Here is a 144,179-nt window from a genome sequence, read left to right on the forward strand (position 1 = left end):
ACTAACATTAGTTATTACCACATTCTCAAAGTGCTTCAGTGCAAAATGTTTTTAATGAAATGAAGAATGATTGTGAAAAAGTGTTTCATTGAGAATATCATTAGGGTTACTATCGTTAAATTTTCTTCAACAACAGACCTCTAACACTGACGGAGTTTAGAATAGAATGATGGTAGGTGACATAAATGTGCATTCTTGTGGTTCGTTGAAGTTTGTTGGTAAGTTGGCTTGCACAATTAGTGGAGTAGTGTTTCAAAGGATATAACGTAGAGGGCAGTGAACATTGAACAGCCTAGCCTAAAACCCATAGCCAACGTCATGGGTGAAGTGAGGACCCGAGACTAAACATGATCAGAGAACCAGACATTATACACGAGCATAAATGAACATATATAAGTTAACATTGTTTTGTCTTTAAACACAATTGCATGGGCAAAGTGACCATACACAAGGCTAAAGTCACCAAAAATACGATGTCGAAAACTGAAGCTCGAAGTAGTCGCCTTTTCGGTGAAATTAGTCACGTGATGGACAAACTGAAAAATGACAGATACAATAATCTGCGAGAAACTGTCTGAATAGGGTTTAGCCCCTCGTTATGGCAATGTTGCGGACAGTTCGCAAAGGACCCCGGGAAGTTGTCAACTTGTACCCTGAGGTTCGCTTGACTTAACTGGATGTTAATAAATTGCGCCCTCTGAAGACATGGACATAACCCAGCGGCCATCATTTTTTTTACTTGCAAGTGATTTAATGTACGTTATCGACGTATAGCATAAATAATAAGCTTTCAGTGTTCCATTTTGGCATTATATACATATAATACAAGTGAGCGTGAAAATTATTTGTATATAACGTGAGTGTAATGACAATTATTTAATATTATTTTATTATTTATCATATAATTGAATAAATGAAAATTATTTATACATAATGTTGACAATACAATTTACTAAGATATAATATTGAAAGCAAAATTGTATATATATATATATAAGTAATGCAGTCTCTTATTATATACAAATACTATTAGGGTTATTTAATATGTTATACATATTTGTAATAACAAATCGCCATTTTAGATTTCCCCTCCCCCTTTCCCTCCTCCTCGAGAATGGTCCCAGCATGCATTGTGGCAATCGGTTCTACTCTGCGTAAGCTCACTAAGGGCTAAGATCAAAATATAATTCACAAATCCAGTTTCGCTGTATAAAAGAACAAAACACGTAACCATAACAAATACTTTGACCTAAAATACAACCACTCTGTAGAACATAAATATCTGTCGATAAAAAAATTCAAATTTTACTTCTTGAACTTTTCATCAATGACCATGCAGCAACTCAAAACATTTCAGTTCTGTATCATTTCATATCAATACTTTGAGGGTCAATTGTTAGAGAGAAAACTCTAGCAACAGTTTTGCGCATGTAATGATGAACGTCATGTCGTCAGTAGATGGGATACTAAACTCGTAATTGTTTTCATCTCTTTTTGTCTGGCGATTTCTTCCTTTTTGAGCAAAAGTGTAATATTATAATTTTTTCTAGTACAGGAGAAAACACCATCACCAATCAGGCTCGAGAAACATCACACACATCTTTAAATTCTAGACGAGGCAAAAACACGGTAAAGCTAAAACAATTATTATTCGATGCCCAAGTTTGGCACAAAGTTTGGTTCTGACAAAAACTCCGTTAGGCATTCTGCAGATGATAAAATCGGTATAGTTTCAGAAGTACGAATGTATGTTTCCGTTATACAGTCACGACTTTGGGGACGCGGATTCACTTTTTCAAGCAAGCTATATTTAAGCGCGACCAAACATAGGAAAAAAATAATTGCAACTAAAGCCACACCTAGCAGGTATTATTCTTTGATTGGATTGCAAGTTGTGCACAGCGCATGATTTTATAACGACACCGAACTGATTTTGACCCAAAGGCAAAACACACTGCTGGGCTGAACCACGCTGATTTTCAAGTTAACATTGCTTTCGTGGTCCGTCGTCAAGAATAATTTTATTATACACTCACATATACCACTATGTCAATTTAGATATAAGTTCTCGGCTATTTATCTCACACAACAATTTATGTGAACGCGAAAAAACTCGATTGAAAGAGGAAAAACAAAACTGATACAGTTGTCCCAGCTACATCAGCAAGTATTATACTATAATTGGAATGCAAGTTTTACTTACACATGGTTTAGTTTTATAACGATGCGGAAAAGATTGGGGCCAAAGCAATCATTCGTAAAACGATCGAGGCCCACAGCAAAACACATTTTTCTAAAAAAAAAAATTCATGCTGTTTGCTACTGAACCGTGAGCGACGCCGATTATCTGTTTTTGTGTCTGCGGGAGTCTGGTTAATTTGATTACCATGTTCCTTACGTGATCCAGAGACATTAACTAAATTACCATACGTTCATGGATATCAAACTCAACTGTAACCTTAGAAGTCCGCCGCGGCTTTTCATCGCAATTATTACTAATATGAGTGGATGTGATTTTTTTTAGACAAAATCATACGTAGAATACGTAATTATCAAATAACAAATTCTGTCACAAATATGATATGTAGTCCATTTAGATCCTGAATAATTTGTTACGAGGGCATGTAGGCTCATTTTTGTCACACAACAATAGTGTTTTCAAATATGTTTTATCCTAGCAGGTGATCTAAGATGTAAATACTAGTAATTCATTAAATCAAGTAATTCTAGAATTGCAAAACCAGATCTCAATCGTGGATTGGTGGATTCCGTTCATACTTGGACATGTAATGTACATCAGGGGAACTAGATGCATGTAAAATTACCCTGTACACCAGATTCAAAATGGCAAACATTTTGTTTTATTGTATGCAATTCTAGTGCCACATTTCGGATATATCTGGACCAATCAGTTATGTCATACATCTTGGGATACAATCACATTCTTTTCATAATCCAAAGCAAGATGGCCGAATGGCAGCCGTTTTGTGCTGAAAACAAGTCACGTGTTTCTGTCGATCTCATTTTGTTTCACAAATCGAACTCAAAATGGCTGATCGAATCCAGTTGATACATTATATCACACATATTCATCTACCAACTCAAGAAAGCAGGATGGTGAAAATTTTACTGTAAAAAATGCACAAAATCAAATATTGTTGTCTTTCGAAAATAGGATCTCGGTTAAACATATTTTATTCGGAATCCGTACATATATCGTGGAACTTTGATGCACGTAAATTTGATCAGAAACAAAATGGCCGACTGGTAGACATTTTCTTCTAACGAATGTTGTTCTTCGCCATATCTCTTGGGACATGAACAGATTACAGCCAAATTTTACTTATACATAACGCGTTACGTCCATATGCGCACAAGAGTTCATTTCATTCCGTTCATTTTTCAAGATGGCAGACTGGGAACTATTTAGTGCAACGAATGAAGATCCTGTATTTGTAAAAGTAAAATAATTTCATTGAATATTTTGACATACATTGGAATTGAAACTAATGTATAAAAGAAAAATATGTATATCAAAGGTTAACCAGAGCCCTTCTCTGCAATGCTTGTCCTGATTTGAATAACATTTCAAAAATACATCATGGGCGAATTTAAGGATGACTAACTCGTAACTATTTTAGTAAAAATGTACGAAAATCAAGTTATTGTGGAACCAGATTTTAGGTATTTGTTGCAAAATTTGTCTAAATCGGGCACATGACTAAAAAAAGGCTATAATGACATTCTGTGATAATAGCATTACCATGACCAATTTACGTTACACGAAAATGTGTCCTGTTGTATTGTAATGTGTTTGGTTTTAGCACAGACCTTAGAAAAACAGGCATGTACAACGCATATGAAACTGTGACTGTAGAAAGGTATCCCTTTCATGAAATCTTAGTTATAATCCCCTACCAAATTCACACCTCGGGGTGGCAGGCAGACAAAAAGCCATGTCAACACCAATGTTACATCCTCTTCCTTACCGTCAACCAAACATGGTTGCTAGGGTGTATTACACAAGATGAGTCAAATAATATGTGGTTACAATATAATGTATTAAATATTAATATTGCATTGTATAACTAAACAAACATTAAAAAACACATACACAGCTTTAAGGTTACAAATACAACTGTTTAAAGACGTTAAATCTACCAGTTATAAGCATTAATGGGATTAACTTGTCGATTTTCTTACTCAAAAGGGGAGATGATGTTTTCTAATGCCTATAGCGAACTTCTAAATACAATCGCTGTCGAATTGTGATCAAACATTCAAAATACGTTTATGTAGATTCAGTCGCATTTACCATCTGGAAGAGACCGTAAATTTCTCTTTTACTGGCAGGGATCATCGTAAGGAGCCCTGGGAAAATGCGATCTACGTGATCGACAAATATAGTAATCGGTTCTTAGCGATCAATAAAATAAAATAAAATTTAAAAAATAAGACCCCTCAACTAATAAGTTATTTGACACTCATGTGTCTCTTGGTACAGTGTCAATGTCATGCTCCATATGTGCAATAAAGTTTTTTTTGCTTCCATGATCCAACCAAGTTTGCAATGGCTTTCGTGCGACATGCCTGTTTTCTTCTCAAAATCATTAATGAGGCGAATACACGCCTTGTCTTCTTCCGGTGGCAAATTATTTTCATTTTTTTTTCAATTAATTATGCATTGAATGGGTTTAGGTTTGATGATTCAATTACATGTTTCCATAAACTGGTATGTTATGTCATAAAATATAAAAAAAGGTTTTACTGTGAGAAGACGTAGTGTTACTATTACATAAAGACTTCATTTTAAAAGAGACAAAAATTGGCATGGCATGGTTTAAATCATAAGGAGGTCACATGCTATTATATCATGTGAACGATTTTTTTCTAATGTAGTGAATAAAGTTTACCTAATGGAAACTAACAACGTGTCTCGTGATTCTCTTATGCCTATACAAGCGGATAAAATATGTATATCTTCATTTCTATTCTAGAATGTAAATTTCGTATTTGTTTTTTGAGAGGTTTACACTAAAGGCGCTTAAACTGCGTTTAACAATTACACTAATTACTGTTATAGTTGCTTCAATAAGTAAGACGAGTGAACGATGAATGATGTACTCGTGACATTTATAAAGGTCACTGTGAAGTTGTACTCCAACGAGTTTTTGTTGTAATGAAAATCAATGAAATACACGATCTGAGAAGAAAAAGCATGTCTTCAGGATGTAGACTTAAGAGATTTGTCGTTGTGAAACATGCTGTGATGATTAATAATTGTTGTGTGTAATATAACTACGTTGACGCTCTGTACGTGTTAAATTACCTAGATGTATCTGGGTATTTACTTCACATAATGAAATCTTGATGTGTCTTTTTTTATTGGTTTATTATTCATATAAGGAGTCGTACCCTAATCATGTACCAGTAATGCAGTGATTTCATGGCTCTGTCGTGATCATCGTTTCGTGATATACTAGATGCGCACGTTATCACAATTCCCGGCGGTGATTCACTGCATAGCGTAATGCTTACGATTACAATTCATGTACTACCTAACATTATGCACTGTGCCCCCTTCCGAACAATACAACAGCTTTCATTGGATAGGCCGAAGGTGACTTTTTCAATTTCAATAGTACCATATCTCACATAATCCCGGCAACAACACCTCTATAATCAGTCTTAAATTGTGAATATAATTTACTAATATTGAGATGCAGAGGGAAATTAAACCATTATAACTGCAAAGATTTTACCATCTCAAAACGTTTCATTAAACTAAAATTATATCCCGTCATAATCACGTATGTAATCTTTCCGTAAACAAATACATAATGTATATATATATATATATATATATAATAATATGTTTCATTGTTATAACAGTATACCGAAAGCCATAGTGTATGGTACGAAAATTAATGTATATTATGCTATACCGCTGTTTTGAATAAAAGCAGTTAATTATATGCTATGGTGGTATTGAACAAACAATGGCGGCTCCAATTTCAACTTAAAATTATTACCGCAGCAGCACAAATACATGATAGAAACTATTAGTGAAGCATAATCGGTCTGCTATTGTACCTTTGTCACATAAACACACATATAGTAATAGATTTATTTATCTTATCTATTTTAGATAAGATACCACCTACGTCATCATGAACAGAATATGCCTGAGGTTGTTAATTTTCAGTTGATGTGATCCGTGGAAATGCAATCTATTTTACTTGAGATGCAAAAACTATTTTGCGTTTATCGTTTCATATTTTTTACTCTGTCTAATGATTTCTGAAATGTCACCAGGCAGTGACACAACATCGTGACGTCATACAAACTACAGAGCATGTGATGATTGCAATAAAAATATAGTATATATAAGACAAACCTGTGCGCCCAAACTTAACACTGTTAGTGTTACAACAAACATGGATCTACGAATATGGATCCTTAAATGTGAATGTTTAAGTTGATTTTGAATCACAAGTAACGTGTGGGCAGTCAGTCGGCACCGAGGATACAGTTTATTGTATCATTCACAACCCATTGACTAAGTTCGATCTCTCAGCGCTGATATCAAATGGGCTAACGATGGAGCGACTGCTGGAATCGCGCATCTCTTACTGAATTGACTATAATGTTAGACGATGCACTTGTCAGTTATTTGTGATGGTTCATTGGACATGCAAATTTGCCTAAATGAATAACGTTCAACCATCAATGTTTCGTATAATTGTTAAATATATTGTGAATATTATTGTCTCTCTATATACCGGTAGGCCGAGACATTCATCAATATGCATTTTCGTGTTAATGTCATAAACGGTTTCTACAAGGTATTCTTTTTCGGCGATGTACTGGAGCCGAAATATCATTACATGTGTGATGACCGCTGATAGAATTGCCCCAAAGGTAGTGGAACATTTTTTGCTAATGTGTCTCATCTGTAATCGTAAATGTATTTATTTCCCAGAAAATCTGAAAATAAAATCGTGAACTTGCAAATTACAAACCTGACGTCAAAAAAGTGTAAAACGGATATATGGGATAAATAGAACCTCAAATTCGTTACTTTATGATATCGGATCTTATTTAATAACCCGACACATAAGAAGTTCCACACTCTTTTAATATGTTACCATATTATCGATACGATTAATTAATGATTCTATTCAAAAATTATAAAATAAAAAGGATATCATATTAAATCTGCAAAGCATGAAGCATTTAAGGGTTATGCCATTTTCAACATTTCCGTATAGAGCGAATAAGCTTTTAAGATTCAGTTTTCAACACAAAGTACAATGGAAATCACGAAGGCATCCAACATAGCTACTAGGAAACGGAACATTAACTATATAAATCCGGCAGTGAGGTGATTATGCAGATTTTTACTAATTGACACATTTCTTAACTATATTGCTAATGATCCATACACCCCCTTGACATTTATTGATATTTCACAGAAAAGTATTTCACTGTATCCTTTTTATCGACAGTGTTTCAGTTGCCATGGCTACGATCCGTACAATTTAAGCATGAAGAGCTCGGAAAAGGATAAAATAGAAAATCACTGATGCCACAAAAACACATGCAAATAATTTTGTGGCAATAAAACAAACTATAAAGGTGGCTCTGCTGTATATGAGTGAAGCAAAGTAGAGGTTGTTAATCACAGCTAAACAACTAATTTGTATTTAACAGCATTGGCGGTGGCACAATGGGGGGGGGGGGCGACTATCCAAATCAAGCTGAAACCCTTTGTGTATTTTTCACTTTAATCCACGGCAAATGCCGACATGAACATGTGACCTTCAAAATGCGGGAAATAGCGTTTCAGAGAGTCTTGATTTCATTTTTTTGGGGGAGCATGCCCCTGACCCCAAACCCGAGGGATGGTGAGCAGATCTCGCCCCATGCAAAATATCGTTCCGCCGTCTCTGTTTAAACATAAAAAAACACAATGAAGAAATGAATCAACTGTATCATAAAGCCGACAATCTTTTGTCTAAATAAGATTAGTTTTAAACAGAGTATCACTGGTTATGTAAAACGCGCCAGTGTATAAGTAAGCTTGGTATTGGGGAAGGCACAGCAGTGGGTTATTTTGGATTTAATGTTATACTGTTTAATGTTATACTGCACTGTACCTAAATATTCATAGGTTACACCTATTTATATTTGATGCAGAGTCACATTAAGTTCATCATTGAAGTACACTATGAAGGCATTGTACTAAAGCGCGTATTTGCCTTATATTTATATCGTTTATAAAAGTTTTTTATCAATGGTATCACGTCTGTTAACATGGTTATATAACTAATAACTTAAGTAACAAGTAACGTTACGTATGTCTGGTTTAAAGTTTTATCTGAGCGATTAAGCTGTGATATAGTTTGTAGGCTTTTGGTGTCACCCGCTAAGTCCCCAAGTACAATTAACATATGAAATCATCACGCCGGTCCAATCGTCAACAATTTTATAGCGCTGTAACTGTGTTAGCTGTGTACGCATGCTAGGATTTCTGCCTTTATTGCGGTTTATATTGGCGCAAGCATGCAGTTAAAATCACCTCCCATATTGAACGCTCTTCATTCAGTGTATTAAAATATTGTTTTGTTTAAACAGTCCATGTACGAACTGTGGGCGTATATACATTGATTCTCGAGTATAATTAATTTAAACACTGATGTGCATCACACGACCTAAATTGGCAACTCCGGCATGACTGGGATTTCATAAAAATAGTCGAGGTGATTGAGAAACAACATATAATCAAGTGCTCTCATCTGGTGATATATGGATGCGTTTATTAGAAATATGCAAATTGATTGGACGATTTTTTCAGCAAAGTTGAAAACATTGTAATGCATCACGACAGCATTTAACATTATATATTGTCCAAGTAATTGATGAAGCCATGACTATGTATAACAAGTCCATAAAGTGTACGCAGACGGCGTGGTGACTAGTTTTGATGTTCTTTTTTCATCTTGTCAATATACTTTGTAATGTGTCCTACTGCTGAAAGTAGCGATACCGGACAAGGTGCTTTGGAAGTACTTTTAGGTTTGGCTGAAGTCAACACACTGTTTCATTACTTTTCTTGAAATGAGTATCCAAGTTAAAAAACCTTTAATCTCTTTAGTTGTTATGTGGGGCTCAGGGTCAATAAAGGTTGGTATTATAATAATATGTGACATGACAGGTCCATCATCATCACTGTGCGTAGTTTTTTCACCAGCATTCGTAATTTCAGTGGGCATACTAATCAGTTGCAGTTCACTGGTGTTTGAGATAGAGGAGGAAATTATGGAGAGGAAGGTGGAAGGGGAACACTGCAGCCCGTCCGTTGCTGGCACAGAGGTTGAAGGGTTTAGTGAATTCAGCGTGGAGAGAACATCTTTGAACCACTGACTGATCATGAGTGAGTCAGAAACCGCCTGAGGTTTTCGGTCAGGCGGTGCGCCAAAGGTGTTTGATTTTATAATAATGTTTTTCCTCAATGAGACTTTTACATTTGCTACATCTTTTTTTTGTTCACTGGTAACATGTTCAATCATTGTTTGATTTAAATTTTTTCTGTTTTTCTTTTTTTGTAGTGTGCTATGGCGCTCAATCACCAAAATAATTTTCGTTTTTCCATTTTTTTATTATGTATACAGCAGAGATTCTCGGTAATCAGCGTTTGAATAGATACGTTGGCAGCGGTAAATCTCCCTTTACCTGCGCCAGCGTGAAGCTGCCCACATTTCGGGCGTTCGGTGTGGTGTTATAATTTGAAGGGCAATATAGACAGAGACTTCAAACCTGGCACAAATGCTCCCTGTGTCATTCACATGACACATCAACTTTTTAGAGACAAGGTGTAAAGGGGCAAGGTCACAGCATGTATTTTTACTAAATAAGAAAAAAATAGCCAGTGCTATTAAAATTGGAACAGATCTTCCCTGTGAGATTCGCAAGACGTCCTCGCATTTTTAGGTTAAAAGTCAAGGTCACAGTATGAGTTTAGGTATGTTTTTTATTTATCTACGAAGGGAAATATCCAAGGCAAACATGTTCCTCGTGCGACCCAAAACACCTGAGGATATTTTCATGACAAATTGGGCTACAAGAGGTAATAGCTAGGATTTTCAAACTTGGAACATAGGTTCCGCATGTAACCCACCTGTCATGGAAGTTTTCAGGTACCAAAGGTCTAAGGTCACATTATATATGTGTTTATTTTCACAATAAACTACCATAGAAATATCGCGATTGTCGTTCAAACACATGTTCCCTTTGTGATCCAACTACCAGCATGTTAAGGTCAAAAGTATATATGTGTATAAGGCCTATACTGTGTTGTGGTGTAAATATGGAAGGAATCTAGCCCAGGTTGGCATCTTCCCTGTGCTGTGAGTTCTATCTAGTTTCTGTTTTCAAATTCGTATCGTACATACTCATCAGTCAGCAGAAACTTCCATAATTTGGCTAAATCTTTGTGAATACTATTTATTGATCTTAGGTGGTGGAAAACATACCTGTTATTTGTAACGTGTTTGGCACTTTGGTGTTTTTAAGATATTAAATGGTTCGATCAGACGAAAACAGGCTAATTAAAAACAATTTGAAAACATCGTATTTTCCAACATCTTACTCACATTTTCTTGTTCACACATATAGATACGATCGCAAAATAAGATTTTGTTCTTCCAATAAACAGACCAACTTCAAGTTGGTGCTGGGAGAAAATGACAAGTTATATTAGAAAACGTATTGTGCGTGCGTTCAATGTAATTGCAAACATCGTGCCACTTTAAAACGTTCCACGAAACTCAAAGTTAATAAATTATATCCAACATGACATATACAATCTGTTTGCATATGTATATAAAACAGTCACAGCATCAAATAATATACGTATTTATATACGACATATAATATTCACGCAAGTAATATGGCGCAATGTAGGAGGCGTGATGTTTATTTTGCTTTACCATTGTTTTGTCATTTACCTCACATGGACAATTACCGCAGCACGAATATTCGCTTGATCACATCATATCGATAACATCATTATAAGTCATTTTGTTAGATTTATTACTTAAGTACACTTAAGTCAGCTGTTGTACTTTGGGCACAATACACCAACATTTGATATGATGTGTAGCTGTCTTGCCTGTGTTAGATAAGATAACAACCACTTAATCATAATCACTTTAAGCGAAATACTTGACACTAATTCAGAAAAAAACACAGAATATATCTGAGGTAGTTATCAGTTGATGGGATAAATATGTATGTGCAATTCAGACGTTGACACATAAGTGGAATAAAGTCTACTTTATTACTTAAGCTGCAAAAAAATATTGGCGTTTATTGTGTACTTACAATAACATTTAATCTTATCTCATGATTCCTAGAATAATGCCATCAATCAAAATAATATCGTGACGTCACTCAAAAAACAGATCATTTAATTGCAATATCAATACTAGTAGTATATACCAAGTTATTGATACTATATATGGCAATGCATTATGGGATAGAACTTCTCATATTGTATAAATTACCGGTTTAATACTGAACTAACTCAACGGAGGTGTGGGTTGCTATATGGAGCGGGCTACGAGATGATGAATCGGTTTGTTTAGGCATAGTTCCACTACTGAGCATGTTACTGCGCATGTAGGCAATGCATTATGGGATCGAACTTCCCATTGTATCCAATGGGGTAAATATCAAATTGAAAACTCACTAAATTAAATTAAATTAAATTAAGTTAAAATGTATTTAAATGTTTTAAAATTATTAGGATTCACATAAATAATAATATAATATAATATAATATAATATAATATAATATAATATAATATAATATAATATAATATAATATAATATAATATAAGATTTATCATCCCATGTCATCAAGCAAAATTTCAAGTTATGAAAAATTGAAATATTTTCATAACATTTCGTATACTTATGGCATTGACCTATACTAACAAAAGCACGAATAAGAATATATTTAATTTGTAATTCGGTCGGAACATCTTTAGTTGATATAATAAATCGATGTTGTAAAATGGGAGTGCTTTAAATAATATCCATTATCTCCGTTTTTTGATCTTCAGGGATCAGGTTCTCTTAGAATTTTGAAGTGATTACACTAATTATGTAATCTGTGACTTACAGGTATTTATCTCAGACAGTGGCGCCAGAAATATAGAATATATACATTTGACGCCAGACATCTTTGATATAACATCGCTCAACGGTTTTTTTTTTTCGTTTTTTTTTGGTTGCCAAAAAACGAATGACATTTCATCTGGGAGTAGGGAAAAATAAAGTGTTATTTCCATGTTTTTGTGCGTTTTCAGACAGTGTATTACACTATATCATGATAGTATTATGCACATAAGCATTATCAGGTTCATACATTATCACAAAGCATCATTGAGATCTGATAATATAGTTTATATAATACAAGTTTCTCTTGGTGTGTAGAAATAACAGTTTACCAAAAAACAAGTACATAAATATAAAACCGAAATATAAAAAGATAAATTTACACAAGGAAAGCTTTATGAATATAGTATGCAGCATTAATTAATGTACTCATGATATTAGTGAGTATCAGGTATATAAATTTGCATTTTTAATAATTTGTGATGGGCAGTTAATTTGGGAAAATTAGGTCTTGGAGAGAACTCCATTCGAAAATTTTATCTTCCACATCCTGTTCATGATTGGTGTTTTGGTGTGCGTATATCTGAGTATAGTCTAAATTGATTCTGCGCAGTGATATCGTTGCATTCGTCATCGTGTATTCCGTGTATACATGATAGTTCATGAAATATTTATTTGGATTTTCAAGCCTCAAGTGACTTTCCATGTTCTCCATATATTTAAGTTCATGTTTCTTGTGTTTTAGTTAGTCTTGTTAATACAGAAATCGGTGCCTAAAAGTTTTCGTTTTTAATACACTTGAGGTCAAGGACGCTAGGCGGATTTCAAAATATCGGAGTGGTTAGTATTTCAACATTTCAAACCATCAAAACTGTTATCGAACGACAAGTTGACAGGCATGGACACTTTTCAGGATAACTCTACACTTACTGTCATAACGTACGAATCCAAAAGTGCCGACTTGTACGGTTTATTTAAGAAACAGTTTTGTTTTCACTTCTCTGCTAAAAACAGTACTATAAACAGTGTGAAGAGTGACAAAATACAACTTTACGGAGAGGAAAAATATTGAAAAAGAATTAATTAAAAGAAAGTAAGCTGTCATCTCTCTCACAACACCCTGTTTTCTGATGCCTAATACATTTATTCACATTCGTATAATTTTTGTATAATTCGTATCCCAGTGATTTTAATGCTTACTATACATCACACAAATTTTAGTATCACAGGAAAACGAACCACGTCTCTTTCCCTCTCAGGCCCTCGGTATACGAGGTAGTAGTAGTACCCACGTAGTAGTACCTGCCAGTATAAACTTTGAGAGGGAATAACCTGGCAATATGCCATTTCTGTTACATTTATTTCCAATTCATACAATTTATTATCCCAAATCTCAAAATATTATTTATTCATCATTCAACAAGCCAGTGGCTTCATTAATTGATCAGTATAGAGTTGAAACGGGTGTGATAAAAAAATCATATCATATACCTCGTATTGCCCGACCTCGTAACGCTATGGGAATCCCGATGCGCGAGCCGTGCAATAATTTTCCATATCACGCCCGGGCCCCGTTTACCATATTTGGTAAACGCGTCTATTTCCTGGAACCACTTTCTGTTTACAAACAACGCGCGTAATTTGAGTCTGCGCCTCGATAACGGCTGACGATATTATTCAGTGGATGGGAAATATACCAAAAGGCCAGTTGGACTCATTATTACCCCGACGAAAGCCGGCATTCCACCACAACCAATCATAAAGATAATTGGTCACAAACCGTGTCAAGTTTACAGTACTACGATACTCACAGTCAGCTGGCATCGGTGTCGCTAGATACACCCAGCGACACCGATGCCAGCTGACTGTGACGATACTGTCTCCACGGAAGATCATCGGCGCATTTCAGATATTCTTAGTTGAGCTACGCCAGAATCTGGAACTGTAAACCAAACTGCTTCTTGTCAAGCAATTGTTTCTCGTTCACCGACTACAGTTTTTAACAACTGTGAAATCAACGTGCGGCTACAACATCAGCTCCAAGAAAACGCCCGTTGTCGGACGGTCAGTAAATGACCAACTTAGCTGGACTGTAGTGTTCATTCTTAAGAAAAAAAGTTTATAATGAGTTCGTATTTACTTACTACCGTTAAAATATTGTTATAAATTTACGTCAATTTGTGGATATATTTGGTGACATTCGTTTGTCTATTGTGTGAGAGATGTTGACGCGTTTGCGTCGTTTAGAATCCCCCCGTATAAATCCACGCCAGTAAAACGGCCCGTATCGAAACCCGGATTAAATCGAATAGGTTTTCTTTTAGGCCAGACGAGCAAAAAATAACATACCTAAAGACTTTTTTTTTCATATAAGGTATATGATAAAACCTTTATGGACTGGATACGGCTTTTGCTGCCCTCGATCGTACGGCTTACGCGCCCTCGCAAGCTCGGGCGCTTCCGCCGCACGACCTCGGGCCGCAAAAGCCGTATCCAGTCCATAAAGAATAATCGTAATTTCGTGCATAGAGTTTCAACATTTCTCGCAGACAACCGTTGACATCAACCCCTGAAACTCCACACACTAATAGTGAGGATGAATGATGAGAGAGAAGGGGGGTTTCGCAAATTAGTCTAGAGTACCATATGCATCCCGTGTTAGGATGTTATGATTATGTCTGGTAGTCAAGGCATTGACACATATACACATATGTTTCATTGGTTTTAGGGTGTACGTGATGTGTCCGTAGAACCATTGCACCGGTGTTGGTATACATACGTTCACTACACTGCCTCACCTCCATGTGATGTGATATATGCGTTAGTTTGAATATACGCGTCACTCCTTCCAGCTTTTAATCATAGTGACACTAGATTGGTATTGGACTTCATTACTGTCTTCTACATTGTATTATCATCTGGTCACATGACACTTAACAAATCAATCACAAGATTACGCTAGGCTACAGAAATACGTTCATCAACAATTACAACAGTCACTCAACAGTCGATCTAGTTTGCGATTAGGAATTTCAGAAAATATATGGATGATAGCTAAGTGCATTTTCTTGTAGCATATGATTCAATCAATCTGCAAATGGTGGCAATACAACTATGAAAAAGATTGTCCGAGTAGACACAATATGAAGCCTATCATGGTCCTGGCAGGGGTGTATTGAGAAGTTCGCATTTTTTAATAAATAGTATTCACTCATCACTTCCTGAAAATGTCATGGTTATTGTAGTCTTTGATTGCATTTATTTGGTGGTATCCAGTATTTTGTAGTATAGTAGTATAATAATTTGTAATTAACTCTTGTCTAGCGCCACTGAATACATTACCAACCAACAACCACTTTGATTATATTCACAATGATTATATTTAAATAATAACACATGCTTGTGAGGGTAATATCACGATTTGTAATGGTCATGAACAAAAGACCGAGGGCAGACAACAAATCGTGCTATTGCCCGAATAACCATGTGTTATTTATTTATCACGTCGAACAGACATCCACAATACACTACTACCATACATCACCCACACCCGCTCTCCCACAAAATAACAACACTTATATTTGAAAATATGCAATATTTTATTTTATCTATTATAACAAGTTTCACATTACTCAATAACATAATAATAATAATACATTGTTTGCTAAAAAAAACTGCGAAATACACTCAGTAAATGTTATTTACAGCCACGGGTACGGGTGTTTCGCCGGGCAGTGTGAATCACTCAATTTATCGTGTATAACATTTTTGAAATGAATTGAGAAATGCTCAAACGCAAGGTATTTGATCACTCTACAGATAAAAATGTCAGAGTGCCGTGAAGTGACTGAAATTACTTTCTCACTAAAGTACCACATTCATTCACACGTCACGCAGCTTTAGAGCGTAGAACGCGCCGCAGCGACCTCGGCTTTGTCGTACATTTTTGCTTCATATAAAACAATACCCTAAACATCAAAACAGAGTATCTTACTTAATATCCATTCTGGCACAACGTATAAAATTTTGCTTTTTATCTATGCTTTCTCTCAACCCAATTTGACAGCACTATTATACAAGCGTTGATCGCCATCGCTTAATCATCAGTTCACAATCTTTTTGTCAAAAAAAATACAATTTTCCAAATATCTCAAAACCGATAGTATAACCATATTTTCATAATCATCCTATTTTAGGTATTGATCAAAAATAAATCTCAAGCGTTTATTGCTAAGAACGTAATCACTGATCTGAATATTAAAATTTATTTATTATGTCTACGACGACAATCGGTTCGTCAAATAATATTCTTTATGGACTGGATACGGCTTTTGCGGCCCGAGGCCGTGCGGCGGAATCGCCCGAGCTTGCGAGGGCGCGTAAGCCGAACGATCGAGGGCAGCAAAAGCCGTATCCAGTCCATAAAAGTTTTATCATATACCTTATATGAAAAAAAGTCTTTAATTATGTTATTTTGTGCTCGTCTGGCCCAAAAGAAAACCTATTCGATTTAATCAGGGTTTCGATACGGGTCGTTTTACTGGCACGGATTTGACGGGGGATTCTAAACGACGCAAACGCAAGCTCGGGCGCTTCCGCCGCACGACCTCGGGCCGCAAAAGCCGTATCCAGTCCATAAAGAATATTATTATTTACGCAGGGAGCCATACAAGTGACAAAAGAGAAGGTGTACATAAATATATTTTAAAAACTATTAGTTTCAAAATTCTAAGTCTTAAAGCCAGCCTGACACTTCCACGATTTTGTGTCACGCATTGGCACGACTCAAGTCGTGCCAGTGCGCAAACTAGTCGTGAACTGGCGTGAAGTGTGCGTAAACACGTCGTGACACGTCGTGACTGCGTGCCATGTCGGAACGAGAATTTTGAAATGTTCAAAATTTTGGTCACGACAAAATTTAGCGACCGTGAACTATGCGCAAACTGATTGTGAGCTCGTGTTCACGAGTAGTTCAAGTCATGTTCAAGTCATGTTCACGAATTGGTGCGCATCGCAGCGTGGCCGTGCCTTCCCACTGACACGGTCACGTGTACTTCACGCATTGATGGCACGAGCAGTTCACGACTAGTTTACGCACTTCACGAACAGTTTGCGCATGACACGAGCAGTTCACGACAAGTTCACGAGCAGTTTACGACGAGTTCACGAGCAGTTCATGACTACTGCGCGACAGTGGCGCTCGAGTCGGTGCAGGGCTTCTTGGACACTGCTCGCCATTCCAGAGATCGCCAGCGAAGAGACACATGCCTAAAACAAAGCAGACACGAAGAAGAGCAAAGCAGAGAAGGCCAGAAGCTGCTGCTCTTCAACAATGGCTAGAGCAGCTGCCAGGTATAGGCATCTTCTCTTCCCTGCAATGATTGTGTCTCTGACATTCAGCATGTTGTCTCTTCCACAGCCAATCCAAAAATGACCAAGGGTTTTTATATGGCGTGCCCAAGTCGGCACGACACCGTCCGAATTGCGCAAACTCGTCGTGCCAATGCGGGAAGTGCGTAAACTATGCGCAAACTATGCGTGAACTCGTCGTTCCAGTTCGTGTCAATGTGGACACTGACGGGCACGCATTCGTGAACTCGTCGTGAACTTGTCGTGAACTATGCGTGAACAAGTCGTAAACAGTGCGGGAGCCTCCTAGTTCGTGCCCCAAAATGGCACGACTTGCCACGACAAAATCGTGACCAAAAGTCGTGCAAGTATCAGCCTGGCTTAAGGCACACAGCACGTTCGCAAATATGCGTTGTTCTTTATTTATACACTTCTGTATCAATTAGCTCAGTTAGGTAAGACATTATACTGTTACTGAACACTACGCAGACACCGAGTTTAGACACTATTAACGATAATTAGATATTCGATGTCACTGTACTTAAAACGAGTAGATATTGTGAGTGAATCTCGAGAGATCCAAACCTTGTTAGTCACTCAATATACACGTTAACAATGTAATCTGAAATTGTCCCTTGTGACCTGACTCGATTCTGGATTGAATAGCTGCGAATACTAGTAAAATGATAGCTCGATTATTGCTATATAAGCATACTTTCACTCTTAGTTTTCTAGTTCGAAATAACGCAAAATTGGTAATACATTTTCATTCGGCCAGAGTGTTGAATTACTATATCCCTATGTTTTACTGTCGGTATAGTAAGTGGAAGCCATTTTGCCGTCTCCTTATTTCTTGTGTATTTTTTTAATTGTAGATACTACGTGATTCACCATCCTATGAAGCCCCGATTACAGAAAAGAACAGTACTTGTGGTCACGCTTGGTACATGGCTGTTATCGTCCTTAGTAGCCTTACCTACGCCTTTATTTACAACGGTATCCAGTGGCTACGATAGAGATGGGCGTCTTATCCACTACTGTGGCGAATACTGGTCTAACAGGCTGGCCTCGAGGGCCTACATCGCGTTCCTCACAGTGACGGAGTATCTTGTTCCCATGACGATACTAACGTTCGCATACTGCAGCATTGTAAGAAAGGTCTGGTTCCACCAGATGCCAGGCGCCACCACCGGCCGCAATCGCGATATTGCAGGCGAACGCAAAAAGAAAACCATACGAATGTTGATTCTCGTGATGATCTTTTTTGGTATCTGCTGGGGACCTTATTACATCTACAACTTATTGATCCATTTCAACGAAGATATTCTGTCAGACGACAGAAACAACATGACCATGTTTTATATTGTTGAAAGCATCGCCATGAGCAACGGTCTACTCAACACCATTGTATATTTCCTCATGAATGATGCATACCGCAAGGAATGCTGGGACATGTTGGCAGTACTTTTCAAAGTCAAGAAAGGGCTTGCCAGAAGAGGAAACCTGAGTGTAGTCACCACCACGAGGACATCCGCAAGAAGTAGCTTTCTAAATACAAGAAATTCTCGGTTGGGTAGAGTAAACATTCACTAGAAAATGAATATATTAAATATACAAATATGGAACTATTCTATGAATACACATGAGAAATTGACTGCTAGAATAGTAATATATTCACAAATAAATCACATCATATCAATGGACAACTTTAATATGTCTTTACGATTAAGACAATATTTTTTTTCTAAGATTGTATTTGTGATCCAACAAATAAGCACGTTTCCAATTGTTTGCTTTCTCACAAAAGTAGATTGGAAATCAGGACACCGTTGACAAGTGAGACCATTACATCACTAACAGAGATATAGATGTCGTGGGTGAGTCCGGCACATACAAAGAGATACAAATTCCATTACAAGTTAACATTACAACTGTTAAACAGTTTTCACCAACATGAACCGTGTTTGAATAATGAAAAAAAAATACAGATCTTACTATTTAAACTTCAATACACTGTTTATTGAAAACGTGACACACGTACAATTGGCAACTTAGAATTAACGTTTCAAATCGAAATTCGTATTTTTCACTGAAATTATTAAACTGGTTGTTATGGTTACATAAAAGTCCAAATAAATTAAACCATATAACAATATTAATATGCAAAATTATGTCAACAAATCATATAATATAATTATATTTGCATATTTATAATCATGTATTTAGATTCATGTCGTTTGCACGTGACAATGTGGAAAGAAATTATTGCTAAGGAGATTGAACCAATCCGATGTTATTAGATGTGTATATTTATACTTGTTGAAGTTTCTGTGTCGATAGAAATGTGTGTGTATATCTGATCGTATCAGTATCTCAGGTAGCAGATTCTATGTGACGCGTGTCCTCCATTTACGTGATATTACGTCATGTCTTTTTGGAGGTACATGTATAATGATTTCAGTGTTTGTGTTGAATTGTACGAAACACTTTGCAATACTGTATTTACAAAAAAAAAAATTTCTCGAACATTATATCCTGCACCTACTGTTTACCTAGATATGACAGGTTTCAGTCTTTCAGGGACTCAATTGTTTATCTAAATATTCGGGTATTTATTAATGCATTTTGCTATATGGTGTGAGTACTTAAAAAAGAAACGTGTATATTGATATTTTATGCAAAGATTTTGATGTTTTTTTTTATTATGCACACAGAATAAGCGATATGTAACTACTACTTTGTCGGTGAAAGTAAAATTCGATGCTATGCGTTCGTGGCAACCTGGCAACAATCTAATTTATCATCGTGTATATTAGCTAATGTGTGATCCTGCGACAAATCTACGTATCGAATGACAGTAAGGCACTTTAAGTCTACATTGGTTATAGCAGAATGAATAAAAAAAGTAACCAATTCTGCAATTTGCGCCCTCTGTGGTTTCAACAAATGGAGACCAAGAGACCAAGTTTACAGCGTTTATACTTTTTATTCAGTTTTAGTAGTCTTCCGTCAATAAAATATTCGATATATCCTAAATTACGAACGACTGCACAGAAAGAAAAGGTTAGCTATATGAACGACATAACTCACAACTGTTTATTTTTAGGAAATCGAAAACTTTCATCGCTAGAGATCAAAGGTATATTAAACTGACCTAATTCAAGTTTCTGCGGTGTGAAGGTTGCTGTTATTTGTCTTACCTTTAATCAGCATGGTTCATATATACAACATTTTATCTACATTCCAGAAATGTCAAATCAATGAGATTGTCATAATTTTAAACAATAGTAAACCTATGTACGAACTTTTTATTCATTCGAAGATTTTTATCACTATGGGCGGTTAGCCACTTCGAAGGTGGTTGGTTTGATCACAATCGTTAGTATTATAATTATATAATTAGTAATATAGTTTTCGATTTTATTGACTTATTATTTGTTATAACACTGATCTATTCTTTTCAATGTTAGTGTTCACGAACATGTTTTTGTCATGATTTCAGAGATTTTTTCATGTTTATCTCTTTAAATAATAATAATAAATATTATACATCTGTCACCGTAACGTCATAAGTTACAGCGTGCCGTAATTTTGTGGTATTTTACGGGGTATTTTCATCCTACCATATTAGGAAACGCGAATTCCAAATCTGGAACAATTTCATGCGTAAGCGTTCTCTAATAATAATAAAAACAAACATGGCCGCTCCGCGCGCGGCCCCAGGGTTGACCCGACCCCACACAAAGAAATATACTAAATAGGTTCTAAACTTTTTTTATTTCGGCATTCCCGTGATGCACTCCTGGGAGGAAAAGATGTATAATAATAATGTTATTGCGAGGATACTGCACGTCGCTCGATACTCTTCGTGCGTACTTTGCCGTTTCCTCCTCCTAATAATAATAATACTTTCGTTTTACCCTCGAATAAATAAAGCAGCTAATACATAACGCAAAGCAATAGTGTGTGAAAATACATCAAAATTCTTACCCATCAACCTCTTTAATTTTAATAGTAACATTATCAGCTGATTTAATATGTACTAACAAACGCAGACAGAAATGGATACTTGTCACCAAACAAACTACTCTCTGATTGGGAAGCCAATCAGTCAGAATCTTGTAAGTATCTTTGCACTGAGCCCAGATCTGACGCTTTGCGTCAATGCTCTTAGAGTTTTCATTCCAAATCAGCTGTGATCAGCAAAACGAGATTTTACAGAACACGATATCAGGACATGAATGTGAGGGTGATGGAAGGGTAAACCGAATAGTTAAAGGGCGGTAGTCGTCCCGCTGCGCATGTGCGACATTTGTGTTGATAAACATTGATTTTCCCACAATCCAATGCGCTCTTCTAATTGACATCATAAGTAATGTAATTAAAGCTTGGTAACGTCTCAGTTTGTACTCTCTGATCTGCACAACAGTCAAAGTCGCCATCTTTGTTTATACGAGACCCATATATCTCGCGCATGCGTGGCGCGACGACTACCGCCCTTTAATAATAAACGACACAATACATTAAATTTCTTAATGTAAAGCAGTAAACAAAAATTGCATATATCTTGTTTACAGAGCGGTAATTTTGTCCACTGTTTACTTCCACGTTGCATTGCACATATGCTCAGGAACATGCTTTAGTGTACTGCTTTCAGCATTCCTCCTTCAGGCATCTTCAATAATGAATTCATTCGCAAATGTGGGTGACCGTTTTATTTTAATTTGTTTGTGAAAATGCAGTCCAGGCTAGTATACCGTGCATACATGGACAGCCATTTTAAGTCATTAATGGGAGTTTAAATTGTATTTATGAGAGAGGATGCGAGGGCCTTTATCAATACAGTGCTCGATGACGGAGTGTGGAAGGCATGTACTGATACAACTCTTTGACATGTTATCTATGTTTCACGTGCACATTAGGCTCTGAAAACTGAATGTACTATATGTGAATTGCAAATCAGCACGATTTTATGAATACTAAGTCTTGTTTCTGCTGTATTAAAAGAAATTGCATGAAAATGTATATAAAGTTCAAAATTGGCGTCTGTACTGTCATGGAATTATTTAGTTACTCGGACGTTCGTATAATTTCGTGTATATTCGAGAAACGTCGCTCACCCTGGAAACATACGTTTCGCGGGAACATTGCAATCCATATATGGAAATAGTACGCGTATGATTTCTTTTAGCCTATTACGGGCTGACTTTGAAGTCACATGATCGAATTTATTATTCGCTTAGCTTTTCTTTAGTAAGCGTGTGTTGTAGTTTTGAAGCAGTACGATGCAAAATACAGTTCTTTGCCGTTTTATTCCTAAATGGTGTGTGTCTTCATTGATTTCGTCCCCGTTACCATTCCTCGACGGATGGGAGTGTTCTGGTTGCTTGTGGTAGTCAAAGCGAGAATTTTGTTAGTGTTGAACCGGTGTTGTCCGTGAGAGTCGATATCGACCATTGATTTGGCGCGAACACCGTCAGTTTGTTACAGGGTGATATAATTTGTGAGAGACAGTCCCTGAATTACTCAAATATTTCTCTTACATTGGTGGCAGCGAAGGTGGGATTGATGTCTGGTGAGTTTTGTTGTTTGTTTTCTATTCATGCTACCGAATCTTTGTTTTTTCAACGACTTTGTCACCGATAAATTGCCGTAGTGATACGAAACTAGAAACTGACGGTTCTTTTGATATTGGTCGACGTCACGGTGTTTTGTTGAGGTTTTACGGGCTGCATTTAACCTGTGTGCTAAACTGATTTTCTTGTGATCTTCTTTGTATTTGCTGTCAGTTTTCATGCTGTCGAGTCGGTAAAACTGAGCGCCACAATTCTCTTCTGTTCTTGATCAGAGAAAATCCAACATTTGGATTCTGATAGCATCTTTCACTTCATTACTTCTATGCTATACGTGAGTCAGTGGTGCCGATCGAATGGCTGAAAAGACAGTGTTGGTGGGTAGTGACGTTGCATTTAATGTTCCCGATTCTGGGATAAATATGAGTACTCCGTTATCTGGCAAGGAGAGGGGGAGTAATAAACTTGAAAATTGGCGACAAACTTTATTAGAGGATCAGAAACGGCTCGAAAATGACAATGCTGAATTAAAGAAAGCTTGGGAGTCGTTTCATTTGTCCGAAACTACGTCGACGGCTTCACTTGTTCAGAATACTGACAAAAATGGCTGTATTCCAAAATGGCGGGAACATGAAAGTCCCGATAAGAGCGGGTTATTTTTAGATCAACGTAGTGTTGTTGCTAAGCAACCCAGTGAGACGGCAAGGGCGCGTTTTAGTGACGAGTTTACTTCCGCCAAACATGGAGAACCTCTGTTTAAAATTAGAGACATAATCTAACAATTAACATTATTCTGTTCGCTCAACCACTTCTCCTTCAAAAGTTTCAAAGGGCCACGTACCGTGTGCCCAAAAATCAACTCAAAGGGGCTAAAACCCAAAGTATCTTGTATAGCATCCCTCACCGCAAAAAGTAAGAAATGTATACCTTCATCCCAATCTCTTAAGAATTCCAAACAATAAGTTCTAATCATATTCTTTAGAGTTTGATGGAACCTTTCCAAACACCCTTGTGATTCAGGATGATACGCACTTGACAACCTCTGATCTATATTCAGTTCTACCATAATTTGTTGAAATAGACCTGAAGTAAAATTAGACCCCTGGTCTGATTGAATACATTTAGGAAATCCAACACAAGTAAAAAACTTTGTTAAAACTTTAACTACTGTTCTTGTTTTTATATTACGCATGGGAATGGCTTCAGGAAAGCGAGTGGATGCACACATAATAGTTAGAATATACTCATTACCAGAACGAGATCGAGGAAGAGGGCCAACACAATCGATGATAACATGTGAAAAGGGTTCATCAAAAGCTGGGATAGGCTTCAAAGGAGCTGGAGATATCTTTTGGTTAGGCTTGCCAACAACCTGACATACATGACATGAATTACAGTATGCAGAAACATCTCTTCTAAGCGTTGGCCACCAAAAGTGTCTCAAGATGCGTTCATGCGTTTTATTAATTCCCAAATGTCCAGCCATAGGACTATCATGTGCTATAGAGAGTATATCATTATAATATTTTTCCGGTAGCACAATTTGATAAACACTTTTCCAGCTTTCATCGACTGCAGCATTAGGTGGCCTATATTTGCGCATAAGCACACCACTTTGTAAATAAAAGCATATAGCGTTTTGTTCTCTCTCTTTCAAGGTCAAGGCATTCTTATAATATTTACCAAGCAATGGATCACCTTTTTGTTCTAATATCAGTTGTTTGCGACTTACTGCGTCATCCACTTTACTTTCACTGAGTAAAGATATCTGCAATAAATGTATTGTTCAGGTTAATTTCAACACTCAGAATTTGTTTGTTTATCTTTTTTTAACATATTCAGTTTACTCATAGATCGAGTTACAACACAAGCAGGATACAGTTCATTCTCAGTCTTTGTCATAATTATCAGTTACAACAGGTGTACGAGTGACTATTGGATTTGGAAAAACTTTACTTCCAGCCAAGTCGTTGCCCAACAACATGGACACTCCCTTGACTGGAAGTTCTGATTTAATACCTACGGTAAACCTCCCAGAAACTAAACTAGAATTAAAATTAATCTTGTGTAAAGGCACTTGAATTACATTCATATCAATACCTTGTACTAATGCATTAGTATCTGTGGAACTAGTTTCATCAAAAGGTAATGTTCCCTCCAATATCATACATTGAGAACAACAAGTATCCCTCATTATTTTAATTGGTATTTGTTCTGAATTCTCATTCAAAGAAACATACCCATCCAGAACAAACTGTTTAAGTTCTTCATTGACCGTGTCTGTTTTAACATTATCAGAGACTTCTCTTGACTTTATATATTGGGTGACCGAATAATTACGCGGTTTCATTGAGACAGTACAACCTACAGTAGAAGACGCTCCCTTTCTTGCCTCTTTAGCCTTTAAAAAGTAACATTGTGACATTACATGATTATTTCTTTTACAGTAATTACAAGTAACCGGCGGCTTGAACTGATTTTCTTTGCCACCTGTAGCTTTATTTTCTTTGCTTTTAACATTAGGCTCCACTTGAGCTTGATTATTATTATTATTTTTATAAGATCTATTATTTTGACCAAATTTATTGGGGCCATTCCTATATCCATCATTTGCTTTAGTCATGTTTAAGTTATGGGTCAGGGCATATCCATCAGCTTTGATGGCAGCCTCATGCAAGGTTTTAATATCCATCTCTGCCAAATGAGATTTAATATCACAATGGACACAATTCTTAAATTCCTCAACCAATATAAGTTGTCTTAAATCTTCGTATTTCTCGTCCACATCTTTTGAATTGACCCAACTATCGAACATTTGTTCCTTTACCCTTGCAAATTCAACATGTGTTTCACTAATCTGTTTTTTAGTTTCTCTGAATTTCAATCTACAGTATACGCCTCTGGGACTAGCTCGTAAGCATCTAACACTACCTTTTTAACAATGTCATATTTAGTACAATCACTTAAAGACAGAGCCGAGTAGACATCTCTAGCTCTACCCACAAACTGACACTGAACCAATAATGACCACGTCTCTTTGGGCCACTCTAAACTGGTAGCTATTTTTTTCAAAATGAACAAAAAAATTATCAACTTCATGTTCTTCAAACTTAGGTACAAGTTTCATACATTTAGTGGGGTCAAAATATGAAGCACCCTTAGCAATGCCAAGTCTATCAAGTTTTTCATGCTCCAACCTATACTGCAATTCCAATTCCAATTTTCTCATTTCAATTCTTTCTGACATTTCTAATTTTAGTATTGATATATCAGGTTTATGTGGAGTTTCATATTCCTGTTCAGTCTCCTCCATAGGAATCTCGCTTAAAATGTCATTCTCAACTAAATATTTAGTTACTAATTTTTTTATTTCCTGTTTTTTCATACCATGTTTAACGTTTATATTTTTATACTGACCTAACGCAAGTAAATCATCTTTTCGTAAATCAGACAATGACTCCCATGTAATATTATCAATGAACTCAGCAGGGTCAAATATAGCCATAGTTTGTGTTTCCAAGCACTATTAATATAATATAAAATAAAATATAGAACAATTCCCGTATCATTTATCACCCAATTTAGCGGTTACATCCCGGACGAGCCCCCATTTGTCACGATTTCAACTATAAGCCAAGGGTGGACAAATTCCCCTATTTTTCTCGGGTTGGACTATTACCAAATAATGACACAAATGTATGGGATATTATATTTTACTTTCATTTATAGTACTTGTAAATAAATTAACAATACGGCCATAAACATATAATTAACTTACACCGCTCAAACGCATAAATAAAGTTACATTACAAGGATATGCTCTAAAATACAGGAAATAATAGGGTCTACTTATCAAATAAATGTCAAGTACATTTCAGCTGGTCCGAATGGCGTACGAGTCTTCACCACGTGGCCGGTCTTTGTTGTATCACGAAACTTGCAGAGCGACGTTCCTTTGTCTTGATATTGCGTACAGGTAAGGACTTCGGGCGGCACTGACGAATTTCGCGGATCACTGAAACGACCTGAAACAGAAGACACCTAAAACAAGCTCTAAATTCAAGAAAGGGAAACAAGAGGAAAATAAACCACACACGTCGACGGTAAATCAAAAAGTGACCAAAACCCCCAGCTTTCTTACGCAAAGCATTGTGGATTCAAAAACGCCATCAACGGCCAAAACCACATTTAATCAGACACAGTGGAGGGCGCTATTGAATTGAATTTCTAAATCAAAATACATTTAAATCTGTTTGTAATATTTTATATTTAACTTGAGCCATACATAACACCCTCACCCATAAAAGGAAAGGTGGGAATCTAACATTTTCAGCTTTTCACATTCAACTTACGCAATATAATAGGTAACTTTCCAAGTACAATATTTATATATCTCTGGATAGAGCATCGGCAAAAACATTATCTCTTCCTTTAATATGTTTAATATCCAAATTGTATTCTTGTAAGGTTAAACTCCATCTGATTAAACGTCGATTGACGTTTTTCATGCGACTAATAAATACAAGTGGGTTATGATCGGTGTATACCAGCACAGGGTATAGAGTGACGCACAAATATACATCAAAGTGTTTTAAAGCCAATATCAAAGATAAACATTCTTTCTCAATTGTGGAATAGTTTTTCTGGTGCTTATCAAATTTCTTAGAAAAATAACAAATAGGGTGGTCAATATTGTCGTCATTAAGTTGCATGAGAATACCACCACAACCTACATCACTAGCATCTACCATTAGTTTGAATTGCTTTTGAAAAGCAGGCGTTATTAATACAGGTGAACTCATTAGAATTGATTTTACTGCATGAAATGCATGTTCACATTGTTCTGACCACACAAATTTTGCTTCCTTTCTAAGCAAATCAGTCAACGGACACGTTAACTCTGCAAAATTGGGGCAGAATTTACGATAATAGCCCAATAATACATTTAAATCTGTTTGTAATATTTTATATTTAACTTGAGCCATACATAACAGAAAGTAAACTGGGTGGAATAAATAATCAAGTTATTGCCAGTGAGACAAATTTTTGTAATGCAGCCACTAAATCTAGTTTTCCAGAGAGTTCAATGGGTAATTTTCATCGTGATAGATTGACCCCTCAGCGATATGATGGTAGTTTGTCATGGGACGCGTATCTGATTCACTTTAATATTTAGTGTGATTTGCATAATTTGGGAGAGAGCCATCGCAAAGAGTATTTGCTGGCAATGTTAACTGGACCAGCTTTACAGTTATTAAGCACGGTTGACATAGCACAATTGACATAGCACAATTGACATATAAGGGTTTATGTCGCCGTTTGGCCTCTCGATTTGGTTCTATTGGTAAAAGAGATATTAGTCGCTTGAGTTTAAAACAGATATCGAAATGAGGGTGAAATTTTACAGAGTTTGGCTCACGATGTACGTGAGATGGTTGCTATTGGTTACCCTGAAACTAGAGGGGAGATGTTTGAACAGCTCTGCATTGACGCATATTTCAATGCTATAGATACGCCCGAAATCCGCCGTAAATTGAATGAGACAGCTAGGAAGCCAGGATGTTTATTCGACGATGTAATACCAATCTGATTAAAATCTGATGTAGTGTACGGGCTTTAATTATTTTGGCTATAAACTTATTTTATTTTTTATTACTTTTGTTACTAATGCCTTGTTATTTTACTTTGATTCTGATTTTTTTTAATTCCGCCCTACATACATCTGATCCGACGCCTATGTAAGTCGCGTTCAAATCTCGCGTAAAAACAGCCAATCACAGCCCCCCTTTTATACAGGCTGTCGGTTGGTTACTTTCAGTGTAGCGATACTCTACGGGCAATCTTTCTGTACATTATATTTTGCCCATTTGAATAAACCATTAATAGAAAATTGCTAGTATATTTTTATTTACAGAAGAAATTTCAAAGCATTTTACAATTTTTGTCATTACATTGAATATTTTTTTTCACTTCCAACAAATGTGTACACTTCCTGATACATCTTCGCCAGCCAAGGTTCGTTTATTCAGTCATCGCTTCAATTTTACATCAAACACTGAGCATAGTTATCTATAATGGAAGCAGAACAATAAGTAAATCGTAATGATTATAACACTGTAAACAGCTACAGTAAATAATGCAAACTGATTTTAAATTGTATAACGGTCACCAACCCACGGCATCGACGCAGAAAATTGGAGCAAACAAATATTTCCTGATCAATTGCGATGTGTTCCAAATAAAAAATATTTTATTTCAGTCCAAATCAGCTCAATTACTTTAATAAAGAGTTATTGTATAATGTACAAAATGTTGATACATTTTGATGAATATTTACAGCTACGGCTTCAATACCGTAGACGATTTTGGCCCGGTGATCAAAAAAACATCACCCGTCTTCAGGGCAAGCGACTGGAAAAAGACACCGGTGTTCGGTCGTACCGGTGGAAACAAAATCGTCACTCCCAGAATAACTATGCAAAATAACGATCTAAACTCGAACCATTCGTGCCACAATATAAACATAAAAAATGACTTTCGTTGCATTTGACAATGATAAACTTACCGAAAAGCCGCGTTTTTCTCGGTCCCTAACGTCGGTATAATCCGCCATTTTATTTGAGTGTGTTTGCCACTTGGCTTTGGCCGGTGACGTCATCATGTGCGCTATAGAAGGTCTTTGATTCGTTGACTAAAATCGTCGATAGTGGGTCTCGTTGTATTGAAAAAAAATCAAAGTAAAATAAAAAGGCATTAATAACAAAAGTAATAAAAATTAAAATAAGTTATAGCCAAAATAATTAAAGACCGTATACTACATCAGATTTGAATCAGATTGATGTAGTACGTGAGAGTATACATGAGGAAAACTATTTGACATTAACCAAACCTGGCTCTGATTTGAAAAAGCGGCCTGGTATTAAAATTCTTGGTAACAGTGATGGTGACCCTGATCAGCTGTCTGATTTAGTTGGTGTTGTAAAAGGACTACAACAATGTGTAGAAACGCTTGAAAACCGAGATTGTGACTCTCCGAGAGAGGTCACAAGGCGAAAGGTCAAACCAGAGTAAAAGTCAGAAAGTATGTTATGCCAACCAGACAAAAAGCTAGTGATTTAAACACCGACGGACTGGATCAACCCCCAGTCCCAGTAAAGCAAAACAAAGAAAGTGAGCAGACCCGGGAAATCTGTCACAGTGGTGTCTTGGGGAAAATTAGAACACGTTCAATGACCAATAATGAAAACTGGTGTGGTAAAACAAAATTGTTTGCTGATGTAGAGATTCATGGTGTTAAAGGCTGTATTCAAATAGACACTGGGGCTCCCGATTCATTTCTGGCTGAGCATTGGTTTTTGAAAGTACCAGAAACGGAAAGAACACAGCTGCAGGTGGTCAGGGAGCCAGTATGTGCTTTTGGTAATCATAAACAGGAAGTACTTGGTTTCTGCTATATGCATGTCACTTTATGTGGCGAAACGGTTGAAGTACCTATATATATTGTGGAATTGGAATCTTGGGTACTTGATATGTCTACACTAGGTCCGTTAAAATGTAAAAATGATGCATTCAATGGTGTGTTGGAACAGGAAGGTCATATAATCCCATGTTTTGATAGTCATCAGCACTCAGTATGTCTGAAGCCTTATATATCCAGGATTGTTGTTGATAAAGACTCTGTCATTCCTGCCGGCAGTGAGGCTTTGATTGTTGGTAGAAAAGTAAGAGTCCCAAAACAAGGCGAAATTGGCTTTGCTGAGCGCCCTCTTGTGACAAGAATGGGGAGATCTTGGGTAGTCCCAGAACATGAGGTGAATTACACTGCTTGTGTTATGCCAACTCGGTCTACTGGTAGTTTTGAAAATGGCATTGGGGTGTGCCATGCTGTTGTATATCCATGGAGTGCTAAGATTCCAATCCGAACACTCAATGTGACTCCCACTGACCAAATACTTGAAGCTGGGATGGCCATCGTACTTCTTAGGGTTGACACGGATAGCGTCTTACCATTCAATCTCCAGCAGGATTCCTTGGCGGATAAGAAGGAAACCATTGTAAATAATCATAGTAATGAAAGTTCTATTAGTACACATTCTAGTACTATTATATCTGATTCCCTCCAGGCAAATTCAGACGATTTTGAAGCTCTTGTGCCGAGTCATCTTAAGGAGCTGCACAGGAAGATTAGTGTGGGTTTGGATAAAACACAGTTTGTTGATTTGTTGGTGAAATCTTCTGGTATCTTTAGTTGTGATGGTCAGGATTTAGATAAAGTGGATTTGATAAAACATGAGATAGTAGTAGACGGAAAACCAGTGCGACAAGCTTCATACCGTACTCCAATATGGAAACACAGAGATTGAGAGACAGACGAAAGATTTCTTGGATAGGGGATTGAAGAGACTGTCAGCCCTTGGGCCTCTCCAGTAGTCTTGGTCCAGAAAAAAGATCGGACACAAAGACTGTGCATATACTATCATGAACTAAATTCAGTGACTGTCCAGAACAGCTTTCCTCTCCCAAGGATTGACGATGCTTTGGAATCACTCTATGGGTCGAAATGGTTTTCTACATTAGATTTACAATCAGGATATTGGCAAATTGAGCTTGCACCGGAGTCTAAACCATACACTGCCTTTTGTACGAAAACTGGGTATACCAGTGGAAGGTGCTTCCATTTGGCTTGATCAAAGGTGTTAGCACTTTTGAAAGAATTATGGAACGTTGTTTCAGTGGTTTGTCATGGAAAATCTTAATCTTGTATCTGGATGACATTATTGTATTTGCCAGAACGTTTGAGGAGGAGTTGAAACGGTTAGAATTAGTTTTTGATCGGCTACAACAGACGGTTAAAAATAAAACCTAACTAATGTGTGCTGTTTGCCTCTGTAGTTGAATTTTTGGGTCACAGAATTTCGGAATATGGGGTTGAGGCAGATCCTGGAAAGGTGGACGTAATGCGGCATTGGCCTACACCCAGTTATGTGACAGAGGTTCGTTCTTTCATTGGTTTGGCCTCATACTACAAATGTTTTGTCAGGGGGCTCGCAGAACTAGCACGACCCTTGCATGAGTTAACGAAGAAGAATGTTGTCTTTGATTGGACAATGCAATGTCAAAATGCCTTTGATAATCTGAAGGATGCTTTGACATCTGCTCCCGTTTTGGCATTTCCATCTGAAGACGAAACTTTTATACTAGATATCAATGCTAGTGGTTGTGGCATTGGTGCTGTTTTGTCCCAGATACAGAACGGGAAGGAATGGCCCATTGGGTATGCTGGTCGGGCTTTGTCAGCTGCAGAGCGCAGATATTGTGTGACCAGAAGAGAGTTGCTTGCAGTTGTAAATTATATTATACTATCGCCATTATTTGTTAGGAAGAAGGTTCACACTTCGAACAGATCATGCTTCTTTAACATGGTTAATGCGATTCAAAAATCCCGAGGGTCAGCTGGCTCGCTGGATTAAATTATTGCAACAATTTGATTTCACCATTGTCTATAGGCCGGGCAAACGTCATGGCAATGTATATGCATTAAGTAGAGCACCTACTTATAGATGTAAACAATGTGGTCAGATGCATGCTAGTACTAGTGTCTCTAAATGTGATCCAGATTCGGATAATGAATCTAGTCAGAAAGCTCCCTCATTTAACCCATTAGCTTCTGAATATGTACCGGTTGGTCAGGATGTTGTAGGAGTTGGTAGTACTGATGGGTTACCCCCTGGACGGGTGATGACGGTATGTCGAGATAAATCCAAGCAGGGAGGTGTCGCATACGACTTATTTACCACTTCCGTGTCACTGAGAATGTTCTAGAACCGTACTGTGTCTGGGTGGAATATTCTAGATTTTTTTTAGAAACTGGTTGAATAGGTATTAGAACAATAGGTATTAGGGGGCAATAGAAGGTAATTTGAAATTTGTAGTAAATTCCAGACTCATTATGTATGCTGATGTAATGGTCTATTTATAGACAGTGGGGGTATATATAGGGGAGTTGTTCAGCACTGATTTCAGATCGGATATCTCGTTGAATGGTATTGGAGTTTAAGTATCTAGTCATTGGAGTAGTGGAGTTTTACCGCGTTATTGTACTTGATGTTTGCAGAGTATAATAATACCAGTACCAGTTGAAACCTCATCTGTTGGCTCCGTGTTCGTATTTTATCATTGCCGCCAGGGAAGTCTTTCTGTTACTGTTGCCATTTTGGTATTTGAACCATCACACCTGTACTATAATAATTACGGTAATATTACGTTGCGTGTGACAGGAGGTGAGACGAATGGGCAGTCAGATGTTGGTATTTTGGTGCAATACTCGAAATGGACCCACACTGAACTCCAGGAGAAACAGCATCAGGAGGCTGGTGTGAGCACTTTAATTTCTGCCGTTGAGCATGCTATGCAAAGACCTGCGTGGGAGGGAATTTCTGCATTTTCTCCTGAGGTAAAAGTGTGCTGGTCTTCATTTGATCATCTTTGTGTCAGGAATGGTGTTCTGTATAGATTGTTTGAAAGTGCTGATGATACACAAGTGACCTGGCAGCTGTATTTGCCCCTAGACTGTAGACAGCAGGTGTTGCATGGGCTGCACACAGCTAAAGCAGGTGGACATCTGGGAATGGATAAATCCCTCACTAAGCTGAGACAGCGGTACTTCTGGTATGGAATGACATCTGATATCAGAGCATATATCAAGTCGTGTGATGTATGTGCAGGTTGCCAGGCCACAAAAACGTAAGAGAGCGCCCTTACAATCCTACCTGGTTGGCTACCCGATGGAAAGGACAGCAATTGGCATCCTTGGTCCTTTCACGTAAAGTTTTGATGGTAACAAGTGTTTTGCTGACTACTTTAGTAAGTGATTGGAATGCATTCCAGTGAATGATGAGAAGGCAACAACAGTGGCTAAAGCACTGGTTGATAATGTGTTCACTAGGATTGGTATGCCTCGAGAGATTCATTTTGATAGGGGTAGATATTTTATATCCACGGTTTTCAAGGAAGTATGTCAGGTATTGGACATTTCTAAGACCTACACTACACCAAGCCACCCTCAAAGTGATGGTTTGGTTGAAAGACATGAAGGTTATATATTGTTGGATCGATTAAGACTTATCTTGATCAATTGGCACAACAACAGGACTGGGATCAGTATTTACCCTATATCAGCATGGCTTATAGATCATCTGTGCATTCCTCTACAGGTGAAACTCCTAATTTGTTAATGCTTGGCAGAGAGGTATTCTTGCCAGTGGACTTAATGTTCGAAAGTAATAATCCTGATGCCAGGGCACAGACAGACTATGTGACAGATCTGAAATCTAAGTTGCAGAAAGCGTATGCCTGGGCTAGAGAACAGGTGGCAATAAGTGCCCGTGTCCAGAAGAAACACTACGATCGGCACTTGGACAAACAAGGTTTTCAAGCTGGAGAATTTGTATGGTTGAAGGAAGAAAGAAGGAGAATAGGTTTGAGTCCAAAATTGCAGCTAAACTTTGAAGGGCCTTACTTGGTCATAAGACTTTCAGATGTGGTGTACAGGATTCAAAGAAGCCCTCGCAGTAGGTTTAAGATCTTCCATTATGAGAAGCTGAAGAAATATCAAGGGAAATCGATAGTCTCCTGGTTGAAGCATGTGCCCATGGTTAGCTTGGATCAACGCCTACAAATTGGTTTACCAGAAGAGAATCTGTTGGACGCTGCTGCCATTGTTGAGGAACCGGTAATTGATCCAAAGACAGGTCAGATGGACGAAACTTCCACCTTCATCGGAAACTCATGGTGAGACACCGATGTGTGAACCAGAAAGAGTTGCTGGTGACCATTCAGAATTTGTTGCAACTACTTTCGAGCCAGCAACAGAAACACTTGCAGCCAATATCCAGGTCAATTCAGATTCTGCTGATGATGGAAATTTTAAGGTGGATGTTACTAAGGAGGAGACATGGAGAGATTATAGAACCATCTAATGTTTCACGAAGATATCCAAGAAGAGAGCGTAACCAACTATTATGGATTTGGAATAATCAGAAGAATTAACCTATATGATGATGATGTTAACCATATTTGATTTGTTTAGCTATTCAAACTCATGGACAACGGACATTAGTACAACTTTGAACTAAATGCTTGGAACTGTAATATGAAAGAGCATTGATTATAAAGCAAATAATGAATAAGAATGATATTGCTTTGTTATTATTAATTTTTGTAATGACTAAAACCTTACTTTACAGGTACATGTATCTCGCTCATATAAGATTATAGAATCATTGGTAATTTCTTTTATTTCATACTTTATTTCACTGTTTTGTAATTTCTCATATTTCATTGTATAGTACAACGCAAACACAGGATGTAGTTTGGTCTGGGAGGGAGGAATGTCATGGAATTATTTAGTTACTCAGACGTTCGTATAATTTCGTGTATATTCGAGAAACGTCGCTCACCCTGTAAACCTACATTTCGTGGGAACATTGCAATACATATATAGACATAGTACGCGTATAATTTCCCTTAGCCTATTACGGGCTGACTGAAGTCACGTGATTATGAGGTCATCTTTATTATTTGCTTATTTTGTCTATAGTAAGCGTGTGTTGTAGTTTTGAAGCGGTGCGATGAAAAATACAGTTCTTTGCTGTTTTATTCCTGAATGGTGTGTGTGTCTTCATTGATTGTGTCCCCGTTACCATTCCTCGATGGCTGGGAGTGCTCTGGTTGCTTGTGGTAGTCAAAGCGAGATTTTTGTTAGTGTTGAACCGGTGTCGTCCGTGAGAGTCGATATCGACCATTGATTTGGCGCGAACACCGTCAGTTTGTTACAGGGTGATATAACTTGTGAGAGACAGTCCCTGAAATACCCAAATATTTCTCTTACAGTACCTATATCGGATATGTATGAGATCGTTATTATTGAGCTGCCGTCATTAGTCGATCAAGCTCTAAATACAACGGTGATTGAAACACCGCCAAAGTTCAACATTAAATGATTGGACGTTGGATCATTTTTTGAATCATACTATAAACTTGCACATCAGAATCAGTATACTTTTGGGCTTCAAATTAGTTTTTACGAACGGCTATTTTTATACGGCTTGCAGACACCGTTTTCAAGGGCATACATGATTAATGTTCTGATCCTGTAATTTTGTCATTCTTCACCACCAAAATGCTTCCCCGAGAGAAAGATTTCGAACGCTTCACAATATCTGAACTGTTTTTTTTTTGGAATCCCGCTATGATGACCTATTTTGAAATAAAGTTTAGTTACCCTTTTGCAATATTCTGCTTTCCTATGTTTACACAAATGAAACACGTGTTACCCACTCATAATATGTCATGCTGTTTAATTAAACAATGAACTGCAACTACAGAGTTTACGAAGATTTGTTTCCCGGATGTGACAATTCCTTACCGAGACAATGGTCCTATCCGTCTTTAGAGAACTCGATTGTACCATAGAAGCTGTTTAACATAACAAAGGGACTAAAATAAATTAGTTGTGCGAGACGACATCTTGTTCATGTTAGCATGCACTTTCGGCGAGTTTGTCACTTTCTAGGAAATATTCTACCAATTGTTCATGTCGAAACAGACTTCGTAGATCAGATATTTGTATATGCGTGGAGTATAGACGAAATGAACATATTTGATGATTAATTATCTGATTATCCACAGCCAAATACAGAGGAAACTTGTCATGTTTTTTTTACGGAAACTAATTAACGAAGCATAAATTACACCATATATATAACTGAGCCATTGAGTTCTGGTCACAAGATTATGGTTGTAATCGTGTAATTTAGTCAATAAAGTTCAACGGATCATGTCTTCAAAACTACGAGGCACATAACAATTCCGAGATCGAGTTGCAAAAATAGTTATCTTATTAAGCAAGTAACAGTGAACAAATCGAGCAACGAGAAACGGACAATCACGCGTAATTACCATATTCTGAAGAGATTCGAAGGAATGCCCTTAATGCCCCAGAGTAAATATTACCAAAAAATACAAGACCATATTATTCTATATCTCAGCTTTTAGAAAACATATGCATTTCCATAGCTGCATCCATAATAACGGGCGGGGAAATCGCAATAAAACTATTACTTGTTTTCGCGAGCGTCGGATGGAGTCAAACACGCAGTACTTTGACATAGTCATGTTTATTCGGTGTTATTTACTTGACCGTATTTTGCAGACCTAAAAAAACGCATCTACTTTCGGAGACAAAGGAAAATTCTATTTTCTGTGTGCAATGTAAGTTGAAATCCCTAGTACAGTTATTCGCATTAATGTTTATACATCTGTATTATTATACATGTACATCGATACTCCCGCTGTACTGTCTTCGTGCATACTTTGAGGTATCCTCGTAATAACCTCATATATCTGGTAGATTCAACACCTGAAAACATTGTATTTGTTAGTGTTTAAATTTATTATATGTTTTTTAAATCTATGGTAAATGGTAGTTTTGAATGAGATAACAAACAGAGGACTCTTTATTCAAATATGTCATCACAGCCTTCCCACTACATCACAAACACAACTAGAAAATATTTTAGTAATGTGCCACATTTAAACAAAATCCAGACACAGATGCCTGAACGAGTCATTATATTTGGTGTAAGGCATATGTAGGATATATGTATTTTGTGTTAGTGCGCCCTCACAGTTTGTGTGCAAAAGCGCCCTCATAAGTCAATAGTGTGTTTACCGTGTACAAGATGGCTGCCACCTATGCTGGTTGATATATTGAAGATAATATTTGGTAATCGTAGTCCTAAATAACTATTAAAAATAGCTAGACGTTTCGAGCAATGGCTCTTTATCGATAGCATAGAAGCAAGTGTGATAACGTATTTATTTATAAACTACTATTACCTATGCTGGTTGCTGTGTTGGTGCCGTGAAACGTTCGGGATCGCGTTAGCATTGCCTAAAGGGTGTGTGTATGACGATATCGTACAGATTGTGAACTCTTAGTGCCAGCAGCAGTATCTGAGCCATTATTGACAGTCCTGTTGACAAATAGCCGTGATATGACAATATCGTCTTAGAGATTGGTCTCCCCATGTGCATTATGCAAATGAGTAAATCTGCGTTGTGAAGGAAATTCGTGACATTTCTTGTTGTTGTTATCTGAATTCTACGTTGAAGTGTTTATTCTTGTACCTGATGTTCTGACATTATTAATATTGAACCGTTTTGCTGAATTTCATTGTTCGTCTCACTTCCTGTATCTGGCTGCTGCCTTATCTCCAAGGAATTCTCTGAATGCATCAAACCTACTGTCTACTGGCTTCCTGTAGTCATCTACATTGCCCGGGCCCATGTGGGACAATCCAGTAAATAGGACATTATAGTTGAATCGTGTGTATATTGAACTGCATCTATCACTATAGTACCACTATGGTGTAAATTGTATTTCTGACCCGTGTGTTATGTATCTTCTATTCTTATCTACCAATGTGTACTACATGTATATACTATGATAGTGCATTCCAATAATACATCTATGAGACATATGTTTTGCATAGTAGTGTCTTTATTAATTTAACTATTTATATATTGTGTTGAGCAACACCAACGCGTATTAGTCCCCACGATCATTCAGTCCGATCAGCAAACAGTCGTTATCTAGTGGATATAGTGTTATAATTACACTGGGGTTGGTATTGTTGCTAAATACCCGAGTACCCTACTCTTACACATACATGGTATATGTTTGGAATTTTAATCAAATCAGGGTCAGAGTGGCTCTAGATAACATATGAGGACACTTTTAAACATGTATTTTTCTTTTACATATTAGTTTCAAGTCCTCTGATGATGAATATATGTACAAAGTTTTCAGTGAAATTATATAGACTTAAGATATGGCAAAGAACAGCATTCGTTAAAAGATAATGTCCATCAGTCGGCCATTTTGTTTTTCGTTGAAAGCTACGTGCATCAAGGTTCAATGAAGACAATTGCAAAATTGAAACAAAATATGGTTATGGTTATGTATAACTGAGATCTCATTGCTTAATTCTTATGAATATCTAGCAGTAAAAGTGTCACCAGTCGGCTTTTTTGAATTGGCGCTTGAAACAATTGTATGTGAATATGTGTGATATGATGTTTAAAAGTGGATTTTGCAGTCCCATTTGTGAAACAAATTGCCCTGCATTGAGGGTTCATGATGTAAATGAAATCCACAGAAACGCATGATTTTTATGAGTTTTCAGCACAGAGACGGCTGTCATTCGGCCATGTTTTGTTTTGAATAACGAATCGAGTGCATATTTATCACATTATGTGTGACACATCTAATTGGTCCAGACATATGCGGGATGTGGCACTATCATTGGATCACAGAATAAATGCACGTGTATATGTATCCCTATATGTGTCACGAATGTGTGTATTTTGAACGTGATCGGTGAGGGCGTGTCCGAGATACAGGTTCGGGTAGAAGCGCATATGTACTACTTAAGAATACAAGTAACCTGTAGAATACTGTGTGGGTAATATTTTTTATATTGATTTTTGTTGCACTTGCAGCAAATAGTTACCAAACAATGAGAAATCTATAGGATTGAATATACCCCACAGCTGGCTTCACATGCAGTGTTCATAGTTCATATGGTGCTTACACCAGGATTTAATTACAGCACCTAGGCGGTATGTGGTTACAGCTTAATGTTCCGAGTAATCGCAAGAAATTGACATGACAATAGAAATTCATTAAAGACTGGCACTCCCATGCAATTAACAGCGAGTGAAATTCTTGGGATTGAAACATATATTTTGAAGTCACTGATGTAGGCAACGAATAACTGCAAGTTGACATAAAGACGAAGTAGTTTATTACCAAACGCTTCAGCGTGGTATTAAGAATTTGTTTTCAGGGTTGGATGATACCAATGTTGAAAATGGATGCACATATGGGTGTAATTTCTGGAAATGCAATAGAGAGGGTTCAGGCCGAAATACAATATATAGTGTTTCCATGTTTCGTCTGATATTTCTGTGGTATTCTGCTGCTGTAAATAATGCAAGATTTGTTCCGAAATTCAGTGTGTTGTGTGCACTCCAGGTTTATTCGTTTTTTGCTCAAAATACCCCTATTTTTTAATGGCAGAGTCGAATAGTTTCACTCCAACTGGGAAATCTGCATTGTTGCTTGAATGAGAGCTAATTAAACACATTTTCCAGACCGGCGAAAGTGTATGCAACAGCCAATGTTAACAGCCTGTCACATGATTTTACTCTGAATGTCAACATGAAAAGATGCTAGTCCATTTTACGCAGGAATAATTGGGAGTAGAATATGTGAGGAATAGTATCAACAGAGATCCGTATACTGAAAATTAATACCTATCCTTCTCTTCCATCACTGAGCATTTCTGTTTTAGTATACTGGTTTGAAAATGTTGAATTTGCATGATTTGCGATGTGTTTTTTAAACTAAAACTCCCCTATTGATTGAATGCCGGGTTTGAAGAAGAACGGCACACCACGTGATTCGTTTGAATACAATAGTGAAGGGTTGACACAAATTTATGTTGAAGTTAAAAGTTTCTCCACATAATTTTGCATTGGCAAACATGCCATGCTACTGCGGTACTCCACTGACGGGATGACTTTCGTCGACAGCGTTCGTCGCTGAGCTGCACGCTACAACTTCGCTTGTGATGTAACTTGTTAGCCGTGGATTGAATGAATCTGGATTACCGGTTAAAATGTTGTTCATTTGGCGTTGGTAATCTTTATTTGGAACTGGGTAACGTCGCAACGTCGCCAGCAGCAACCTCCTGGTACTTTGATCTTGATGGTTGTGTCTCCATGGCAATCGCTAATTTTACTGCGGCGGTGGGGGGGGGGTCTTCCGAGAGCCCTCCAGGGTTTATAAAACTCAACATACACCAAGTTTTCTCAATCGTAGTATTCCATGTGATGTACATTCAATATGCCAAAAATGTTGCTCAACGATTTGAACTGGGTAAAAATAGCAGACGAAAATTTGTATATAAAATAAAACTAGTCCGTTGCCAATGAAAACAAGCCGGTAGGCTGGTTGGCGATGGTAGGACATGAACGTGAAGCTATAACTAACTAAAACTAAAACCGGGCACCGTATATTAAGTTCGCAAAATACATTCAGTCTTTAGAAGTCACTTAATTTTATTGCTAGGACGTATTCTGCCATTAAATGTATTATTTCCAACCATTTTGCGATAGTATTTTCTAGATTGGAGGCAGTATTTACATTTTATTTAAAGTTCAAAGTTGCGTTGAGATTACGTTGATACAGTGTAACAATGTCCGTCGGCGCCGGTGTGCAACGTAGCCAAAATAAAAGGCATAATCATTTAAACACTGCTATCAAAAGACTGGTAGGAGGTAATAAAGTTGGCGCGAAAGTATTAAAAAAAAACAGTTTCTGGCTGTTGGGCCAGGGTTGTTTTTCCAATTAGTGACGGTAAAACCTGTCTGTCATGTGTGAACAAAATTAGCCAAGAGGAGTTAGAAGCTGTTGCTGGTGGAAAGTTATATTCTCAGTAATGAAAATATACATAAAAAACAGTAAATTGTTGCCCACAATCAAGCTGAGTAGAATGAGCTACGCCCGTGCTTTTTTAATTATAGAAATGTAAGGTGTGATACATTTGGCGTGAAGGTATTAAACGAATCAGTTTTTGGATGTTGCCATTGAAACGGTGGTCAGAATTTGTTTTCGGATTTTACAAAAAGTAACTTTGTGCCCACACTCAAGCTAAGTAAAATGAGCTATGTCTGGGGTGTTGTATCCTAAATTTGTAGCAGGAGATACTTTTAGTGAGAAGTGTGTAACCTACCTGCTAAGTTTGAGCGAAATCGGCCAAGCCAAGACACCCAAAAGTGATTGTACAGCCAAAACAAAGTCAGCTTGGACGTTCAGTTGTGAGACATGACAAAATAAACGGTGCCAGCGATAGATTTCGAGTATGAAAGAACAAAATAAACGCAATCAAAGGCGCCGACCACGCGCGTTGGAAATAAATAGAACACGTTGCGACGTGCAATCTCACCTGCATCTTTCACTCACGCAAATGCACACACGGGACTACACGTTCAAGTATCCAACTTCCCAATACAACATTTTGTTAGTATCAGCAATAATTTCTAGTACTGCCCGGATAATTGCGTATTATTAGTTTACATCAGACATAACTCTGTACAGGATTTTTTAACAATGTCTCAAATTTCCGAAAGAATATTCAAATAATAAGTTGGGATGAATATGAATTGAATGTCCATCTTTTAAAAATCAGCTAAGCAGTTCACCACCACGATTATGGTGAATTGTCGAGTTATCAACGAAGACGACGGGACGTGTCCGATCATGAGCTGGCTGGTTCGAATTTATCCACTTTTACAGTGATGAATATTGCGTTCGAGTTGAGTTACTTGTAATTACAAGCTTGATTTACATTTTTCTTGTGGTGTTTGTGTCAATGTTTTAAATATAAGTGCGTTGGGAACTAGCATAATTACATTGCGTCAGTGAAAGAGGCTGGTGAGACTGTGTCACAACGCGTTCTATTTATTAACAACGCGCGTGGTCGGCTCCTCTGATTGCGCTTATTTTGTATTTTCATTTTCAAAATGTATCAATGGCTGCGTTTTTGTTGTTACGTCTCGCAACTGAACGTCCAAGCTGACTTTGTTTTGGCTGTAAGAGCAATCCCAGTGGAGCGGATCGCCAATACCATGTTCATTTGCATATCGACCGTGAAAATACAGAAAACATTATTGCATGGGTGATATGCAAATTAGTTTTAGTCAAAATAAATGACTAAATAATAAATGAGTATCATTACTGTTGTTCAAATTTTATTTCACTCGGCAAGCATATCCATGTTCCCAAGCGTAAAATATCGTACTTCTAAATATAGTTTATTTCTGCTATGTTTCGAAAAACGCTACTCTTGAAAAGACTAATTTGTTGCTCCAAGACCTCATTTGCATATATGGTGTGGAAATACCGATTTTGATTTCAGGGACGAATCAAAATAAACTGCAGTACATATGTAATAATGTGAAATACTTCATTTTCACTGTAAACATTTTTCCGCTAAAATAAATTCCAAGGAAAATGCCATTTCCCACATACCCCATTGAGACTTGACAGCGCAGTGAAAATTGAATTCACACGCAATGCTTGAAAACGAAAATAATTAAGTGAAATTCTATGTGACTTCATGAGAGTTGGAAATGAACAAATTATATGACACCCAACCCTACCATTCCATACACAGTCTAAACTAAACCGTCCCCCAAAACATCCATTCACCGATGTATTCTATTTGACTTCAGGAGAAATTGAAATAAACAAATTATATGACAACGAATTTAATTATAATTTCAGCTTCTAGTTCAGCACTGCTTAAATAAACTACCTCGTCTCTATGCCAACTCGAACCATTGACTTCAAAGTCTATGTTTCAATCCGAGGATTAATTACATTTAATTGCATTGGAGTGCCAGTCTTTTATTTTCTATTGTAATGTCAATTTCCTACGATTACTCGGAACATGAAGCTGTAACCACATACCGCCTAGGTGCTGTAATTAAATCTTGGTGTAAGCACCATATGAACTATGAACAATGCATGTGAAGCCAGCTGTGGGGTATATTCAATCCTATAGATTTCTCATTGTTTGGTAGCTATTTGCTGCAAATGCAACAAAAGTCAATATAAAAATATTACCCACACAGCATGCTACAGGTTACTAGTACTTGTTTAATCAGTGGTCAACTAGAGGCTGAAATTATAATTAATTTGTTTATTTCAATTTCTCCTGACGTCAAATAGAATACACTGGTGAAACACGGCAGTAACTGTGGGTGAAAGGATGTTTTGGGGTGTAGTTTACATTGTATATGGAGTGGTAGGGTCGGGTGTAATGTGTTCATTCCCAATGATAATGAAGTATTATGACAGATACCCTCCCCGTGGCTTTCATTGCGTATGGAAGTTATTTTCACGAGTGATGCGGTGTATCCTGCTGCCGTACTTTCACGAGCGAAGCCACGGGGAGGGTGTGGGGTTCTGTTATTATACATATGTCCCATATTTGATTATTTCATATTAAAAAAAGAACGTGCAACAAACCGGGATAGAAATTTAGATCGGGGAACCCAATTGCCCATTAATATGCTCCAAGACAGTGCTGCGACCTAGCAACGCTTGTCAGTGTAGAACGCGTGTCGCTGTACGTGTGAAAATAAAATAATCAGACGTCTAATTTGAGTCATTGGCCGAATAAATAACTCGTGGATGTTTAAGCGCGGTGGTCGTAGCGCAGCGCGTGTTCGAATATCATGTAAATAAACAATGTATTTTACACGCGTTGTATACGTCGCTATGAGTCCCATATCGAACAGGACGCAGCACGACGACTGTCGCCCTTTAGTTGGGACCACGACAGAACCAGAACTTAAACTGGGCGACTACGATACACGGTTGATGTTGAAGTTAAAAGTTCCTCCACAGATCTGTGCATTGGCAAACATGCCGTGCAACTGCGGTACTCCACTGACGGAATGACTTTCGTTGAAATCGGTCGTCGCTGACTCGTGAGCTGCACACTACAACCTCGTTTGTGATGTTGCTGGCTGGTCGTGGATAGGCTGAGTCTTGGTTACCGGTTAAATTTTGCTAATTTGGCGTTGGTAATCTTTATTTGGAACTGAGTAACGTAGCGCGGTGGTCGTAGCGCAGCGCGTGTTCGAATATCATGTAAATAAACAATGTATTTTACACGCGTTGTATACGTCGCTATGAGTCCCATATCGAACAGGACGCAGCACGACGACTGTCGCCCTTTAGTTGGGACCACGACAGAACCAGAACTTAAACTGGGCGACTACGATACACGGTTGATGTTGAAGTTAAAAGTTCCTCCACAGATCTGTGCATTGGCAAACATGCCGTGCAACTGCGGTACTCCACTGACGGAATGACTTTCGTTGAAATCGGTCGTCGCTGACTCGTGAGCTGCACACTACAACCTCGTTTGTGATGTTGCTGGCTGGTCGTGGATAGGCTGAGTTTTGGTTACCGGTTAAATTTTGCTAATTTGGCGTTGGTAATCTTTATTTGGAACTGAGTAACGCCACAACGTCGCCAGCAGAAACCTCATGGTATATCGATGTTGATGGTTGCGGCTCCATATTAATCGGAGATTTTACTTCGGGTCCAGGCAGCGGGTGGATCTTCCGAGAGCCCTTCAAGATTTATAAAACTCAGTTTCCAGGTGGTCAACAAACATTAAGTTCTCCCAATCCTAGTATTCTATGTGATGTACATCTAACATGCCAAAAATGCTGGTGAACGATTTGAACCTGACAAAAATACTTGAAATAGATACCAGGAAGGGAGGGGGGTAAAAGAAAAGTTATATAACATTTTATTATTCAATAATTTAATAAAATACATAAGTTTGTCCAACTCCCTGTGATACAACACCTCAGACATAGATAGCTCATTGTACTCGGCTAGAGTGTGGGCAAAAAGTTACTATTTGAATTTTTGATATCTTTTTTCATTAATGAGAAAGTTGACCCCGAAGTTAGAGTAACTGTTCAGCAGGAATGGCTTTTTAACTCTTCTGTGATTTTTTTTGGCTTGGCTGATTTTGTTCATACTTGACAGGCAGGTCGTGCCATCACTAATTAGAAAAACAATCCTGACCCGCCGCTACCATGGCAACAGCCAAAATCTGTTTTTTCGCCAAATTTATTGCCTCCTACCAGTCTTAGTAATAGCAGTGCCCAAATGATCATGCCTTTTATTTTGGCTACGTTGCGCACTGGTAAGAGATCACCGGCGCCGACATTGTTACCACTGTCAACGGAATCCCAACGCAGCTTTGAACTTTGAATAAAATGTAAATGCTGCCTCCAATTTAGAAAATACTATCGCAAAACGGTTGGAAATAATACATTTAACGGCTGAATACGTCCTAACAATAAAATAAAGTGACTTCTAATGACTGCCATGTTATTTTGCGAACCTCGTATAAGGTGCCCGGTTTTAGTTATAAACAGACGTTAGCTTCACGTTCATGTCCTTCCATGATAACAGCCGAAAACATATTGCTTGTTTTTTACCGGTTTTCATTGACAACCGAAGTATTTTTATTTTGTAAACAAATTTTCGTCTGCTATTTTTATTCAGTTCAAATCGTTCAGCAACATTTTGGGCATATTAGGCGTACATCACATGGAGTACTACGATTGAGTGAACTTGATGTATGTTGACTGATTTTTATCATAGTACGAAGTACCAGGAAGTTACTCAGTTCCAAATAAAGATTACCAACGTCAAATGAGCAACATTTGACTGGTAATCAAGATTCATTTAATCCATGGCTAACAAGCAACATCATAAACGAAGTTGTAGCATGCAGTACTAGTAAGTCATCCCGTCAGTGGAGTACCGCAGTAACACGGCATGTTTGCCATTAGCATTGTATTCAAACGAATCACGTGGTGTGCCGTTCTCGTTCAAACCCGGGATTCGATCAATAGGGGAGTCCCAGTAAAAAAAAACACATTGCAAATCATGCAAGTTCAACATTTTCAAACCAATATACTAAAACAGAAATGCTCAGAGATGCAAATGAAAGATAGATATTACTTTTCACTATACACATCTCTGTTGATACTATTCCTCACATATTCTACTCCCAATTACTCCTGCGTAAAATGGACTAGCCTCTTTTCATGTTGACATTCAGAGTAAAATCATGTGACAGGCTGTTAAAATTGGCTGTTGCATACTCTTTCGCCGGTCTGGAAAATGTGTTTAATTAGCTCACATTCAAGCAACAATGCAGATTTCCCAGTGGGAGTGAGACTATTCGACTCTGCCACTAAAAAATAGGGATGTTTTCAGCAAAAAACGAATAACTCTGGAATACACACAATATACTTAATTTCGGAACAAATCGTGCATTACTTACAGCAGTAGAATACCAAAGAAATATCAGACGAAACATGAAAACACTATATATTGTATTTCAGCCTGAACCCTCTATATTGCAATTCAAGGAATTCACCCCATATGTGCATCCATTTCCCACCTTGGTATCACCCACCCCTGAAAACAAACTCTTAATACCACGCTGAAGCGTTTGGTAATAAATCCCAGTTTTGGGATCAAATTTTTTATAAAAATTAATACTGTTTAATTTCGTTTCTAAACCCATCATTATATTTACATCGCAGATCTTCTGCAGGAATAAAACATGTTTGAATTTATAATGTGATTGTCGTATGAAAAAAATGAGCATACGTGTCCTCACAACTAATTCTGGATTTAAATAGAACACATGTCATATTTGTTTATTTGCAAATTAGACAAACATTTGAGACCAATAACGTATACTTATTTTCTAATTTTCACGAGGATTCAATCCTGGCGCCATAATGGATATCGCAGCATTTTTGTATAGAATTGCATTTCGCAATATGTTAACTTTACATTTGTGAATATTATGGTGCAAACAATATTTAAACATGATTAATTTGCAACTATTAATTTTATTTGATTAATTTCAAGATCTAGAATGCTCTGTGTTGTAATTAATAGCCTATTATGCGAATTGCTGAGGTTAATTAGTTGCATTAATTATTTAAACTACATTTCCAACACAATAATTATTTATGTCAGGTAACTGAACTGTATAGAATATTATAAACTATTAAAATCTATTTGAATTAGCTGTTAGGGTGAGATCAAACATGATGGAAAACATACTTTACTAATATACATACAATTATTTGATGTGTGTCAGCTCAAACTTGATACATGTCCACACAAACAGCACTCAAATACAAAGTGTTCATTTGAGTTAACTACAATCTGATTACAATTCTAATATCTCGGTATAAGGCCCTATTTTTTTAATTTTAATTTTGTATTCATCGTTTTTCGGTTTTTTTTGATGTTTTTATAACTTCCTTTAGTTAGCATTGACGCCTTGGTTAATTATAAGGGATATGTTTTATTTATACCACTTTTGGTCACGTGCATCATTGTTCTCGCCAACGATTTATTCTTGCAAACAGGGTGAATTTATATGTAAATTGTAAAAAGCAACGCATTCGCAAATATGCAAAGTGTAAACGGTCACACTTTCATTCATATGCAAAGTGTAAATGCTACACTTTGTATCAAAAGTGTAGCGTTTATAATTACCATATCAATAGAAGTGTAACAGTTTACAATTTGCATATCAATCAAAGCGTTACCGTTTACAATTTGCATTACAAATTAAACAAAGTATATGCATTTAATCACACAAATCACAATGAGGGTGCAAATCGCACTAATGGGAAAAAAGTACTACAACACTACAATTCAATATTGACACATTTGTTTCCGTCCTGGATCTTAATTTTAATTTGTTTAGAACAACAATCATTTGAACGACACATTTCTCTGAATTCTGCATGTGATGTAGCAGTCACTGGTTCAGGCGGTGGCTGTTCATATCTTTCAACCTTAGGCTTGTGTATGGAATCGGAATCGTCAATTACGATGGCTGAAGTACTTGCTTTCGGTAGTGGAGGCTGGAGAGCATCAGATACGATTTTCTGAAGAGAGTTATTTGTTCGTTTATATGTTCTCAACCCATCATCCGATCTGTGACCAGTGCGTTCTTTGATTAGTTGCTCATCAAAGCCTTTTTCATACAACGAAGTCGCCGCAGTAACCTAAAAGTATGAAAAGAATGATTCGAGAAGTAAATATACCGACATTTATTTGCATCGCGTTTGAAATACGTTTTCACAATGTACAATATTTGTTTTCAATCGGCAAAATTCAAACACATTTGAACCCATCCCAAGATCCCACCCACCCCAGAATCACTTGTGACAAACTTACCTTACCCGAGTGTCCAGTATGATACCCATCTATTCCAGCCAGATCACACATTCTTTTTGGATATTGTCGTAAAGTATTTACTCCAATCTTCTGTTTAGAAAATTTGAGCCCTCCGCTGGACGTCAGTGGACGTCGGTAGAAGGGACCTTTCGGTGGAATACATTGCAAATAACGTTTCAATAACTGAACAACTCAACGCGTGTTGGAAGGATCGCCGTATTGGCGCACATGTCTATACGGAATTTTCCGCGAGTAATACAGTCCTCCTTGATTATTTTTACACGGTCTACCATTAAATTCAAAAATATAGTCAGCTTGATTGTCTGATCCTTGTACGAACTGTTCGGCTGTAAGGTTACTATGTTCGTCGACTGCTCGGAGAGCGAACACTTTACACACATAAAAGTAGACCGCATAACTCAAATTTGTAGCAGACTCTATGGAAAAAACCTTATCCCACAATTTGTTTTCATCATCTGTGTATGGTTCAGCTTGACGTTTAATAACACCTATTCCCCGTCTGTCTATACTCTTCATTACACCGTCCAGGGTGTGATGGAATTCCATAAATTCCCGAGCATGTGTATCCATAAAGCACAAGTCAACTTTTTTGCATTCGTCACGTAAATATCTCTGAATTGCGCTACAAAGCACACGCAGGCTATTAGATGGATATTCTGTTCCGTCTTGTCGACGAGCCTCGACAACAAAGCGACACAACCAAAATGAAAGTTCACGTACACCAAGTTCGCTGCATAATCTGGGAACAAATGTGAACACGTCACTACTGCTTTCCCCGTGTTTCTCGACTCGTTCATTTCTGGCTCGGCCCCATTCATCCTACACAGACACTCCCCAGTTAGTACATCTACGCGTGTTTTTTGGCACTCGCGAATTCTGAATGGCAGCTATCTGTTCATTGTCTACAGGTAAACCGAAACGTTGACGTTCTTGTTGTTTTGTTAACTTAAAATCTTCTTTTTCGTCGTATTGAGAGCAAAATCTCTCAATGTCATCGTTGTACTCCGAATCGGAGATGTCACTGTATTCGACCATCACTGAGCGCTGCCTGCATTTGGAATGGCAAGACCATGCTTTGACACGTGGAAAATTCAAATTTATTCAAAATATTGACCAATGAGTGGAGTTTATTTGAAAAGACCATTCAGCAAATAAGGCTTATTGGTCATATCACTTAACATCCAATCGTATTCGATGAACGCAGATGAGCTTTACTAATTTGAATCTCAAAGAGCATTCTCATGCATATTTGAAGTGGCACAATCTCACGCGCAACCGAAACAGTCACTAAAAATCTCTTGCAATTTAATCGTTTTATGCATGGGGATGCGTGGTATAAGCCGTTATCGCAACTCGTTGTCGTGCGTCTACAACTATAAGGCCACAGTTTTTGACAGCATCTTGTAAACGCACGAGGCCGAAGGCCGAGTGCGTTTACAAGATGCTGACAAAAACTGTGGCCTTTATAGTTATAAACGCACTCCAACTCGTGCGATTAACTATACTTGTACGTACGGTTAAGAACAATTTATTCTCAGAACAGTCAAAAACAAAAGTTTTGTGATTAAATTACTTAAGTTGAAAATGTGTAATATATTGACAAAAAACGTCATTCTTATTCCCAAATGGACCTCATATCATCTATGTTCTTGCGTATTATTGTATATGCACAGTTTTTAAAAATATGCCACAAAATATGGAAATTAATTAAATTAATTAACTGAAAAACTACCCTTCCAGCAAGATAATTGTTTCTATTAGCTAATTGGACTGTGTAGAATATAACAAAATATAGCAACTCATTGGAATAAGCAGTTGGGATGAAACATTGGTACATAGCGGTAATTATAAATGTTATAAATTAATTTTAAATATTACGGATATGTTACAAAACTGAGGTATGCTCATGTTTTTGAATATATTTTGTACAATCGGTAACTGAACAACAAAATTAGCAAATCTATTGTATTGCTAAGTCCAAATATTATTTAAATGTTATTTATGAAAAAAATGCATCAAGTTATCGAGAATGGGTTGTATACTGTGATATTTTTTCGTTAGCGGTGAATACCATGTTTATCTTACTATGTTATAGTCTATTTAGGGAGTTAATACTAAAATCATAATGAGGATTGAATTCAGATCGCAGAACTCAAATGACTATCAGCATGACAGTTGTGACGCGGGTTGATACTGTCACACGCAACGTAATATTACCGTAATTGGTATAGTACAGGTGTGATGGTTCAAATACCAAAATGACAACAGTAACAGAAATACTTCCCTGGCGGCGATGATAAAATACGAACACGGAGCCAACAGATGAGGTTTCAACTGGTACTGGTATTATTATACTCTGCAAACATCAAGTACAATAACGCGGTAAAACTCCACTACTCCAATAACTAGATACTTAAACTCCTATACAATTCAACGAGATCTTCGATCTGATCTCAGTGCTGAACAACTCCCCTATATATACCCACACTGTCTATAAACAGACCATTACATCAGCATACATAATGATTCTGGAACTTACTACAAATTTCTAGAATGTTCCATTACCTTCTATTGCCTCCTACAGTGTTCTATTACCTATTCAACCAGTTTCTAAAAATTGCACCCAGACACAGTACGGTTCTAGAACATTCTCAGTCACACGGAAGTGGTAAACAAGTCGCATGCGACAGATACATAACACACTCGTGATATGGTCGTTGTATACATTGTAAACAGTTCTAGGAATTTATTGGCATTTCAAATTATTAAGCGTCAATCCAGTATTTTTCGAGACAGACGCATTCACCGTATTAAATTTTGAACATGCATACTTGAATGAGTAGTTAAATACTATTGCGGCACTATTTTATCTAAGGCCACAGAAGACATGACCTAAAACAGGTAATAGGTTTTTATGTCACATGGCATTGCTTTACTGCGCGAAAAGAATTACACTTAGACGTTATTTAAATATTCACAACTGAACTAAACTTCTATGTAATATGTAGCTGGTAATTTCAAATTCCCCGGCCTTCATGATATTATATGTTACATGACTTTCCAATAAAGAAGCTACCCTGGCTACACTGTATCCATAAGAATAGACACATAATTAAACAAATATAAAATATAAACATCTAGGGTAAAAATGCTGCCCTCTGTAGTTAGGTTAGAGAGTAGCGCGATACACTCAGGGCATACAATTATAATATATGTTATCTTAATTCCCCCCAGGAGCAAGACATATATTACCATGGTAACACAGTGTATTATGAAAATTTGCTTAACAAAAAGACTCGTCTCGAGAGAAATTTAATAAGAGTTGTCCTGTCGGTCGATGAAAGATGATGTACATCCTAAAAGGCTTGAAAACGTATATTATGGACTACATGTTCGTGGTTTTACTTTATCTCATTCTGTCTGGGGTGGGACAGCTGGTTATGACTGTATCGGAAATGGTCGCATTTGCCGTGAAGGGCATTACGGTTCGTTGCCGTACAATCGGAACTGTCGCAAATTCGACCACTGTTTCATGTAACGGGACGCTACTCAACATGTCACATATGCCCTGGGAAGACGCCTTTGACAGCGACGAAAATGACACTGTTCGTGCAGGGTAAGTATTATATGTGTCTTCACAAAATATCGATGCGACTACCCGTTAACCCGTTAACACATTCATGCAGAAAAATCTTAATTAATAGACGGGACACACAAGAGAGAACACTATGTTGTACACAATAGTGTAGTTTCTGCTTGTAAATATTTTAGATCTTTTAGTTAAGTCAATCCGACATGCAAGGGATAATATTCTCGGGTTGCTTTTATTGAAATTTGACGTGTACAACGCGAGTAAAATAGAATGATTGTGTACATAAAGTATGAACACTTTGCATGGCGTATGTGCAGCTTTACTCCGGATCCTTTATAACCCTCAGTAGTAAACAGAGCAACCTGCTCGGCTAAATTCTGTTCAACAATGTCTAATTCATTTGAATGTGTTGCATAATCTTTAAATCTTTAAATAACCGTGTTTTTTTATATTTGTTAAATCCCATTAGGAAATATAGTGTAAGATTACTTGAACTGCAGCTGATTATGTAATATTTTGTAAGCAGTGAATATTAATGAGCAGTTATGATTGCCAATGATATATTTTATACAGTTCGAATAGCTGTTAACATATTACAATATTTTATTTGCACTATTTTGTATAAAATTTATCAGCATCATTGGCATGTCCTAATCTAGCACTGGTGAGTAAATTATACCGTTCACGGATATTGTGTTGTACTAATAAATCATTCGTGCCTAAATCCGACTACATTGAATGTATCAATGTCACTGGAAACCCCGCTGACGCAGACGGCAAAGGTTCGGCAATTAGTCTACCACGTGACATTTATAGTGATGAGCTGATGCAATGATTTAGTATCCATTATACAGTGAAGGTACTTTCTTGTATACTTTGAATGCGTTTCTCTGTTTCTAGATTTTCCACACACACAAAAACATGTGGTAAATGAATGTTTCGAATGAGATAACAGTCAGAGACTACTACTTATATTGGAAAATGCCACCACTTCCTTCCCGCTACCTTGTTTGTGATTATCGACGGTCTGTTAATATAGCGGTAAATTCCCATCAAAAACAAGACTTAACAAGCTTAACACGTAATCGCAACACTAGCGAATTTGCAAGACAATCCGTACTCTTATAAATCATTGTTATATAATAAATGTATTTTGCCGTTCATCGCCTGAGAAAGAAAAACGTTCAAATACGCAATTATAAATTTGGATAGCAATGACCAGACTGATTGACAAGCCATAAATGCCGTACCAACATAAAAACATTCAAAATTTCTTTTATTCTGTCGAAAATACAATGAACGTCATATAACCATGTGTGCATAAATGCGACAGTCACTTTAAATACTAAATGTGATTTGGCAGTTGTCAATACTAGTGATACTATTATACGTGATTGGACTCCGGGGATACATAGTTAATGCATACCAAGATCAATAACTCCTATAATTAAAGTACGAATTTATTACATTGATAACTGTCAGTAATTGGGAAGCTATAAACACATCCGGATGCTGAATTGTAAAGCTTGCCGCATACTGCCCGACTATACAAGCCCGCCTGAGTATGCACAAAATTTACTTTCAGTTGCATTCAGATGGATTCAGTCTTTATGACTGATATTTACGACCCTTGTATCGCACATTGCAAGAATACGCAAGCACGCCCGACTGTTATCATTTCTCGTGCAATGTGTCGAATGGTGTTTACTTGGAACCATTCTGCTACTTTTTATGACTTGGCTGCGTTGAGGTATCGCAAACGCCGACGAGAATACTGCGCGTTTTGTAATAATTTCTTCATGTTTTCAAATAATAAGTGGGCTTTGTAATAAGATTGAAACACCATATTCATGATTGTATAACTTTTGCCGTTATTAGAATTCGTATTCACAATTTCGTTGGAGTTAAATCAATTCAAAATGGTAAGCCATCCTTTACGCTTAAAAATAAACGTTGGAATAGATAGAGCACACAGATGTGTTAACGTTGTTTTGAATCTGATCATGTTAATTGTGTGATCAGGAACCCTGTTTCGCAACAGGTATTGAAATCCGGGTTGTTCCTACTATATGATGCCATATAATCTGACTATATCTAGTATTCAAGTATCAATCTCATCTAGGCATTTGACAGCCCCTGGGATTTCTTACAACAAACAAATAAACCAATAACATTGTGTGTTTTATATTGATAGTTATACGATACACTATATAGGAAACATAAATTTGGCAACCCTATTAGCTTCAAAGGGAATAACGATTTATAAAATGTATATGTTGAGAAAAAAATATAAGCGTGATTATTTTATCGTTGTTTTTGAAATCGTAATTGTTTAAATAGTATATTTCTTTAAATATGTTCACCTGTGACACAGCTATGTAATTGTATCTATGAAGGTTAACAATATAATCGCATATTCGTTTTCTTGTTTAGGCAGAATAGTGTATACATTTTCACAGAGGCTGATACGAGATAATTCCAAGATGACGGCACTTCTATTTGAGGCGTTATTCTGTGAGGTGGGAACACGGACTAGCGGTGTACTATGACCCTGCGTGTTTTGGGCATTGATAAAATCTGTCTTAACTTCCGGAAACGCTACAATTAGACATATTACACAATTGAAACTAATCATAAAATTTGCATGTTTAAAAATGCGCTGACATAATCACAATTGTCATTTTTACACTTTTTCATGAACCTTTGATCGTTTTAGTCACTGTATTATATAGTATGGACTAATTATGCTATGTATTTGTTATTTTCAATATATAACGATTATCCTGTGAGAAACCCAGAACAGAGTTGTTATATGGATAAGATTGATACATGAGCTACTAGATATATTGTACGATCGTATGGTAGGAACAACCCGAATTTTGGCGACTGTTCTAGGTCACACAGTTAGCATGATTGGGTTCTAGACTACGTGACACAAGGAAAGAACTATTTACAAAAAAAAACATATTGATATTTATACCATTTTCTATTGATTTACTCTAAACAAAAGCGTCGATATGAGCTAAATTAACGGTCAAAGTGTACATGTAAATGTCACAAGCTTATTACAAAACCCACATTTTATTGCAAATTAATACGGAACAGAATGTTAATGATGCGATACCACAAAACTGCAATGACATTTAGTAAAGAGAAATTGTAGACAGAGTTTGGTCACCAATTGTCTCGTTGTATGCTGGGAGAAATGATAAAATGCGAACATGTTGAATGCAATTTACATGTGGTCAGATGTGTCCAAGTCATAGCAGTGTTTGCCAGACAGTCACGAAACTCGGCTAACGATGAATCATCGTCGTTTATTTTATAACTCGAATTACAAATTGAACCATAGTGATTGAACATGAACGTGAAGCAAACGTCGGTTTATATCTAAAACCGGGGCCTCGTATATGAAGTTTACAAAGAGCATTCTGTCTTCAGAAGTCACTTTACTTTATTACTAGCGCTGTTATAATATGATTATTTCAGACCTCTTTGCGATCGTATTTCCTAGATTCTTTGATTAAATGCTGCATTTACAGTTCATTAAAATTTGCGTTGATACAATGTAACAGTCAGCGCCAGTAATCTCTCGTCGGTGCTCAAATACAAATCATGATCATTTCAACACTGTTATTACAAGACCGGTAGGAGGTAAAACATTCGGGCAAAAATATTCAAAAAATCAGGTTTTGTGTTGGTTGCCTTGGCAACGGTAGTCCTGATTTTTTTACCACCCAACTAGACTGGCGGTATGACCTGCCTGCCAAGTATGAAGTATGAAAAATCACAGATGAATTAAAATGCCGTTACTGGTGAAATGTTACCCAAATGATGAGGTCAAATTTCTCGATAATTAAAAGAGATAAGAAAAAACAAATGTACATTGTGCCCACACTCAAGCTGATTAGAAATAGCTATAGCCGAGATTGTTAGTCATATATTTGTAGGAGATACATTTGACGCGAAGCTATTTAAAAAAATAAGTTTTTTGGTTGTTGCCATGACAACGGTGGGCCAGGATTTTTTTTTAGATTGTACCGCCCAACTAGAGTAAATGTGTGATCAAGTTTGAGCGAAATCAGCCCAGCCAAAACAACCACAAATAAATAAATACGTGATGACACGGAAAATCACACACATAAACGTGATTTCAATATCAATCCTAGCGGAGCGGAGTCAATAATTATAATATTATTTAATGGAAGCACGTACAATGCCATTTTAGTGATTAATACGAGAACAAAAAGCCCAATGGAGGATGTAGCTTATTTCCGGTTGTGCCAATCACTTCCGACATGTAACATTGTTCGCTTATTGTGTCTAGAAAATTGGTGTCAACAATTCAGGAGCTAAGACGAAGATTGCTTTTGCTTTGACGTTATGTGACCTTTTAGATTTATAACCTACTGTTGCTTTCATTTTTTCAGCGACTGCGGAGATTACATTGAATCGGCGTGTATGTATATCATGCCTGTGTCTGTAAGTACATCGCTGTCATTTTCTGACTACCTATTCAAACCGATTCAAATGTGACTATGACTACATGACATGAAATGTGTACACATATTAATTTCTACTCAACACAATTTCCAAATTAGGTGTTCAGATCAGTCAGTTATTGAGTTCAAATAGCAATATAAAAGTGTTTGAAAGACTCCCCAATAAATGTCATACATTATAATATAATTACCATATTCATAATAATAAATACATGACTTTGCTGTAAATAAAGTGTCTCGCGGTTCGTCAATATAGCGGGAAACTATTGACCTAATGTCATGTTAACAGCCAATCGTAGGTTGTGTGCAAGGCACGTGATTTGCAGCGTAATAACACAGAAGTCAGCAGCGGTCAATAATTCTGGCGCACATGACAAGGCGATAGCCAAATATTTCCAGCTGTATTTTCCCCCAAAACAGGATTTTATCTCTGTTTTTTTTTCTGAAGGTCCGTATGCCGGAAAAGTAGAATATAAATTGGTTTTTGTTATTTGAGTATGATTTTTTTTTCAGTTTCGTTGAACTTTTCATGTTTGTTTTTCAAGTTGTTTTATTGTTATCACTTTAGTAATGTGAATTTTAGTTTTTGGCGATTTGTAACCGTTTTGTTGTTTTGGATTGGCGTTTGAGCACATGAGTAAATAAATGGTTGGTTGGACTTTTCTAGTGGCTACATTCTGCAACCTAACTATATATATTATGTATAGTGTGTTGTATGTTATTAAGTGGGTGTCTAGTCTGGTGAAAGCACGTATTTATAAAAACAAATTAAAAGCCAATCATCAGCTTTTATTTAAAATTAAATATTCAATAGTGATTGTCCCAAAAGGTAAACATCATCCACTCCTATAATGCGTGCTCATGCCTTCACGTGCACGTGAAATGTATCCAGAATTACTATTAACTAGAACTAACGTTGATTTCACAATACCATTTCCGGATTGGCAAATATGAATCCAAGATTCATTGTGAAAAATGTACACTTATAAAACATTAATAACAACAGCAGCTTTATGCCCTTTACTGTACGTCATATAAATAGTAAATAGTATTTACAATTATTCGGTAATGAATGAATTCATGTATAATAATAATATTAACGAGAACGTCTGTCAGGGAATTTACAAACATGTCATGAATACAAAGGATTTCATAAGTTGAAACAATACTTGTCAATAACTCGTGTTTGAATAATTAATGTTTATTTAAGTATTAATTATTTAGTATAATAATAATGCTTCAGGAAATAAATTGTTGGCTGGGCAGCAAATATATTTAACAATTATTAACCGCAACTAATTAGAGGTGTATAAAGATATTTCTCCCTGATGTGACAGTTGCATAATTGTCAAAGAGACACGTCTTCATTTACCCGAAGCCTACAGTACGGCAACCGAGGTGGCTTATGTTATCATTTACAGAAAAAACGTTTACATTATGACTACCTTTTTTTTATTTTTTAAATTCATTTTCAATATCATTTTCACTTTTTTTTATCCTGGTGGGTGACCTTTGATCTATGATAAGAATCAGATGGTCTGTCAGCCAATTGTTGTTGAGAGTCGCCATTCTAATGGGCTCAGTAGGTACCGCTTCGCATGCAGCCCTCGAACAGAAATTCCTATATTTACATATCTAGTAAGGGCCGAGTTCGTTTCTATTCTATTCATTCACTAATATAACCCTTACAACCAGTCCCTAACGTTAATAAGGGCGTGGATAAGCTTGGCATGGGTATGTTTATTGTTTCATCATTTTTTCGTTAAAAATGTCTGAGTGTGTAGGTAGGTAAACAATTCTTACACGGCTCACACGACAATTAATGTTTACTTATAGCGACCGCTTTTATTTAGATCTGATAAAACATGGTGTACATTTATAAGCAAGATGTCAATTCAAACAATTTACATAATAATTGAATAAATTTAGAACAATGTCCTTCATTAGCACAACGGCGAAACTGTCGTGCTCAACAATTTCAGAATACATGCACATGTTACCAGTAACAGTTTTGCTACAATTCAAATGGTATCTCTCTATGTAATTAACATATGTATTTTTTTATACAGACTGTATCAATATTCGTGACCAAATCAGTCAGTCTCCAAGTATGCAAGACACACGAGGATATAGTGTTTTGCAATACAGCTAACATCTTTAATTATTTATTTTGAAAACATAAAATGTGCTTAATTTGATCCTGTAGTGGATATCTACAATACGTGATTATGTAATGTCACATTAGGGAGGTGGTCACAACCAAACATGCGGTTTTCGGTCCGGTATCCGCGGAGCTCCGGGGAGCTACCATGTCATCCGAAAGCGAAAATAGATTTTGGAAATTGGAAATTGTCTTCGTGATCGTGTGGGGATTTGAATGTTCGTAGTCTTAGCGACCACATGGCGACCCGCTGCTGACCTGGTTTCAAGTTTGTCTGCGTTTAAATTTGTGCGATTTATTAACACGGACCTGATCACGTCATCTGCTCGCGCCGCACAAGTGAAGTATGGTTGCTGTCCTCTGCATCTGTGTTTGTCAAATATGTCAGTACTTGGACCTTCAACACTTTGAGATTCGATGTCCAAATTCGTCCCAAATTCGGTACCCAGCATAGCGTATTATTTGCGTGGTTCGTTCTGCTTGCAGACGCTATTAGAATGAAATGTCGACATGTTTTGCATAAACTGAGGGGTATATTGTATTGTGATTTCGTTAATACTAGGAGACCTGCTCTATCCAACCACTTTGCGTACTAGAATATGAGAGATGAATAGACAATTATTAATTACAACGGTGGGGTATATGAAGATATGTCTCTGACAATTACTCACCGAGGCGCAGTCGAGGTGAATACTTGTTACATCAGGGAGAACAATCTTTATTTATGCCGAAGTTTCGGTTAATAATTGTTTCAGCATCAAAATATCGGGAATTGTCTTGTCATATTCGTGTGTCGGTTTGAATGCTCATGTTCTCAACTGCAAGCACCGCAGCGCGGCGTGCATCATTTCTGGGACAACAATACAATTAAGGAGATAGTTATTCTGTTTTCAACGTGTTTACAGAGACTGTTTTGGATGTCATCTGCCAACCACGCAACCGCCCTGATTGCACTTGTTTACGTATTGAAATTGTGCGTTTCATTTGTGTTGTCATTATATTACCAGCGGTCTGCGTGGACGAAATCCGCCAGCTGCTCGCGCCACATATGTGAAATGTTGTTGTATTTATCTACATCAGTGTTGACAATACATTTCCGATTTTCGTAATAATCGAGTTTTCTGAACCTGTTCGTACTTGGAACAACTTATTGCATTTGAATAATTGATTTGACAGTTTCGTACAAAGAATATACATAAATTTATTTGAAAAAAAATAACATGAATAATTAATAAAAGAATAAGTGTTGTTTTCATAAGGTCGATATACCCCCAAACGTTATTTGCGGTTAACCTACGAACACAGTATGCATCTGTACTTGTATTATTTTGCTGCATATCATTAATATGTGTTATTTTATCCACGGCAATGGACTTTGGGGAAACTCTGTCTAAGATAGTGTGTTTAAATCAACTGTCAAAAAGTCAATATAAAAAGAATATGATAATACAACGCTGCCATGTAAAGACGGAATATCCATTTTCTATGCAAATATTTACTGTAACAATAATTAATCTTTTTATTATTTCACAGGCCATAGTTATTTTAGTACTAAGCTACATAGTTGGACGAAAATTACCTTGTTATCATAATCCCTGGGTTGCAAACCTTGGACTACCAACGTAAGTAGTACCCACAATTCAGATTTGGGGACTCCACATTGCATTGTTATTTACCAAAATATTTTGTTGGCCCAAACATGCATAATGGTGTATTGTTAATGTGTTTTTAACCAATGTGCTGTTCATTATTGCGGAAAATGAAAGGTTCAAACTTAAACAAAATAGAGTGTAATATTTTTTTTTTAATAGTCTAAGGATATATTGAAAATATATTGAAACTACCTACAACTTGTACATGCTTATACTTATACTTTCATGCTGTTTCTATCGCGGGAAACACGATCTACATTAGATTTTTGGTCTCAAAATATTTGTGTGATCATTGTTCTCATTGCTATTTTACCTAATTGTTTTGCATAATAAGTAAAGGAATTATATATTACAGACCTGTGAATTTATTGGATGAGCATCGTTGTCGATTAGGTCACGTATTTGCGTTTGGTATCACAGCGTTCTCGATTCTTGACTTGTTCAGAGGAAACTATTATGTCCGAATCGATACTGGTGGTCAATTAGATGGGTGTAAGTAATTGTCACATTTACAGCAATTTTTTTAATTACTTGACCGTTCGCACCAGGTATTTTTATAATAAACGCACTCCAATCATTTAGGAACATAAGTTTTGTTGAATTGCTTTACTAATCACGATATCTGATAACAAAGTAGACGTTTGTCAAATTTAAATAAACACGCGTCACATGAGTAATTTGAATACCTAATAAAAACTTGACAAAAATATAACGGCTTAATTATCGTCTTAATAGCGTTATCTCAGGTAACCGGGGATCGATACGCCCGCAACCCTTTCAAACAAGCACAGACCACACCGAGATGATATTCGTGTCAACCTCTAGTCTTCGCGCCACATGTAGAGTGGCTGAGACCACTTTATTCACCTTTCCAAAACCATCGCACCTTACATGGAAGTTCAAGATCTTGAGGCGTGGCCTCCACACATTCCACTCATGTAGCCAATCACATGAAGTATTTAACACGTCATAACATGTTTGATTAATTGCTCTCTATATTAGGAAGTTACTTCTACATCCATATCTTTAGTTTATACTCATGGGCGCCAACAGTATTAAAATAACATTCCGTAGCGACATTTATCCCTGTAATTTGTTCCAATCACTAACTCGACTACCCCCTGACACGCCGTATAAGCTTAATGATGACAGGTTATAAGAGAGCGTTGAAAGATCTCGCTCAGCCCTTCCATCAGGTACCAATTATCCAGCCTTAATCAGTGAATGTCGTTATAATTGCCAAAAAGCGGACTCACATCTAAATACATGGAAATATATATCATGACAAAAACTCCGAAGTGCTTGAAATATTTGAAAAAGTTAGCAGTAGCATTGTAGTCATACCATGGTTTGGTAGTCACGCACTGATTTAGCAAGAAATTTAAAGACAAACACACGTAGCAGTGGTCCTCTGTTACTGGCGAATCTAAGTATAGGGCATACATATTGTTTTAGACCGTCACTCCTCTGTAAAACAACCGCATGTACATTTACATATTCCGGGCTAGAAATATTTTCGGGCCTCGTATTGTGTATAGAATTCCAATAATAAGCATCCACCAATTGCAAGACAGTTGTTGACAACGACTGCATCGCCCATTGTTAACGAAAGTTGAAAACTTCCACGGCAGTGTTCGCTGCCTCGCTGCAAACTACAAATATGCATCAGTGACGTGTGGCATATACCGTTTACACTAAATTTAGTGTCTATTTAGGGTGTTTGGTATTCCATTATAATGGAATGGCAGAATATCTACTAGGTCATGTGCGTATTTTGTAATAGACATACTTGGAAAGCGGCTTCCACTTTAACGCAAAATTGACCGGCTTCGAGCAACACGTTAATTTAAGCATATGAGTAAATTAGATTCGTCTAAGATACTGGCAATACTTGTCATTTTATACACGTCTATGTGTCTGCAGATAACCGATGTCAAACCACGTGGCATATCGTAGTACTAGAGAACTCTACCAATGTAAGGTAACAGTAAAAGAGATATTAAAGAAAGCTTAGAAAGAACTTCCGTGTGCTAAGAGTATTGAAGACATATTAAAGATTTGTTTTGCCTTCCAACAAATATTTGTCTGTTGTTTGAGCACCTCAAGTTCAATTTTGAGATACCAAACATTGGTTAATAATAATTAGATGAATCAAAATACGTGTTTTTCTTTGTAAAACTAATCATGTCTGTGGATTACCCCAGAGCATCTATGAACCAAATTTCAATGAAATGTGATGATTATGCACATTATGCAAATTCAAAAATTGTCTATTGTTCCAGGGCACATTAGACCAAATTTCGGTACAAATGTGAGGATTAATTCTTGAAAAGAACCAATGGCAAGCCGAAAAGTTAATCATTATGCAAATTAGGTAATTAATACAGACACACTAACTGCAAAGCTTCTCATTGTGTCTCAATTCGCACACAGGTGTCAGTAGGTAAAAGTCACTAAGCATGCTACTATACCAATATATACATAGGCAATGGGGTAGTTCATATGCTGTGCTAAGTTTGTCCATGGGAATACCTGACGGTCAATGTTGGTTGGTCGCAAAATATAAAGGTGGTTTCACGAATTCATTCTGGAGTGCTGTTTTTGTGAGCAGCCTTTTCATGATAATGTACAAGTAACCTGCGTTAAATAGCTAGATGCACTCAAAATTATCATATTTAGAATTGATGGAATGGTTATTGAAAAAAGACTGCTACGTTACTGCAATGAACATACACCTGATAAAATATGTTACATTGTAAACATATTTGTCGAGTTTGGAACATATTTTTTTTTATTTTTCAACAAAGTATTAATATTCCAATGGCCACATTGTCTATCTCTGCTTACCGATTTGCTGACTGAATTTCTAAATAGACTAGACAAAAACAAAATACATAGATCGTCTTTAGATATTAATTGTTAACGTGCACTTATGTTTATATTTTCCAGTCTTTAATGGTTGCCTTAATACGTTCATTGTCTTTATTATATACTATCCGTATTTCGGTTGTATCAGTTCCAACAATCGTTTGGTTGGCAGTATATTGGGTCTTTTCTATGGAGCATATTTTTCAATAGTTACTTGGTATTTCCTGCTTCAATGCGAACACGCACCAATGGTATGTATCTATGCTTATATTAAAATCAGTTAATGTAAAACGGTTGCATTAAGATTCTTAAACTGTGTTCTATACAATTTTAGTTCCATGACATAAAAAGGTTAGTTAACAGAAATATACATTTGAATTTCATAATCACCGAATACTGCAATCAGTTTTTCAGTTATTCAACTAAAACAGCTGAACTAGTGAGTTTGTTTTATGACCAACATTAATCCGCTATGTAGTTTCAATCAATGACAGATTTTCTGATGTATGGCGCACCATGTCAAATCTGTACTGTAGTGGTGATATCGAGGTTTGTGTATGTCCTGATGCGCGAAGTAATGATGAAATCAAACAATCAGGTACGGTACATGCAGTACATAAACTATTATATTATTTATACCATGGCGCTATATGACAATGTGCGTCTTATAATATACGGAAATCGTGTTTATTCACTCAAACCTTTGGTTCGTGGATAATACAAGTTTTTGACGTCACTCGTAACAAACAGGTCTACGAACGAGCGACGTCATGTGATAATCTAGTAGTATATGCGAGTACATGAAGTAAATGGCACGGTAGATATTTGTTTATGAATGAATTGTCAATCAATTTAATTGCAACATCGTATTATTGCGATAAAAAACAACAGCACCGCCGCACAATTTGTTTTACTCAAAAATGGTTACGTTTAACATGAATATTGTGACGTGACCGGACCATATCAGATATTTCATAATAAACGTCACAACTGTGAATATTCGTGGTCATGTGATGAAAATAAATAAAAATTGTAAATTTATGGTATAAGATATATTACCCATCAAATCGTATTCTAGTATAATTTTTCAAATGAACAACATATCTGCATTATCATTGGTTTAGAGGTTTTAATAATAGATTGGCATGGCCCAGAATTCGATATATAGATATTGCATGTGCAGTATTTTATTCTCGCATTTCCAAACTGATCGCAATGTATCTCTGTTTCCTGCGTTAAGAAAGAAGAAAGTATCCCGCTGCGACAAAGGGCTTGCTTTGTGTACGTACGCAGATTACTTTCACCCAAGGAGTAAGTAGTTTCCTAAATTTACAAAATAGTGCTGGTTCTTACGAGATTATTTATGTAAATTAACATAACATATGGAATTAATATTCAACTCATCTTAACATCGCCCTTTCAAAACATTAACGTTAACTTTACTAGACAATGTCATTTGTAAATAAAGGCATATTGTTCACATAACGCATTGAATACTGATTTGATTATAGGAGCCATGTGTCACGTGATAACAGGAGCTTTGTTTATTGGAGAAGGGTTACTCGTACAGTGTACAAGAATGTACCCGGATTTCGCTATTCCACAAGGATATTATCAACATTTTTTGTATCTTCTATCGTAATTTACGAGGTAAGTATGTCACCCCTGCCGTACGCTGTTATTGTCATGTAGCGTCTTATTGATTGCTTCGACATTGTGTAGTAAGACCAATGATTGTTCTGTTTTGCCAGTTCAGACGTATACCAAATTATAATTTTTTGTTCAGCTTGTGTTGCTAGAACATAGACTGGTGAAGAATACTTTGGTTAAACTTGAAACGTTATTGTTTGACGAAGATTTAGCGCGTTTCATGATTTTATCAGGACACGAAGACACATACAAAATGATGAAAACATTCTCTAAACATGGACACGGTAAGTTTTTATCTATTTGGTGTTTCAATTACTTTGTGGTAGCCACCTATCTAAGAGAACGAATAACATTTATGTGTTTGTTTTTTACTTTACAGTCCATGTGATATTGACACTTGGTTTTACTGTTCTTTTACTTGGTATCTTCATTATCAACATGATTACGTCATACAGGTATGATGTCACACATATAAAACAAGCAAGGTTTCAATTAGTGATTTGATGCTTCTTACCAGTACCGTCATAAACATCATTTGGTTATAACAAACTTGATATAGTAATATATTGTTGGTGCATGATTATATTCTTTTTTTATTGCAGAAAGAATTTACTGAAGATGTTCAAAGGAGATAAATCATTTTTACCACCTGGTAGCGGGTCTCCAACGAGTTTGGTAGTATGTAATTGTTTAGTATGTCATCGGTTATTACCACCATAAGTCAACATAAATTTGCATCGTCTATAACATATAACTATTAAATGCCAATAGCTAATCGTTTTACACCTGGGATATCTGGTTCTATGCGTAACTATCAGTAAAATCTTTTCAACATTTTTGAATATATTTAAAAAAAAGATTTATTACTAAAAAAATATAATTTGCGCATGTATATCAAGAGATGCGTTGTGCTCCTATAGTTTTTGTTACGAACCTATTAACTACACATTTAACGTTCGTATGCAAAACTATAATGATTTGCAATTTTTAAACCAAGGTTTGCTGTTTAAAGTATGCAGGATATCAACTTGGATATATTATACTAGGTAAGATTTATTATTAGGTGAACAATAATTTACGACCCATAATGGACGGAAGCACACTTTGAGTGACATGTATGTGCGAGGTTTTAGCAGAGTACATATATAGAGAATAACGTATGCTTAGTCCATTATTGGTTGGCAGGGACTTCACTACTGTTATTGTTTTGTAAAGTTGTTAATACCAGTAAATTTGCTGCCCGAAAACTTGGAGAAAATCCAAAGTGAACGAAACAGTTTCAGTGTCACTGATCTATGAATCTGCATAATTTAAAACGCCATTATTGAAATTCGTTTTCACAATATCTTATTTCAAAATACGTGTGTACGCAAGGTTTACTTCGGATCGCTGCTGCAGATCGTCGGTCTGCGCGCATGGTTGTAAACCCGGGGTACATGTATGTAGTCGTATTTCCTTTCAGTCACGAACCACGTGACCGAGGCCATGAGGCGAGCCATATTGGCCTACTTGCACTCTGGGTCCTTCTTTCTCCGCACCGAGGTCTAAGCCAATGCTAAAGTCTATGGTGTGTATAAACTATGTGAATAGGCGGGTTCTGAGAACCCTCTGCCTAAATTCACTACATTCAATTATCCACCATAGACTCCGGTCAGTCAAAATGACTATTTTGAACTGTAGGCAGAGTCAGACGTTGATAGGTGGCGGGTTCCCGAGTAAACAGAAAGTGATGAAAAGGGTGCCGGGATAATGCTTTTCAGTAATAGACTACCACCTAGTTAAGACCAATGCAGAAAATGGTGTCTTACCTTGCCTGTGCTGTCCCTGAAGCAAATGCCACAATGCTGCCACGGTGACAGGATTCGGTGTGCCTGACAATACTAGACTCCAACCCCAATTAATTCTGGGGTAACTAGCTTTGAAATAAAGACCGAAACAGTTCTGCATGAGGGCATGGCCGAAAGCGAGACCTGGCAATTCCAGGGGGTGCCGATGGTAGAAATTTGTCCGTAAAATTGCTGAGACTGACTTATCGCTTATGCACAGGGATCTCTGTGGTCATTCGAATTGGGTCAGCACCCAAAGTCTGACCCGCTACGATGGGACCCATCTAAAGAGACCCTCCTCAATGGATTGAGTATCTCTTAGATAGTTTATAAAGACATTCTGCATTCTCCAGAAGCCTGCCCTCAGAATATGTTTGACGGGGCACCTGACGCTAATGCTAGTAAGTTAGCAATCACACGGACCTCATGCGCTCGTACTTGGTGTCTCCGCATACTCTGTGTCAAGGAAGTTATGGTATAATAAAGGTATTATAAACACAGTCGCAGTAATCCACCTGTGCTGGCCTGTTTTGCCTGCCTTGGTCGTTACACATAAACATGTGCTTGGCACCCTGCCTTGGCTCCCTATTACGGTCTTTGTAGTAACTCAGTGCTCAGATCGGGCAGAGAAGCAATTCCTGCTGATCCTCTGGGCCGATAATATTTGCTAGCCGGGGGATGACGATCGGCTTTGGATTGTGCCCTGGGATTTGGTTCTTGGCGAGAACCCGATTCGTGTCTTTAGCACAACTTGATTGTCCATAAAGGCGACGCATCCATTCGAGAAGGACAGTGCCCCTAGTTCTGACCGACGCTTACTTTAGGTGAAGACCAGTAAGAAGGTTTTCCACATCAACAAATTTGAGTGGTGCTGATCGGAGAGGCTCAATCAATAAGTCCCAATTGGGTGGTTTTCTTGTTCGGGGTCTCGACCTCTGATTATAGAAGGTAGTAAACAGTCTTCTAATAATAGGACAATCGGCTAATCTTGTCCCCAAAGCATTCTAAATGGCGGGAGACAAAGCTAACCTATAGACAACGATCGCCATGTGGAACAAGTCCACTTCGTCAAACAAGTAGACGAAAAAGTCTGCTACCTGGCGAACAGAGGGACAGCATGGATCAATCTCCCTTTCGCTACACCAATCAGTGTACACTCGCCATTTTGAGTCATAGGCTGCGTTGGTGGAATCCCTATTTGCCCTGGCTAGGACGTTGGCAGCCCGTGCAGATAAGCCTTTTGTTCGTGCGAGTCTACTGAGAGCCTCAATGCATGTAAGTGGTACACCGCTGGTTGGGACTGCAGGTCCAGTAAGTCTGGAAGCACTACTAGTGCTTCAAATAGCATTTACAACAGTAGTGGAAACCAGGCCTTGATTGCCAATTGGGCGCCACCTATGTCAATATACAGGTCTGCTTCTGTTGTAGTTTCTCCAGTACTCGGTGAATTAGCGATTGACAAAGCATCCATGGCTTGGTGTTCCAGGGTGTGGCAAATAGGTCTATCTTTGGACAGTCCCACAGCTGAAACTGCCTGGAGGCTACCCATTGGGGTATCTGCTACTCCGCGTTCTGAAGATGGATTTGCCGCGAGAGGACGTCTGCCAGACTGTTCCTCACCTTTGGAATGTGGTGTCCGATTAGCTCCACATTTCTTTCCAGGCACCAAAGGAGAATTTGCTCTGCTAGGACTGACAACGATGGGGATCTTGTTCCCCCCTCCTTGTCGATATAGGAGAACACCGCTGTGTTGTCCGTGCGAAGCAAGACTCTGTGGTCTCGAACTATGGGTAGAAAGTGTACTAGTGTTAAGTGTATTGCTTTCACTTTGAGCCAGTTGATATGGCAGTCCCAAATCCAATGCGGTAGCCATATTTCTTGGGCTTGTTCATCCAATAGGTATGTGTTCTCGGATTTGTAAATATTACCTTTTGACATTGATTGTTTGGCTTATAGTTGGGTATTGTTGCTTGGATTTTCCCCAACCTGTGAGGGAGGCATCTGTTACCAGAGTCATAGCCGTGACAAGTGGGTCCAGGGGAGCCCCCTGCCTGAGGTTGGCAATTGTCGACCACCAGAGTCCAAGAGTGTTACTCGCCTCTCCAGTTCCTGTAAGTATGCTCAGTGTTGTAGCAAAGTGCGCTGTACCGGGCGGCTGCATAATGCAGCCTGGGGAACTACCCTGTGAACCGATGTCATCATTCTGATGATCCGCATTAGTTCTTGGAAGGACACTGAGGGAACGCTGACTAGGCATTTGGCTAGGTTGCTTGGCACCAAACAACGCGCCTGGGATGAACGTACCAAGCCTGCCTCCATGTCGAACTCCATGCCCAGGAACACCAGCTGTTGTGTTGGCCTGAGATGGGACCTTGCTTGATTTACTAGAAAGCACAACTGGTGTGGTAAATCCTGTAGCCGAACAAGTAAGACTAACAACCCCTTGTTTGGATTGTGTAGCAACCAGTCGTCTAGGTATGGGTTGATGTGTACTGACGCCCGGTGTAGCAACAGCACTACCTGTTTCATCACTCTGGTGAACTTGTAGGAAGCTGTGCATAACTCGAAGGAGAGTACCCAAAATTCAAATACCTGGCCCGGATGGGTGAATCAAAGAAGTTGGTGACTTGGTAACTTGCTGGGTGCATCGGTATGTGCAGGAAGGCAGCACTTAGATCTAATGAGGCTAGCCAGTCGAAACGGTGGATGGAGAGTAGCACACTGTTTGGCATCTCCATATGGAATCGATCGAGCAACACATACTGATTTAGTCTGCTTAAGTCCAGAACTGGACGCCAGCCACCTGTAGCCTATAGTGCTAGAACACATTTTTGTAGAAGCATTGACTTAAGGCAGGCTGTTCTATCTTGCATATGGTGCCCTTTGTCAGCAAACTGTTTACTTCCTGTCGGATTGCTTCTGCCTTGTGGGAGTCCCCTGGCAGTGCCCCCAGATTTCAGTGGTATCTTGTAACCACGATCACTACCTGGAGCGTCCAGGGACCAGTCACCCACTGCCTTCAAGCCGGAATGCACCGGCACAATCTGTGTGCGACAGGGATATGTGGGCATGGGTTTGGTGATTGAAAGTGGGGGGTTGTTTTCTCCTCCTCCGAAGTGAGTCCCCACAAGGCTTGAAGTAGTCAATAAATTGAGACCTGGCCTCTCGCCAAATGTATGTCCACCCGCCCCTGTTGCAGAGGTAAGCGTCAAACATGCTTACCCAGCTGTCGGGGTGGACGACTGCCCAATGAGGAGGAGACACCACCTGGCCCTTTCTTCCTTTGGGGCGCACTGCCACTCTTCCCTCCCGCGGAAAGGCACGGTCGCTTCCCTCCGGGGTGACTCTGGCCAGCAGGCGACACCTTAGGGTGTTGTGTTTTCTGCACTTTGGGTGCCCTCCTTTTGCCTTTGGCAGCGGCCAACTTGCTAGCGGACTCAGCCTGAACTTGATGGCTTTCCAAAGCTCCAAGCTGTGCCCGTCATCTCCCCATCTAAGAGGGTGGAAGACTGGAGGACACTGGAGGATGTCGCATGTAGCTGTGCGGTGTCCTACTAATAGTTGTGTTGCCTGGTCTAGGAGGCTGGTGTGCTCTGCCTCTGGGGTCTTAGAGTCCTGGGCACTCATGATGATGCACTCCGGCGTGCCAACCACATACTCCAAAAAGTTAATGGGTCGTAACTCTGCCCTCAGGGCGTGATGGATCATTTCAGCTTGAGCTGATAGGAACGTCCATGGAACACGGCTGTCCCCATTTACCTGTCCCATCGAACAAAAATTCGTGGTACCAGGGTCAGGGGAAGGAACCCTGGGATCCGGTCAGGGGACATTTGGTCTCATCCCAGACTTTGCCAGAATCTGAGACAGACACCACTCCGATCGGGTAGCGTTTGGTTCAACAGAAGGAGTTCTGCATGAGATTACCTCAGCATGGGGCCTTAGGTATCACCTCCTCCGTAGACAACCAACGTCCGCCCATCAACGCCGTCTGCGCCGTCCGCCACACTCAGCCGGACCAGACAGGGATGCTTTGGATCCCAGCGTCTGTGATCCCATGAGCGTCGAAGCAACAGTGAACAACTGCTTTAGGGTCGAGGGTGGGGGTATGTACATCTTGTCATTAGGTTCGATGATACTCCGCTCACCCCTATGGTGTGGCTCACTGAGTGATTGCCAATGGATGACTCCAGGAGGGCGTGAAATCTCGGGACCTCCACTGTCGGGCCTCTCACTCAACGAGTGGGAGGACATTCCGCTCATGCTAACACACCACTCACTCACACCACTCTTACTGGATGCGCGACCTTTGCTACGAACCCGAGCGATGTGGTCAGTCTCAGCGATATTAACGTGGCTCTAGAAAATATCCCAGGTCTCAGAACCCCAGCTGTTACAAACGCCTTCCCAGCAGAATCCCGAACCCGCACTCAGTCTAAGCACATATAGCATCTTGAATGCGGGTTCCACGCTCGCAAATTCTGATCACAATAGCTACACAATCTCCTCGCAAATTTAGGGGACAAAACCGGCATGTCTGACATGCCTGCTCTTGCTTCTATCCATTTCTAAAAACACATTGGTAAAAATGAACAAGACATGCATGAGGGGGACGAATTTGCGTCGTCGATTTTTTTTCCTGTTGTAAAAATATACACACAAAAGGGCAACACGGGAGTACAAAATAAGAAAAACTTATCCTACTTATCGGCGGCCGCGCCAGCGGCAGCAACCCAAGCTAAAACTTGAACAGGAGAAAGCAGGCTTCCAGGCTGGACCGCAATTAAATAATTTATACCTCATACTTCTTTCTCCTTACACGCCCTTTCTTTTATTCGATTCGCAAAAATGTATTGTGTTCATGTCCATGGTACGAGACATTGATGCTTAATAACGGAATAAATTATTGTTAATAATCGGCAACAATGACGACATAAAATTCACTGGTATTGATAATGCTATATTATTAGTAATTTATTATTTGTAATTATTTCACCTGATGATGATATACATCTGAATCTAGTGCAAATTAAATGGATTTGATATTTTTTTATATTTATCAGCAATTATGTTACAATATGTTATGTTATATAATTAGCCGTCGAGAACTGTGTGAACATACTAAATAAATAGTGCTCAATCAAGTGCCAATGAATTCAATTAAATATATATGTTTGCTTATTTGGATGAGTTTTCGATGTACCAGATTGTTCATCTAATTTATTATAGAAAAGCCTTTAAATAGACAATTGCATTTTTGTAATTTATATTCCTGGTATTCCCAGCGTATCGCCGACTTGATTTACTTGCTTACAATGGCATAGATATAAACAACTCCACACCGAATAAACTGTAAATTGGAAATTATCTTTCAGTTTCCAATCAATAATATTATATCAAGTTCACCTCAGTGAAAAGTAGCTTTGTTTTACAAAGGTAATATATATATCCCAAGGTGGAACTATGTAGCAGTACTTTTCAATAAAAAAAGCACTATATTGATATTTTCAGCTTTTTTTGTACTCGAATTTGTTATCGTCTTACTATCGCTCATGTTGGCGTACGAATTATTCTACCCTCTTAACATCGGAGTCCGCTCACTGTTCATCGATACTTTATATAATATATGGTACGTATATATATTAATCAACCATTTAAGCTAGTTTGATGAATATGATAAAATACGTTGGGAATTGGTAATCAAAAATAACAAGTATAGCGGAAACTATATTTCACTATGACTTGCGTTTAGCGTAAGATAATCCTTTTTATCTGACATTTTTATTGGAGCACTCGCTTGAAGGACTATTCGTCATCACCGACCAATTGAACTCCCTCATTTGTACAAACTCTCCAGCGCATAATATTGATCCAATAAGATTACGTCAGCTGTCATGTATCGCCGTAAGGGTTTCTTGAATTGTTTTGCTAGGTTGTACAATTGCACACCTCCGCACGTACAGATCCAGGGCGTAGTCCGCATTCATTTATTGTCACGTGACGAGTTTGATATTGGCAATAATGCTATACATAGTAGATGATAATGAGTAACTCCTTGATTTGATGTGATGTGATTGGTTGTAAATTATTGTTACACAAATTGTTATTCTCTGACAGGCCCAGTGGTGTATTTGGCTGTGTTGTTTATATGCTGCAGTTGATATTTTCACATCACGTGTTTTTACAGGATAAAGGAATGAAGTTGGGAATTGATAACAGGTAACATTAGATGCATCATCTCGCTTACAAACGTGAGGATCAACATGTCTGTATTGAGTACCACTTTGTAATTCAATAGAACAAATTAAAAACATAACACAGAAATATTAATCCCAACTATGTAAAAAATGATATCCAAATGAGATTTATATTCAAGTTTTGTTGTCCATAGAAAAAATACCGACCAAGCTGGGCGAACTTTTTTTTACCAAATTCTAATTCCGATTCACCAGCGCCGCCGTTAGCATGCACATTGAAGACCATTTTCATGTCTGTCAGTAATGCAACTGCGCATGTGCAAATGATGCGCAGTCGACACGTGATGATAGCAAATACAATGGAGCACTTGATTCAGAGTATTGAAGTTATCAAGGCAATGTTTCTTATCAGAGTTTCAAATAATCAAACACATGCAATTCAAATAAGTTATTATACACTTTAAGGATTTAATGTTCTGATTCTAACTCAATTTCAAATTATTTTAACACGACTGTGTTCTTAATTTTGTTTGCAGACGTCTGTTTCATATTATTTCCTTCTTTATGTACTACTTCAACGTAATTCTCGGTATCATATCATGCATATCCAGACTACTACGGGGTTTGGCTGTCGGGCTTGTCTTTCTCGGTCGACTAGACCACCCCATCATTCAGAGGAACTTCGAAATGCTTGATCCAGGTAATATTTAACTCCCATATTAAAAACATTTCACATAGAAACATTCAGTTTACGCTGAAGAAAGTGAGTAAACACGTGTACACTTATGGAGTGTATACAATTAGAAACAATGGTTGAACTACAATTGTAGTGTATAGCAGTAATGCTGTGTGTTAACATTTAATTGTTTATGTGGTTACTAGGCTACCGGGCATATCTTGGCTTTCTGAGGGTGGAGGAGGCGCACTGTAATCCTACAGTGGTGGCATTCTGTCAGTTATTGGTGGATAACATGCAGAGGAAAGAGCACATTCGAGGTATGACGAAGGCACGCGATAACTTTTAGGCATTTACACACATGTCATATCAAACTTGAAACGCACCATATGGTATTGTCTATTTGTGCACGTCCATACATTCTCTGTTAATATTTATTAGAGTTGAATTGAGTTTATAATTATTTCACTTCATTAGTTATCAGTGTCTTATACAAAATCACTTTCTGTACATTTGCATGTAATGTCAAACAAGCATATACAAACAATTAACATTAAATAATTATCGAGATTTTAACCTAAATATATGATTGCATTAATGCCGTGATCATGAAACATAATAGTATCTTTTCTTGTTTTGTAACATATTTAATACATGGCTGTGTGCCATAAATGCCCAAAATAATAACTCGTATTGTTTATTTATTGTTTTTTTAGAAGTATTCATACCTGACCATTGCAATAAATGGCATGTTTTCTTTCTGTTATTAAAGCCTGCCACCAAGAAACATTAATTTTATGAGTATAAATCAATGTAATAATTTGTTTTGTTTTATTCTAGGTCAATCAACACATGTATTGTCCATATCGAGACACGCTGGTATACTGACAAAACGATGCAGAAACCGTTGGCTTGTTGGTTATACCTTGATACATAATCCATCATTAGCACTTTCAAGAACATTTCAAAGACAAAAACAAAGTGACAATGCGTTTAACCCTGTTCGGTTCAATAATTATATTTGCTAACTACATAAGCCACGCGACGATTTTATAGCATTTGAGTATTCTTTTGTATAGGACGTCACGTACCTTTACCAGTAATTATCTTTGTAAATAAAATGAATAAAACAGTCAAGATTAAAGTACAGTGTCCGCGAAGTGCTTTGCAGAACGTAATGTATTCATCGAAATATAAAGTACTATGTATTGTACGGATGGAGTACAAAGTGACGTTGTACATAATAGACAAAATAATATATTTATTTCATTGTGTAAGTTGGATATGGCATGAATAGCTAATCATATCGTAACATAATTTCAGCTTACACTGTTACCTTTAGGTGATATCGGAAAGTGAAATAATACAATCTACAGTGAAAGGATCTTAGACATAAGCCATATTGCTATAGATGTTAGTGCAAAACGTATAACGAATGTATAACGTATAACGAAAAATCAAAAGTTATTGTAGTACCATGTTCACATGTTTATATTATAATAGTACTTTATTCTTCAAGTGTATTACAAAGACAAATGTAATATGCCTCCCTCGGTTATCTAGCGTTGAACGTCTCTTATGTGTACCAAACAATAAGTCAGGTCTTAGCTGAGCAATGTTGAAAGCTTCTGTACTTGACGTGTTTGCACCATTTGTAATTAGGTATACGTGTACCGGGATTTTCGTGTTAGACAATTCAGGAAAGATGTTTTCCATTTCGGTAAACTGAGAAGCGACGGATGTCAACTGCTTCTAGGACGAATATGATTAAACAAATAAAGGTGATAGCATATTTATTATAAAGAAAATGTTATCAGTAACATTGAACAATTACCAAGGGCTACCTTTACCATTTTCTATGTATTATATTATGCTAGCACGTGGGCCAAAACTTGTATTATGTACATTTCTACTCTCAGTTATTTTATTATATTATATTTTACATTTCGAATTAGATGTCGGTTGAAACGAATGTCATATTTCAATATCAGTATGAAGAAAATACCACAACTAAATGTTATTTCTACCCATCAAAGCAAGTAATAACAAATTAGAATAACAACACATAAATAAATACACAAGCAGCCTGTCGGCTGAGATAGCTCCGCTGCTAGCAAGGACATTTCAAATAAAGAACTGAAGATATCACTAGAAAATGAACAATACGTATATAGTATCACGGCAATCAGACTTGCGTTTTTTAAAAGTCAAAAATATCACTTTTTACCAAAAAAGACAAAAATATTCACCACAGTTAGAGAATTGAAGATATCATCACGAAATGAACAAATCTGAAAGAGGTCTAGCTGAGGTACGTATATGTATAGTATCAAAGCAATCAGGCTTGCGGTTTTTTTAAAAAGAAGTCGAACTTATCAATTTTTACCCCAAAAAACAAACATATTCATTAAAATTAGAGAATTAAAGATATCATCACAAAATGAACAAATGTTGTACCTATATATGTAATATCAAAGCAATAGGACTTGCGGTTTTTAACAAGAATGACAAAAATATTCACCAAAAATAGGGAATTTTTGACATGAAATGAACATATCTGAGAAAGAACCATCCATTTGCATATCAAATTTGAAAACATTCTGACTTGCGGTTTCGAAGAAGAAGCTGAAATTGTAAAGTTGACGACGACGGACAATCAGTAATATGAACAGCTCCGCTGTGTCGACTTTGTCTACAGCGGAGCTAACAAATTGTTTAAAGATTACAATAACAAGTAATACACCTCATTTTCCATTCAACTTCTACAAATGAAAATCATAATCAGGAATGTATTTCATCACATATACCTGTACATAATTACACAAAAAGGCTACATTTCATATACTATAACCCGCATATTAACAAGAGTCTCATCATTAAATTTCCGATGGTCAAATGCATTGAAGCATTATAATGCCAAATCAATGTCCACGTGATGACAATCTAACGTTAAAAGTTTTGATGCACCTATGAAACGCTTGTTCTCTGTTTTGTTTTTGAATGATTTGCAGTGTATTTGTGTGTTTTGAAGTCAGTTATTCTCAGTCGTTGGACATCATACAGTTAAAAGTGTACTTTTGATATACATATGTATACATATTGACATCATCTTATTTCATTAATGTTAATGCATCGTACAGCAACATCAACAGAATAATGAGATAATTAGATAAATATAACACAACACAATTGAATTGTGCATGCAACATTCACAAACGTTATGGAAAGTATTGCCTAAGGTAAGGCATCATTTACTGTACACGTTGAAAACCAAGGCTGGAAATAATTGTATATGACAAATGTGAACAGAAGAGAGGCAGTCAATTAGGCCCATGGAATAAATGGATAATAATCATGTAAGTATACCTTGTCCATTGGATCATCAACTTCTGGGTGTGTCGTTTCGCTCACCCGCTCAGAAGTAGCAAGAAGACTTCCGTTGAAGTACACTGAGAGTTCTTTCATTGGTTCACGTGCATGAATTCTCACTTCAATGGCTGCAATTCCTAAATATATAGACTCTCAGTAAATCATAAAATAAATAAAGGTGTCATGACACAACCTTTTCACTATTGTATCAATATCTGTATCAATAATTCCAGAATTTTTTGTCATAACTATTGCAAGATAAATGTAACGTTTCAATGTTTGTAATAAGTAATAAGAACAATGAGAATTATTCATTAGTGAAAATCTACGCTCACATACCGTTACTGTAAAAATAGCTATCATTTATGAAAACATACATGACTAATATATTATTTTGTCTATGTAACTTGGCAACATTTTCTTGATTATGATTCAACTTACCATTTGCTATGGCATTTATCACGTGCGAGTGCTCGGTGCCTAAAAATAACGTAGTATTCCAACTTTTGAGGTACGGAATTGGATCAGTACCACCACCTATTGTTGCTCGCTTAAATGTCAAACCTACAATTACGCATACGAATATATGAACTAGTAGAGTAGCAATAGCAACTGATCAAATGTATATGTGATAGACAGACAAAATGAGGATATTGTAGTATATTTATATCTATTTGATATTTGCAATGCCCCTAAGGTGTTTGATTTGTTTAGTGAAATAACAGGTATTCAACATTGTTTTGTGTATCCAGCTAGAATTAAAGATTGGCAAAATGAAGCATGATGTAATGTTGTATAGAATTTAGAAATATAGTCGTATAGATCGCAACATAGCATAACTTCCTTGTAGATTTTGGGTTAGATTACCATAGAACTTGATTGAGTTGATGAATCGTACTATTGTATGCTCCAGCTGTGTAACGACCAAAATAAAAACGAACAATTCTTCACGATCAGGGTGTCTAATTGATAGGTGTTGATTTATCTTATTTAATGCCTGGAAAAATGAATTGATATTGACATAGGTTAAACAAAGTAACATTGGTTCAATTATAAAACGGTTAACAATGATATAAGCTTAATAAAAGTTCTCGAATAACCTTCACGAGTTCGAATGCTTTACCAGGCGTACATGGTGTGTATTCGTGTTCCTCGTGGTACTTAATAAGAAACGATGCTGAATCCTTGTCTTCCAGTATTCTATTTTCTTTAGACAAATCAAACAAAGCACATGATGACACTGCAATAACAATTCGTTTTTCGGTGCACTTAAAAAAACACGTAAATGTCATTTATCGAATATTGACACGTGAAGACAATACAGCACCAATGTCACAGAAGGTAGAGTGTATACAATATTCACACAAACATTTTTGTCCGAGTCTGAACAAAATCTCATACTAACATTTTCTAATATCATTTTAAAAATGTTTAGGTCAATGAAGATGTAGTTTAAATACCTTTGCCATCTTGTATCACAGAGTCAATTTGTTCCCAATTACCTGATGTATGTTTTTTTATTATATAGCTGATTATTGTTTTGCATAACAATGCATTTCACTGAGCCGATGTTTTTGAAAAATCGGAACTGTATATTATGTCTACTGATATAAACTGCGTGTTAAGATACATATGCAAGCGTGAGAAAACGTTTTTTACATAGGTTAGATGATGACAGATTTAGATTCACACTGTTAACATTTCGGAGCTCATAAGTGGAACATACTACAAAAAAACAATTCATTTTTTAAAACGTCCTGTTCAATTTGCAAAAAAAATTAAAATTACAAATTATAAAAGTGACGCCATAATCGGGCTGATTATGTGAGAGCTATAGCTATAATGTACTATTTCAATTCGATACTCCACATTCGATTTACACCACAGAAAGATTGTACTGCTGCAGACACTACCAACATCCCACAAAATGACTCAGTTAAACTCAGCCCATCTAATTATATTTTGCATTCCTCCTTGTCGCAAAATGCACTCTCGCGACAACTTTGTCAAACGATTTTGGTATGTAATAACAAAGTTACAGATATCGTACTTAAAATACAAATCAGTTGCGGGAAGCAATATTTCATAATGTCATCATATCATTTTGTCCACGTAAGAATTATTGAACGCGGTTTTATCCTACCGTTGGTAGAATATTGGTATAGTTATTTTGTGATATGATGAGAATATTGTTAAGTCCAGTCATTTCAAAGCAGACCATTCGTATTTTGTCTAATGTGGCTAATTTGATACTATTTTGCATATAATTAATGATCCAAATGTGGAATGTTATGAACATGTTATAAATACTTGCTTTATTGGTATAAAATAATGAACGTAAGGCGAATTCATCATTATTTCTGAGTATCTACAATGGTTAGTCGTTTTCGGACAAACGAGTTTGAATGGCATATACATTTTCATGTATTGTTAGCGTTACGTAACTATGATACGAACATGACACGTCTTTCATTTTAAAAGGTTTGATTCATTTTTATATATTAATGTATAATTATTATAAGTTTCGGTAATTATTTTTATAGGCCAAAATTAACAACATCGTGATTCCAGTTTCGTCGAGGGCTCTGTTTGACTTGTCAGTTGAACATGAAGTCTACAACACTGGCGGCATTGATGCTTTCGTGACTTACCAGTCCGAACACGTGTCTGAGCCGTGTAAACCTGGTACAGCATTTCCTTTTATCAAGGTAAAAATGTGGTTGCATACTTTCCATCTATGTAGAATGTGGTAGTCATTTCATTTCACTTGATTCAGCAGTAGTAGACCAAATAATCAATATTTTATATCTTTCTATTATTGCATGATATCTGAAACGGCATGTGGAACAAACCAAGATCAACCGAACAGCACATGTTTTGGCAAGGAATTCATCTAAGTGCTGCAAGAGCGTCCACTGCCTAAGGTTTAGAACACCATGATGTTTGAATCCGTCACCTAACATAATCTGTATCTAGCACCTTTGGACGTGCGTAATATGGTTTGTTATTGTAGTATGAAGCGGTATACGCAATCATTTTAAAGGAAGCTATAAATTTCGATTACTGTAAAATGACTAATTTTCACTGGGTTTAAATTTCACTGATCTACCATTTCAGGCATATTCAGTGGGTTTTAAATTCACGGTTTCGTCATTAAGATAATGTGTTCTATGCTAAATTTTACATATTCACTGTGTTTTAATTTAGCGCATTTTTCCAGTCAGTGAAATAAGCTAAATTAAAACCCAGTGAATAATTACCCCCTTTACAGTATTTTATAGATTTGTTCAGAGACAATCAAACATCTCGTCTTCGCATTCCATGCGGATATAATTGGAACTAAAAATTGCCGTGAAAACATGAAACAACAATAAAAAGGCCAGGTTTGGCAAGAAAACAAAATTGCACAATAATTCAGAATGAAGGGCAATGTTCAAATGGTGCAGTGCTAAACCATAAAAATAGTTATACCGAATACAAAATTTAAAACTGCTTAAATTCCTGTTTATTTTGTAATATCATAGTGTCCAAATTTCAAATCAAATTCTTGGATTTAGAGTTGGCAAGACCATGCGGCGTGGATTTCATCAATTCCAAAATATTTAACGACTCTCATTTTGAACACTGTCTTCATTTGTTTAGATCACATCAACGACAGCGAATCGGAGAACGGCTGGAGGAGCACATGCTTCATGGAACATGCGCATTCTCGTTATTTTCTTTACCGTTTATTCTCAGCAAAATAACACAATTTTATATTATTTCAATATCATTTATTTATTTTACGAAATGAAAGTATTTCTAAAACAAAATAAAAATCTGAAATTAACAAGATCACAGATGATGTCATATTAAACTCGAATAATATCCATCCACGAATATAAAGGTGAACTCATGACGCTGTGTGACTACAAATAAAGTAAACGTGATGGAATCCTTCGAAACAGCATGTAAGTCAATATAAATGAGAAAGCAAAACAAAAATATATAATTTATGGCGCTTTTTAATCATTATGTAATAGGTAAATTATATATATATTTACAAATAACTTGCTACACGTTACTTTTATTATTTTATTTGTTTAGTCTTTGCAATGCATTAATGAGAAGCTAAATGAAGTCAACGCGGATGAAGGGATGCGATTTGTTTTAGCATTGGTGACAATAATCAAAGGAGATACGGCTCTGCGATATATCAACTCAATTCAACATTATGGTAAGCGGAGGGGTGGGCTTACTTACTTGTGTAATGCACAAAGTAATACAGAACAGTAATATATCGAAAAATGGAATTCGGAACACACGATATTTAAAGGCTAGATGCACATACTTAGCATATTTAGTATATTATGCCGTTTGAGTAGTTTATAATATGAAGTTATTACGAGGATACCTCAAAGTATGCACGAAGACGGTACAGCGGGAGTATGTGCGGAGGTCGATGCGACGGCGTACTGTCTAAGTGCATACTTTGAGGTAACCTCGTAATAACCTTATTATTATACATCTTTTCCTTCTAAGGATACATCATGGGAATGTCGAAATCCAAAAAGTTTAGAACAGATTCAGTGAACTTCTTTGTGTGGAGTCCGGTCAAACCCTGGTGGCAGCCATGTTTCTTTTTATTATTAGAGGACGCTTACGTGCGTAATCATTCCGTATTTGGAATTCGCATTTCCTAATATGGTAGGATGAAAATACCGATCAATTACGGCACGCTGTAATTGATAGCGTTATGGTGTCAAATGTATAATAATTGTATATATATATCTATATGCAGGTCTGAAGTTCGCGAGGGCGTCAATGACAGAAGGAAACAGCCCTGTTGATTACCTGCGAGCATGGAACACTGCCTTATATTTGAGTGCAGACGAGAACCACGTGAAAGTAGCCCTTGAGAACGGTAAGTTGATAGGACAAAGTTACTGTCAATGTCAAACTACGTGTATGAAATTTTCATATTCTAAATACATCATTTCAGGGATAGCAGCAGCAGTTGTCAAGAATCAGAAAATAACGCCACCAACCGAACAATTACGAATTGTATTCGACGGCGATGCAGTGCTATTTTCGGACGATTCTGAACGAATCTTTCAAGCAGAAGGAGCTGCGATATTCGAAGAATATGAAACTGAACATGAGAATGAACCCATTGGGGAGGTTTTTTTTTTCAATATAGTATAATATAATTTTGCCTGATATCTGAAACTACCAGAAACATCGATATTATTATAGTTATTCACAGCTCTTCAAAACGTATGATATAAACAAAAACAACATGAAATAATGTTGGCGTCTATTTTTAATCTGCTTAGACGGAGCAATAAAATTACTAGAAGGGTCGCGTATTAATTTGGCTTTTTGGCAGATACCACAAGTACTAAACAATATGCGTGAAAATTACCACACATTTAATAATAAATCTGATATTGTAGAAAGACGTCAAACAAAAACATCGTTCTGACTGAGGATGCTTTTATAAACCTTTCACTTAATAATTCTTTTGTTACAGGGCCCCTTGCAACTTTGCAACGATTCTTGGTAAAGTGCAGAATGTGCTGGTTTCTACTTCGTCCATTGACAACCCAATTCGTACGTATTTGATCACGGCTCGTGGAATGGATAGTGCGGGTAAATGTGCACTTGTTACTCTGACGTCATGGGGATTGCATATAAACGAAACTATATTCACCTCAGGGGATCCAAAATACATATTTCTGGAAAAGATTGTAACTCATTTGTACTTTGATGACAGACGATGCTTCGTCGGAGCAGCAGCTAATAAGGGAATACCGTCGGCTCATGTTCCTACTGACTTTGATCATCTGGAATGTGAACTGCCTGTTTGTGATACTGTAGGTGATAATGAATAGTGTGATGATAGTGGCAAAACAGGTGGTGGTGGTGATGATGATGATGGCACAACAGCTGGTGGCGATGATAGTGGCACTTCGGGTGGTGGAGATGACAATGGTAAAACAGGTGGTGTTGATGATAGTGGCAAAACAGGTGGTGGCGACGATAGTGGTACCTCGGGTGGTGGCGATGACAGTGGCAAAACAGGTGATGGCGACGATAGTGGTACGTCGGGTGGTGGAGATGACAGTGGCAAAACAGGTGATGGCGACGATAGTGGTACCTCGGGTGGTGGAGATGATAGTGGTAAAACAGGTGGTGGTGGTGGTGGTGGTGGTGGTGGTGATGATGGCGACTGTAGTGGCAAAACAGGTGGTGGGGATGATAGTGGTACCTCGGGTGGTGGAGATGATAGTGGCAAAACGGGTGGTGGAGATGATGGTGGCGATGGTAGTGGCAAAACAGGTGGTGGTGATGATAGTGGCAAAACAGGTGGTGACAATGGTGAATAAGAAGGAAAGGAAATGCTATATTAATTGTTGAATTCTTCACCCCTTTGTGGCTTCGAAATACCTTATGTTGTAATAACACATAAATCGAAATATGCTAAATTAATAAATCTTCAATTACATTGTCAACATTTGCTGTACTGCAATTATTACTGTTATATGAATGGCTAGATAATAAATGAGAGATTCAATGAATAAATATATCAATAAATATAATTATCTGCAATTGTTTCGGTAAGAACATGAAATGTACTCAACCAGGTAGTGGCGTTTATTTTTAACATTATTATGTAAATGGTTGATACTACCAAATAAACAAGGAATTTTCGTAGGTTTGTTGTAGATTGTCTGTAACAGATGTTATCAACAACACCTGCCTTATAACAATTAATCTGCATTTCATAATTTTGTCAATGAAAAAAACTCAGAATTACAGGTATCAATTTCTTTGACAGGAATTTGAAAATTTGATGCATCAAAAAATAAATTTCAACAATCAGGTATTTGGGTTGAAAAGCCAATCCGGTAAACTTTTGCGAATATTTTTGCATTGAGACGGTACTTGAGGAACACGAAATCAAATACAGGTGCAGATGTCATACTCAATTCTGAGCAGTATAGCTTTAAGGGTAAAAACACACAGATAAACTAGCGAGCATACTGAAGAAAGGAGAGTGTCTAGTAGCCACATGCATATCAATGTTCAATTTGTGTCATGAGAAAAAGACAGCGATGGAATTAACAGTGTGGCTCTGTACAACCATGCATTGATTGACTCAGACTAACATAATCCGGCAAGATGGATTTATAACAAGGACATTTTATTGTGGTTGTGTATCGCCTGTTTCGATAGTGATCCCCGACACAAAAGCTATTAACGCTGGGTTACACAATGTATATTGGGATTGTATATAGATAGTATACGTGCTGCCTATCCTTTCTATAGCAGTAAATAAAGTGTGAAAGTACGGTATCCCTAGCGCTAGCATTGCACCAAACATGACCGTTGTATTGCAATTATTAGTAGCCTTGCTTTTATTGTCTTTATCCACTTCAAAGGAATTCGCGATAACAACACATCGAACAACTGGCATTAACAATATGACACGAAAAGGCTATATCACCATACAATGTTATGTATTATTGTATATCTGTCACCGTAACGCCATAAGTTACAGCGTGCCGTAATTTTGCGGTATTTACAGGGTATTATGATCCTATTATATTAGAAAATGTGGATTCCAAATATGAAATGATTACGCGCCTAAGCGTTCTATAATAATAAAAACAAACATAGCTGCTACCAGGGTTTGACCGGACTCCATACAAAGAAGTTCGCTGATTCTGTTCTAAACACTTTGGATTTTGGCATTCCCTAGATGCGCGTCGGTCGATACTCCCGCTGTACTGTCTTCTTGCATACTTTGAGGCATCCTCGTAATAACCTCATAGTAATACTAATTTATCTGGTGCTCACACAAATGTCTTAATTTGTCAGTTTCGTCATAAACTTAATTATATATTATCTCAGTCAATGGAGTAGTAAATCGACTTCTACTATGGGAAACGTGACAATGGTACATGTTTAAGATTGCTTTTTACATCAAATATACATATTTATAATAAGAAAATGAGAAAAAAAGGCTTTGTCTTGAAAATTTTACTCATGTTTTGCACCATGCATAGTGATATGCAATTCAAATCCGAACAGTGAAAATACGAGATTGGCGAGAAGAATTTAAAAATTAATTACTAATTCAAAATTTGTATATTAAATAAGAAGCATGTAGGCAGATATGTCTTTGCTAGTTGAGATGTATAATGTGATTCCAATCAGCTCCAGCAACGTATTGAGGTTAGTAAAAAATATAATGCATATCATTGATTCTTACATATGTACTGCAAATTATACGGTCATTTGCCATAGAATAACATTGGTAAAGTTCAGAACACATATACAAGTTAAATAAAACAGCACTCTACAAGTACAGTACGAGTTTTAGTGGCATTTGTTGCTAAACTTGCCAGGTATACCCGCAATATATGTTGTTGAATGTTACGGTTCTACAATTTGAGTAACAAACTAATTATGCACATTTGTTACGTGTTCATGTATCATATTTTTTATTTTACTTCGGAAAAAGATGAGTAAATAAATACATAACAAAAATTGATATATTGCCACAGCAGGATAGGTGTTTTGACTTCTCGGTTTTCCTCACCGTTTGAAGTGAAATTTGACACAGTCTTCCAGTGTTGATAGCTCTCTTATCAGGGTTGTACTTAATGTCATGACATAAAGGGAACATGTTGTCTGCTTCCGATGTGTGTATACTGCACGCAATGTTTTGACAGAAATGTATAAATAAATGTATTTCCATGCATATAGGATGTAAAGAAAATAGACAAGCAAATACTAAGAGGTCCATGGCAAAATATTGATAGTAGCAGACGACCATTTCCAGGCGTTTTAGCTGCTCCACATTCCGAGGGAGTTCTACTACAGTGACGTCATTTATCATTATAGCCCTCGTTCGACGTCAAGAATATGGCTGTCATAAGAATACGCATGGTCTAGCAACCTAAAATCTGAATGTTTGTCGTAGTTTTTTGCGCCGGTGAGTGTTTATTGAGCATGCTATGTATTGGTATTGGTGATAGTTTTGATTGGCGATAGTTTTGATTGATGATAGTTTTGATTGGTGATAGTTTTGATTGGCGATATAGTTTTGATTGGTGATAGTTTTGATTGGTGATAGTTTTGATTGGTGATAGTTTTGATTGGTGATAGTTTCGATTGGTGATATATTTTCTCGACATTTATTTTGCGTTGCACTTTTGTGTTTATGGAAAGAACCGTAGTTTTTCTGCAACGATAAAACTTCAATATCCAAAAATTACAACTTTAATGACATCAAACCCATCGGAAATGATTACAATACCATCACAAATACAAAAGACCGAGACAAGAAGTGCTATGGACTCACACATGTATGTATGAAGTACATAAATGCATTGATCAGTTCCATGTTTCATTTTGAAGCCGTTCCGATTCGAGGGTGTGACTGAGTAACTTGACATGTGATCTAAAATTCAGGAAGTATACTAGCTCTGCCGGTTTAATAAAGATTTGAGCTTTTCAAATACCAAACTAACATTAGCTTCAAATACAAACTATTACAAAAAATAGTTAATCTAATAACCGAAAATCGTTGAAATCTTCAGGCTTCCGTTAACCCAATCGCGTAGCAAGTAGAGGTCAATCGATTCAGACATCAATATTGGGCACAATTGCTCCCATGCACCCATGAAATTACCGTATTGGTGTTTGACCCGGTAAGCAGCATTTCAATATATTTCTTCACAAACAGCATAAATACGAGGTAAAAGACGATGTCATCATACAATTAACATTTATTTATCAATTTATTTAGTGAAAAAAAAACATGTTTTAAAATTTGCTTTAATATTCTTAAAATAAACAGAAGAAATAATATTTGAAACAACAACACAATTTATTAACACTTGCATTTTCATTATATACAATGTTCTATTTATTTTAGAGGCATAACAATACAACGACTAGATTTGGTGTCACAGTTTGCTCCCAATTCATACTGGAATATTGCCAGCAATAAAGCTTGTTCAGAAAACCATTTATTCCCGACATCATTTTCAATGGCTAGTTCTCAGGATCTACAACAGTAAATAAATAAACAGAAATCATTTTGATGCGTGGTTTTTAGACGACGCTGCCATATCGCACAGATATTCAACACCACCATATCGAATTTGGATTTGGCCATACCATTTCAAGCTGCAGGGTGTCTAAACAATGACTCAACAAACAATAAACACATATTCCACCCACCACACAAATTTTAGCCACAATTGAACAACCAACAAAGCAACAAATATCAGGCTGCATCTTGAAAACAACGAGATACCGCATTACAACCAGTCATTACAAACATGAAATCCTCCACCCCTCACAGTACACCCTACAGCATTAATGGTTTCTATACTCATTTGCATCTATGTACAACAAGCTTAGCCAATAGATGCACCTGACTCATCAAACTTTTGACCAACCACTCATTCTAAATATTGTTGAGTGAGGGCGCTATTTACTAATGAGAGGAATCTTTTAAATAAATTAAACAGATCTAATATTACCAGCAGTGAGTATCTAGTTATGCTATAATTAGAGAAGGTATACAATTCACTCACCTGTAAACATACTATGGCATGACTTATAACTTGTTCCTATAGATTTGGTAGCCTAGGCGTAGTGAATACGTGTACGATGTACGTCTCAGATATTGAATTTGCTTTACTTCTGAAATTAAAATAAAATATTAAAATTAATTCATTACAATATTACCAGCAGTGAGTATCTAGTTATGCTATAATTAGAGAAGGTATACAATTCACTCACCTGTAAACATACTATGGCATGACTTATAACTTGTTCCTATAGATTTGGTAGCCTAGGCGTAGTGAATACGTGTATGATATACGTCTCAGATATTGAATTTGCTTTACTTCTGAAATTAAAATAAAATATTAAAATTAATTCATTACAATATTACCAGCAGTGAGTATCTAGTTATGCTCTAATTAGAGAAGGTATACAATTCACTCACCTGTAAACATACTGTGGCATGACTTATAACATGTTCCTATAGATTTGGTAGCCTAGGCGTAGTGAATATATGTACGATATGCGTCTCAGATATTGAATTTGCTTTACTTCTGAAAATAAAATAAAATATTAAAATTAATTCATTACAATTACAAGCAGTGAGTATCTAGTTATGCTTTAATTAGAGAAGGTATACAATTCATTCACCTGTAAACATACTATGGCATGATATATAACTTTTAGCCCGAGGGGGGTCAGTCTAGCCACCGTTGAAATCTTTTAAAATTTGATATCACAGATAGTGATTCAGCTTTAGTTCTGAAATTAAATTAAATTATTAAAATTAATTCATTAATATTACCAGCAGTGAGTATCTAGTTATGCTATAATTAGAGAAGGTATACAATTCACTCACCTGTAAACATACAATGGCATGACATATAACTTGTTCCTATAGATTTGGTAGCCTAGGCGTAGTGAATACATGTACGATATACGTCTCAGATATTGAATTTGCTTTACTTCTGAAATTAAATTAAATTATTAAAATTAATTCATTACAATATTACCAGCAGTGAGTATCTAGTTATGCTATAATTAGAGAAGGTATACAATTCACTCACCTGTAAACATACTGTGGCATGACTTATAACATGTTCCTATAGATTTGGTAGCCTAGGCGTAGTGAATACATGTACGATATGCGTCTCAGATATTGAATTTGCTTTACTTCTGAAAATAAAATAAAATATTAAAATTAATTCATTACAATTACAAGCAGTGAGTATCTAGTTATGCTTTAATTAGAGAAGGTATACAATTCATTCACCTGTAAACATACTATGGCATGACATATAACTTTTAGCCCAAGGGGGGGGGGGTCAGTCTAGCCACCGTTGAAATCTTTTAAAATTTGATATCACAGATAGTGATTCAGCTTTAGTTCTGAAATTAAATTAAATTATTAAAATTAATTCATTAATATTACCAGCAGTGAGTATCTAGTTATGCTATAATTAGAGAAGGTATACAATTCACTCACCTGTAAACATACTGTGGCATGACTTATAACATGTTCCTATAGATTTGGTAGCCTAGGCGTAGTGAATACATGTACGATATGCGTCTCAGATATTGAATTTGCTTTACTTCTGAAAATAAAATAAAATATTAAAATTAATTCATTACAATTACAAGCAGTGAGTATCTAGTTATGCTTTAATTAGAGAAGGTATACAATTCATTCACCTGTAAACATACTATGGCATGACATATAACTTTTAGCCCGAGGGGGGTCAGTCTAGCCACCGTTGAAATCTTTTAAAATTTGATATCACAGATAGTGATTCAGCTTTAGTTCTGAAATTAAATTAAATTATTAAAATTAATTCATTAATATTACCAGCAGTGAGTATCTAGTTATGCTATAATTAGAGAAGGTATACAATTCACTCACCTGTAAACATACAATGGCATGACATATAACTTGTTCCTATAGATTTGGTAGCCTAGGCGTAGTGAATACATGTACGATATACGTCTCAGATATTGAATTTGCTTTACTTCTGAAATTAAATTAAATTATTAAAATTAATTCATTACAATATTACCAGCAGTGAGTATCTAGTTATGCTATAATTAGAGAAGGTATACAATTCACTCACCTGTAAACATACTGTGGCATGACTTATAACATGTTCCTATAGATTTGGTAGCCTAGGCGTAGTGAATACATGTACGATATGCGTCTCAGATATTGAATTTGCTTTACTTCTGAAAATAAAATAAAATATTAAAATTAATTCATTACAATTACAAGCAGTGAGTATCTAGTTATGCTTTAATTAGAGAAGGTATACAATTCATTCACCTGTAAACATACTATGGCATGACATATAACTTTTAGCCCAAGGGGGGGGGGTCAGTCTAGCCACCGTTGAAATCTTTTAAAATTTGATATCACAGATAGTGATTCAGCTTTAGTTCTGAAATTAAATTAAATTATTAAAATTAATTCATTAATATTACCAGCAGTGAGTATCTAGTTATGCTATAATTAGAGAAGGTATACAATTCACTCACCTGTAAACATACTATGGCATGACATATAACTTGTTCCTATAGATTTGGTAGCCTAGGCGTAGTGAATACGTGTATGATATACGTCTCAGATATTGAATTTGCTTTACTTCTGAAATTAAAATAAAATATTAAAATTAATTCATTACAATATTACCAGCAGCGAGTATCTAGTTATGCTATAATTAGAGAAGGTATACAATTCACTCACCTGTAAATATACTGTGGCATGACTTATAACTTGTTCCTATAGATTTGGTAGCCTAGGCGTAGTGAATATATGTACGATATGCGTCTCAGATATTGAATTTGCTTTACTTCTGAAATTAAAATAAAATATTAAAATTAATTCATTACATCTGTTCTATTTTTATAGAAGAACCTTCCCAAATAAACAAAATTCTACAATTTAAAAATATAAGAGGTAGTCACTAAACCATGTACTTTCACACTCAAGCAAGAGAATAGACATGTTGGTGAACTAGCCTTGCACTGTGAGTGTTTTATTGTTTACACTAAAGTTTTTTTCACAAATAAAAAAATTAAAAAAAAAAGAATGCAGACCACACTTCTTTATATTTATTAGTGGGCAAGCAATGTTTCCACATACAAAAATACACATAATATATTTCTATTTAATTTATTTTATTTAAAAAAAAATATTTTAGAGGCATAACAATACAACGACTAGATTTGGTGTCACAGTTTGCTCCCAATTCATACTGGAATATTGCCAGCAATAATTAATAAAGCTTGTTCAGAAAACCATTTATTCCCGACATCATATTCAATGGCTAGTTCTCAGGATCTACAACAGTAAATAAATAAACAGAAATCATTTTGATGCGTGGTTTTTAGACTACGCTGCCATATCGCACAGATATTCAACACCACCATATCGAATTTGGATTTGGCCATACCATTTCAAGCTGCAGGGTGTCTAAACAATGACTCAACAAACAATAAACACATCTTCCACCCACCACACAAATTTTAGCCACAATTGAACAACCAAGAAAGCAACAAATATCAGGCTGCATCTTGAAAACAACGAGATACCGCATTACAACCAGTCATTACAAACATGAAATCCTCCACCCCTCCCAGTACACCCTACAGCATTAATGGTTCCTATACTCATTTGCATCTATGTACAACAAGCTTAGCCAATAGATGCACCTGACTCATCAAACTTTTGACCAACCACTCATTCTAAATATTGTTGAGTGAGGGCGCTATTTACTAATGAGAGGAATCTTTTAAATAAATTAAACATATATATATATATATATATATATCATTTGTATATATGGGTGATGGTCTCGAATTATTTTGGGGAGGGGGGAGGGGCTGGAATGGGTCTCATTATATTGAAACAAACTGGTGCGCATTATTAACATCTGTTTTTATGATGTTGAAAATGCGACACAAATGAATGTGCATCAGTTTTCGCATTATGCCTTGCATTTTGAACCTAATTTAAACAGAATATGTATGAGCATGTCTCAAAAAAAAGGTAGAAAAAATTGCCGCCAGTTGGTGAAATTTGTTTGAATCACATAAAATCATCCATGTCTAAGACACAGCTGCTGACAAGTTTAAAAAACAATACTTTACGACCAAAATGGTCGCCAGTCAGCTATTTTTGTTCCGATTTTCAAATTTAAAAAAAACGCATCTTGATGCACACGAAGTTACTGAATCATTGGATCACAGAATACAAAGTTCTTGTATCAGCGCAGAAACACTAGGGTAACATTACTACTGCGAGTATTCATTTGATAATCATAATTATTGTCAATAACATAGTGTTTTATAAACTATAAATTAGTGTGTTCAATTAAAGTTCGTGGTTTTGGTGAGGCCTCTCACATATTGTTTCAGACAGCAGTATTTCTTGTTCAAAGCCACTTGATCTGTGACTCTGAAAGAAACAACATAATTACATTGAATACATCAAAATATGCTCCAATTGAGAATGTGTTGCATGCAGTGATTTTGCCAGATTATATATTATATAACTATAATGCTGAAATTATTGCTCACCTGTGTAGATGTGCTTGTTTGTGAAGATGGTTCTCTTTGCAGGTGCAATCAGCATGTTTTGGGCACCGCATAGTCATGCCTGAGAGATAGTTGATGACGTATGACATACGTGCGATATGTTTAGCTTCTTCACAGAATGTGAATGTACCACTGCTTGTATCTAGCGAGTTTCTTGCCCTAGTATTTGTTCTATTGAATCTTGTTTAGAAGCTGGCTCACCATTGTCATAGTAACGCATGTTAAACATCTATATTTCTTATTATGAATATTCATGATAGAACAAATACCAAGAACACTGTATTTCGCGCATGCGCAATTGTACTTGCTTCTTGTCGTGTTGTTATAAATAAAGCACTTACGTGAACAACCATCACCAATGAGCCACGTTACATCTAACACACTACTAATCAGATTACTGTCTACACTAACTTCTGGACTTGGAGAAAAAAGCAATTCTTTTGTGGAATGCATTTTTAAACAATAATTCCTACCCATGTATAACCCGCTTTGGATTTCTCTCCAATGGTTCGGAGGAGACAATTTCCGAATGTGTACCTGAACTGTGTTAGCACACTTTGAAGTCCCGTTCAATGGTAGTACTGCAAATGACACTGGGGCGCTTATCTTCTGGGTCAAGGGAGTGACCACAGAAGGAAGGCATTTCCCAGGAAATCGTGTTATCGACAAAGATTTTGCTTCATAATTTTGACCCCAGTATGCAAATTGTTCTATTAAAGCAAGTTTTGAAAAAGTGAAATTGATATAACTTGGTCTTAGCTATGAAGGTTTGTTATTTGTGATTTATTCAAGATAACACCTGCCTTCAGACCCTGAAAGATATGTTTAATACAATATGAACACAGATTGTTCCTTTGATGCCTCCGTGACGTTTGAGCCATGATGATGATGTGTTAAAATGAAATACTATCTAATAGTAACTATAATACCTTTTTTAGTGTATTTGTCTATATTTTTGTGTTAATTTTTGGACCAAATGAACATAATATCAATATGGAGAAAAATATAATGTAGGATTATTTTGTGAAAGGAAATGAAAGTATGTGGGTATTTGAATTGTCTGAATTTAATTTAAGCTAAGGCCAGACTTTTATTATCCCTTGTTTCGCGAACCCACCGAATGAATCAGAGCCGAAAATGAAATAAAAATAAAATGTTATCATTTCAGCGTAATTTCTCGCGCCCGCCGACTTGTAAGCGCAAAAAATTGCTAAAAATATTATTTTTATCTTCATTTTTTACCGCCCGCCGCATACCAAATCCAAGTTGTATTTTCGTGGGAGTATCCTGATCAAAGTACTCGCGCAGATGAGAAACAAGGTTACACATGGAATAACATTTTATTTCATTTCTTCTCTCTGATCAATGATCTCACTTACAATTTTTTTGATAATTACACAAATCTAATGGAAAAAAAGAATTAACTTTATTATTTTGTTTCCGCCTTCCCCCAAAAAAATTGCCTTATAAGAACTCGAGAAACAAGGAGTAAAAAAAAGTCTGGCCTAAACTATACATAATTACATTTCGGCAGAATAAAATTCCATGCAGGAATGAATGACCCACTGATCCAAACATGATAAATTAACAACGATAACCTAAAGAAAAAAATACAAAAATAATGATTTATTAAATATTGATATTCACAAGCAAAACAGTCAAGTTTTATTTGGGAAATCTGTTCAGGGAAAAGTAAATTCCATGTGTAAGTTGAGGGGCAGTAGAGATTGATGTACAGTAGAGGTTGATGTGACAATTGGCAAAATAATATACACATTTTACTAAGAACCGATTAGTGTAAACATCGACAGCCCCCCCCCCCCCCCCATAATATGGGGTTCATATCAGCTAGGACACAGTGAGGACATCGACATTCAGAGCAGCCCGCGAAGCTGAGGATAATGAGGGTTATAACAACGTAATATCGGGATCATAAATCAGTACAGTGCATATGTGTTGCGACTCTGTGGTTCATTTCAATTAATAGAAATGAACAATATTACATATGTTTCTAATTTGGCGTAAAATGAAATAAAATTCAATCATTAAATACAGAAATGGCTTGCTACGGTACTAATTTTTAGCTATCTTTCACTGATCTGACGTGTACTCACGCTATCGAACCCAGCGACAAGTAATGTATAAACATTACATACGGTGTATAAACCGCAGCTGTAGAAATGGATCATGGATTCTTCCAACGACCTTTTTAATAAGGCAACCAACGTCTATTTTGACTCAGCCGTCCCAGCGCACACGCTTCTGTATTTATACTATTCTATAGGAATTCGTTTGAAGTTACCAGTGGATTTCAACTTCGCCGCCATTTGGCGTATAGTCAGAGAGGATTACTATGGCCGCCTTTGCGTTGAAACTCAATAAACAGCGCCATCACACGCTTAATGTTGGAACTACTTTCGAATTTGCTCTAATGAGAATTGTTTATTCCGGTCACTATTTATTCTCATCTCAGCCATGGTTGCTAAGTTCCGTTGAGGATTATTATGAAATGAGTTCATCTATTCGTAAACGGGACATTGTTGCTTCGACGTTGGCCTACGAACGATCGCGACTGACTTCGAAACGTTCCTTCTAGATCGGACGGCGATATAGTGTTTTTTCTATGGATTTACGCTTATTATGACGCGACCGTCACAGTGCCCATTGTAACCTGGACGCCGCTTATTGTTTTGTCGGATTGGGACATGACGTTTTATCTTTTTAGTCCAGTAATGTTTGTTGGTAGTTTTAAAGATTTGACGGACTTTCTTAGACTTGGCTACGTTACGGCTCGAAACGCGACTTATTGGTCTTCTTCTGGACGTAGTTTCAATCCGTCTGCACCTGTATCTCGGATATGACTGGATCGGTTGCATTCTAACTTCACACACACACAATTTCATACTTTAATTAATTAATTTCATAGTGTAATTCTGGATTGCCGAATGAATGGTGACGGTTTTACGACAAAATCACCTAGTTTGCACCATGCGTAATCCGAGTGTCAGTCTAAATAAATAATAGGACATGTATGTTTTACATCTGTCATCATACTACCAGCAAAACATCACTCTAGTGATCATACTAATCACACCAACTTCAATTAGTGCATTTAAATAGGTTTTTGCATTTGTATTTACCATTATTTTTTTTATTTTCACGCATATTCCATTCTTTTCTTTGGAATGTCTGGTGTTTAGCTCATAAAGGATTACTTTAAAAAGGCACCAAATCAAATGTGTCATTTTTGAGTGTAGGAATAAGTGAAAAGCCTGATGTCATACTCAGAAATAATAATTCGTACCATTTAAATCGTAAAAAGGAAATTCGTTCTTTGTTTTAAGATTCGGTGGCAAGACAGAAAGTATTTAAAGTAAGAGAAAATGAAAAATGACACGTTACTCAATGTGTTTCGTTTACTGGCCAAAAAATTACTACTTTCCACTCCAGAATAAACCGAATATCTTCAAACAAACCTATACTGCCAAAATTCATTGTTATGATAGGTGTGAATTTCACAATGAAAGAAAATCATTACGTTCTATTATGTCCATTACGTATATTAATAATAAAAGTGGTTAAACGTTGCTTTCTTGTATGTTACCACCACTGTTTGCTTGATCTGATTGTGATATATTTCTAAATGACTTCACTAATTAATGTCGGCAAAATTACTTGTAACGCTAATTTCAAATACTGAAGGTCGTTTATTTTAGAGCAGGGAGCCACGGACCGAAACGTCCGCCTGGTTGAGACCGTTGGCCGAAACGTCCAAGGCCGAAACGCCCACGACCGGAACGTCCGGCAATCGTTGAAATGAGGGTGAACGCGTTGGGTCACCGTGTTTGATTGAATAATACAAATAATTGAGAGCGAAACACAGCAAAAAATCAATGTGTGATTCGAGTTATCGTGATTGTCATATTAAAAAAACGTGGTCGCAAAATATTGACAGTCACTTATTACACAAATTGCAAGGTAAGTTCACAGAAGTGCGAAGTCAACACCAATCATAAAACAATTCAGAAACATTTAAACGGAGACAATTGCCAACGTGCTGCGCAATTTCTTGTTTGGCCGACGCATCGGTTTTTTTTTGCGACACGTCCTTGCAACCTCTCACATAACATATACTACATGGCCTCTAAAAAACTTTATTCAGATTCCCAAAACATTTGAAACACTTACCAACCACACTTAATATTAAAGACTCTTGTAATTTAAAATGCAATTTTAATGCAATTCTGGATTCTGGCCGGAATTGCGGTATTCTGCTTCTTACGGTTTGCCATCGAAATCAAAGGGTCAATTTGCGTGAATATAATAATGATAACAGCAAATGACACGCTAGCAATAAAGTGAAGTAATTTCTGAAGGGTTGTCCAAAAAACCCGGAACCGGACCGGAACGTGAAATTAAAAATATTTGGAAGCAACAAGGACGTCACATTAAACCGAGTTGTATCTAGTCTTACTTGCTCCCTATTACCCACGCATTGTTATAGGGTTTGTCAATACGTTACATTGGCGACGACGGATTCAGGAACTCATGGCGTCCGAAGGCATCCCTCACTATGAACCATTCCAAGTCCACGAGGAACCTAGTACCTGTGGAAAAAGGTGGGAGGAATGGTTGGAAGGATTTCAAATCCTCATGATCGCGTGTGACATCACGAGTACTAAGAGACAACGAGCTCTACTTATCCACTACGCGGGGCAAGAAGCATGACGTGAAATCAAAGCACTCCTAGACACCGGCGAAGATAACGACGTCAAAAAACTCATCGAAGCTCTCAACAAACGTTTTGCCCCAAAACGAACGAAAGTGTACGAAAAACACGTGTTTTGTCAAGCAAAGCAAAAAGATGGTGAGTCGACGGATCAGTACCACGCCCGGTTACAACTTCTTGTGGCGAACTGCAATTATGCCAACCGGGACGAGGAAGTTTGCACACAGATCATTGAACACTGTACGTCGCAAAGACTAAGTCGTCGAGCATTAAGAGAAGACATGAAGCTAGAAGAATTGTTAAACTTTGCCAGAACGATAGAAGTCTCTGAGTCTCAGGCTGCGGACATCGAAGGCAATCTTCATGCGTCAACAGTCAACGCAGTTAGCCGAGGCTTCAAGTCTAAACACAACAAACGTGGAAAAACAAAACGGGGGGCCGTTAATGAATCGCGATCAACCTCTCGATCATGCTACTTTTATGAGGGCGATTATCCTCATGACTGACCGTGCCCGGCAAAAGGCAAGAAATGTGCGGGAAAATGGACATTTTGCCAAAGTTTGCAGATCCAAACCAAACAAGGAAAGAGACCGCAAACCAAAACGATCTATAAGGCGAGTGGACGCTGACACAGATTCGAGTAGTGAGTCCAGCCAAGACACCGACCAAGCAACATACGTATTCGGTATACGCACGGAAACTATTCACGCAACCAAGGCAAAGTTTCCAACAGCTGACATCACAATTCACGGTAAGAAAATTAATTTCTTGATTGATACTGGTGCAGCAATCAACATAATGGATGAAAGTGACTTTGAAAAATGTAATGGGAAAGTCAAGTTGAAACGGACTTAAACCAAAGTATTTCCACACAAGAGTCAATATCCAATCGAAACCCTAGACGAATTCCGGACAGACATCAAATTTAAAACGAATACTGGTAGAAAATCGCTATCGAATATATTAATTCATGTCGTCAAGCGCAATGGTAATTTCGGGGAATCGCTACTAAGTTTTCAGACAACAGAAGATTTGGGACTCGTACAAATAATTAAACAAGTCGGGGGAAAGACAGCAACAGACAAGCTAGTGAGTGAATACGATGATTTATTCACAGGCCTAGGAAAAATGACAGATTTCCAAGTAAAGCTACACATCGACGAGACTGTTCAGCCCGTAGCCCAACCGCATCGTCGCATTCCATTTCATATTGAAAATTGCAGAAATGGAAGCCGCCGACATTATCGAAAAGGTCGACGAAGCAACACCATGGATATCGTCAATTGTTGTCGTTCCTAAACCAAAGAATCCAGGCGATATACGGATATGTATTGACATGAGACGCGCGAACGAAGCCGTCAAACGCGAGCGACACATCATGCCGACGACTGATGAAATCATTCAAGATCTGAACAACTCCACAGTGTTTTCCAAACTTGATCTGAATCAAGGCTATCATCAACTCGAGCTAACACCGGCATCGATGTACATAACTACGTTTAGTACACACGTTGGTCTACGCTGTTATAAGCGACTCAATTTTGGAATATCATCGGCATCAGAAATATTCCAAAACGCTATTAGACAAGCAATCGAAGGTATACCAGGCGCAAAGAACATTAGCGATGATATACTCATACACGGCAAAACACAGGAAGACCATCAAAACAATCTGAAAGCTGTAATCCAACGACTACGCGAAAGAAAACTTACTCTAAACAAACGAAAATGTGAATTCAACAAATCAAATCTCATATTCTACGGTCATCGATTTTCAGCGGAAGGTATGTCACCAAACCCAGAGAAATTCGCGGCTGTCAAGATGCCGAAGCCCCAACAAACGCAACTGAGGCAAGAAGTTTACTCGGTATGGTAACATATTTCTCACGATTCACACCCGACCTAGCGACTATTACGCAACCCCTTTGATTATTAACCGTAAAAGACGCGGTATGGGAATGGTCGAGTACTCATCGTAATGCGCTCAACACGATCAAAGATCGATTAACATGCAATTCATTCATGGCATACTTTGCTCCGAATAAAGACACTGAAATCGTAGTAGACGCATATGGGATGAGAATACCGCCAAAATTAGCTTGGTGCCATTATTTGAACATTGTTTAGTTGTTTGGTCTTTATTTGGAAACTTGTTTGGTTATTATTTAGTCATTATTCGGTTATTTGGTATTTATTTAAACATTATTTTGCGCTTATTCCATTATTGTGTTATCGTATTGCTATTGTTTCATTATTTCAACTTTATTTCTTAATTATTTCATTATTGTGTAATTGCTACAATATTATTTTGTCATTGTTTCATTATGTTACAATTGTGTCGTTATTTAGACATTATCTTGACGTTCAATTGTCATAAGATTCGGTTATTTTCACGTCCAAATGTCTTGACATTCGGTTCGCTTAACTTGCGATTGCCTCAACATTCGGTTCGCTTGACTTGCGATTACCTCAACATTCGATTACCTGACCTACATTAGCTGACCCCGCTATACGTGTAGTATTCAATCCATAGTCCTGGGCCGCCTCCGATAAAGCATTGCTCATGATGGCAATGTAGCCTTTGTAAATTTCTAAATGATGGCCGTTTCATCAACATCCAGGGAACCGACTGAGGTCGTCCGAGCCTGTCGTGACGAAATATCAAATGCCGCAAAACTTGTTGTTGACACGAGGCGCTCCTAGCGAAATTCGCAAGAGATGATCCGACATGATCACTTGACCAGAATGTGCCAAGAACCAATCACAAGACCCGTGTCGTGAACTCGCGAAATTTGAAAGAGCAACTAATATTCTTTAAGCTAGTATTTTTTTTATTGATTTTATTATTCATTCTTTTCGCCTGTTTTTCCAGTTTAAAAATGTGAGCTGGCTGGAGCCTTTATCCCTCTTTATCCCTTGTCTATTTCTAATAAACTAGATACATGCAGATCACGCTCCCCCCTCGCTTATAGGTACCGCGTACAGTTTATTATAGTTCCTGGGGTCCCTGTTGTCTAAGCTGTGAAACGTGAAATTAACAATTCGTTTCTGGTGGCGAGGCAGCTTGTTGGAACTGGCCCCGGCATTACCAATGTATTACAATCATGCAGGACTGTGTTACAATCAGGTGCAGCCGATGGAGCTATTTATCGGAAAAGCTGGTCCAAGGGATTTTTGTTGAGGGCAGGGGATTGTTTCTATTTTTTGTAGAGGGCGGAAAACATCAATACCCCCCCCCAGTCACGTGGGCAGTGCAGATTCATTAAACAAATGGAAGGACAGGGAAACTTAGTGGGTAGGGTACTTACATGAAAAATATGGCAGGGTGGGCAAAACAGCTTTTAGGGCAAGGTATAAAATGTAAAATTTCGTGCCGCCCCATTTGGATTACAGATGTGAACTAAAACGAGTGCCAAAAACGTACAACGTTGCCATAGATCCCGTCGAGTAACAATTTTTAGGGCGGAGGCGTTCTCATTGGACCAATAGAAATACGGTGTTTACTCCAATGTTCGAACAAATATTGGCCAAATTAATGCTCGGTGTGCTTACTTGTAGTTACCATATGATTACATGCATAAAATGAAATACAAAGAAAACATATGGTTATGAAATGATGATTCTAAGAAGTTTACTGTCAATAAATGTGATATGAATAAACATGAACATACATTATTCTATAAACCGTCAAAGGTTATATATAAAACTTTTACTAAAAAAAAAGAACCGTGATGGCACTACCAAGTCCGCTGAAAGGCCGGTTATTGACCGTGTCAGTCGTGTCACGATCAACTGTGTAATAATTTGATATTGCGTCGCGACAGCCTCTGACGACCTCAGTCAGTTCCCTGGATGTTGGTGAAACGACCATTATTTAGAAATTCCCGCAAACTTTTACAAAGGCCTCATTGCCATCATGAGCAATGCTTTAGCGGAGGCGGCCCGGGACTATGGATTGAATACTACATGTATAGCAGGGTCAGCTAATGTAGGTCAGGTAATCGAATGTTGAGGTCATCGCAAGTCAAGCGAACCGAATGTTGAGGTAATCGCAAGTTAAGCGAACCGAATGTTAAGACATTTGGACGTGAAAATAACCGAATCTTATGACAATTGAATGTCAAGATAATGTCTAAATAACGACACAATTATAACATAATGAAACAATGACAAAATAATATTGTAGCAATTACACAATAATGAAATAATTAAGAAATAAAGTTGAAATAATGAAACAATACGATTACACAATAATGAAATAAGCGCAAAATAATGTTTAAATAAATACCAAATAACCGAATAATGACCAAATAATAACCAAACAAGTTTCCAAATAAAGACCAAACAACTAAAAAATGTTCAAATAATGACACCAAGCTAATTTTGGCGGTATTCTCACCCCATAAGGCTGTGGTATGGACTTGTGAGCATTATCATTTATACGTATATGGCAAACCTGTAACCATAGTAACCGATCACAAACCGCTAGAGCGTCTCTACAACAACCGAAATGCTAAACCGCCAGCCAGAATCGAGAGATGGGCTCTACGGCTACAAGACTATTTATTCAAGATCGTGTATAGGCCGGGAAAAGACAACCCAGCTGATTACATGTCGAGACACCCGAACAAGAAAAGCACGCCAAACAGGAGACAAGAGAAAGTCACTGAAGAATATATCAACTTTATCGCTGGTCATACAGCACACACGGCGCTAACCTTGGATGATATTGTGACGTTAAATGCGGGGGGGGGCCTTTATGGGGCTACACCGTATTCAGGATCAGGAGCTTGTCTTTAATACCGGTCTAATAGTCTTTGTTTTTGGTAGCGTGCTTATCTTATAAGTCTCCTATCTCTCAGCTCGTCCGCTGTCACAGGGTGGGAATCGTTTGGTGAATGTATATCACCACAACTGAGACTGTGCAGAGAAAGAAATATACCAGTAACGATTATAACAAATTAACACAACACAATATATACGGTTTCCTGTACTTTAATAAACAAACAACAGGGATGCTGGTCACTGGAACCAGCAAGGAGGGGAATACACTGTAAAATAAAATAAATTAGAGACTTGATCGATGCTGCAGGGAACACTCCACTCTCCATTGGACAGCAATGTGCAATGTTGCGTTCCTTCGTATCTGGCACACTGTCGAAGCAGCTGCACTACAATTTAAACTCGTGCTCTGTGTCCAGGGAGTATCGGCAACTGCACTGCTATCTGCTGCTACTGGTAGCACTGGTACAACGGGAGTAGTTCAGGCAGTGAGCTTCAGTGGTTCCTGTTGATCAGCAGGGATTACTGCACAGCACGTCTGCATATGTACCCCTGTATAGGGTACAGCTCACTGGAGTCAGGAATCAGCATCACAAGATGTTACAGGATCAAGTCAGGTCACCTTCCTGACTAAAGATTTTCCCTTATGTCTCAACTTAAATACCCTAGCTAATTTATGGCCATGCAAATAATAAAATGTATATAACGAAATGATTGGTTATCTCGAAATAGCCGACAAATCAGTGTACAGAGGATGCCTGGTCCCTGGGGTTAGTTTTGATGCATTTCCAGCGTATCTGCTTGGTGGGGTGGTACAGTTTCTCTTTATATGCCTCCGTCCACCACATCTGTAACACTCAATTCCTATCAGGCTCCACCTTTCTGGTCTTCTATCTTGTCCCCCACTGCATGGCTGTTCTGCTATCAGGCTTGGTTGAAATTGTCCTACCCCCATTTCTTTCATTCCTTCATTCAGCTCCGTCACCTTCGAGTCACAATCAGCATTCAGCACAGCTAAATTTGGGGTACTGCTCAGCCAGTCTTTGTTTCTCCGACATCACGTGTGACTCAGTCTCCAATGCAGCCTGTATCGCCTGGTCAAATGTTTTTGGATTTGCTCTAAATATACCGTCTCTTATTCCTTTCTCAGGGATTGCATTTTTGAAATACTGCCTGCCCAGCCTTTCTTGGGAAGCAGGGTCCATACCTGTGTAGTTCATCTCTGTTAAATCACGTATAGCTTCACCCAATTCTTGCAAACTTTCATCTTTCTTGTGCTGCCTAAACTGTAGTTCTGCTGCATGGGTATCTGCTTGCCCACCGGGACCAACTCTCTTGTCCAATCTTGCAACTAACTCTTGGTATGGTATTTCTCCATCATCTGTTTCTTGGGTCAGCACTTTGTGCACCAAACTGGACAAACTCACTGCTAAATACCTGGACTTGTGTACCATATACCAATTATTTACAATTGCCCATTGCTCAAAATAGTCTTTGTAATATCTCCATGGCGTTTCACCTTTAAATTTTTCTGGAATTATGCTAGGCTTTGTCACAGGATACATGTCCCTCTGATGGAAAGCCTCCTCTCCTTTCAGTGCTTTTTCTCTGTACAACTTTGGTCTAACTACCAGCTCTGGATCCTCTTTTACCTCCTCAAATAAATCTGAGGTGGAGTTTGTCAGCCATCTGCCAGTTGATTGTGCCCGGGGGTGCCCAAGCCATAAGTCATATGCTCTGTCAGCTGGTCTCCCTCTCAATGCTGATCGGTACCATAGTGTGGCTGTATCCAGCCTCCATGGTATATCTGTTTTCTCTGCTACTGCTGATTCACTCCGCCTTTCCGCTGTAACTCTACTGCCAGTCAACAGGTCAGCTTTACTCATTTCCTGGGTCCCATGGCCAGAGGTTGGTGTCACCTGTGGTGGCAGCTCCTCTGCTTTACCCTCTGGCTGCACAACCCCCTCTTTTTCAGTCTCCACTGGATCTTTAAGCTCTGCAGTATCACCAGCTGCTGCCTGTGCAAACTGTATTTCTCTTAATGTATCAACAAAAATTTGCTGATCATTTCTTTGCTCTGTATCAGCTACTGGTTCAATCTGGATACTCTTTACTGTAATCTGCTCTGCGATATCTGGATCTGCTACTGGAGTCGCCTTGATCTGCTTTCTCTGGTTCACCTCCTCTGCACCATTTGTATCCCACCGCTGCCACCAATGTGACGTTAAATGTGGGGGTGGGGCTTTTATGGGGCTACACCGTATTCAGGATCAGGAGCTTGTCTTTAATACCGGTCTAATAGTCTTTGTCTTTGGTAGCATGCTTATCTGATAAGTCTCCTTCCTCTCAGCTCGTCCGCTGTCACAGGGTGGGAATCGTTTGGTGAATGTATATCACCACAACTGAGACTGTGCAGAGAAAGAAATATACCAGTAACGATTATAACAAATTAACACAATACAATATATACGGTTTCCTGTACTTTAATAAACAAACAACAGGGATGCTGGTCACTGGAACCAGCAAGGAGGGGAATACACTGTAAAATAAAATAAATTAGAGACTTGATCGATGCTGCAGGGAACACTCCACTCTCCATTGGACAGCAATGTGCAATGTTGCGTTCCTTCGTATCTGGCACACTGTCGAAGCAGCTGCACTACAATTTAAACTCGTGCTCTGTGTCCAGGGAGTATCGGCAACTGCACTGCTATCTGCTGCTACTGGTAGCACTGGTACAACGGGAGTAGTTCAGGCAGTGAGCTTCAGTGGTTCCTGTTGATCAGCAGGGATTACTGCACAGCACGTCTGCATATGTACCCCTGTATAGGGTACAGCTCACTGGAGTCAGGAATCAGCATCACAAGATGTTACAGGATCAAGTCAGGTCACCTTCCTGACTAAAGATTTTCCCTTATGTCTCAACTTAAATACCCTAGCTAATTTATGGCCATGCAAATAATAAAATGTATATAACGAAATGATTGGTTATCTCGAAATAGCCGACAAATCAGTGTACAGAGGATGCCTGGTCCCTGGGGTTAGTTTTGATGCATTTCCAGCGTATCTGCTTGGTGGGGTGGTACAGTTTCTCTTTATATGCCTCCGTCCACCACATCTGTAACACTCAATTCCTATCAGGCGCCACCTTTCTGGTCTTCTATCTTGTCCCCCACTGCATGGCTGTTCTGCTATCAGGCTTGGTTGAAATTGTCCTACCCCCATTTCTTTCATTCCTTCATTCAGCTCCGTCACCTTCGAGTCACAATCAGCATTCAGCACAGCTAAATTTGGGGTACTGCTCAGCCAGTCTTTGTTTCTCCGACATCACGTGTGACTCAGTCTCCAATGCAGCCTGTATCGCCTGGTCAAATGTTTTTGGATTTGCTCTAAATATACCGTCTCTTATTCCTTTCTCGGGGATTGCATTTTTGAAATACTGCCTGCCCAGCCTTTCTTGGGAAGCAGGGTCCATACCTGTGTAGTTCATCTCTGTTAAATCACGTATAGCTTCACCCAATTCTTGCAAACTTTCATCTTTCTTGTGCTGCCTAAACTGTAGTTCTGCTGCATGGGTATCTGCTTGCCCACCGGGACCAACTCTCTTGTCCAATCTTGCAACTAACTCTTGGTATGGTATTTCTCCATCATCTGTTTCTTGGGTCAGCACTTTGTGCACCAAACTGGACAAACTCACTGCTAAATACCTGGACTTGTGTACCATATACCAATTATTTACAATTGCCCATTGCTCAAAATAGTCTTTGTAATATCTCCATGGCGTTTCACCTTTAAATTTTTCTGGAATTATGCTAGGCTTTGTCACAGGATACATGCCCCTCTGATGGAAAGCCTCCTCTCCTTTCAGTGCTTTTTCTCTGTACAACTTTGGTCTAACTACCAGCTCTGGATCCTCTTTTACCTCCTCAAATAAATCTGAGGTGGAGTTTGTCAGCCATCTGCCAGTTGATTGTGCCCGGGGGTGCCCAAGCCATAAGTCATATGCTCTGTCAGCTGGTCTCCCTCTCAATGCTGATCGGTACCATGGTGTGGCTGTATCCAGCCTCCATGGTATATCTGTTTTCTCTGCTACTGCTGATTCACTCCGCTTTTCCGCTGTAACTCTACTGCCAGTCAACAGGTCAGCTTTACTCATTTCCTGGGTCCCATGGCCAGAGGTTGGTGTCACCTGTGGTGGCAGCTCCTCTGCTTTACCCTCTGGCTGCACAACCCCCTCTTTTTCAGTCTCCACTGGATCTTTAAGCTCTGCAGTATCACCAGCTGCTGCCTGTGCAAACTGTATTTCTCTTAATGTATCAACAAAAATGTGCTGATCATTTCTTTGCTCTGTATCAGCTACTGGTTCAATCTGGATACTCTTTACTGTAATCCGCTCTGCGATATCTGGATCTGCTACTGGAGTCGCCTTGATCTGCTTTCTCTGGTTCACCTCCTCTGCACCATTTGTATCCCACCGCTGCCACCAATGTGACGTTAAATGTGGGGGGGGGGCTTTATGGGGCTACACCGTATTCAGGATCAGGAGCTTGTCTTTAATACCGGTCTAATAGTCTTTGTCTTTGGTAGCATGCTTATTTTATAAGTCTCCTCCCTCTCAGCTCGTCCGCTGTCACAGGGTGGGAATCGTTTGGTGAATGTATATCACCACAACTGAGACTGTGCAGAGAAAGAAATATACCAGTAACGATTATAACAAATTAACACAACACAATATATACGGTTTCCTGTACTTTAATAAACAAACAACAGGGATGCTGGTCACTGGAACCAGCAAGGAGGGGAATACACTGTAAAATAAAATAAATTAGAGACTTGATCGATGCTGCAGGGAACACTCCACTCTCCATTGGACAGCAATGTGCAATGTTGCGTTCCTTCGTATCTGGCACACTGTCGAAGCAGCTGCACTACAATTTAAACTCGTGCTCTGTGTCCAGGGAGTATCGGCAACTGCACTGCTATCTGCTGCTACTGGTAGCACTGGTACAACGGGAGTAGTTCAGGCAGTGAGCTTCAGTGGTTCCTGTTGATCAGCAGGGATTACTGCACAGCACGTCTGCATATGTACCCCTGTATAGGGTACAGCTCACTGGAGTCAGGAATCAGCATCACAAGATGTTACAGGATCAAGTCAGGTCACCTTCCTGACTAAAGATTTTCCCTTATGTCTCAACTTAAATACCCTAGCTAATTTATGGCCATGCAAATAATAAAATGTATATAACGAAATGATTGGTTATCTCGAAATAGCCGACAAATCAGTGTACAGAGGATGCCTGGTCCCTGGGGTTAGTTTTGATGCATTTCCAGCGTATCTGCTTGGTGGGGTGGTACAGTTTCTCTTTATATGCCTCCGTCCACCACATCTGTAACACTCAATTCCTATCAGGCTCCACCTTTCTGGTCTTCTATCTTGTCCCCCACTGCATGGCTGTTCTGCTATCAGGCTTGGTTGAAATTGTCCTACCCCCATTTCTTTCATTCCTTCATTCAGCTCCGTCACCTTCGAGTCACAATCAGCATTCAGCACAGCTAAATTTGGGGTACTGCTCAGCCAGTCTTTGTTTCTCCGACATCACGTGTGACTCAGTCTCCAATGCAGCCTGTATCGCCTGGTCAAATGTTTTTGGATTTGCTCTAAATATACCGTCTCTTATTCCTTTCTCAGGGATTGCATTTTTGAAATACTGCCTGCCCAGCCTTTCTTGGGAAGCAGGGTCCATACCTGTGTAGTTCATCTCTGTTAAATCACGTATAGCTTCACCCAATTCTTGCAAACTTTCATCTTTCTTGTGCTGCCTAAACTGTAGTTCTGCTGCATGGGTATCTGCTTGCCCACCGGGACCAACTCTCTTGTCCAATCTTGCAACTAACTCTTGGTATGGTATTTCTCCATCATCTGTTTCTTGGGTCAGCACTTTGTGCACCAAACTGGACAAACTCACTGCTAAATACCTGGACTTGTGTACCATATACCAATTATTTACAATTGCCCATTGCTCAAAATAGTCTTTGTAATATCTCCATGGCGTTTCACCTTTAAATTTTTCTGGAATTATGCTAGGCTTTGTCACAGGATACATGTCCCTCTGATGGAAAGCCTCCTCTCCTTTCAGTGCTTTTTCTCTGTACAACTTTGGTCTAACTACCAGCTCTGGATCCTCTTTTACCTCCTCAAATAAATCTGAGGTGGAGTTTGTCAGCCATCTGCCAGTTGATTGTGCCCGGGGGTGCCCAAGCCATAAGTCATATGCTCTGTCAGCTGGTCTCCCTCTCAATGCTGATCGGTACCATAGTGTGGCTGTATCCAGCCTCCATGGTATATCTGTTTTCTCTGCTACTGCTGATTCACTCCGCCTTTCCGCTGTAACTCTACTGCCAGTCAACAGGTCAGCTTTACTCATTTCCTGGGTCCCATGGCCAGAGGTTGGTGTCACCTGTGGTGGCAGCTCCTCTGCTTTACCCTCTGGCTGCACAACCCCCTCTTTTTCAGTCTCCACTGGATCTTTAAGCTCTGCAGTATCACCAGCTGCTGCCTGTGCAAACTGTATTTCTCTTAATGTATCAACAAAAATTTGCTGATCATTTCTTTGCTCTGTATCAGCTACTGGTTCAATCTGGATACTCTTTACTGTAATCTGCTCTGCGATATCTGGATCTGCTACTGGAGTCGCCTTGATCTGCTTTCTCTGGTTCACCTCCTCTGCACCATTTGTATCCCACCGCTGCCACCAATGTGACGTTAAATGTGGGGGTGGGGCTTTTATGGGGCTACACCGTATTCAGGATCAGGAGCTTGTCTTTAATACCGGTCTAATAGTCTTTGTCTTTGGTAGCATGCTTATCTGATAAGTCTCCTTCCTCTCAGCTCGTCCGCTGTCACAGGGTGGGAATCGTTTGGTGAATGTATATCACCACAACTGAGACTGTGCAGAGAAAGAAATATACCAGTAACGATTATAACAAATTAACACAATACAATATATACGGTTTCCTGTACTTTAATAAACAAACAACAGGGATGCTGGTCACTGGAACCAGCAAGGAGGGGAATACACTGTAAAATAAAATAAATTAGAGACTTGATCGATGCTGCAGGGAACACTCCACTCTCCATTGGACAGCAATGTGCAATGTTGCGTTCCTTCGTATCTGGCACACTGTCGAAGCAGCTGCACTACAATTTAAACTCGTGCTCTGTGTCCAGGGAGTATCGGCAACTGCACTGCTATCTGCTGCTACTGGTAGCACTGGTACAACGGGAGTAGTTCAGGCAGTGAGCTTCAGTGGTTCCTGTTGATCAGCAGGGATTACTGCACAGCACGTCTGCATATGTACCCCTGTATAGGGTACAGCTCACTGGAGTCAGGAATCAGCATCACAAGATGTTACAGGATCAAGTCAGGTCACCTTCCTGACTAAAGATTTTCCCTTATGTCTCAACTTAAATACCCTAGCTAATTTATGGCCATGCAAATAAAAAAATGTATATAACGAAATGATTGGTTATCTCGAAATAGCCGACAAATCAGTGTACAGAGGATGCCAATTTTGGTAGTGGAATAAACCACTCTTAATCCAAGCTCTACCAATTTAAAGTAGGAGACTCGGGTCAATGATGTCATATCTATTTCCATTGCCAACAACACTGGGTTCAGCACATTCCAAGGTATTTCACAATCACCATGTCACTGTCTGAGCCATACTATTATGCCACAGGGAGAGACAGAATGTATGTATCTCAAATTCTGCTGACAACACAATCCAGTGACTGTATCAGCAGTCTTCAAAATAAACATGTGCAATGGGTTGTTGCAAAGTATCCAAACATGTGCGCTTTTATTTCACACAGCCAGGGCTCTGTACTTTTCACTTACAATTTATGTCACAATATCAAAGAAGAAACGAAATCTGATTCTACACTGCAAGCCGTAACCATGGCAATTACAATTGGTAGATGGTACGACCACACGAATTCTTCAGACATCGATTCTGCAGAAATCGACCGAATTTCTTTCGAAATGCTGCGAAAAGAAAGAGAATCTCTGGTGTCAACTCAAGATCTAATTTTACGCGGATTACGAATTATCATTCCGAAATCGTTACAAGAGCGGACAGTTAGTCTTGCCCACGATGGACTTCTGTGGGCCGTTCCCCAGCGGAGATATTTACTCGTGATAACAGATAATTATTCCAGATTTGTTGTTGTTGAAATAATACGATCTAATTCATCGCGAATCGTAATTCCGATACTCGACAAAGTATTCTCGGAATATGGTATCCCTGAAATCGCAACATCGGACAATGGACCGCCGTTCCAGGGCCACGGGTTTAGAGACTTTGCAAGACACCTTGGTTTTAAACACCGTAAAGTCACTCCCCTATAGCCACAGGCAAACGGAGAGGCGGAACGAATGATGAGAACGCTAGGAAAAGCCATCCGCACAGCGCAAGTTGAAGGGAAGTCGTGGAAACACGAAATGTACACATTTCTGAGAAATTATCGCGCGACACCACACAGCACTACTGGTGTATGCCCAGCTACAGAGGTATTTCAACGTCCAATAAACATAAAATTGCCGACTTTCAATACTTCTAAGAAGCGGCGAAAAATACAACTTCGGGATAAAGCTTCAAAACCAAAAAAATGAAGAAATACGCAGATAAGAGCCGAAATGCGAAAAAGTCGGAAATAAGAGTCAGTGATTTCGTTCTCGTTAAAAACACAAAGAGAAGAAAACTGGAAACGCCGTTTCTCGCCAAGCCATATGAGGTCACAGTACAGAAAGGAAGTTTGATAACAGCTAAACGCGGTGCACACAATATTACGCGCAATTCGTCATTCTTCAAATTAATACCTGAAGTTGGCATTGATCACTGCGTCAGCGATCGAGATACTGCCAACTCTGAGGATGAAGAGGAAATTTCTCCTGTACCAATGTTATCCCCCGGGACACCACGATCGCACATGGCTGATGATAAACCTCTAACACCAGAAAGGAGATACCCGACTAGACAACGCAATCCCTCAAAATACTTGGGATGAGAAAAATGAAATAAAGTGACAGTCAGATAGTATAGATAATTAGCATCATAGGTAGTACTTAAGTACTACCTATCTTTGAGTTCAGTATGGTAAATAAAATAAAAATACAAAAAGTAAAACAATGCATTACAGTAATAAGCTAAAATAAAGATAATAAAATAGCTAAAAGACTATAATAAATACAAGTAAGATAGACACAACTAGAATGAAGTTTAAATAAGTGTATTAAAGTGTATAGTAAACAAAAGACAAATCTAATACAAAACAATAAAACAATGCAATACAGTAATGGACTCAAATAAATATAATAAAAGCTTGTTGACTGACTATACAAGTAAGAACAGAAATAAGATAAAAATTAGACTAAATTAAAGCTAAAATAAACTGAACCCCCTTCATTCATTTGTGAAGTGATTATTTATCTAATAATGTAATCAATACTAAATATTTATTTATTTTGTAGTGAAGTAAGTAAAAATAGCATTCACTTCATAATAATGTAATCGTTACAATGTGCATATCTATTTCGTATGTAATGATTAGTACGTACTTAGTTCATATTGCAATTGTTTCAAAGTGCTATTTATTTCATAATAGTGTAATCGTTACAAGGTTCGTATTAATTTCATAATGAAATATACGTATTCATTACTAACATGATAGTGCAATTATTACAACGTTCGTATGCATTATAATGGTGTAATCCTAACTAGATACGTATTTATTTCATAATGTAATTTCATAATGCTGCAATACTTACAATGTACATATTCGTTTCGAAACAAGCTATATTATTGCTGAATCTTCGGGACGACATAACAATAACTTAAGACGAGGTTTCGAATTTGCTTTTGTGTGTTTGTTGTGTTTGTTTGGTTTTGTGCGTCAATAGAAAAGTTGTTTTCTTGACTTGTATATGCCTTTCCACGTTGTTTTTTCCAATCCCTAGGTGGAGTCTGCCAATTTTAGTGTATTAAAACCTATTACTAAAAAGTATTCCTACTGTTTATTCATTGTTAACGACCCAAATGTGTATTAATTTAATATAGTGGTAGCAGCAAGAACAACGCCCTACTGCATTCAAAACACTGGCAAAATGAAGCATTTCCGCATGCACGTTGTGAATCACGATTTTTATTTGGCATATAGCAACAACATTATAACCAAATGTGTTACGCTCTTTTGGAGCTCTATTGGACAAGGAATACTAAATGCTTTTCGAACCCTGGCCAGAAAGGCACGGCAAATATTTTTAATTTCACGTTCCGGTTCCGGTTTATTTGGACAACCCTTCGAAGACTGAATGTTCTTTGCGAACTTCATATATGGGGCCCCGGTTTTAGTTATAAACCGACATGTCGTTAGCTTCACGCTCATGGCAACGGCTGAACACATGTTGTTGTTGAGCGGAGCGAATCGCCAATCAGCCTCCCGGCTTGTCATTCTATTAATTATTATTCTACTAATATCTAATTATTCAAGGAAAGCGGCGTGTATCTGGTACATTTACGTCTTTCAAAGCAGTACGGACCACTAACGGCCCTATTCCACGATGCACGCACTGTCTAGACTGGGACATACCATTCATAGCAGAGGGTCCGAAGACGTAACTGTATGTAAAAATGCGAATTACCTTCGTTTGAACTTGCCGAATTAATTACTGTCAACTTAGATGGAATAATTGTACATATTTTCTTACTCATGTTTAGTTTATACAAATATTAAATCGAGAATTTCGACGAGCCTAAGAGGGGTGGGGTGAACTAACTCCTATAAATAAATGGCACATCCCAAGTTGTTTCGATTAATGTTGAAAACCATTTTACAAACTGGATTTCTACCTGCATGTGTTCCACACCAGTAACAGTTCGTTCTGCTTCTTTTATAACACCGTTTTTTCTCGAGCTCTTATTTAGTGACCGGTAAGTTTAAAAATTTACTGATTCTAAGACATGATGTTCTTGTTAGCACGTTTTGTGACTGTGCTTTAGTGCCTTTCTTACTTCATTTGGTTCTTCATGGCAAACATAAGACCTAAGGCGAGCCCCATAAACAACAGCTGCCGAAATCGTAGACACTAGAAATATAGCAAAAATCGATTATGGCGGGAATGACTTTGAGCGTGGCGTTGACAAACAAGCATGGCGATCCTGGGGAAATTCAAAACCATAGACAGTATATCTAATATACTGTATGTTTAAACCAAGATGGTTAGAACAATTTGCATATTTTTGCATAATTATTTCAATTTACTCAATTATAACAATGCGTAAAATTATTGACTTACAAAACTGTTAATACTTTCAAGAGTAATTATTTCACCTTCACACAAGTTATTAGGGAAGAGCATCGCCAGGCGATGAACGCGGGGCTCTTTGGCAACGACCGCAAACGTATCGTGTCCAGTCAATGGTAGGCCACATAGAGGTCAAAATACGCGTTCTATTTTTAGATTCGAATACGTGATTTTATGCCACAGTCCTGGCGCGTTTCAACCCTTGGGATATTTTACTATAATAGGGTGTGTCTACATCGCGCGTTAAAATTTGCATATAACGTTAGCGCGTAACAAAGTTGTGATAAAGGAAAGAGTGGTATAAACAAGGGGTATAAAAGACCAGGAGGGGGGGGGGGGTAAAACAAAAGTTATATAACATTTTATTATTTAATAATTTATTTATTAATTATAAGTTTGTCCAACTCCCTGTGGTCTGAGGTCAAACGAAAGCACTGTGGCGGTACCACCATGATGTTTGTATTCTAGGGAGAATAGTACGTTGTTCATAAAGTCACATTCAGTGGAACTGCGATAAAACCAACCAGCATGTATGCATGTTGAATTCAAATCGCAACTTAGATCAGTTCTCGACACTTTCCTCCTTCAAGTACATAAGTCAATTAATACGAATATCGGTAGTAGGCCTTTGTAAAGTGAACATAAAACTATATCCTCACCCAACCTCTTTTTGACTCCATTGTGCGAAGCACACAATGGGAGACTTTGCAGTTACTCTGTCTGTCTGTGTGTGTATGTGTTTGTATAGAAGTAGAAGTTGAGCCAGTGGTTCGAATACACACCAACAAAGTGGAGCCTCAAACATGGGGAGTCACAATGTTTCATAATTTATATTATTATTTAATCGAATTTAAGTCAAGTTTGCGAAGCTTAGGTTTAGTAAAGGAGGAAGGTATAGTTCAATTTATATTAATATTAATATAATTGTACCATACTTTCCCCCATTACTAAACCTAAGCATCACAAATATTTCTATGTTCAATCACAGGATATTCAACTTTTATTATAATTCGGTCTCCGTCTGTGCGTCTGTGCGTCCGTGCGTCTGTTCAGAGTCATATCTCAGAATCCTCTGGACCGACTCCGTTCATTATTTGCATGTACCTAGTACTTTATGTGGGACATATGCACATACAGTGGTTTAGTGATTCGATTCAAATTGGCCGACTAACAGCCATCTTGTTTTTTGAAAATGTTGTATTTTGAACATGCTTTGTCAGTTTTTCATTCAAACTTGGTACATAGATTATACATGTTAGGATACATGTCCATGACGATTTATTTCACAATTGGATCAAAGATGGCCGACTGGCAGCCATCTTGTTTTTTGAAAATGTCGTATTTTGGACATATGCTTTGTCAGTTTTCATTCAAATTTAGTACATAAATGATACATGTTAGAATACATGTCCCCGACCGTCTGAGTTCCTGAGTCTGTCCGTCCTTGTGTCCGTCCATCCGCCTGTCCAGAGTCATATTTCAGAATCCTGTTATGTGGACCGATTCTGTTCATTCTTTGCATGTGCATAGTACCTTATGTGGGAGATATGCACATGCAGTGGTTTAGTACTTTCGATTCAAAATGGCCGACTGGCAGCCATCTTGTTTTTTGAAAATGTTGTATTTTGGACATGCTTTGTCAGTTGTCATTCAAACTTGGTACATACATGTACTTTATACATGTTAGGATGCATGTCCATGACGATTTATTTCGCAATTGGATCAAAGATGGTCGGTATCTTGTTTTTTTTCTTTTCTTTATGTGGTATCTTGGACGTGCTCTGTCAGTTTTCATTCAAATTTGGCACTTACATGTACTTTATACATGTTAGGATGCATGTCCATGATAATTTGTTTCAAAATCTGGTCAAGGGTGGCCGATTGACAGCCATCTGACTTTTTGGTCTTACTACTAAATTTCCACAATTTATGTACTATTTTCATTTGTATTTGGCACATGCATCATACATATCAGTGTTTCATAATCAGATCAGCCGAATAATGGCTGTTTTTGTTTTTGGCCATATTACTACTACACGGAACACATGTTTTGATGTAAATAAACAATTTGTTGTATACGCCACTTCAAACTCAACTTTCAAAGACACGCTCACGACAACCCCTCCGCTTTAATATGATGAGCACAAAAAGAACTTAATGGGGACTGTGTCATTTTCAATGACTTGTTTAATTAAGCTTAATTAAAACTCAATTCTATTTTGTATTGCATTGTAATTGAGTTTAATTAAACTCCAATTAAAACGCAACCCTATATAGGAACATATTTTAATCGAGTTCATATCACAACTATATTAAAAGTTAATTCAACTATATTAAAAATTAATCCAATGTGTGGTGTCACAACTACGGTTACACCTGTCTGTGTGTGTGACTGTTCCACTGATATCTCAAGAACCAATTATCAGATTTTAATGAAACTTGGTACAAAGATGCTCTGAGATATTGTCCAGACCTTGTTATATTTTGGTTGAAAAATGTACATATTAATTACCTAATTTGCATATTAATCAAATAATTTTAGCCTTTTTTTAAACATTTTTCCAAGTACCATTCATTAAAATGATATCATTGGTATTTGCGATATCAGTGTCAAAGCCAAAAAATAAACTAAGCAAATTAGTTGGTTAATATGCACATATTTTTACCTATAATTAATCATGTCTCTGCATTGTTCTAGAGCATCTACGTACCAAGTTTTATTGAAAAGTAATGAAGTAATACTACTTGAAATATCAAAAGCTGAAAATTGATTAATTATGCAAATTAGACAATTAATATTTCACATATTTGTCTGTGCATTGTCCTATGAATCTATGTAAGTTTCATTGAGATGTGATGATTAGTGTCTGAGATGTCAGTGAAAAACCCCAAATTGACTGATCATTATGTAAATTAGGTTAATTATATGAATGAATTTTTACCCAAAACTTATCAAATCTGTGCATTAATCCAGAACATCTATGTACCAAGTTTCATCAAAATCCAATAAATGACTCTTTAGATATCAGTGGAAAAGTCATGAAACAGCTAATAATATTTTCAGGGACTCTGCTTTAGTGATGTCTGGCGGCCAAAATCTGGTCTGTGGAACTAAATTTGGATCGCATTAATGACTTGTCTATGGCCCTTGAACTCTATCAAATTGTTATTGCTGTAATGTTCTGAGGGAGACAGCACAGAATTTGATTTAACTGCGACAACAATATCAAGAAAGGAAGGGCTTAATCTTGCTGTCACACCATCAATGCATTTGTGTGTCGTTTGAGTGTTACAGCTATGTACAATAAGTTCATTGTGACAGCATCTCTTCTTCCGAGAAAACAGAATTAAATTGCTGATGTACTTTCATGATTTGAATTTCAAAGGTTTTGAAAGCTGTCACCAGACGTAAAAATTGATATCACAGTGCCCACCATACAATACAGTAAGCCACATCTAGACCAAGGAATGAAATCTCTCTGGAATTCGCAATTGCACCCAAACTAGACAGGATTGTGTACAGAATTCAAGCATTTTGTTAGCATACACAATGTTCAATGTGTTCTGTCCTGTTTGCCAACAATTTCAGAGGACTTATGCTGTTTGTAACATTTTGAGTTACTCAAATATCAGACTTACTTTAGCTGAAGTCATATTTGCCTACCTTGAAGCAGACAATATATATATATATATATATTGGATGATGAATAAATAGAAAAATGAATAATTTATATGGATGGTGGTGGATTCCAGCGTTTCTGGTGATTCTTATTAGACCCAGTCTGGATACGAGAACTTATAATTTCATCTCCATGCTATTTTCATTCAAATTTCACAAACGCACATCAGATCATACATGTACATACATATATATACGGTGTATGCAAGTGCATTTGTTTCATAATTCAATTCAAGATGGCTGACTGGTAGCCATTTTATTACTAAAAAATCATCTGTGAATCTTTACATATATCTCTTAATGACATGTCAGGCTTGATCATGTTCAAATTTTATACACAGATCATATCATATATATGTAAATTTATGTAGTGATCTAATTCAAGAATGGTGGCCATTTGATTTTTACCTTTCCTGTACCATCAAAGATGGAAGGGAAAGGTATATTAAGGGAAACATTTTGTCCGGCGTTGTCATTGTTGTTGTTGTCATCGTCGCCGTCGTTAATAATTGTTATTGTGTGCGTAATAACTTTACTAATTCTATTCCAAACTTCATCAAACTTGGTCACCTTATTCATCAGTATAAAGTCTTCCCTGAGTTTGAACAACAGATGTCCTGTATGAAAATATCATGCAAAAATTGAGAAAATCTGATAAAATATTTTGACTGTTTCTACTTGACTGATCACTGGTGATACACATCAAAGGTCACTGATCTCAGTGGAAATATGCATTGCTGTATGTGTTCAATGAAGCAAAAGATTTATCTTGTAATAATATCCTTGGTATCTCAGAATCCCATACTGGGTTTCAAAACCAACTCATAGAGAGAATGCACAGTCTGATACACATTTGCAAACCTACCAATAGAATCTTTACAGAAAAAAAGATGTCAGAAAATCAATATAAGCATTCCTATGAACTGGGTGCCAAACTTTGATCAAGATCTGAAGCTAATAGAAAATCTGTTTAGTTCAAAGTTATCAAATCAAAAACAATACATAAAAAATACATAAAAAGCAAAATATTTCATCCACATTTTAAAAAGAAAATTGTTCTAAAATATATGTATTCTGTATTTGACAAACAGTTCATTCGACAAATGAAAACTCACAGGAATATGTTTCAGCTATTAGAACAGAATGATAGAGCTTTTATAATACTGGTTTACTGGCACTTCAAAAATTGCAGTGTTTGAAGATGTAGATTTTCAGGAGGCAACAGTACTGTTGACTTCTCCCTCCACTGGACACCAACTATTTAAGTTTATTTGCATACAAAGCAGAGCTTGCAACATGATAGCTATTCATAAAGTTTTTTTTTTAACTTTTCAAATAATACAGTAGTCAAACAATGGTGCAGTTCATATTTGTCTCAGTGAATCATTAATTTTTGACAGACACCTGTACAAAATACTTGGACAAAAGCCAGCTAAGATTTACTGTTATCTTGCATGTTTTATGAAACTATTCACGTCTAAATGCAGCACTTTTTTTGCGATGAGGCATTTTTTTTAAACTAAAATATCTGAATTACTTTGATTATAATTTATAGCCTTCGTCCTCAGTTGCTTTGAAAGCATAAGTATCATTCCCCCAATCTAAGCCCCATAATGCACCTTATTTCAAGGTTTATTGAATATTTAAAAATTAAAAGAATATACAGTTACTTAGTTTTTAAGGGGGTATACTTAATCACGACATTTGTGGAATGACATTTGTCCCACACATTTCTACTGAACTGAAAGTCCAGTGAATCCACCACAATTACTCCTGCTCACCCTCAAGAATTATATCGAATGTTTTTTAAATATTATGAGGTTATTACAAGAATACATCAACGTATGCACGAAGACAGTACAGCTGGAGTATCAACTGACACACAGCAGAGGTCGATGCAATGCGTACTGTCTAAGTGCATACTTTGAGCTATTCCCTTATTATAACTTATTATGTATAACCTTATTATTATACATCTTTTCCTTCTGAGGATACATCATGGGAATGCCAAAATCCAAAAAGTTTAGAACAGAATCAGCAAACTTCTTTGTGTGGAGTCCGGTTAAACCCTGATGGCAGCCATGTTTGTTTTTATTATTCAAGGACGCTTATGCACATAATCATTCCATATTCGGAATTCGCATTTCTTATATGGTAGAATGAAAATACCTCGTAAAATACCGCAAAGTTACAGCACACTGTAAGTTATGGCGTTCCGGTGACAGATGTATAATAATAACATTTACTTCATTTTTGTAACCTTTATGACATTAATTTCATCATCAATAACAGTAAAGTTCACAAATCATGGGCAAGGTGTTCAATAGTTTCACTGTTTTTTTTCACAATTTACTAAAAATATGAAAATAAATTGGTAGAATTTACATAGTGTGCACATGTATATGTAAAATGTTTGCTATATTTTGCTTTATTTTCTCAATTATGAATTTTACTAACATTTTAAAAAATTCAATGAGAACCCAGCATGACCACTATACTACATCAAGTTCCTGAAATAATGCAATTCGTACCATAAGCACTCATCATACATTATTTTGAAAATTTGAGTACTTGGCAAGTTGAGTACTTGTATTTAAACTTGATCAACCCACTTAGTTCACATTGATACAAACTGAGGAAATGACATGTATTATTACTTGCAGAAAGTGATTGAACAGTTGAGTACCAAGAATATGTCAAACAAGGAACAATACCAGAGTGAAGTCAGTCTGCATACTGAGCAACCATACCTATGTAAAGAATATGACAAGTGTTTTACTGTGAAAGCCACACTGAAAACACACATGAGAGTGCATATTGGTGAACGACCATACCAATGTAACGAATGTAACAAGCGCTTTACCATGAAAAGCAATCTGAAAAGACACATGATAGTGCATACTGGTGAGCAACCATATCAATGTAAAGAATGCAACAAGTGTTTTACCATGAAAGGCCACCTGAAAACACACATGAGAGTGCATACAGGTGAACGACCATACCAATGTAACAAATGTAACAAGCGCTTTACCATGAAAAGTAGTCTGAACAGACACATGGGAGTGCACACTGGTGAGAAACCATACCAATGTAAAGATTGTGACAAGTCTTATAAAAACAAATGTAGCCTGAAAACACATTCAAGAGTGCATAGTGGTAATCAACCATACCAATGTAAAATTTGCGACAAGATATTTACCGTGAAAGCAACTCTGAAAAGACATGTGAGAGTGCATACTGATGAGAAACCATACCAATGTAAAGAATGCAACAAGTGGTTTACACAGAAAGGCCATCTGAAAACACACATGAGAGTGCATACAGGTGAGCAACCATACCAATGTAAAGAATGCAAAAAGCGTTTTACCTGGAAATGCAATCTGAAAACACACACGAGCGTGCATACTGGTGAGAAACCATATCAATGTAAAGAATGCAACAAGTGTTTTACTCAGAAAGACTACCTGAAAATACACATGAGAGTGCATACAGGTGAGAAACCATACCAATGTAAAGAATGCAACAAGTGTCTTACCTGGAAAGGCTACCTAAAAACACACATGCGAGTGCATACTGGTGAGCAGCCATACCAATGTAAAGAATGCAACAACTGTTTTACCTGGGAAAGCACTCTGAAAACACACACGAGAGTGCATACTGGTGAGCAACCATACCGATGTAAACAATGCAACAAGTGTTTTACCTTGAAAAGTACTCTGAAAACACACATGAGAGTGCATACTGGCGAGAAACCATATGAATGTATAGAATGCAACAAGTGCTTTACCATGAAAAGCAACCTGAAAACACACATGAGAGTGCATACAGGTGAGAAACCATACCAATGTAAAGAATGCAACAAGTGTTTTACTCAGAAAGACTACCTGAAAATACACATGAGAGTGCATACAGGTGAGCAACCATACCAATGTAAAGAATGCAACAACTGTTTTACCTGGGAAAGCACTCTGAAAACACACACGAGAGTGCATGCTGGTGAGCAACCATACCGATGTAAACAATGCAACAAGTGTTTTACCTTGAAAAGTACTCTGAAAACACACATGAGAGTGCATACTGGCGAGAGACCATATGAATGTATAGAATGCAACAAGTGTTTTACCTACAAAGGCACTCTGAATACACACATGAGAGTGCATACTGGTGAGCAGCCATACCAATGTAAAGAATGCAACAAGTGTTTTACCCTGAAAGGCAATCTGAAAAGACACACGAGAAAGGATATCGGCCAGCAGCCATACAAATGTAAACAATGTGACAAGTCTTATGAAACCAAATGCAGCCTGAAAAAACACATGGAAGTTCATATTGTTCAGCAACGTCACAGTATCAGGAAGTTAGAAGAAACAAAGATTGGTGGACATGTACATGTATTCCGTGTAATATTTATGTAGTGTAATACAGTGTGTGTTCGTATTCATTTTGAAAAAAATTATCAGAAAGAAATGTTTGTGTTTGACAGTTTCAAAATGATGACAAATATAGTTATCACATCATTACACTGGGCTTCATATGATGACAATATAGTTATCACAGCATTACACTGGGCTTCATATGATGACAAATGTAGTTATCGAAGCATTACACTGGGCTTCATATGATGACAAATATAGTTATCACATTATACTGGGCTTTATATGATGACAAATATAGTTAGCACATCATTACACTGGGCTTCATATGATGACAAATATAGTTATCACAGCATTACACTGGGCTTCATATGACAAATATAGTTATCATAGCATTACACTGGGCTTCATATGATGACAAATATAGTTATCACATCATCACACTGGGCTTCAGATGATGACAAATTTTGTTATCACATCATTACACTGGGCTTCATATGATGACAAATATAGTTATCACAGCATTACACCGGGCTTTATATGATGACAAATATCGTTATCACATCATTACACTGGGCTTCATATGATAACAAATATAGGTACCACAGCATTATACTGGGCTTCATATGATAACAAATATAGTTATCACATCATTACACTGGGCTTCATATGATAACAAATATAGGTACCACAGCATTATACTGGGCTTCATATGATAACAAATATAGTTATCACAGCATTACACTGGGCTTCATATGATGACAAATATAGTTATCACATCATTACACTGGGCTTCATATGATGAAAAATATAGTTCTCACATCATTACACTGGGCTTCATATGATGACAAATATAGTTATCACATCATCACACTGGGCTTCATATGATGACAAATACAGTTATCACAGCATTACACTGGGCTTCATATGACGACAAATATAGTTATCACAGCATTACACTGGGCTTCAGATGATGACAAATTTTGTTATCACATCATTACACTGGGCTTCATATGATGACAAATATAGTTATCACATCATAACACTGGGCTTCATGTGATGACAAATATTGTTGTCACAGCATTACACTGGGCTTCATATGACAAATATAGTTATCACATCATTACACTGGGCTTCATATGATAACAGATATAGTTACCACAGCATTATACTGGGCTTCATGTGATAACAAATATAGTTATCACATCATAACACTGGGCTTCATGTGATGACAAATATAGTTATCACATCATAACACTGGGCTTCATGTGATGACAAATTTTGTTATCACATCATTACACTGGGCTTCATATGATGACAAATATAGTTATCACATCATAACACTGGGCTTCATGTGATGACAAATATTGTTGTCACAGCATTACACTGGGCTTCATATGACAAATATAGTTATCACATCATTACACTGGGCTTCATATGATAACAGATATAGTTATCACAGCATTACACTGGGCTTCATATGATGACAAATATAGTTATCACAGCATTACACTGGGCTTCATGTAATGACAAATGTAGTTATCGCAGCATTACACTGGGTTTCATATGGTGACAAATATAGTTATCACAGCATTACACTGGGCTTCATATGATGACAAATATAGTTATCACTGCATTACACTGGTCTTCATATGATGACGAATATAGTTATCACATCATTACACTGGGCTTCATGTAATGACAAATGTAGTTATCGCAGCATTACACTGGGCTTCATATGATGACAAATATAGTTATCACAGCATTACACCGGGCTTCATGTGATGACAAATATGGTTATCACATCATTACACTGGGCTTCATATTGTGACAAATATAATGATCACAGCATTTCACTGGGCTTTATATGATGATACATATAGCTATCACAGCATACCACTGGGCTTCATGAAGGTAAAATATCCATCTTATCAGATTTGTTTCATAACAGTGATTTATTGACAGAAACACATTTAAAAAAATGCAACTAACTATCACTACCGTTTGACGCAAAACATTAAATTGCAGTGTCAGAGAGATAACAAATTAACCAACTACATGACATTCATCCACTGACAATTATGATTAGTGTAGTTTAGTCAGGTTGTTAGTCAGAGGCTCTGATCAGAATCAAAGGGTATAGCAGGCACTAGATTCTGTAACACTATTTTTAATGAACATTTTTTTTATATTTCAAAGAATAATAATCATATTTGTCATGTTCTGTTCAATAAAAAATATTCTGCCAAGTCTACCTTGAGTTTGATCCCAATTTTGATGTGTATAAGATATATATATAATAAACCATGTCGTCGCTACAAATGTTTCAACTGTATTGATGTCCATATCAGAATCGTCCATTTATTTTTGTTACCATTTTTTTTCTAGTTGCTCAAAGACCAGCTTTTATGACCAGGCAGTGAATGTTGGTGCATTTTGGAAAGGATGGTCGCTTGGCCAAACGTAACCCAAAAATAGAAATGGCCCAAAATTATTTAGATTATGTTGCAGAAGTATTCAGCATGTTAATGTGTTGAGTACAGTACGACGTGCATCAAAACCATCATCTGTAATATTCAACGCAAGTTTGAATACAGTCCATAATACCAGAGAAATGATTGACATTTTCAAATTTTTTAGACTAACATGGCCATCAGTTTGTCAGAGGTCAAAATGAAATGGGCATGTCAAATTTATGTGTAGTTGCTGCCAATAATGTCTCATTGTGGCGCTTTGTGTTGATGTACAAGCGTATCTATGTTCACGAGGCTTTCAAGTTTAGACTCACGAAATATAATCACCAAGGGGAAATAAATCAAACTCTTTCACTTTATTTATTTTAACAAGTACAATTTTCTTATTCAATCATTAATTAGCTAATTTCGAGTCATCTAAATAATATGCCATTCTGCGGACTTGGTGATAGGTAATAGATGCAGTTAGATGCAGATTATTTAGCTGTGTGTGGCCCAGACAAGAACTACAATTCTTCTTGCTTTGATGCTTATTGATTTGTACCTCATTTCATTATGATATCTACAATTCTATAATGTTGATGAATATTTTTGTCATTTTTGGCAATCAGTGGTGTTTTCAACATCTTGTTGAAATTGTTCAATTGTTTTGATATTATACACATAGGTACTACAGGTAGACCTCTCTCGATTTGTTCATTTTTGGATATCTTTAATTGAAATGTGCATTTTTAATTTTGTACTGTATTTGAGATGAAAGCATCGTCAACAACCCTAATAATTCTATTTGTGACGTTAAAAACGAATGAGTATGCAAGCTAATGTGCAAGATGGTGCTATTGGCAAATCAAAATTAGTGATCCCTTCATCGAACACATTTCAACACTACACAGAAACTTTTATTGCAGCCATGACATACTTCAAATCGTCTTGAAATACCAAATGTATAAATAATTTTCTAAATGCTGAAGACGTGTTGCATGTTCGCAAAATGTGTTCTTTTACGACTGGTCGAAACAAACGAATAACTTCTGATTAATGAATACCGAGCACAGGCATTTGAATCGATGAATGTGACTTGAAACAGAAGAATATATTACAAAAATCTGAGTATATAATTTTTCCAATGACGGCCCAGGTACGAGGTAAAAGATGATGTCATCTGACAATTATCATTTATTTACTGAAAAAAAAACAACATGTTTTAAAATAAAAATTCTTAAAATAAACAGAAGAAATAATTTAACACTTATTTATAAACACTTGTATTTTAATTTTATATATATTCTATCATTTGTATATATGGATGATGGTCTGGATTTATTTGGGGAGGGAGAGGTGGAATGGGTGTCATTTATATTGAAACAAACTGATGTGCATCATCAACCCAATATTGAATATCACATTCTTGTCTGTTGATGAAATGTTGACCAATTAAATGAATAATTAAAAAAAAAGGAACAAATGAACATGCATATGTTTTCCAGTATGTCCAAGTGCTCTGCGCGTGCTTAGTTATGTTTCTTACTTTCGATGTAGCTGATTATATAAATTTACCTCTTTTTAAGGCTGCCAAGCTGAGTTAAGTATATGGAATTTCATCTAACAGCTTACCTTGGGTTTGTTGGTGGCACGGTATTCGTTGTGCTGGAAAAGTCACTGCTGCTGTCTGATGATGAGTTATGATCTTCTAATTTGAGCTGCTTTTTGGTTTTTAGACTTCGCAGACGAAGTCTGCCGAAGGCTTATAGGTTGGGTTCTGTCCGTCCGTCCGTCCGTTCGTCCGTCTTTTGCCTCCTATAACTTTGATATGCTCTGTCCATTTTTTTTCCAAATTGGTGCAAATGTATATCTCAATGCCATACATATGCACGCCAAGTATTTTTTTGATTCGCCAAAGTTTCATTGTGTTTTTCTGTGATTTTCAACATTTTACTAGTACAAATGCCGAAATTTGCCGGAAAAGTCCGAGTTTTAACTACATCTCGCAAGAGAACCGAATAGACCTAGCTCGAGCCATTCCATTAGAGCGCGTCCGTTCCATTACAGAGCGTTCCATTAGAGAGCGGTCACGTGACGTGTGATCACCTGACAAGTGCTGGATACACGCTCTAACGGAAAATACCGTTAGGTTTAGCGAATTTACGAACCGTTACGAAAGAGTTTGCTCGTTCGAAGACCGTTTTTGTAAAAGCGACAACCTTGGTCGATACACTGTTCATTTACACATTCTTTCCTGGCACCATACGCACTCATACTGTTAGCGGCGGAGTGTAATACGCCCATGTCATTCCATTACAGACGAGTCGCTCTTCATTCCATTACAGGACGGTATGACCCAAACCACCCTCTAACCTCGCTCTATTTACTTGAATTGATATGGGAGCTATTAAATATATGTAATACAATATATTCAAACAGTTTTGAACATTTCAGTTATTTAATTGGTCAAGCGATCGTGTCATTTCATTACAGACGAGTCGCTCTTCATTCCATTACAGGACGGTATGACCCAAACCACCCTCTAACCTCGCTCTATTTACTTGAATTGATATGGGAGCTATTAAATATATGTAATACAATATATTCAAACAGTTTTGAACATTTCAGTTATTTAATTGGTCAAGCGATCGTGTCATTTCATTACAGACGAGTCACTCTTCATTCCATTACAGGACGGTATGACCCAAACCACCCTCTAACGTCGCTCTATTTACTTGAATTGATATGGGAGCTATTAAATATATTTAATACAATATATTCAAACAGTTTTGAACATTTCAGTTATTTAATTGGCCAAGCGATATTGTCATTCCATTACAGACGAGTCGCTCTTCATTCCATTACAGGACGGTATGACCCAAACCACCCTCTAACGTCGCTCTATTTACTTGAATTGATATGGGAGCCATTAAATATATTTAATACAATATATTCAAACAGTTTTGAACATTTCAATTATTTAATTGGCCAAGCGATCGTGTCATTCCATTAGAGACAAGTCGCTCTTCATTCCATTACAGGGCGGTATAACCCAAACCACCCTCTAATGTCGCTCTATTTACTTGAATTGATATGGGAGCTATTAAATATAATTAATAAAATATATTCAAACAGTTTTGAACATTTCAATTATTTAATTGGCCAAGCGATCGTGTCATTCCATTATAGACAAGTCTCTCCTCACTATTTAGAGGCCACTATGGCAGAAACCACTCTCTACGTCACTGTATTTATTTTATTTTACATAGGAGATAAAGAATATATGTAGTAAATTTCAATTATTTATTCGCCAAACGATTTGTATTGTTTGTAGTACGCACAAAGGCTATTGCTGATTCAGTTGCTATTCAGTTGCTAACTGAATGAATGATGTCTGAACATTATATACATAAAACTATTTCCTGATTATAGCGACGTTAAATCCATCTCATTAGGCGTTGAATTACGTCACCTTCGGTGGTCGTCGAATTTATTCAATGACATATATCGCCCGGCAGGCAAATGGATTTTTGAGCTGGACCTGTATTTGGAGTCAATACAAAATATTTTGATGCATTTTGTTTCCTGGGACGATAGACTTGATGAATCGGTATGGTGGCATGACATCATCCTTGGGTATTTTTTTCTAATTTTGCATAAATCCGAAATGGTCATCACGATACCATAACACGGCATATCAACACCTCCAATTAATATTTGTTTGTGATTTAAAAAGCGACATTCTTGTTAAAAGGTACTAGAATGTCTCTTGGGCGAATCATGTGATCATTTTAACATTCCTTATTTGCATAACTCCAAGATAACCGCCTTAGTATTATACTATTGATTTCTCCATTAGAATTGTGTTTAGTTCAAAAATTAGTCTAGTATTTGTCAGATACGGGAAGAATCTGTATCATTGGTATGTTTAATTCCTGCGTGATTTTTATATATTTGAATGGCTATAATATACGCATATAATGCGTATTGTGAAATGCCTGCTATTTTTTGGCCAAAATCATTTATTGGTGCATCAATATCAGTATTTTTTACGTTATTAAGTATAAAATAAATTTTCAAAGTGAAAAAATGGGTTTCAAATGTAGGTTTAAAATGTTATTTTAATGTATTTTAAAACGAGGCTCTTCATTAACTCCTCATTTGCATACTAGTACTCAAATATCCTTTGTGACATATGAAGGATAACTTGCTGGTCAGCGTACATTGCCGTTAATGTATGTAAGTCGCATTTCTTATTCAATTTTCTTGTCTTTGACTGAATTGCTACTCAGGTATTTGTTTCTCGAGGATGAGTGGACCATATAGACCACATATTATCGTTATAAGTATATCGTACAGGGTTGAGTTAGATACAAAATATATCCTTTCTGACGCGCCTGGTCGCCGCGATCAACCGTGTAATGTACAATCATAGTCAATTGCATTGTGGTCGATGAAGTCGGTTGAAGTGCCGACTACTATTGCCGTAGAACTCTCAACGATCGCTATGTATATGTCGACTCGAGTTATCGAGATTGTCATAATTACGACATCACATTAAAGAATACGTGGACGCAAAATATTGACAGTCCACTTATTACGCAGATCAAATTGCAAGAAAAGATCACAGAAGTGTGAAATCAACACCAATCACAAAACAATTCAGTAAATTTTAGACAGCATAATTAAAAACAATTGCGTGTGAATGCTGCGTGATTTACTGTAGACGCATCGGTTTTCGCGTCACGTCATTGCTACTTCTTACATAACACGAACTATATTAGTCTGGAAGCTACTTCTCAAAAGCCTTCTAAAAACGGTTTTCGCTGCACCCCACGTCAAACATTGTGGAAACAGACTTTTCTTACGCAAAATTATCTGACATTTTCAAAAATGCCTGTTTCCAGGGCGGACAATGCCCTAAAAGTGGTGAAAATTGACATGTTGTTATGGCAACCTGAAAATATTATGAAATCATTAAAAGATCTATATTTTCAATACATATGAAGATATAGAAGTAAAGTTGGTACCAAAATGTAGATCGTGGATTGGCCAAATTATTTATGACATCATATATGCTAATTAGCTAATTTGCATATTAGCTAATTTGCATATTCAGAAATTACCAACAAACCTGTTTTTTCAACGAAAATTGTATATATTGCGTGTTTTGTTTTTTCAGAACATATAGTCTTCACAACACTATTTTTGCTCAATATTATTCTGAAGGTTATCATTTTATTTTCTATAATTATAACATGTTATGAATAAGACAATACAACTATGAACATGGCAATCAGATTTGAAAAAAATAAAATCTTTGTTCTGGAAACTAGCATTTTTGAAAAAGTCAGAACATCTTGCATAAGAAAAGTCTGTTTCCACAATGTTTGACGTGGGGTGCAGTTAAACTCCAAATTCTTGGCCTTAGCTTCCAGACTATATGGTCTCTTCAAAATGTTATCCAGAATCCCAAAACATTTGTCCAAGTTGTTCTTTTATAAATGGGGGCAATTGTTTCGCGTGGGGGTCTATGGTATGACGGTATAAAGAGAATGTCCATCCCAACTTTTTCTCATTGATTTTAGGGCTTTCGTATACTGATGTTACAACTTCGGATCATTTGAAAACGCGTAAATTCTCACACCATTACGCCAAAAATATAACGTTTAAAAAAAACGCAGACCGAAAAATATATATCGTTAATATTATTATTAAATGACGCAGTATTATAAAAGTATAGTACAAGAGCATGGCTTCCTCTCATATTTTGGCGTTTGATGGAGCACTTTTAATTCGGCTAGAGTCGGAAAGCCGAAAACAGTCGACTGTTTCAGGATCGGTGGGCATGGCTACAACAAGAGAAATATCTCAAATTTTCTCGGATACGAATAATCATTTTCAACCAAAAAATCAATAATTGTCTATTTCAGTGGAACACAAACACAAAACGGTAAATGTGTGGTTTGGTTTTTCACAGTCACAGGCATGTTTTTTTGTAGAAATCATGACTATTAGCATAAATATATAATAAGCAATCAATGACATATTATAATAACAAAATATACTGGTTCAAACAATAAAAACTAAATACATGCTAGTGCACAGCTAGCTGATCTTGTTGTAACAATCTTCTATGTGACATTCACATATAATACATGGTAGTCATTTTACTTTATACAATCATGCATTTTTGGTACAGGATACTCTCACATGAATAGCTATATGAAATGAAATACTATATTGGAACACGCACCGCTCATCAAGTATTAGTAAGACTTAGTAAGTTCATCACACATTCAACAGTGAAGTATAATATCTAGTGCCGGTGTACCATACTTAAATACATGTTTCATCACAAGAGCTTGCACGTGAAAACGTTCTCTTTTTCAGTTGTGGTGGTAGTAGCGTTTTGTGTTGACATGCTATGTTTGCGAACTTTAACTTAACCTAACCTAAAGGACCATATATGGGCATCAGTTTTTGTGAATTAAAGATAGGTAATTTATCCATATTCCGCAGTAGATTCATCAAAAATTCTTCCAATATTATACACATAATCACAAAATTTTTATTATTGGATGTAGGTACACCCATGAAGAGATAAGTCATGAAGGAGAAGTGATCCAGCATCAGCATATCTCAACTTCTCATGTAAAGAAATATTAAATCATTACGCTACAAGCAGTGATGAATGTAAAGCTAAATAGATGTACATGTATAATGTATCGGCAGTTGATACTTATCATCTGTACTATGTATATATCCATCTCATACTATTGAGAGCCACATCTTAATGTATAAACTGTAATTAATACCGGAAATACACAACATAGCACAATACCTAAGTGTTGTCCATGTATGCTCTTTGACATATTTGGCTGTTATTTTATAATTAAAGAAAGTTCGTCATAAAACACATTTAAGAATGCTATTCAATGTCATAACATAGCAATGTCCATGTGCTCGAACCTATCATAGCAACACACTAGGCTACAAAATCTTATGAACAGAAATATTACCTGCAACAGAATTGCAAGATCGTGTATGGGAACATGAAACACCAACACTAGTTTATGTTATGCAATAGCTATTTCTTTGTTGCAAATACTATACTCGATAGTGTTACCCTTTCTCCAAGTATTCAATGCGATCCTGTATGAACGAGTCATGAAAATACAAAACTACCATGTGTTATTATTTGGATGCCACACAAGTCGCCTGTAAAAATGAGATGACAGCAATATGAGATATATGATGCAGAGAACTATACTTGATATGTAAATTACAGTGCATGTATCTTCTGATTATTAGAGATGTGTCAGTAACATGAACATGTACAGGTATGATAGTAAAACAATATATAGGTTTCATCAATTTATTTGTATTACATGCATTATTAGGAAGAGCATTCAATATCTTATATAATGCTGACCATTATTATAATTTAGTAACTACTAGTGCCACACAGGCATTGTAACTTCGAGTTACGGGTGACATAGATTTTTTATTTTGTTTAATGTGTTATGTTTTCCGTAACTGGAAGTGGAGTTAACAGTTAATTCGAAATTTATTAGGTGGTTGTCAAAGAAATTTTGGTCAATAAATGCAATGTGGAACTAATTAATTATTAATGTAAGTCAGTAATTTAATTACGTATATTAATAAGCAATTAGTAGTTGCTCCATATGTATTTCAAGAACCACTTAACAAGCATGAGTAAAAGTTGAAACTCTGGAACTATATATGTATGGTACAATTTTCCTTACTCTGTTGTATCGTATCTTTGGTAGAATTATTAACTTCATTACTGTTGATCACATTTCGAATTGTGCATCTCTGACAGTTTAGAACGGTTTGACACAAGATTGAAAACGCATGGGTTTTGGGACTCATAGTTACGCGTAGTGAAAAGATGAACGTGTAATTATATTTTATCTGGGAGTTATACACAGAGTGGTTTTCGTTTATGACAGTTGAAGTTGCTGTCATGATTTATATTTACATGTATTTAGTTTATATGAGTATATAGCTTTATTACCATCAACTTTTAATAATTTAGGAAACAACGATATATAATTCATTCTACCACATCAACACCGATGTATGCGGTCAAACATGGGGAAATATATTTTGCTTGAATAAGTTCCTGTAGGAAGATGTGGTTAAAGATGCATTCACACATCAAATCCAATAGCAAGCTAAATACACAAATAATTTGAATGTTATATATTAAAAGAAAAGTCTGACAACATAAAAACATACAATTTACAGTTTTTTCATATCACTGTTCATTCTCTAGATATTGAACTTTTTAATTATTTATGTAGTCCACCATCTTGATTCTTCAGCAAAGTATTATGGGTAAAGTATGACATCATATTCTCTGTTGTCAGAAATTGACAAATGATTTCATCTATAACTTCGAACTTCAAATTGGCTGAAAGTGTAGAACGTGGTAGCATGCATGTACCGGCGCCAAACAAGCATATAAAGATAGTTGTCAGGACGGAAATGTAAATACTAGTATTCATTTGTGTGTTTTTCTACCAAATGCTCAAATGTCCTTATATTGTATACAATTTATCAATGTGAATAGGTTATACGGGTGATATATAACCTGTTGGCAACAAAAAGGAACAAAACAATGTCATTCTACTTTTAATGATTAAAATAATGATTGTTATTGTTTTCACGTTTTTGGCAATATCTTCACTTTATGTTTATTTGTAACATTCTAATTTCCATTACTACAATTATACACGTGAGTAATATGCACACTGACAATTTGAACAAATTCGCTTCAGTATTTTTCACGTTATAAATTAATACAATTTCTCAATTTTTTACAACAGTGGATATGATGTCACACTTTACCCACAGTTTTTTGCTGGAGAATCAATACGACGGACTACATAATAGTGATGAAAAGTTGAATATATAGAGAATGAAAAGTGATATAAAAAACTGTAACTTGCTTGCTACAGAGGTCTTTCTTTAGGGAGCATTATATTGTTTGGCTTGACTTCAAAGTACATATCATGCACAAATCATATCTACTATATAACTGGCCCTCTAAGTAAATAAAGCCAACTAAGAGTAATGTAAGAGTGCTGCGTTAAGTAAATTTCTCGCTATCTAACCACTATATAATAACATGCTACATAGTTATCTACTAAATGTATCTAAAGAGCCGCCATCTTATAACATTCCAACATTGTAAACTAATCTAACAAAAAAAAAACAAAAAAAAAACTATTCTAACATGCATTTTTCATCAATATTTGATGCCCTTTCTTAGAAAAAGTCGGTGACCCTATTTATTTATTTCAGAATCTTTAACATTACAGTAACCCAATCCCTCAAGCTGGATTTCTGAGTATTTTTAGTGGTAGCAAACTACCCTATGTAGGCATTCACTTTTTACACCCTCCGGAAATCAGTTATCTAGCGTGTTTAGAGTGTGTTATGATCCTGGCTTTGGACTCAATTCCCGCGCGTGCGCAGGTGACGACCCCCGCTTTAACTAACTTTGAATTAAAGGAAATATTACTATGACGTTGTGTGTTTCATGACTTCATTAAATAACATGTTTTTTATCTGATAAATAGGCATGTTTACTTCAAGCATTAACAATGTGTTTACCATATTCTGTTTATACTTATCAATTTAAATCGATGGTTTGTAGAATAATATAGGTAACGGGATGAGCACATAATACGTGAATATGGCTAATCAAATTATTGAAATGTTGGAAACTGTTTGAATACATTATATTAAATATATATTATAGCTCACATTTCAAATCAATAGGATGACGTTATGGGTGGTTTGGGTAATACCGTCCTGTAATGGAATGCAGAGCGACTCGTCTATAACGGAATGACAAGATAGCTTGACCAATTTAATAATTGAAACATTCAAAACTGTTTGAATATATTGTATTAATTATATTTAATTGCTCCCATATCAAATCGAGTAAATAGAGCGAGGTTAAAGGGTGGTTTGGATCAAACCGTCCTGTAATGGAATGAAGAGCGACTCGTCTGTAATGGAATGACAATATCGCTTGGCCAATTAAATAATTGAAACATTCAAAACTGTTAGAATATATTGTATTAAATATATTTAATCGCTCCCATATCAATTCAAGTAAATAGAGCGAGGTTAAAGGGTGGTTTGGGTCATACCGTCCTGTAATGGAACGAAGAGCGACTCGTCTGTAATGGAATGACACGATCGCTTGGCCAATTAAATAACTGAAATGTTCAAAACTGTTTGAATATATTGTATTAAATATATTTAATAGCTCCCATATCAATTCAAGTAAATAGAGCGAGGTTAGAGGGTGGTTTGGTTCATACCGTCCTGTAATGGAATGAAGAGCGACTCGTCTGTAATGGAATGACAATATCGCTTGGCCAATTAAATAATTGAAATGTTCAAAACTGTTTGAATATATTTTATTAATTATATTAAATAGCTCTTATATCAATGCAAGTAAATAGAGCGAGGTTAAAGGGTGGTTTGGGTCATACTGTCCTGTAATGGAATGAAGAGCGACTTGTCTCTAATGGAATGACAAGATAGCTTGGCCAATTAAATAATTGAAATGTTCAAAACTGTTTGAATATATTGTATTAATTATATTTAATAGCTCCCATGTCAAACCGAGTAAATAGAGCGAGTTTAGAGGGTGGTTTGGGTTATACCGCTCTGTAATGGAATGAAGAGAGACTTGTCTCTAATGGAATGACACGATCGCTTGGCCAATTAAATAATTGAAATGTTCAAAACTGTTTGAATATATTTTAATAATTATATTTAATAGCTCCCATGTCAATTCAAGTAAATAGAGCGATGTTAGAGGGTAGTTTTGGTCATACCGTCCTGTAATGGAATGAAGAGCGACTCGTCTGTAATGGAATGACACGATCGCTTGGCCAATTAAATAACTGAAATGTTCAAAACTGTTTGAATTTATTGTATTAAATATATTTAATAGCTCCCATATCAATTCAAGTAAATAGAGCGAGGTTAGAGGGTGGTTTGGTTCATACCGTCCTGTAATGGAATGAAGAGCGACTCGTCTGTAATGGAATGACAATATCGCTTGGCCAATTAAATAATTGAAATGTTCAAAACTGTTTGAATATATTTTATTAATTATATTAAATAGCTCTTATATCAATGCAAGTAAATAGAGCGAGGTTAAAGGGTGGTTTGGGTCATACTGTCCTGTAATGGAATGAAGAGCGACTTGTCTCTAATGGAATGACAAGATAGCTTAGCCAATTAAATAATTGAAATGTTCAAAACTGTTTGAATATATTGTATTAATTATATTTAACAGCTCCCATGTCAAACCGAGTAAATAGAGCGAGTTTAGAGGGTGGTTTGGGTTATACCGCTCTGTAATGGAATGAAGAGACACTTGTCTCTAATGGAATGACACGATCGCTTGGCCAATTAAATAATTGAAATGTTCAAAACTGTTTGAATATATTTTAATAATTATATTTAATAGCTCCCATGTCAATTCAAGTAAATAGAGCGATGTTAGAGGGTAGTTTTGGTCATACCGTCCTGTAATGGAATGAAGAGCGACTCGTCTGTAATGGAATGACACGATCGCTTGGCCAATTAAATAACTGAAATGTTCAAAACTGTTTGAATATATTGTATTACATATATTTAATAGCTCCCATATCAATTCAAGTAAATAGAGCGAGGTTAGAGGGTGGTTTGGTTCATACCGTCCTGTAATGGAATGAAGAGCGACTCGTCTGTAATGGAATGACAATATCGCTTGGCCAATTAAATAATTGAAATGTTCAAAACTGTTTGAATATATTTTATTAATTATATTAAATAGCTCCCATATCAATTCAAGTAAATAGAGCGAGTTTAGAGGGTGGTTTGGGTTATACCGCTCTGTAATGGAATGAAGAGACACTTGTCTCTAATGGAATGACGCGATCGCTTGGCCAATTAAATAACTGAAATGTTCAAAACTATATTGTATTAAATATATTTAATAGCGCCCATATCAATTCAAGTAAATAGAGCGACGTTAGAGGGTGGTTTGGGTCATACCGTCCTGTAATGGAATGAAGAGCGACTCGTCTGTAATGGAATGACACGATCGCTTGGCCAATTAAATAACTGAAATGTTCAAAACTGATTGAATATATTGTATTAAATATATTTAATAGCTCCCATATCAATTCAAGTAAATAGAGCGACGTTAGAGGGTGGTTTGGGTCATACCGTCCTGTAATGGAATGAAGAGCTACTCGTCTGTAATGGAATGACGCGATCGCTTGGCCAATTAAATAACTGAAATGTTCAAAACTGTTTGAATATATTGTATTAAATATATTTGATAGCTCCCATATCAATTCAAGTAAACAGAGCGACGTTAGAGGGTGGTTTGGGTCATACTGTCCTGTAATGGAATGAAGAGCGACTCGTCTGTAATGCAATGACACGATCGCTTGGCCAATTAAATAACTGAAATGTTCAAAACTGTTTGAATATATTGTATTAAATATATTTAATAGCTCCCATATCAATTCAAGTAAATAGAGCAACGTTAGAGGGTGGTTTGGGTCATACCGTCCTGTAATGGAATGAAGAGCGACTCGTCTGTAATGGAATGACGCGATCGCTTGGCCAATTAAATAACTAAAATGTTCAAAACTGTTTGAATATATTGTATTACATATATTTAATAGCTCCCATATCAATTCAAGTAAATAGAGCGAGGTTAAAGGGTGGTTTGGGTAATGCCGTCCTGTAATGGAACGAAGAGCGACTCGTCTGTAATGGAATGACACGATCGCTTGGCCAATTAAATAATTGAAATGTTCAAAACTGTTTGAATATATTGTATTAAATATATTTAATAGCTCCCATATCAATTCAAGTAAATAGAGCGAGGTTAAAGGGTGGTTTGGGTCATACCGTCCTGTAATGGAACCAAGAGCGACTCGTCTGTAATGGAATGACACGATCGCTTGGCCAATTAAATAATTGAAATGTTCAAAACTGTTTGAATATATTGTATTAAAAATATTTAATAGCTCCCATATCAATTCAAGTAAATAGAGCGAGGTTAGAGGGTGGTTTGGGTCATACCGTCCTGAAATGGAATGAAGAGCGACTCGTCTGTAATGGAATGACAATATCGCTTGGCCAATTAAATAATTGAAATGTTCAAAACTGTTTGAATATATTTTATTAATTATATTAAATAGCTCCCATATCAATGCAAGTAAATAGAGCGAGGTTAAAGGGTGGTTTGGGTCATACCGTCCTGTAATGGAATGAAGAGCGACTTGTCTCTAATGGAATGACAAGATAGCTTGGCCTATTAAATAATTGAAATGTTCAAAACTGTTTGAATATATTGTATTAATTATATTTAATAGCTCCCATGTCAAATCGAGTAAATAGAGCGACGTTAGAGGGTGGTTTGGGTCATACCGTCCTGTAATGGAATGAAGAGCTACTCGTCTGTAATGGAATGACGCGATCGCTTGGCCAATTAAATAACTGAAATGTTCAAAACTGTTTGAATATATTGTATTAAATATATTTGATAGCTCCCATATCAATTCAAGTAAACAGAGCGACGTTAGAGGGTGGTTTGGGTCATACTGTCCTGTAATGGAATGAAGAGCGACTCGTCTGTAATGCAATGACACGATCGCTTGGCCAATTAAATAACTGAAATGTTCAAAACTGTTTGAATATATTGTATTAAATATATTTAATAGCTCCCATATCAATTCAAGTAAATAGAGCGACGTTAGAGGGTGGTTTGGGTCATACCGTCCTGTAATGGAATGAAGAGCGACTCGTCTGTAATGGAATGACGCAATCGCTTGGCCAATTAAATAACTAAAATGTTCAAAACTGTTTGAATATATTGTATTACATATATTTAATAGCTCCCATATCAATTCAAGTAAATAGAGCGAGGTTAAAGGGTGGTTTGGGTCATACCGTCCTGTAATGGAACGAAGAGCGACTCGTCTGTAATGGAATGACACGATCGCTTGGCCAATTAAATAACTGAAATGTTCAAAACTGTTTGAATATATTGTATTAAATATATTTAATAGCTCCCATATCAATTCAAGTAAATAGAGCGAGGTTAGAGGGTGGTTTGGTTCATACCGTCCTGTAATGGAATGAAGAGCGACTCGTCTGTAATGGAATGACAATATCGCTTGGCCAATTAAATAATTGAAATGTTCAAAACTGTTTGAATATATTTTATTAATTATATTAAATAGCTCTTATATCAATGCAAGTAAATAGAGCGAGGTTAAAGGGTGGTTTGGGTCATACTGTCCTGTAATGGAATGAAGAGCGACTTGTCTCTAATGGAATGACAAGATAGCTTGGCCAATTAAATAATTGAAATGTTCAAAACTGTTTGAATATATTGTATTAATTATATTTAATAGCTCCCATGTCAAACCGAGTAAATAGAGCGAGTTTAGAGGGTGGTTTGGGTTATACCGCTCTGTAATGGAATGAAGAGAGACTTGTCTCTAATGGAATGACACGATCGCTTGGCCAATTAAATAATTGAAATGTTCAAAACTGTTTGAATATATTTTAATAATTATATTTAATAGCTCCCATGTCAATTCAAGTAAATAGAGCGATGTTAGAGGGTAGTTTTGGTCATACCGTCCTGTAATGGAATGAAGAGCGACTCGTCTGTAATGGAATGACACGATCGCTTGGCCAATTAAATAACTGAAATGTTCAAAACTGTTTGAATTTATTGTATTAAATATATTTAATAGCTCCCATATCAATTCAAGTAAATAGAGCGAGGTTAGAGGGTGGTTTGGTTCATACCGTCCTGTAATGGAATGAAGAGCGACTCGTCTGTAATGGAATGACAATATCGCTTGGCCAATTAAATAATTGAAATGTTCAAAACTGTTTGAATATATTTTATTAATTATATTAAATAGCTCTTATATCAATGCAAGTAAATAGAGCGAGGTTAAAGGGTGGTTTGGGTCATACTGTCCTGTAATGGAATGAAGAGCGACTTGTCTCTAATGGAATGACAAGATAGCTTAGCCAATTAAATAATTGAAATGTTCAAAACTGTTTGAATATATTGTATTAATTATATTTAACAGCTCCCATGTCAAACCGAGTAAATAGAGCGAGTTTAGAGGGTGGTTTGGGTTATACCGCTCTGTAATGGAATGAAGAGACACTTGTCTCTAATGGAATGACACGATCGCTTGGCCAATTAAATAATTGAAATGTTCAAAACTGTTTGAATATATTTTAATAATTATATTTAATAGCTCCCATGTCAATTCAAGTAAATAGAGCGATGTTAGAGGGTAGTTTTGGTCATACCGTCCTGTAATGGAATGAAGAGCGACTCGTCTGTAATGGAATGACACGATCGCTTGGCCAATTAAATAACTGAAATGTTCAAAACTGTTTGAATATATTGTATTACATATATTTAATAGCTCCCATATCAATTCAAGTAAATAGAGCGAGGTTAGAGGGTGGTTTGGTTCATACCGTCCTGTAATGGAATGAAGAGCGACTCGTCTGTAATGGAATGACAATATCGCTTGGCCAATTAAATAATTGAAATGTTCAAAACTGTTTGAATATATTTTATTAATTATATTAAATAGCTCCCATATCAATTCAAGTAAATAGAGCGAGTTTAGAGGGTGGTTTGTGTTATACCGCTCTGTAATGGAATGAAGAGACACTTGTCTCTAATGGAATGACGCGATCGCTTGGCCAATTAAATAACTGAAATGTTCAAAACTATATTGTATTAAATATATTTAATAGCGCCCATATCAATTCAAGTAAATAGAGCGACGTTAGAGGGTGGTTTGGGTCATACCGTCCTGTAATGGAATGAAGAGCGACTCGTCTGTAATGGAATGACACGATCGCTTGGCCAATTAAATAACTGAAATGTTCAAAACTGATTGAATATATTGTATTAAATATATTTAATAGCTCCCATATCAATTCAAGTAAATAGAGCGACGTTAGAGGGTGGTTTGGGTCATACCGTCCTGTAATGGAATGAAGAGCTACTCGTCTGTAATGGAATGACGCGATCGCTTGGCCAATTAAATAACTGAAATGTTCAAAACTGTTTGAATATATTGTATTAAATATATTTGATAGCTCCCATATCAATTCAAGTAAACAGAGCGACGTTAGAGGGTGGTTTGGGTCATACTGTCCTGTAATGGAATGAAGAGCGACTCGTCTGTAATGCAATGACACGATCGCTTGGCCAATTAAATAACTGAAATGTTCAAAACTGTTTGAATATATTGTATTAAATATATTTAATAGCTCCCATATCAATTCAAGTAAATAGAGCAACGTTAGAGGGTGGTTTGGGTCATACCGTCCTGTAATGGAATGAAGAGCGACTCGTCTGTAATGGAATGACGCGATCGCTTGGCCAATTAAATAACTAAAATGTTCAAAACTGTTTGAATATATTGTATTACATATATTTAATAGCTCCCATATCAATTCAAGTAAATAGAGCGAGGTTAAAGGGTGGTTTGGGTAATGCCGTCCTGTAATGGAACGAAGAGCGACTCGTCTGTAATGGAATGACACGATCGCTTGGCCAATTAAATAATTGAAATGTTCAAAACTGTTTGAATATATTGTATTAAATATATTTAATAGCTCCCATATCAATTCAAGTAAATAGAGCGAGGTTAAAGGGTGGTTTGCGTCATACCGTCCTGTAATGGAACCAAGAGCGACTCGTCTGTAATGGAATGACACGATCGCTTGGCCAATTAAATAATTGAAATGTTCAAAACTGTTTGAATATATTGTATTAAAAATATTTAATAGCTCCCATATCAATTCAAGTAAATAGAGCGAGGTTAGAGGGTGGTTTGGGTCATACCGTCCTGAAATGGAATGAAGAGCGACTCGTCTGTAATGGAATGACAATATCGCTTGGCCAATTAAATAATTGAAATGTTCAAAACTGTTTGAATATATTTTATTAATTATATTAAATAGCTCCCATATCAATGCAAGTAAATAGAGCGAGGTTAAAGGGTGGTTTGGGTCATACCGTCCTGTAATGGAATGAAGAGCGACTTGTCTCTAATGGAATGACAAGATAGCTTGGCCTATTAAATAATTGAAATGTTCAAAACTGTTTGAATATATTGTATTAATTATATTTAATAGCTCCCATGTCAAATCGAGTAAATAGAGCGACGTTAGAGGGTGGTTTGGGTCATACCGTCCTGTAATGGAATGAAGAGCTACTCGTCTGTAATGGAATGACGCGATCGCTTGGCCAATTAAATAACTGAAATGTTCAAAACTGTTTGAATATATTGTATTAAATATATTTGATAGCTCCCATATCAATTCAAGTAAACAGAGCGACGTTAGAGGGTGGTTTGGGTCATACTGTCCTGTAATGGAATGAAGAGCGACTCGTCTGTAATGCAATGACACGATCGCTTGGCCAATTAAATAACTGAAATGTTCAAAACTGTTTGAATATATTGTATTAAATATATTTAATAGCTCCCATATCAATTCAAGTAAATAGAGCGACGTTAGAGGGTGGTTTGGGTCATACCGTCCTGTAATGGAATGAAGAGCGACTCGTCTGTAATGGAATGACGCGATCGCTTGGCCAATTAAATAACTAAAATGTTCAAAACTGTTTGAATATATTGTATTACATATATTTAATAGCTCCCATATCAATTCAAGTAAATAGAGCGAGGTTAAAGGGTGGTTTGGGTAATGCCGTCCTGTAATGAAACGAAGAGCGACTCGTCTGTAATGGAATGACACGATCGCTTGGCCAATTAAATAATTGAAATGTTCAAAACTGTTTGAATATATTGTATTAAATATATTTAATAGCTCCCATATCAATTCAAGTAAATAGAGCGAGGTTAAAGGGTGGTTTGGGTCATACCGTCCTGTAATGGAACCAAGAGCGACTCGTCTGTAATGGAATGACACGATCGCTTGGCCAATTAAATAATTGAAATGTTCAAAACTGTTTGAATATATTGTATTAAATATATTTAATAGCTCCCATATCAATTCAAGTAAATAGAGCGAGGTTAGAGGGTGGTTTGGGTCATACCGTCCTGTAATGGAATGAAGAGTGACTCGTCTGTAATGGAATGACAATATCGCTTGGCCAATTAAATAATTGAAATGTTCAAAACTGTTTGAATATATTTTATTAATTATATTAAATAGCTCCTATATCAATGCAAGTAAATAGAGCGAGGTTAAAGGGTGGTTTGGGTCATACCGTCCTGTAATGGAATGAAGAGAGACTTGTCTCTAATGGAATGACAAGATAGCTTGGCCTATTAAATAATTGAAATGTTCAAGACTGTTTGAATATATTTTAATAATTATATTTAATAGCTCCCATGTCAATTCAAGTAAATAGAGCGACGATAGAGGGTAGTTTTGGTCATACCGTCCTGTAATGGAATGAAGAGCGACTTGTCTCTAATGGAATGACAAGATAGCTTGGCCAATTAAATAATTGAAATGTTCAAAACTGTTTGAATATATTGTATTAATTATATTTAATAGATCCCATGTCAAATCGAGTAAATAGAGCGAGGTTAAAGGGTGGTTTGGGTCAAACCGTCCTGTAATGGAATGAAGAGCGACTCGTCTGTAATGGAATGACAATATCGCTTGGCCAATTAAATAATTGAAACATTCAAAACTGTTAGAATATATTGTATTAAATATATTTAATAGCTCCCATATCAATTCAAGTAAATAGAGCGACGTTAGAGGGTGGTTTGGGTCATACCGTCCTGTAATGGAATGAAGAGCGACTCGTCTGTAATGGAATGACGCGATCGCTTGGCCAATTAAATAACTGAAATGTTCAAAACTGTTTGAATATATTGTATTAAATATATTTAATAGCTCCCATATCAATTCAAGTAAATAGAGCGAGGTTAGAGGGTGGTTTGGGTCATACCGTCCTGTAATGGAATGAAGAGCGACTCGTCTGTAATGGAATGACGCGATCGCTTGGCCAATTAAATAACTGAAATGTTCAAAACTGTTTGAATATATTGTATTACATATATTTAATAGCTCCCGTATCAATTCAAGTAAATAGAGCGAGGTTAGAGGGTGGTTTGGGTCATACCGTCCTGTAATGGAATGAAGAGCGACTCGTCTGTAATGGAATGACGCGATCGCTTGGCCAATTAAATAACTGAAATGTTCAAAACTGTTTGAATATATTGTATTACATATATTTAATAGCTCCCATATCAATTCAAGTAAATAGAGCGACGTTAGAGGGTGGTTTGGGTCATACCGTCCTGTAATGGAATGAAGAGCGACTCGTCTGTAATGGAATGACGCGATCGCTTGGCCAATTAAATAACTGAAATGTTCAAAACTATATTGTATTAAATATATTTAAGAGCGCCCATATCAATTCAAGTAAATAGAGCGACGTTAGAGGGTGGTTTGGGTCATACCGTCCTGTAATGGAATGAAGAGCGACTCGTCTGTAATGGAATGACACGATCGCTTGGCCAATTAAATAACTGAAATGTTCAAAACTGATTGAATATATTGTATTAAATATATTTAATAGCTCCCATATCAATTCAAGTAAATAGAGCGATGTTAGAGGGTGGTTTGGGTCATACCGTCCTGTAATGGAATGAAGAGCGACTCGTCTGTAATGGAATGACGCGATCGCTTGGCCAATTAAATAACTGAAATGTTCAAAACTATTTGAATATATTGTATTACATATATTTAATAGCTGCCATATCAATTCAAGTAAATAGAGCGAGGTTAAAGGGTGGTTTGGGTCATACCGTCCTGTAATGGAACGAAGAGCGTCTCGTCTGTAATGGAATGACACGATCGCTTGGCCAATTAAATAATTGAAATGTTCAAAACTGTTTGAATATATTGTATTAAATATATTTAATAGCTCCCATATCAATTCAAGTAAATAGAGCGAGGTTAAAGGGTGGTTTGGGTCATACCG

At 37.0% G+C, this 144,179-nt stretch overlaps 7 protein-coding genes and 2 pseudogenes across 7 annotated transcripts; 7 read left to right on the top strand and 2 right to left on the bottom strand.

Moving 5' to 3' along the window:
* The first annotated feature begins 17,515 nt into the window (after positions 1 to 17,515).
* Positions 17,516 to 19,125, top strand: LOC102802245 (prokineticin receptor 2-like). The gene is made up of 2 exons (XM_085507336.1): positions 17,516 to 17,535; positions 18,408 to 19,125. The coding sequence occupies exons 1-2, from the start codon at positions 17,516 to 17,518 to the stop codon at positions 19,123 to 19,125; spliced, it is 738 nt and encodes a 245-aa protein (XP_085363462.1).
* A 12,937-nt stretch (positions 19,126 to 32,062) lies between these two features.
* On the top strand, positions 32,063 to 33,852 carry LOC146735046 (uncharacterized). Its single transcript, XM_085507337.1, has 3 exons — positions 32,063 to 32,379; positions 32,612 to 32,877; positions 33,383 to 33,852. Exons 1-3 carry the CDS (start codon positions 32,063 to 32,065, stop codon positions 33,850 to 33,852), a joined length of 1,053 nt encoding a protein of 350 aa, XP_085363463.1.
* Positions 33,853 to 34,284: 432 nt separating this feature from the next.
* On the top strand, positions 34,285 to 34,899 carry LOC144349946 (uncharacterized). The gene has a single exon (XM_078008289.1). The coding sequence runs from the start codon at positions 34,285 to 34,287 to the stop codon at positions 34,897 to 34,899; it is 615 nt and encodes a 204-aa protein (XP_077864415.1).
* A 13,613-nt stretch (positions 34,900 to 48,512) lies between these two features.
* On the bottom strand, positions 48,513 to 49,638 carry LOC146735047 (uncharacterized; annotated as a pseudogene).
* Positions 49,639 to 64,310: 14,672 nt separating this feature from the next.
* Positions 64,311 to 65,997, top strand: LOC146735048 (uncharacterized). The gene is made up of 5 exons (XM_085507338.1): positions 64,311 to 64,441; positions 65,084 to 65,154; positions 65,355 to 65,493; positions 65,630 to 65,777; positions 65,873 to 65,997. Exons 1-5 carry the CDS (start codon positions 64,331 to 64,333, stop codon positions 65,995 to 65,997), a joined length of 594 nt encoding a protein of 197 aa, XP_085363464.1. The 5' UTR covers positions 64,311 to 64,330.
* A 101-nt stretch (positions 65,998 to 66,098) lies between these two features.
* On the top strand, positions 66,099 to 75,333 carry LOC144349971 (stimulated by retinoic acid gene 6 protein-like). Its single transcript, XM_078008325.2, has 7 exons — positions 66,099 to 66,171; positions 66,491 to 66,539; positions 72,828 to 72,945; positions 73,434 to 73,535; positions 74,050 to 74,213; positions 74,396 to 74,509; positions 75,030 to 75,333. The coding sequence occupies exons 1-7, from the start codon at positions 66,112 to 66,114 to the stop codon at positions 75,215 to 75,217; spliced, it is 795 nt and encodes a 264-aa protein (XP_077864451.2). The 5' UTR covers positions 66,099 to 66,111; the 3' UTR covers positions 75,218 to 75,333.
* Positions 75,334 to 77,513: 2,180 nt separating this feature from the next.
* LOC144349948 (cytosolic 5'-nucleotidase 1A-like) lies at positions 77,514 to 79,027 on the bottom strand. The gene is made up of 4 exons (XM_078008292.2): positions 79,019 to 79,027; positions 78,682 to 78,826; positions 78,000 to 78,122; positions 77,514 to 77,695 (listed from the first exon to the last, which is right to left on the bottom strand). Exons 1-4 carry the CDS (start codon positions 79,025 to 79,027, stop codon positions 77,514 to 77,516), a joined length of 459 nt encoding a protein of 152 aa, XP_077864418.2.
* A 619-nt stretch (positions 79,028 to 79,646) lies between these two features.
* On the top strand, positions 79,647 to 83,926 carry LOC146735049 (cytosolic 5'-nucleotidase 1A-like; annotated as a pseudogene).
* Positions 83,927 to 120,287: 36,361 nt separating this feature from the next.
* Positions 120,288 to 121,828, top strand: LOC100377857 (uncharacterized). Its single transcript, XM_085506738.1, has 2 exons — positions 120,288 to 120,387; positions 120,472 to 121,828. Exons 1-2 carry the CDS (start codon positions 120,297 to 120,299, stop codon positions 121,677 to 121,679), a joined length of 1,299 nt encoding a protein of 432 aa, XP_085362864.1. The 5' UTR covers positions 120,288 to 120,296; the 3' UTR covers positions 121,680 to 121,828.
* Positions 121,829 to 144,179: the final 22,351 nt, after the last annotated feature.

The sequence above is a fragment of the Saccoglossus kowalevskii genome, chromosome 13 (assembly GCF_978046115.1).
Source record: "Saccoglossus kowalevskii chromosome 13, keSacKowa6.1, whole genome shotgun sequence".
In the NCBI taxonomy this organism is placed as follows: Eukaryota; Metazoa; Hemichordata; class Enteropneusta; family Harrimaniidae; genus Saccoglossus; species Saccoglossus kowalevskii.

Bases quoted from the DNA above. Each gene is read 5' to 3' on its own strand.
- LOC102802245 (XM_085507336.1), top strand. From the start codon at position 17,516: ATGGCTAGAGCAGCTGCCAG. The intron at 17,536-18,407 runs GTATAGGCATCT...TTTTAATTGTAG, and splicing joins ATGGCTAGAGCAGCTGCCAG to ATACTACGTGATTCACCATC.
- LOC146735046 (XM_085507337.1), top strand. From the start codon at position 32,063: ATGCGGCATTGGCCTACACCCAGTTATGTGACAGAGGTTCGTTCTTTC. The intron at 32,380-32,611 runs GTATGCTGGTCG...CATTGTCTATAG, and splicing joins GGGAAGGAATGGCCCATTGG to GCCGGGCAAACGTCATGGCA. The intron at 32,878-33,382 runs GTGTCGCATACG...TGCGTGTGACAG, and splicing joins AGATAAATCCAAGCAGGGAG to GAGGTGAGACGAATGGGCAG.
- LOC144349946 (XM_078008289.1), top strand. From the start codon at position 34,285: ATGGCTTATAGATCATCTGTGCATTCCTCTACAGGTGAAACTCCTAAT.
- LOC146735048 (XM_085507338.1), top strand. From the start codon at position 64,331: ATGACAGATTTTCTGATGTATGGCGCACCATGTCAAATCTGTACTGTA. The intron at 65,494-65,629 runs GTAAGTATGTCA...TTTTTTGTTCAG, and splicing joins CTTCTATCGTAATTTACGAG to CTTGTGTTGCTAGAACATAG. The intron at 65,778-65,872 runs GTAAGTTTTTAT...TTTACTTTACAG, and splicing joins ATTCTCTAAACATGGACACG to TCCATGTGATATTGACACTT.
- LOC144349971 (XM_078008325.2), top strand. From the start codon at position 66,112: ATGTTCAAAGGAGATAAATCATTTTTACCACCTGGTAGCGGGTCTCCA. The intron at 66,172-66,490 runs GTATGTAATTGT...TTTTAAACCAAG, and splicing joins GGTCTCCAACGAGTTTGGTA to GTTTGCTGTTTAAAGTATGC. The intron at 74,214-74,395 runs GTAATATTTAAC...TGTGGTTACTAG, and splicing joins CTTCGAAATGCTTGATCCAG to GCTACCGGGCATATCTTGGC.
- LOC144349948 (XM_078008292.2), bottom strand. The intron at 78,123-78,681 runs GTAAAGCATTCG...GCGTAATTGTAG, and splicing joins ATACACACCATGTACGCCTG to GTTTGACATTTAAGCGAGCA. The intron at 77,696-77,999 runs GTAAGTTGAATC...CTATATATTTAG, and splicing joins GATAAATGCCATAGCAAATG to GAATTGCAGCCATTGAAGTG.
- LOC100377857 (XM_085506738.1), top strand. From the start codon at position 120,297: ATGAAAAGTAGTCTGAACAGACACATGGGAGTGCACACTGGTGAGAAA. The intron at 120,388-120,471 runs GTAGCCTGAAAA...TTACCGTGAAAG, and splicing joins CAAGTCTTATAAAAACAAAT to CAACTCTGAAAAGACATGTG.